This window comes from Hesperophylax consimilis, chromosome 19, assembly GCF_061612785.1.
Source record: "Hesperophylax consimilis isolate HC1 chromosome 19, BYU_Hcon_1.0, whole genome shotgun sequence".
Lineage (NCBI taxonomy): Eukaryota > Metazoa > Arthropoda > Insecta > Trichoptera > Limnephilidae > Hesperophylax > Hesperophylax consimilis.
In genome coordinates, this window is record NC_142854.1 from 25,093,875 (window position 1) to 25,238,053 (window position 144,179).

General features: G+C 34.9%; 3 protein-coding genes and 2 non-coding genes across 5 annotated transcripts; all 5 read right to left on the minus strand.

The window, feature by feature from the left end:
• Positions 1–10,862: 10,862 nt before the first annotated feature.
• On the minus strand, positions 10,863–18,211 carry LOC149415038 (zinc metalloproteinase nas-4-like). Its single transcript, XM_089642982.1, has 6 exons — positions 18,082–18,211; positions 15,557–15,751; positions 13,698–13,807; positions 12,861–13,065; positions 11,750–11,886; positions 10,863–10,952 (listed from the first exon to the last, which is right to left on the minus strand). Exons 1-6 carry the CDS (start codon positions 18,209–18,211, stop codon positions 10,863–10,865), a joined length of 867 nt encoding a protein of 288 aa, XP_089499108.1.
• Positions 18,212–23,919: 5,708 nt separating this feature from the next.
• Positions 23,920–40,122, minus strand: LOC149415039 (astacin-like). Its single transcript, XM_089643168.1, has 7 exons — positions 40,108–40,122; positions 38,828–38,968; positions 34,618–34,809; positions 33,210–33,316; positions 32,227–32,431; positions 27,904–28,040; positions 23,920–24,069 (listed from the first exon to the last, which is right to left on the minus strand). The coding sequence occupies exons 2-7, from the start codon at positions 38,958–38,960 to the stop codon at positions 23,989–23,991; spliced, it is 855 nt and encodes a 284-aa protein (XP_089499294.1). The 5' UTR covers positions 38,961–38,968; positions 40,108–40,122; the 3' UTR covers positions 23,920–23,988.
• An 11,633-nt stretch (positions 40,123–51,755) lies between these two features.
• On the minus strand, positions 51,756–84,606 carry LOC149415040 (hatching enzyme 1.2-like). Its single transcript, XM_089642983.1, has 6 exons — positions 84,474–84,606; positions 80,797–80,988; positions 79,628–79,734; positions 78,655–78,850; positions 55,058–55,194; positions 51,756–51,839 (listed from the first exon to the last, which is right to left on the minus strand). Exons 1-6 carry the CDS (start codon positions 84,604–84,606, stop codon positions 51,756–51,758), a joined length of 849 nt encoding a protein of 282 aa, XP_089499109.1.
• Positions 84,607–129,932: 45,326 nt separating this feature from the next.
• LOC149415041 (5S ribosomal RNA) lies at positions 129,933–130,051 on the minus strand. Its single transcript, XR_016303959.1, has one exon. It is a non-coding gene; the product is annotated as a 5S ribosomal RNA (ribosomal RNA).
• A 322-nt stretch (positions 130,052–130,373) lies between these two features.
• Positions 130,374–130,492, minus strand: LOC149415042 (5S ribosomal RNA). The gene has a single exon (XR_016303952.1). It is a non-coding gene; the product is annotated as a 5S ribosomal RNA (ribosomal RNA).
• Positions 130,493–144,179: the final 13,687 nt, after the last annotated feature.

Sequence of the window (144,179 nt, forward strand, 5' to 3'; positions counted from 1 at the left end):
TTTTACTACATTATTACAAATCGTTGATAAAAAAATTAAAAGTTATAAAAATATGGGATTCGAACCCGGGTCCTGCATAACGAGTGTCGAACGCTCTGCCTGTAGACCGCGGTTATTACGTATTCGACCAAAATATCATACAGTCAAAATATCTAAAAGTCACAGCACGAGAGCATTTTATCAAAAAATATTAATAAAAAAATCACAAAAAGAAAAAAAAAATAGTTAAAGCGGGGATCGAACCTCGGTTCTTCACGACGACAATCGGGCGCTTTGCCTCTAGACCGCGAAGCTGAGTTTGGAGAGCGACCGAAAGTAGGTATATAATATTGGCTAGGCTCCTATAGCGAAATGATCACGGTTTTTGATGACGGTCATGAGTTGGTTTTACTCCGGTCCTCGAAATTTGATAACGCGCGTAAAGAAGTTTCACTTCAAAAAAAAAAAAACTTAATAATATTTGCTTAACAATGGTGTCTCTCTTGATAGCAAGCTTTATTTTCGGGATCACATAACTGCAATCGTTAATAAATCCCTCAAACTACTTGGTTTCATCACTAGAATCTCTTCGGACTTCAAAAACGTAAATACCCTTAGAACTCTTTACTGCTCCTTGGTTCGCCCCCATCTTGAATATGCTTGTGTTATTTGGTCTCCTTTTTATGCTGTCCACATTCGACGCATTGAATCTGTTCAACATCGGTTCTTAAGAGGGATTGCTAGGAGGCTAGGATTAGAAAAAGGCAAATACTCATATGATGAAATTGAACTAACTCTAAACCTCTTTCCTTTGGAAGTCCGTCGGGAAAGAAATGACCTCATTTGCTTCTTCAAAATTATGAATGGTATTATTGATTCACCTACTCTACTGCAACTCATCCCCTTCAATATCCCCTCGAACAGACTCAGAAATAATGAACTGCTCTTCCTCAACCATCATTCGACAAATTTTGGATATTATTCATCATTGTCCAGAATGTGGAGACTGGTCAACTCAATTCAAAACCTTAACTTTTTTGGGATAAGTCTGAATTATTTTTGCCGGTCGCTAAACAAGTGACGGAATATTATAAGTGTCCTGTGATCCTGACCCACGGCGTAGTCTTGACTTGATTCGACTTCTCACTTTATTTTCTTATATTATATCTGCCTTATTGTCTTTGCTTTCATGTACCTTTGTCTACTCCTGTATTTTTCATTTTACTGTATTCGTATTTTTATTTTGTAATTTGTACGATGTCCGTAAAATAAATAAACAAATGAACCTGGGTCTCGAAATTATTCCATAGTCGAGCCGTTGAATGCAAGAACGAATCATAGAGCGACCCGTTATCATGTGAAAGATTGTACACTATGTACATGTGTTGGGCGCGCGTTTGGCTATTTTCCCGACTGTGCACCGGTGCCGCTAAGATCACGGGCATCTTCCATTGAAATACCGGTAGGACAAGGATAGCATTCCCCTCTACCGTCTGTGATCCAATGACTAATCCGTCTGTCGCTAATTTGAGTGCTGATACCAACCCGGATGTATGGCAGTGAGGCAAGAATGATGCAGGTAGACTTAATGCTCTAGAAATGAGATCCCTGAGGTGTACGTGTTGTAAATCCATGTATAACTGTGATAAACGTGCAGATACGGAAAGGACGTAAGGCTGATGTAAACGTAATAATAGTATCAAAGTAGTTTGTATGACTTGAGATATGAAAATGAATGAAGCAAGGAGTGTGTGCCAAGGTAGAAGTTTGTGGCGGTCTATCATACCTGCATTGAAAAAGCGTGATTGAATTTTTGTTGTGAGTCTATAACATCCTAATTTACTAACATTTATTTATTTATTTGTATTATTAACGGCTTTCGGCTTTTACATAATATTAAAACTTCAAGTATAAGACTTAAACTATAATGTGAAATAAGAATTGCGTAAGTAATAAAGAGATTTTATGAGCGTGCAAAACAGCAAAGGATAGCAAATATAAGTTAACACTATATGGTCGGGCATTTTACCGCCAAATTGGGGGCAAGCGCCAAAATTAGGCTTTCCGCAAAATATTCATATCTTATGATCTACTTGATATTTTTCGATGAAACTTTCAGTGTTTTACTTTAAAAAGATGTCCCTATTTATTTACTTAGCAATGTGTGTGTAGTTCCTTTTTTATGAAAAAAAACTTTCTACTTTCTTGGGAATCATTTAAAAAACAGTATTTCACAATCGAAATAACTTATCGAAATTTATTCATACAAAATTACAAGATTATTTAGAAATTTTCAATACATATAAAAAAAACTATAACCTAATAGTGCTTCAATGTGTGACAGCGTTCGAAACACTTTCCTTTGTGCAGGGGCACATTGCAAAACTTGCACATGTACCGCGTTTCACTACGTAGTTTGTGAGCGGAACATACGGGGTTTTATTATTTTTATTTTTTTGTGTTTCAAATTCATTGTATTGACAGGTAGATAGATCGGGTACCGCCGACAATAGAAAACACATGACCCCGCACCCATTTAGAACCCCTTGTTTACAAGTTTCCCGCTCCTTACCGCTTTGCGCAACAAAACGAGTTAACTCGTCTCCCGCGTCTTACTGTAAAAAGGCGTATGACGAGTTTTTTCGTTTCTCGCAAATAATGTGTTAAGAACATACTCGCCTATACTTATTTATATAATATTGCCAATAATTTTTTTAAAGTTATTTTTGGCACCAACGTTAAATTAATGACTCTATTTTAAACGAAACTAATAATAAATTTAATGTAAACCAATATGTTTGTAAAACTTCCACAGATTGAGATAAGATAAGATTATTATGAATAGACCAAATCTAGCTCCTAGTACCTACTAGCCAAGCTTGGGCCAAGAAACGAAGAATCGAGTTATTAAAATCGAGTTAGTAAAGCATGCAGTAATAACACCGTCAAATTATTGCACTATTACAGTTCATGAATTATCCCTAATAATATTATTATATACAACTCAACAGAAATATAACAAATGACTTCAAATTATGGTGACTAATATTACGAAAGAACTAGCAAGTATTAATTTTATTAGAAGAAAAAATATGTAATAATTTTTTTCACTACAACCTTGTGTTTAAAAATGTAACAAATTTCATTTAAATATTGGAAGCATTAACAAAAACATTACTGAATTATTGTGCACTCCTAGGACGGGTTATTTCGAAGAATTTGAACAATTCTTCAAATTTCAAGTTCTATGGAAGATTTTTTTCAAGTTCAGTTCTGTCAAGCAACTAGCCTATAATGATATAGTAACAGAACTTGAATAGGACTTTCACAGAACCCAAAATGAAGATTGAAATTTGATGAATTGTTCAAATTCTCAGAAACAACCCGTCATTAGTCTTTTAAAAACTGAACTCGACTGTACAGTTCTAACTCAGGCCAATCTCAATTCAACAAATGTAGACAATATTAAACAATTACCGAACTTTACAAGTATTACCACGAAAACATACAAAATGTTTAAATAACAAAGCGAAATGAGATAATGTTTAAATAATAAGTCCAAAATACCGTGATTTTTTGCGGGTCTGCGCTAGTGCACTAATAATATCCAATAACTCATTCAACGGGGATCTAATTGGTCTTGAGGACTCTGCATGGAAATAATTAAGCTAAGTCCTCTGATACAGTTCAAGCAATCCTGCAAGAGAAACTTTTGGTACAGAAATATACCACAACCTATATAACACAACAAACTGCCTCTACAGATCATAGCAATTACTAATACGTATTCCTTCAACAAAACATCAATGAATGACTAATGAGAAAAGATTACGATGAAATTGAAAACCTTACGAAATAGAACTTGTTATTCTCTATACTAAGAAGTACTGCCTGGCTTTTCCACTGTATATTATTTTATTTATTTTTGTATTACCTAATCGTCGTCCATATATGTATAAAAATGTTCTGATTTTTACACTACATTCTTTATTATTATCATGTTTTTTTTCAATTGTTTCTGATTTTCACTCTTCAAGGATGTTCTAGGCCACAACTTTAAATTATGGAGAAAGGGGAGGTGAATTAACACATCTGTTTTTTTTTAAATGGGCAAATTTCAAAATTGTATGGAATATTGGAGTCGAATTCAGACTTAGAAGAAATGAGATGTTGAATGGAGGAGATGCAATTTTAGATAATGCTTGATAGAAGAGAGGATGTTTGTTTAGAGAGGGACAGCCAAAAACTATGAGATGTAATGTTCCCACTTCTATACCACAGAATGTACAATTTGAGGAGTCAAGCATGTGAATTTAAAAAAAAGACGAGAAGTAACAGAACAATGTCCAATCCTCGTGAGGAAATTTATTTTTTGGAGAAATGGGGGAATTGTAGAAATCACGCTTTTGTATCGAGGCATAGCAGCTGGTATATAAGAAGTTATGAAGTTGTTTTTATGATAGTGTAAGAAATAATTGTCGAAGGACCTTGGATGATTGAGCAACGACCACTGCACATAAGACAGTATTTGTTGTACGGATAAAGGAAGGACTCACCATTAGGAAAGGCACTTGCTTCTTCCTGTCTTTTCTCCTCACAACAATGTCACTTAACACGAAGCGGCTTGCACGATATCTCATGAGATCGATGAGATCTCACGCGGATGCGGTTTTATTGTGAGCGGTTCGGGTTATTGCAACATACTGATTACCAAAGGGCACATAAAAATGAGCAGGAATAAAAAGGAAGGTAGGACAAAGTACAATAATACTATCTCAGTACAGTGGTCGCAGGTATGTGTGTATGTGTGCATGAGATGTATGTATAAGTTAATGTCTATTGCGCATTGGCGCAACCAGCAGCAAAGAATGGATTGAATAGCAATGTGCCAATACTCTGACCAAACATTGCGGGATATATCTTTGAGGATGGAATAAATTTGGTTTACGAAGTAATTGGATGCTCTTTCATCTCCTTCAATATGTATTTGCAGAGTTTCAGCTCCATCGGATTCAAGTACCTTATCCACTATGTTTGTAAAGAGTTTTTGATGTGTCACTTATTATTTTTTTATTTATTTTAACATCATTTACAACAGTAGAATACATATTTTATGTTTGTAATTTCATTTATAATGTTCTTTTTTATTACTATTCTTAGCGTTTTCAATTAGTTTACAATAGTATTTAATATTGAGTAAGTTTCTGTGCATTGAATATTTTGCTATCATAAAATATATTATTCTAATGTTATTATTTTGACAAGCTAAGTACTCGATAGTTCAACATTTCTCTGTATAGTTTGTCCCTTTGTTTAATTGAAACAATTAATTCAACAGTCATCTATGATTTAATTTATTTTATATTTACTCATAGTTACCAACAATTTACCTTTGCAGGTGTTTATGATAATTTTCTAATGCTAAATGTTCGTTTACCAATGTTAGTACATTATTCCAATTTTCTAAATGAAGTAAAGATTGTAAAGTGTGTTCGACGATGGAAACGTTTTCAAAAGATTCCGAATTTCGCTTAGAAGTTGAATTTTATAAATTATGTCCATAAAATGTTAGGTAATGAAATGTGATGTTATGATTTGAGAATTGAAGAGATAATATTAACAGCCTTTTGTGACTTTTGACAAATATTTGATGTAAACATGTAGAGTTAATTAAGGTTACTATTGTTGGCGAGTTAATACACGACAGATTGGCAGGGATGTTCGCAAACTTAATGTTATTTGTTTTAAGTGTCCTCAACGAGAAGTGTGAAATTAAAGCAGAAATACACTTACCAAATCCTTACATTGTGAACAATTGTTGATTGCTGTATAACAATGGAAAATATGCAAAACGATCAAAAAGATGGAAGATAACAGCAAGGGGTAAGTCGTTAGTCGCTCTGAGACTCGCTGTGTCCAGCACAATGTTGTCAAAAACAGAAACATATTGTAAACGATTATCACAAATGACGACGTGAAGATGATCAGAAGCTTAATTGAATAGGCATCATTAACACTCCCAACATAGTCACAGGTCTTGTCATAAGCCTTCCAGAACATGGTTAACCTTTGAAGGACTATTGAATCCCTTTCACGCGTTTCCATTCGTATTAAAGTCTCCGTTTGACGCTTCCCAGTTTTCTTGACATGTATGTTAAACGTCTTCGCTTTTCCTTCCGGTGTTAACTTCTTCTTATAGCTAGGCTAGTTGCTTGACAGAACTGAAATAATAACAGAACTAGAAAATATCGTTCACAGAACTCGCAAATTAACGTTGAAATTTGAAGAATTGTTCGAATTCTCCGAAACAACCCGTCCTTACTGTCCAATAGAACTCCGAGATCTCTAAAAATATTTATAATAACGTTAATAAAAAATTACATGGACCATGTAGGTCAATAGATATTTATGAAGCATTTTTTGATTGTATTTCATTAAACGAATGACGCAATAAAGTTATTGTAGTAATTTTCCAAGAGTTTTATAAATAATGATATAATATCAGAACTTGAATAGGACTTTCACAGAACTCGCAAATTAACGTTGAAATTTGATGAATTGTTCAAATTCTCCGAAACAACCGGTCCTAAGTTTCTCTTCGATCTCACGTCGAGCATATCATGTCGAAGGCCTTGAAAATGCTAGGATTTAAACTTCGAGTAATTTCAGTTTAAAAAAAATCACAAACATTTTAAATTCTCTACATATCCTATGTCAGAAGCCACATAGAGTACGCATCAATAGTGTGGAACCCTCAGTGTTATAAATCAAACACGGAAAGAGTTCAGAAAAAGTTTATGAAATATGTTTCTTATCGCGTTCGAACTGATGATAATTATATCTCCAAAAATCTTAAAGGGGGTGACAGATTGTGGTATAAGTTCAAAGCGTTTTATATAACTCCATATTGATGGCTATACAGTCCCACACAGACCTCTTACACCTAAAAATATGATGTGTTATAAGTGTGAGCATGGCGATGATATGCGCTCTGATCTGCTAGCCAGGCTATATTTGAAAATTATTCGACCCCCTCTAATACCTACGGCAGGAGAAAGGGTCAGAAAAAAGTTCAGAGCGCCGTAAATACGCGGCTGTCATCTGTCAAAGTGACAGATCGCATACAAAGAAATGATATTCCGCGACAGTCCCTCAATTGATCAAACCCCCTCTCCTGAGGAAGATTACGCTATATATATATAGCGTAATGTGTCTAAGGACTAATCAATGCAGAGATATTAGAGATCTAGTAGTGCTTCATAAGATAATGTTGAGTTGTCTGATATATACACGGTGTCCGGAAACTCGTAGTACAAGCGGGAAACTGGAGAATCTACACCACATGGGGAACCCAAAAAAACATAAAGTTTTTTGATTTGAGCATTTTCAAAAAAAAAAAAAAAACCAAAAAAAAAATATTTTTCGGCTATTTTAGGGTTAAAGTTTTTTCTGGTGTTTAGGGTTGAATAACGGATGTTTTAACCCTGCAGAGCAGAAATATTTTATGATTACACCGGGTTAAATGAAGGGTGATTTCAAAATAATGCTTCAAATCTGAGTTTCTTCATTTGTTTTACTTTCAAATAGTTTTAATTAGTTGGGTACTTTGATCTTCAGTAATAATTTATAAGAATTTGATAAAAAAAAAAAAAAATCAACTTCAAACTCGATTTACTCGATAACGAAAGCTTAAATAAAAAAAAATATACCACAAAATCGACTCCAAATGTGATGTAGATTCACCAGTTTCCCGCTTGTACTACGAGTTTCCGGACACCCTGTATATATATATATTTTTTTTTAAAAAGAAAGACAAACATTCCCGGGTTACGAATAACCCAACAATGTTTGAAAATCTCCTACTACCACCACAGAAAGCCGAAAATGTTGCTTGTGTTGTGATGGAGGACTTAGCCAGCTGAGGAATCGAACACGCGACGCTCGGGTGAGACCCAAGCGCTATGCCCACTCAACCACTGACCGGTCAAAATAATATTTCATTTAATGTTTTCTTATTTATCATGTCAAAATTAACTTCATTTTTTCTAATCTCGATGTGTAGAATCCTTTACATTAAAGTAATTATGCAAATCATTGTCATATTATTGTATCCTAACCTTTTAGAAAATTCACTTTTTTTCGACACCTCTGAGCTAATAACTCAAATCGTTGCAACTCATCTGAATTAGAACGCAATAAATAAATTTATTAAAACACAAGTGTTTTTAATGACAACATCTCTCATCATCCATCTCTCTGTGTGCGTATCCCTGCGCAAAGAAACGAAGGACTTCAAGAAAAGCAGCTCGCCTTAGAACCGATGGCAGAAGTGGAGAATATCGCAGGGAGCGTCATATTACAAAATATTAATCAGATGTCAGTCAAGAGTTAACCGATCTCGGGACACATTTTATATTCCTAAGTTAAGATAAGTTATATTCCTAATTAAGGGCAATACTTATTATCTCGAAAATGTATTTACGAGTTTAAGAAGCTGTTGCACGTTTAATAGATTATGCTCAGACATTGATTTGTTTAACACGAACCTCATTAAATTCATAACATTCGATCAAATATGTCAAAGAACTTATTATATTATTGATATATGTAATTTTTAATTATTTTTTCCTGTTCTGCTTTCAGAATGAATTGAAAAAATAAGTTTGGATAGCAGAATAACAACACAATTGAATAACATCACTTTTAATTGGATAACAAAACAATGTACACTCCTCTTCCAGCCACAAGCTAATGCTTCTATGGAAGAGGAGTCTTTAAATATTTGATCATATATTGTAACAAATAAACAAAAATGTACTTATATATAACTTAGGAATCAAATAAATCAAATAAATCATACGAAAAAAAAAAAACATCACTTTCTCTCATTGTCATTATTGATACCCAATCCATGTTTAAATATCAAACTAGAAAATATTAAAAATAAAAAAAAATACTTATTGGTTAATTAGTAGTATTTTGGCTTTATCAGAACTCATTATGTTTTTTTTTTATTTGGTATAATTTTTTTATCTCTTTATTTTATTGGTCAATCATATAAACAATTCCTAAAACCGTAAAATATGGATGTATAAAGACTGTTTATAACGCAAATAAAAAATAAATAAATCATCGATTCGTTCGATCTCTTTACATAAAGGAATAGTAACAATGTGTGTGGATCTTTCTACTTATTTTTATATCTATGGTTTCGGTGTGTGGTACCTCCAGTATTTACGAATTAACCGTTATGAATTCGTTAGATTGGATTAACCCTGCATTTTTGGGTTTGCACTCTTACGATTGAACCAGAAACGAAATAGTATTCAGGTAGCATAACGCCAGGAGCAGTGGGCATCCTTTTGGCTGGTGTGGTGTTTGTATGAATGTGTATAAGTGCAAGCGAGATGGCATGCTTGCGAGATGGTATAAAAGGCGATGCATACTAGGATTGTTTTTTTAATAGTAGCTCCCCAATAAATATCAGTACAAGATCACGTATCATTATTGTGTTATTATTAACCTTCATCCGCTACAATAATACTCCAGCCACTACACCACATTGGCATACATTACAGCTGGTGAACGACGGATCCGCACGATCTCGTCATGATTAATTTTATAAAACTGGAGTCTACATCCTTGGACGATGAGTAATCGAAATGCATCTTCCGATCCTGCACTTTCATGGGCTTTTGTCATGGGCATACGATGGAGAAGGCTAGACTTCTGAAACTGACAAGAAAATATAAATCTGAAATGCGTAACTCTTCATTTCTGTTTTACTAAAAACCCCATCCTTTACAGAATATTTACTTGTATTTTACAAATCAATTTTATTAATTCTTGCCTTTTATCTTGCATTTTAATTTAATATAAAATTTTTTATTAAGTCCACACTGAAAAAAGTTGGAATTTTACGTAAAATTCGGCGAGACGAAAGTATGCAATTATTTACGTAAATATCAAATTTAATATATATAATATAATATCAGACACTTACTACTTAGTTGCTATAGGGTTTTCCAATAAGAGGTGTTATTTTGAATAGCCCGCTATTTCGGTAGATGTTACTTTTGAAACTGTCATTTTTTGACATTTGACAAGTAGAAACTACGCCATTAATAAAAATGGAACGATACACGCTTCACCAACGCATTGAAGTTATTAAAATTCACTTGAGTGAATCAAATCAAATCATCTTGAGTGATGAGGCCCATTTCCACCTCGGTGGCTTCGTCAACAAGCAAAATTGTCGCATCTGGGGCTCGGAAAACCCAAGAGTTATTGTTGAAAAGCCTCTCTATCCTCAACGTGTGACTGTTTGGTGCGGTTTATGGTCCGGCGGAGTCATTGGACCTTAATTTTTCGAAAATGAGGCTGGAGTGACAGTTACGGTGAATGAATTGCGCTATCGATATGATTAATGATTTTATATGGCCGGAACTGGATGGTATTGATCTGGACAACGTTTATTTTCAACAAGACGGCGCTACGTGCCACACAAGCAACGAAAACATTGATCTTTTACGATTGAATATCAAAATAACACCCTTTTATTGGAAAACCCTGTACTAGCGCCATCCACAGCGTTTAAAAAGGAACAAGTTCCAAGCCTAGTAATGATTAAGCGCTAGAATTAGCTTAAATTTGAGCGAGGATTCACATACTTAGCTAGCATCAAGAGCAACTGATATACCGCCTATATACGAGCGACGTTGCCACTCTTCGACCAAGTTCGACCTTACTGCACAGATTTTTAGTAATTTTTAGAATTTTTGTATGGAACTTCTATAAAAGTTATATGTGTTTTTTTCGACGTCAAAAATTAGTAAATGTGTTTTATTGTGACAATTTGAGAAGGCCTTAATTCTGGTAATTAGTCAATATCCCGGACACTTGTACTGTCTATTCAGCTTCATAATATCTCCGTCGCTCATTCCCATGCGTTGACCGATTTTGGCTGATGTTTCCTGGAACAAATAAATTTTTGAAAATGTTGAACATTGAAAATTAATAAATAACAACACAATTGATCACGAGCGATGGACAAGCTGAAAAATACGTTGAAAGAAGGTAACTATAGTTGTGAACGATGAATAGGTACTTGAAATAAGTGGATGCTTGTGAGTTCAGAGAGTATTTTCACGAGAGATGGAAAGATTGATAGGGATATTGGAAGAAGGGTTAGTGCAGAAAACTCTGTTAATCGAGGACTGAATGCATTATGAACTAATAAAAAAGTTGACCAAAGAAACGAGACAATCAGTCTACTATGGAATGCTGAAATCAATACTGATGAATGTCAGTGAGGCTTGGAACTGGCGGATGAAGAATGAATGTAGGATGACTGAGGTATAAATGACTTCCCAGAGGTGTGTAAAACCATGAATTTATCTACGTAATGTGGAAATCTAGAAAGAATACAAGTCTCATGCGAACTAAATTAATCAGACAGCTACGCTTAGATGATTTAAAGACGAAGAGCAGATTAACAGAGAAAGGAGTATGAGAAGAATACGGGGACACCAGGGATACCCGAGGATATCATGACATGATCAAGTGAATTAACCAAGAATTAACCAATTTATGAGTCATTATATCAGGAAAAAAGATACGTGAATGCAGCAAGGAGTGTGTCTCAAGACTGAGGCCTTAGGCGGTCCATCACATGTATAGGTGTGTTTGGTTAGTTTGGTTTGTGGTTTGTTTGTTATTTTTCTCAAATTTTAATGGAACTGTTGTAATAATATATAAAAGGACTAGTTACCTTTATTGGAACAATAGTCCTATTTCCATCTGTGCTAAATCCATACTCAGAATAGTGAAGGACACTTTCGTAGTCGTATTCCACTCCGTGGTTGGTTACCACACTTGAAGTGTATTTGTTGAAGTTGTGCTCAGTACCTGGAAAAAATGCAAAACATTATTAGTTACTTTAAAAAGAAGCTAAATTTATTTTACATCAATAATTTCATATTTGTGATAACCGCCTTGTAGTGTTCAAATATCACAGGCTCTCGGAAAGTTTATACGTAGTTCAAAGATCTTCACGCAGGACCGTTAGAAGTGGAAGAGTGTTCACCGCAGAAATTGGTGTGGGGACCACAATCTTCAGCAATGATTCTTGAAGAAGATGTTGATAAGGCACACGAATAACTTCACAGTTGACCAGATCAAATGGTCTTAAATGAAACTGGACTGAGTGAGCATCTCATAAACTAGACGTTAAGTTTACAGCTTCAATATGATGCTATCAATATGAGAAGCACGTAATGTTTGACCTTTTAAATATAATATGAAGTGTAATCTACTGTTGAGTTTGGTTTCGACTTCTGATTTGCTTAATCTTGAATACTTGGTTTGTTGTACTGCTCTAAGAAACTGACGTTATTGATAATTTTCATTTTGCTGTGCCTACAACTTCCCAACTTGTGTGTTTCATCCTTCCTACAACATTGTGATAGTTCTAGTCTCTAGTGTAGATGGTATAGAGTTACCGGACAGATGTCGGTAGTGTATAGGATCACCACGGTAGGTACCAAGGTACGGGGTGACCAGATTTCGAGAAGCAGAGATATTATTTTTTGAGAGTACAATACAGAAGACGTTGGCCTCCAGGCCATCCTACACACTCGTTCCCGATTATACGTGCTTTTAGTCTATACACAACGAAGTGGAGAGGCGACCATATATAACCACCGACATCTGTCAGCTACTCTATAACTTCCTTGATCTATCTACACTACAGTTATATATGGCTAAGAGCTCAAACTATCGCAGTCATTATGCGGATCCCTGTTTGCACCGTTGATATTTACCTCACGAGAACGTGTCCTCTTTTATAGTTTCATCAAAGAATATTATAATTAACAATTTACCTGGTCGGATTTTGTCCCACACAATCCTGACAAAGTCATCTCTGTCGTGCGTACTTTGCATATGATAGAAACCCAGCGCGTGTAAGAACTCGTGAACGATAGTACCGTGCCGCCAGCACCCCGATCCCGGGTTGTTTAAGGCCAGGTTGAGAGTCTGAACCCCTCCGACCATACCGACGCTGGAATAACAGCCGGAATTGTAGCCCTAGAACACATTTTTTTTCCATTAAATCCTCACGGAAGTGGATGAGAAACATAATTGCCTCAGGTTAAGGGTATTTTTTAAGGAAATTCTGAGGAGGAAAAGGGGATGAGGTGTGGGTAGAATTGAGGGTGTCAGTGTATCCAGGAATGACGAACATTTGACAGCATACTTCTCACTATGGAGCATGGTGATAGTTCGAGAGATTCCGGCTTGAGAGGTCAAAGGATCTCCCTCAACCGTCTTTTCTTGATCCGGCCACCACGCAGTTGGTGGCCAGATGCATCCACTACCAACTGGACTAACCTTACACCACAAGTTACCAATGTTGCAAACACCTAGGGGTGACCTATGGCGACCGTATTGTTTATCTAATTAATGGTTTCTGGGGCGCACGGTACCCATAAGCACCTTTCAAATTGAAATTTGTGAATGCACTTATTCTTCCAAGGAAGACATATTTTTAAAACGTTTCCAATAATAAATATGTGAATATAATGTCTTATTATAAATGCGTTGAACAGACAGGTTGATACATATTGCACGAATGTTATGTAGTTTCAAGATAGAACAGTTAGAAATCAACAGACCAGTTCAAGTTACTGAATTATAATTTAACTACAAGTAAATCTCACCACAACATTAACATAATTTGGAGTGGACATCTTCGACTTCTTAAATTTCACGCAGGATGATTTTGAAATTTCCTCCATCGCCTCCGCGATTGCCTCTGCATGGGAGTCAACTGCAAAAATAATTAATAAAAATATTCAAATTGTAAATTATTAAACAATATTTATGCTTGTCATATCGAAAGTATTAGAATTCACTTCCTACAACGATGTCCTTTCCTAGCTGCTTAACCCTTTCAGTCCCAGTATTAATTCAAATTAACATGAACTTTGTGATTTTTTTTACCGTAACGGTAGCAATTTAGAAAAACCATGTTTTCGTTTTCTTATAGCTTGTAGTCTTTTCTGTGGTGTCTATTTTTTCCGCTCGGTTGAAATCCTTATTCCCGCCACAACAACGATAAATATTTTGACATCTGCTGATTGTGAGTTTCATCGAATTTCTGCCGTCATTGATTACTTAATTTAAGGTGAGATATCAATATTTTATACTCGAATTACAAATATTTTAACGCATTAAGATGTGTTCTATAATAATAACATCAGTTCAATTCACTGATCACAGTCTTTTTCCCAGAATATTGTAAATGAATTTCAATATTCATTCAAATTAACACTGGTAGTGACGGACATGTTTTCGACTAGTATGGCGAATTTTTAAAGATGATTATTTCCTTGATTATTTCTTTATTTCTGGATAAATTTTAGTTAAAATGTTATTTGTTTGTACCTTAGAGATAAACACTTCATTGTAAATGTGCATTTTTGACATGAAACAGTTATTTGTATTACTTTTGTGTTATGTTATGTTGACATATTCAATACCAACTTGGCAAGTTTTGTGGATCATTTATAACATTTATTTCAACAATACTCCTAAACACACCATGTAAACCAACAAATAGCTGTAATTTTCTGTTTTTGTTTCTTGTGTTTGTATGACTTGTTGCATAGCTTTTATCAAATGTAATTTTATTCTTATTTTCTATGTTATGTTTCAAAGTATTTGTCAAATTAAAATTATACTACCAACCATGTAAAAGCCCTCTGGGCGTTAGATAAATAAACAAATAATAAATAAATAAATAATAAATAAATAAATAATAAATAAATAAATAATAAATAAATAAATAATAAATGTTTATTTTACCTTTCTATTTAAAAAATACCCTCTGACGCATATAAAATTTTCTAAAAAAAAATACAAAATTAAATACCAAAAATTTTCAAATAATTTTCTAATCAAGCATTACATATTTGATAATTGTGAAAAAAATAATGCGGGTGTGAAAGGGTTAAGCTGATTATTGTTGAGAGCAGTACTTATCCAACGAATTAGATGATATCTGTAATGTAATATGAACATGGTTATTGAAAATTGTGCACGTGATTTTAAAATACAACTCCCCATCTTGATCTATACCAGCGAAGTTCGTTCATTTTGTGGCAAAAGTGTTGTCGTATTTTGTTGCGTGTCGTTTCGCTAGAAAGTAGTGTAAGATTTTGAACTATTGTTGCTTTAAGCGACACGCCGCCTAGAAGCTATATATTTTTTAATATTAATATAGCTGATTAAATTATTAATGATCAAGTCTGCAACAGTCTCCACCTAAAATATTTTTTACTGCCTAAAATTCGTGTTTGAAAAATGATCTTCAGAGATAGTCTAACTTGCTGGAAGACAAATTTGCTTCGTGCAGACCAACAAAAGGTAAAAAGCAATGCTTCTTCCGATCTTTCGACTGCGAGATAGTACACTTTATTATTGATTTATGTTTTCCAAAACCAATAATATGTTTGATGATTGATTTACTAAGCACGGAAGGGTTCAATAAATTTAAATTAAAGTCAAGAAAACTTACGCAATAATGCACTGAGATTATAGTACAATGTATTGTTGGTCCATAGCTTTTTAGGGTTCAGTATGGCGTTCCTTGTTCCAGCATAGTCCTCTACAAACGAATCCACTTGTTCTGAAGTCAGTACGATATCTCCCTCAAACTTGCCGCTATTCTCCCAGTCGTTCTGGAGGTCTGCCAGCTCTGGACTTAATGGTTCTAGAAGTTACAGAACGACGGGATTTATGTGGTGTTGCATTGAATTTTTACAACTGTTTAAAGAAGCGAAGCTTGCAGTCCACACTAGAGTGCTGATACAACCCTGATGTATGGCCATGTCTTCCTCGGTCATCCACGTTTTCTTATACCATTCTCATTCACGTCATACATTCTTCTTACACTTCTTTCTTCGTTCATTGGCTCGGCATACCCGAAGCGTCCTTTTCTTAATTTTAATCATTACGCTTACGTCAGCCATGCATTCTGCGAATCTCCACATTTCTTACACGATCATACGTTATGATTTTACAACACATACGCCTCAGGGATATAGCATCTACAACATTCAGTCTACTTTCATCCTTCCTCTGCCAGTTGCATGGCTCCCTGCCATACATATTACATAGGGTAGATATCAGTACTCCATTGTACACTGCTAGCTTTCGCTTTTTTAGACATTTTTGTTCAGTCCCCTATTTATGGAGTTTATTTTACCGATATTGCTTCCTTGTCGATATTGTCCTGCTACACCCTCAGGGTATCTTGCACGGTTGATCGATAAAACCCTAATATGGAATTGATATAAATATTATTACAATATTGCCTAAAACCATCATCTATGGTCAGTTAGCAATAATTGCGAACACGGTCAGAAAATGATTCCGACAGTCGGTAGACAAAAACTGTTTGCTTTTAGCGCGGCACCCAAGGCGTCAGATAAACTTCGGTTAACTGCCAATATACACCTTTTTTTAATAACGCGTTCGTTAAACAAAATAACTGGATTATTAATGAACGAAAGTGAACAAACGAAGCTCTTAGAATTGAAATAAACCTTACACGCGATAAATTGATTTCATTAACTAACTAACTAACTCTTTTAGTGTCAAAAAGTACATGCGGACGCCAATGTATATTAAAGTTAGTATTACAAAACAACATCATTCAATTTATTAGCATTTTTATTTTGTACGTTACCGTTTGACCTTTAGAAATGGACAGACCCGCCATTGTTGCCGTCGAACAACGTTTTCTTATTTATTTCATGTCAATATCGGTTTGGCTATTAACAGCACAACTTTAATAGGGATACTGATATCACATCGTTGTAAATTCCGTAAAGGATCTCGGTGTCGTCTTTGATCCCGAACTGAAATTCTCTGACCATATATCGCAGCTCACTCAGTTTTGCTACAAACTTCTTGGGTTCGTCATTAGGACATGCAAGCAGTTCAATTACCAAGATGCTATGTTAGCGTTGTTCGATGGCATACTGAGAAGCAAGCTGGAGTATGCGAGCGATGTTTGGGCACCGTAGCACCAGAAGTACATTGATATTACAGAGCAAATCCAGAAGAAATTCCTCAGGTATGTCTATATGCGGACGCATGGAACCTATCCTAGGTTCATGCACCATATCGACTTACTTGAGGAAACTAATTCTGTGAGTCTGGAAACTAGGCGGAAAGCAAGTCTAGCTATTATGTCTTTAAAAATTTTATCGATAGCCCATTCCTCTTGGGATGCTATGATTTATATGTACCAGACCACTACAGCCGAAGTCGATACCATGACTTATTCAGAGTACCAAAAGGCAATGTGGTATGATTTTTTTTCGACTGTTTTCCTAACTGTAACATATCTGTAAGTTTGTCACATGTAGTACTCGTTTATCTACCAAAACTGACACTAGGTATAAAGAGCAACTTGTTTGTATAACGCGATGTTCTATGTTTCCTCTGTTTGTTTATACGTTGAGACGTTGGTGCATGCTGTTCGCCACCACATGGTCCAGTGTTGAAATTCCGACCATCATTTGCAATAATTTCAAATAGCAGCGTTTAGTGCTTACAGTCCTGTGCTTCATGGTTGTCAAAGTTAATTTATTACCCGTTTGATTGTGCACTTTTTTTATAGTGAAAATAATTACAGGATTTCATACTGGAACCTTTAATGGTTAACATAAATGGTTTTATTTTTAATGTCGTAGCTTTAAATCTTAGACAGCTGGGAGCGAATTGGATGGATGCTTGTAATTGCTAGTTTTGTGGCTTGTTCCGTGCTTTTCGTTAACTTCCACAAAGTTGAAATCCAGAAACAAAATCCGGAATGACCATAACTGACATAAATCATAAAACCGACGTCCTGGTAAAGCATTGAATGACGAGGGGAGTGGTGCTGTTGAACGAACTAGCAAAGAATTTGGATGTAAGTGACTGTTCTTTAAATGACTTAAAACAATTATTAAAGAGTCACCTAGTTAAATGCTGATATGACTATGTACATACATCGGTCGACGTTCTGATAGATTGGTATATTTTCAAACTTACTTTCATATGTCCCATCGACAGTTTTCTCCAAGAAATCCCTGAAATTGGCAATATCATTACTGGACCTAGCGACACCGGCTTCAACAAAGGTGATCCCGACGAGAAGCATTATTATTGCGAGGCCAACCATTTTGAGTTCTGAAATAAATTTCTACATTTTATAAAGCTCAGTCAAAGAGACTGATACATACTTTATTGAATAAAAAAACGCACATTGTGATTCACCACTATTTTAATTGAATTAATAACTGAGAGACAACCAGGTATCGCTTATCTCAAGCCTCATCAGATTTTGTTCAATTTATAATGTGTAATACTTATTCAGCGGACGGCTTTCGTGGTAGGGTGGTCACGATCCTTGGCTACGATTCCTGAAGTCACGGGTTCAAATCTCGTCGTGCGTAAGTAAATTTTATTTAATTAATTTGTGTAATTTTCACACTATATCAATTTAAAATAATACATAGTATATTAGTAGCAAGTTCCTTGCTTGAAAGCCGTAATTTTTGAGCAGACCTGAATAGCCAGGTACTTCTCTTCATACCCCAATTGGGGATGTCGTAGTATCAAGGTCTCCAGTCGGTCGAGAGCAGTTGGGACTGTTACGCGGTACTCGCATTAAAAAGTCTATGAATGTAGATATTTATATTTACCTTTTAGAAGAAATGATAAGTGACTTGATGAAATTTTGTATTAACTAAAAAGACGACTCACTTTTGCAAAGCACAGCACTAAACTACAATACGATGGCGAAATTGCATTCATTTATAAACATTATAAATGCACGCATCTCTTTGGCAAAATAATGCCAAAAGAACGGTAAGATTCTCGTTATCTACTGTTCAATTGGCAAAACTGTGAAAACATTTTATTCATGGATACATGGAATTACAGATTACAAACACTTATTGAAGAAAGAAAAAGATATATAGGAACGTATTAATTAACAAATTAATGTACAATGTAAATACAATGCTAATATACCTATCTATAAATGATATGAATGAATTATTTTCAAAGATTTAACTGTCAGTATTAAAGTTTTTGGTCTTATCTTGTCTTTGGGTTTATGTCAGTGTTAAAAGGGTTGCTTGGTTCATACACAGAGGTGGACTGACCCAGAGGGCAATATTGACTTTTAGTTTTGGTGGTTCATTATAAAATAATGTGCAAACTCTCGTTCCAGTTCCTGTTCTTTTTCTCGTTCTTCAACTTGTTCTAGTCTTTGTTTTTGTCATTGTGCTTGTTCATATTCTAATCTTCGTTCTTGGTATTGTGATTGTTCTTGTTCTTGTGATTGTTGTTGTTATTGGTATTGTGATTGTTGTTGTTATTGGTATTGTGATTGTTCTTGTTCTTTCGATTGTTCTTATAATTGGTCTTATGATTATTCTTGTGATTGTTTTTATGATTGTTCTTGTAATTGTTAATGTTCTTGTCATTGTAGTTGTTCCTGTTCTTATCTTTGTTCTTGTGATTGTGATAGTTATTGTTCTTGTTCTCGTTATTGTTCTTGTGATTGTTCTTGTTATTGTTCTTGTAATTGTTATTGTTCTTGTCACTGTAGTTGTTCCTGTTTTTATCTTTGTTCTTGTGATTGTGATCGTTATTGTTCTTATTCTTGCTCTCGTTATTATTCTTATTATTATTCTTGCTATTGTTCTTATATTCGTTATTGTTTTTGCGATTATTATTATGATTGTTCTTTTGTTTTTGTGATTGTTCTTGTGATTGTACTAATGATTGTTATTTTTCTTGTGATTGTTCTTTATTGAATTACCTAGCTATTCCGATCTGTACACCAAACATGGCTAAAGCCATTTAAAGCATCGTTTCAAATCTAAATGGTGGTCCCACACTAGGTCAACACTGAGAGTATATTCTACTCTACAACTTGCTGCAAATATTACTATTCATTATCTTAAATTACTAAATTGTGAAATAACACAAATTAATCAAATAAAATTTACTTGCGCACACCGAAATTTTAACCCTCGACATCCAGCTTGCTTTTCGAGAGCCTTACCCCTCGACCACTGAAGTAAAAATATCTTTCAAATATCATTAATATTAAATGGCATTATAGTGTTTGGTTTAACCCTGTTCAAATGTAAGCATTTGACCCGTTACATGAATAGCAAACGTTCTCATTTGCGCCCTAATCGCTTCGCCTATCGCAAGTCGTAAAAGGCCCAAAGGCTGTATTTTTATATCTTCATTGCCTGTTTATCGTTAGCTTCAAATGTAAGTATCTCGTTAACAGCATGACATCCACAATACATAATTGTTATTCACATAAGGAACGATAGTATGAATGACTACACTGCTTTTTAAAGCCAAAAAGTGCTTAAAAATATATCCATTCTACGAAACTACACGAAGAAAAATGAATATTTCTAAATTATGATTATCGTCAAATTAATGATAATTCATATTTCGTCATTACACATTATCAGAGAAAATGCAGGTGCATGAACATGTGTTCCGATATGTTAGAAATTTGATAACAGGTTATCAGGAAATGGTCGGCAATCCCGGTTTTAACCGGATTACTAATAATTTGAAAAGATTCTAAATAAATTAGCAATCCTCATTTTTCTCTGTGTGCTCGGAGAAAAACGAGTATTGCTGATTTATGAAAATCCTGTTATACACGGGACAGTAGGCCGTTTCGTAATAAAAATGTTAGTACTTTCAGAATATATCGGAACACGTGTTCATGAACCAAAATAATGAATTCCTAGACTACCCAATCAGGTTGTCGCCTACAATGAAATTATATGTTATTTGAATGAGCGTAGTTTTTCATATCGTTTATCTGTAAATTGATTTGTACTTTCCGTTTCCGTTTCAAGATGGTGGTCGCAATCTGAATTTATACCTATTTATAACATTTTTCTCATTGACATTTTAAGTTTTATATATCTTAAAAATATATGTTATAAAATAATGATTATAATACGTACATGTGTGTTGTATATATACAAAGGTGGAGGTTCGTGTTCAAATCGCGGCGTGCGCAAGTAAATTTAATTTAATTAATTGTGTTATTTCACTTCTTTAAAATAATATTAAGTATATTTGCGGCACATTCCATTGTGGAATATACTCTCAGTATCGCCCTGGTGTAAGACCATTCAGAATTGAAGCGTTGCTTTAAAATGCTTTAGCCGTGTTTGGCGACAAGATCTGAATAGCCAGGTACTTCCCCACCTTCCTCTTCCCATCTCCTTCATCTCCGCATTACCTCCAGTCTCACAACATACTACAATTGGGGATTTCATAGCATAACTGACTCCAGACGGTTCGGAGTAGTTCTAAAAAAACAGCTGAAATGTTAATCATATGAAATTCCCCCGAAAATTATTAAAAACACACTTTGTCCTGTTATTTAACTGGTTATAGGTATGAAAAAAATTCACAGCGTATCTTTAAATGCAACTTTGCATTTATCGCGAGATTTCTGCTATATTTAAACAAGTCGTGTTTTATTACATATTGTTATATCTGCTTTACTATGCAGACTTCGGTGTTGGGAACTCTTTGAAATTAGCAAAAGGAAGTATTTACGTTACAATAAAAGGTCTGGATTAAACTAAACTGTTCATTACCCGAGGGTTGGTAATTCTCTGGCTCCCGAGGAGCTTGCTCTCTGACAATATCATCTCGCAAGTAACTATTACACTCTAGCGACATCTGACGGAATCTGGAGTAAGCTTTATGACTAGCGCCATCTATCGATTAAATACTCAACCTAAAAAACTTTCTCTAAATTATTATCGTTTTTTTAATATTAGCGTGCTCTCTTTACAATTCGTATTTATCATCTTCCTTTAAAACCATCTTTTTCTTCTTTTTTAACGCTTACTACGAAGCCTTATTGATTCAGTAAATATTATATTTATTTCAATATCACAGTAGTTACCTGACTGAAGAAATTAATAGTTCTGTGAACATTGAACGTTGCGTTCTAATTTTGCATTATTATAAATAAATCAAAACTAAAATTTCCTCTAAGATTTTGTGAGAAGGTAGTTAAATACCTATAATACCTATTTATAAGCCATAAATTTTGTGTACTTATGTTTTTTTTTAAATATTTCAAATAAGGAATTATACTTTTTTTTCACAGAAACGTCACTATCTCAATGACAATTCTTTTTTTAAACATTCTTCTGGCAGTTAGTTACCATAATATTGAAAAAATGCAAATGAAATCTACAAACAAACACCACCATTTCTCATTGAAAAATGAATCTTTACTGAATCATTCAAACGGTGAATAACAAACAAATTTACAGGTAGACGAAATGCAAAACGGTCGAGTTAAGTAATTATAAATTTATAACATGGTTTTAATTTGTTCAGTTGTTTGGTTTTGGTTTCATGTAGGTATTTGGTGCGGTATAGTATTTATATCTGATCTCCCTTCTGATTTTCTTGACTATTTTGTTGAATAATTGTAATGGTTTTCTTAAAAATCACCTTCGAGATCAAGGTTACGGTTAGGTTGGATTGTTGTTGACCTTGATCTATCGGTATTTCAATGGAAGAATGCTTCGAGGAACTAGTGTGATCGATTGGTCGCGAAGCACACCAAACGCGCGCTCAGCACGGTATCACTTGAAAACTGGGACCCAATTTTCATTTCAGTAGACAACTGTTCGCATGCGATAATGATCTACGTTGTCTATGGTTTTTCTATCATCGAGTAATTATCTTCTAATTTTCGATAGAAAGCGTATTTTGGAATTTCTAATAGATAATTATCTATTACAAAGCAGTAGATAATAATTGGACTATTGGTTTTAGTAGTAGTTCAACTGTCAAAAAGTGTTACTTGTACGGTTTGCGTGTATCGTATTTTTGTTAATTATTATAAAAATGGTGAGTTTTGAAAATTTGACGCACATACAAGCGACCGAAGACATGGAACAGGCCGAATATTTAACTGAAAGGCCACCAAGAATTTTTTTTTCAAGAAATGATGCATTTAGTCTGAGTAATGAACTGTTCATAAAAAATTTTCGACTATCTAAACAATTGGTGCTCAAACTAATTGATCTATTGTCGCCTTTGATGAAAGAACCGTATAAAATCAAGTCTGTAGATGTTAAAACGAAGGTAAGAACGATTAGTGATCCCCGTTATATGCAAACAAATCATTTTTTGTACTCAAATCAGTGATATGATAATAAAACTTTTTTTTTTCAGATTTTAATTGCGTTGAATTTTTTTGGCACAGGATCTTACCAACATTCTGTTGGGTCAAATTACTACTTCTTCAACGAACAACAAAGTGAATTGAAAATTGACAGTCGTAAACAGATGTATATAGAAAAATGTATCAAATCTATGGAGTTAAATACACGGGTTACCATATAAAAAAAATAAATTGGTACATTTTTATGTTGGTATTAATATCGGTTGTTTTACATTATCTACGACGGTCGAAAATACGCATTTATCGAAACAGTAGATAATTTATCGTGCGCGATGCTCGCATGCGAGCAATTGTCTACTGAAATGAAAATTGGGTCCATGATCGTTTCTACAACTCTTCCTTGAGCTTACTTAAACAGCGTGGCTGTGGATTGTCGAACCATTTTCTCGGCCTCTGTGTTTCCTCCCTCCTACAACAGATATCCTCCAGATGGCATTCCCAAAGATGTGACGAGTTGATGTTAAGAAAAACAAAATAGTTAAGGTTTTATTGTAGTTCATGGTTAGGTTAGGTAAGTTTTGAATAATACAACTTTTTGTGTTCGTTCGTTTTATTGTCAGAATGACGATGTTCAGATGTTTTGTTTAGAGAATAATGACTAAAGAGGAATATAATATTTACAATTTAGTATCAGGTGCGTTGAAAAATGATAGTCTTGGTTGAAAAGGATTAATTGAAATTAATTAGCACTTGTACTGAGACTTCAACTTGGAGATGTCGCCAGCGCTCATGCCGACACGCTGTCCAATGGTTGCTGTAGTAGACTGGAAAAAAATTAAAACAGATTAACGATCTTACTAATAAACGCGTTTTAAAATTCATACAATGATAAATAACCGTTGACAAACATTTTTCCAATAAGAGTTGTTATTTTGATATTCAATCGTAAAAGATCAATGGTTTCGTTGCTTGTGTGGCACGTAGCGCCGTTTTGTTGAAAGTAAACGTTGTCTAGATCAAAGCTGCCCAACCCCAGGCCCGCGGGCCACAATGTGGCCCGCGAACGAATTATAAGTGGCCCGCGTGAACCATTTTCAAAAAACCCGCCAATCCGCCAATTTGAAGAAGTGTCGCGGGCCCGCGGTAAAACAAACATGGCAGCTTGCGCGCGGTCACCAGTGTTGCCAACGAAGGCGATTTATCGCTATTTACGCTACCCAGAACGAGAATCAGCGACGAAAAAATCCAACCTGTTGAACTTACTTTTTAAACAAAAATACACCGGTTTTTGATATAATATCTTTCGCGTCCGAAATGGAATCTTGTGTTGTGGGGAATCACATATGATGTTTTTGGGTGCGCGGAATATTTTTTCTCAGCGAAGTTCCGTAACAACCCCCCCCCCCCATGGATTTCAAATATTTTGTGGGGAGCACTCATTTTTGAATTTTTTTTGTGGGGAATTATGTTTTATAGAAATTCTCTAACAACCCCCCCCCCATGGAAATAGGAACCGTCAGGTATTCAGTGGCCCGCCAGTGATTCAAAATCGTCAATTTGGCCCAACTGTTAAAAAGGTTGGGCAGCCTTGGTCTAGATCAATACCATCCAATTCCGGCCATAAAAAATCATTAATTTCATCTCTCGATAGCGCAATCCATTCACCGTAACTGTTGCTCCAGCCTCATTTTCGAAAAAGTAAGGTCCAATGACTCCGCCGGACCATAAACCGCACCAAAAAGTTACAAGTTGAGGATAGAGAGGCTTTTCAACAATAATTCTTGGGTTTTTCGAGCCCCAGATGCGATAATTTTGCTTGTTGACGAAGCCACCGAGGTGGAAATGGGCCTCATCACTCAATATGATTTGCATTTGATTCACTCAAGTGAATTTTAATAATTTCAATGCGTTGTTGAAGCGTGTATCGTTCCATTTTTATTAATAACGTAGTTTCTACTTGTCAAATGTCAAAAAATAACAGCTGCGAAAGTAACATCTACTGAAATAGCGGATTATTCAAAATAACATCTCTTATTGGAAAACCCTGTACATACATCCACAAATATAAAAATGTACCTTTCGTTGTTGGTACCCTATATACTCTAAAACTACTGGACGGATTTTGCTGAAAATTTCAAAGTTTTATCTTAATAGTGCCATGAGAGTTTAGAGTGTAGATTTAATGACAGAAGAAGTCGGGGACGCCCGAGAAAGACTTTAGCATTATCTCTACACTGGAATGAGACACAGAATCGAATTAATGTTGACATAATGTAGTTTTTTTAAAGAAACAACGCGGATTTCTTGATACTACGTGAAGAGAATGGACGCCCGACAAAGACATGAATCACATAATTATTTGTATTGAAATAAGGCGTATGTAATGAACGAAAAAAAATGTGTGAGTTGGATGTATGAATATATGACTTGGAAGAATTCCAGGACGCCAGAGAAAGATATGGCACGATCAAGTGAAACAATTACTTATTATACTACAATAATAGTATTTCCGCATTTAAAATGCACCTCGTCCAACCTCAAAACTTAACCCCAAGCCATTCGTAAGAGGAAGCTACAAGCCAAAAATGTGTATATTCTTGGTATACCTTATATCGTAGGTAATGGGCATTAAAATCGCTTGACAAACGGAGTCTAGAAACGTTAGATTTCAAGCAAAAAACTGTTTTTTATTTATTTTGTAAATAATTTTATAAGAAAGTAAAAAAGTTAATCAAGTGAAACTGTCACAGATAATCTTAGCTATAACACTGTATTTTTAAAAAGTTGTTTCCCTTACGCGTTCTTACATTTATATTGAAATAATATAATTATTTAGTAGTTTGCATTTATATTTTTTATTGAGTATTTTATTTTTTTATTTGTATTCTACTCAAGCGAAGCGATAGAAAAACCTTCAATTTATCTAAAACATATTTTTTGGTATTCATAATGTACACCAATTCGTTATAAAGATTAATCAAAATAGTGATTTGGCATTAAGCTTCGCAAGTCCCAACGCCGGATACACGTTTAAAAAAATGTATTTTTTGTTATTGGTGCCCTTTTTTACTCATTTAAAGTACGCTCTAGCGTGTTTAAATCGCACTTTATGGAACGCGCGTTTTTTAAAGTTACCATGGCAACATCAACAAATCAACAAAATGTGAAGTCTAAATGTCAATTGTGTTTTTCATTTCCATGACAACAAGATATTGTGATGTCACATCACGAATTCATTAATAGTTCTTATTTCCAAATTTTTAATAATAATATCAATATTTATGTTTTCAAAGTGTACCAATAAAAAAAAATAGCGTAAAGTATTCGTGGATAACTGGTCTTTAAAACACTTGCTTTATTTCGAGCACTCGGCTACGTCGTCGTGCTCGAAAAATCGCGCATGTTTTAAAGACCTGTTTATCCACTTATACTTTAATATACCATTTTTCACTAGAAAAATAAGAACGCATATCAGAAACAATTTTAAAAAAAAATTTAATCACTATACATATTAATGACAGTTTACTTTGATTGGTTTTTATTTTTTTCTTTTGAAATTATTCACAAAATAAATAAAACAAATATTACTTTCTCACTTAAACCGCCTAATTCTAAATTCTGTGTGCTGAGCGATTTTTATGCCTATCACCTACATTTTTGGTGATATAAGACACACTAAGAATAACCCTTCTTTGGCTTGTGTATTCCTCGTATAGAGTTAAATATAGAGTATCGTTTTAAAGATACACATTGCTTACACAGCGGAAGAGACATGTTCATCTGTGTTTTAGCGTTGATAACTCTCAAAGTCATTAGTTATACTCGAAATGTTTTTGGGATCAATTTTAAGAAATTTTTGTTTTGAACTTGAAATAAGTGGGGAGGGGAAGGATATGGGAAAGAGGAAGGTGGGGAAGTAATCGGCTATTCAGATCTGGTCACCAAACACGGCCATAGCCATTTCAAGCTACGTTTCAATTCTGAATAGTGGTTTCCAAATGCAATAAAATGGATTTTTATAAACACGTGTTCCGACATCGTGACAATTCATTGGAATTTTACTAGTAGTTTATCAGGAAACCTATTAATTCATTTGTTAAGTGCTTAATTTGTTTTTAACCGGATAACGAATAATTGGAAGAGATTCTTAATAAATTTGTACGTTTTTTCCGTGCATATAAAACACACGGTGACCGGATAAATCATCACAATGATAATTCATCACATCTTTAAAAAAGTTATATAAAGTCATGGAAAGTGATGAAACAAACACTTTATTAACTGGGTTAAGTAGGTTATGTTAGGTTAGGTTAGGTTAAAATTTTTTCATCGTTTCTATGACTTTATATCACTTTTTAAAAATGTGTTGAATTATCACTGTGTTGAGTTATCATGGAACCAAAAGGTTACCGGATAACTCATCACAATGATAATTCATCACATCTTTAAAAAGTTATATAAAGTCATGGAAAGTGATGAAACAAACACTTTATTAACTGGGTTAAGTAGGTTATGTTAGGTTAGTTGAGTTATCATGGAACCAAAACAAACCCACGTTTGCGTTGTGCGGTTTGATCGTAGCTCCACATGTTTTCATGTTTATCTTTGTTTCTATTATCTATGCTTGTATAACATCTGTTAGTTACAAGTTAAGTTACCTGGAGAGGGACGATGGTCTTGCTGCCATCGATGCTGAATCCATATTCAGAGTAATGCATCACACTTCCATAATCGTACAGAACGTTGAAGTTGGTCACCTGGGTTGTGGTGTACTTGTTGAAGTTGTTCTCGGTTCCTGAATAACATAAAAAAAACATTATTATCTATTTCTTTATGTTCCCCATTAACCTCATTGAATTTCATATACCTACGAGAGCTACTCGTTCCAAAATCATGTTTAAATGTAATGATAACAGAACTAAGCATTTCAAACATTCGCTTGTACCTAGATTACATGAAGTAAAATATACGCATATGTTGCGGATCTATTTAACTGCTCGGAATGTAGGTACAAGAAGGTTATAATACAATATTATCATCTTAGTCCACTTATAAGTTTTTCATGTACTTGTATTTCTTACTTTTTATATTCGAGTCTTTGTTTTTAATATACTTTCAATAAATAAATTATTTTACACCAATTAGGGTGTATCGGCACGTACCCGACAAACTTTAACCAGCTTTTCCTTGGCACATTTGGAGTAAAAAATGTTATGGGCACTTCGCTGTCCGGTAACATTTTTTTTCAATTAAAAACAAAAAATTATAAAAAAATCCACACTCCATCACTGTCATTGGCATTGTTTCTCGTGTTCAACAGCTGTTATTAGCAAGTGTGTCAAAAAGCGTCTTCGCTCTTTCATACACACTAAATAATAATAGTTAAAAATGAGACGAATGGTGCCATGTCATTTCGTTGTGATTGTAAAAGCGCGCCAATGTAGGTACGTACGTATATTATTCAACGAAACTTGAATAAAATATTGCCAGATGGGTTTTCAAACTGTGACAAAGGATAAAACAGTTGTGACATGTGATGAAAATATGAATGATAATTTTTTTATTAAAAAAAAAATGTTTCCGGACAGCAAAGTGCCCATAACATTTTTTACTCCAAATGTGCTAAGGAATAGCTGATTAAAGTTTGTCGGGTACGTGCCGATACACCCTGTAGAATATGGATAAGATAACAAATTTGAGGTAAATGTAAGTATAAAAATGTAATTGAAATATTCGTATTAGTCCGTAAATATGTCGATGGTTAATGCTGAATCGAGTCGCTCTTTTGATTGGCGAGTTCTGATAGGTAAGAGTTCTTTCCTTTGGAGAAAAAAAAATTCATGGGATCTGCCACGAGTATACTTGTTATGGTACCTCTTTCAAAATAGGTGGATTAAGGTTCCAGAGATTAAGTTTAAAAAACTGTTTATTGGTGGGCTCCCAGCTTCTTTATCAAAATTGCAAATTCGTAACTCGACTAGTCAACTAACGGCCGCTGTTCCCAATCCTACTGATCAACAGCCAAGCCGAAATTTTGGCTCAACACTGCTCAAGGGCACAACTACGCTATTTCCAACGGAAAGGTGACAACTGAGCAATCTACAAATTTAAGAAAGGCAAACTACTGGATTAAGCCTACCTCAGTAAATGACTAGTTATAAAAAGTGTCGACAGAATGAAAAATATTCGCGACGCCAAGACACGATGGCATTAAAGTCAAGCAAACACTTTATTTTTAACCTATTAATATGTTTATTTAAAAAAATATATATGCATTAATAATAAACACAATAATTAATTCGTAAATATTAATTTAACATTGAAAGTTTTGACTTTGATGTCATTTTATTGTCTATGAAAGTGGGCGGGGCCACTTAGGATAATCAATGGTAAAGCTGTTTGGAAACAGACGAATCGAATGTTATTGAACAAATTACTTGGCTGATCGGAGCCTGAGATTGATCCTTCGAAAAGTTGGGAACAACGGCCGTAAGAGTACCAACTCGATCCACTAGGAATAAGAACGTATTTCAATGTAACCGTTCACAAACAAACTATAAAGCAAACTCGACAATTACTCTCGTACATAGTTTAGCAAACGAATCTGAATGTATTATTATCTTAATGACTGTACAGTTGAGGATTGTTTTAAACGGAAGTGGCGCCATCTGTTATTTTCAAAAAGTTGAAGTTTTCAAACAGCGTTGGGTTTTTATCTGCTACTTTACAAATGATTTCGACAGTGTTAACATGAAAAATTCGATTTTTAAAACATGACTAAATAACTGGTCAGTGGCTGAGTTGGCATAACTTTTGGGTCGATTTTAAGGCGATGCCATACGTAGTAATGCAAAATCACGTGTTTTTGGTTTGAAAATTTGGTCGCCTAGAAATGTTTCAGATGATTTAACTAAATACTGCGAGTAGAATACATCTTGGCCTTTGAAATAATCGAGTATTTTTCAGATAAGTCTATTTATAAGCCCAGAAAAAAATAATGTATAAGGCCTATGAAAACTGCTATAAAGTTCAAAATCTCCTACTAATGAACCCATTTTCGGTTATGATTTTATTGTATAATGTGGAAAATTAGGTTATTTATAAAATGATCGAAAAAAAAATAAATATTTATGCCTGAACATCCACAAAATAAAATAAAAGGCACTTTTTGGCCATGTTTTTTTCTTGCATAAATCAAAACAGGCGGATGGTGTTAAGCGGGAATTTAAACCTTATCGCCATCTGCGTAAGGGCTGTTATTGATAGCGGCTCAATTTAAAATATTACACGACGTAGTGCATCGCCTTAAACCGATATTCACGTGGAAGATGTTTCTGACGTCATAATAATCAAATTTTATGTTACATTCTCTATTATTGAATTGAGTTATTAAAAACCTGACAATATTTCAAAAACTCCTATCACAGTCATAATAGCGTCAGATATTGGCTGTGCAATGATGCAATAATTAGCTAGAAGATGAATTGAACCAATAACGCCCGACTTGGAACCAGACGCATTTGTTAATTCAGCTACTAGCTTATCTTACTCATTGAGAACGTTACTGATCAAAACATACCTACCCCAGATTAAAAAAAAATAAAAACAAATATTTGTTTTATATTTACACTGTGCCATCTTGTCAAACGTAATAAATTGCAATTACTACTGTGGAATATGATTTGGTAAATATTGAACGAAATAATCATTTTCTCATTCCAAACTTTTAACACTTGCACACCATGCCACCCCTTCTTCGCTCCGAACTTTTAATGTCGCGTGTACACTTGCGAGCTGAACCACGAGCCACGAACCAAAGAAACGCACGAACCAACCGCAAACCGCCATTAGTGCACAAAGAAATCTTGCTGTTATAAATTAAAATATTGCTAATTTATTAAAAATCTGGTAACATTATTTGTATTCCTGTTAAAAACAGGACTGTAGGTTTTTGATGAATGAATCGACAGATTTCATAACAAACTATCAGTAAAACACAAACGTGTTATGAGGATGAGAACACGTATTCATAAAAATTCTAACATTATCGCATTTCGTCATTATATTTATCAAGATAAACGCAGCTGCGTGAACAATTTATTCCGAATGACTAATATTTTATCAGAAAATGGCCTACCATTACGTTTCTAACCGGATTTTAATAAATCAGTCATACTATTGTTCTCAGTGTGGTTGATTCGTTCCTTTCCCGTGTTTCGTGGTTCAACTCGTGGTTCGGTTCGCGGTTTGACTCGCAAGTTTATACGTAGCATAACATCTGATCCGATCAAATGGTACCTATGTATTAATATATATTTAAGTGCTCGCTTTCGATTCAGAGAGAATTCGGAACCAATTTAGCAACTGCGTCTTCCTGCTGTAAAATTATTGAACTGAAATAATTTCCTCTTGTGACAAAATATATCAAAGAAGGATATTATTGAATATACGAGTAAATGACATACTTCGCAACATGGAATAACAACTAATATTTCAAACTGACACGTGTAGTGTTTTATTGCTTTACTTATATTTCATGTTTTTCATATTTCTTTTATTATCATAGCTGCAAGGCAATTATTCAAACAGGTAACTGGATAAATCACAACACTTTTGAAAGGTGTTTTATGATACAATCTGAGAGGTGGGAATGGATACTGCCACCCCGGAACCATTTATTGTGTGACCAACACCGCTGCCATAACTCACCCCAAGTTTAAAATTACGTTTTGTAAAGCAGGGGTGCCCGGGTACATGGGAGAAGGTTTTTCTCTCGACCCCGCCTTACGCCGCCATGGGAGGGATCTATCAAACGTCTGTCACTCCTGGACATACTGACCTCAGATTGCTACCGTACATCCTCTCCTTACCTCCATAAAGAATCTTCAGAGGTGACATAGACCCTGAGAGTATTTTTTTAAAGTCTATCTGTGTAGAGTTAATGTAAAAGAATAATAATGTGACAAAGAATTTGAACTGACCAGCCTGGATCTTGTCCCATACAATCCTGACGAAATCGTCTCTGTTGTGGGTGCTCTGCATGTGGTAGAATCCTAGGGCGTGCAGGAATTCGTGGATGATGGTTCCGTGGCGGAAGCACCCATTTCCAGGGGTGTTGGTCTGAAGGTTGAGGATCTGAGCTCCTCCGGTCATGCCGACGTTGGAGTAGCAGCCAGAGTTGCTGACCTGGAACGTGGACACAAACAAACGATTAGTTATGACAAAGTGGAAAGCAGAAGAAGCAGAGATCAGAAGAGAAGCTCGAGATCCATGGATAGGCAGGTACAGATACATTCATAACATGGTCAAACATTGTTTTATAATTTATGCTTCGTGGAACTCATTTACATAGCAACCAATTCTGCTTTTATCATTTCTCTGCCAGTTCCATGCTTCATTGCCAGACATCAGGGTTGGTATCTGTTGGGAAGTGAGTTAGCTAAGAGCTTCACAGATGCACTCATAGAGGGCAGTGCAAAGAACTTGTTTGGAAGTCCACAAGATGGCAGCTAGTAGTCAGTAGTCGATAGGGCCAGTTAGACTACTTCCAGACAAACTTGGTTTTGGCAGATCTCATTTAACCAGCTCCTAGTTAGGTCGACTATCGAGTCACTATTGGAATAAGCGAAGTATTGAATAAATCCATGATTTAAAACAAAGAATTTATTCTTTAAAATCTCCTTCCACAACGAGTTGGAGAATTGTTTGTGGGAACACAACAGTATCATAATTCCATTGCGCATTGCTAAACTCGCTACACTGGACATTAATTTGACAGAGACTACACAATAAGATCAGGTAAATCTCATTATCAAACTGCAGAACCTGTACCTGGGATGTCCTGTAGAGATATATGCATTATTTCACCATATGGAGCAGACTAAGACTATCCAAGAACACGAAAAACGTGAATAATATGAATACTGTTGCTGCGTTAATGGAAAAGTACAAAAAAACAACTCACGACAACATTGACGTAATTGGCTTGGGTGGTCCTCTTTTGGAATGTGACGCAAGACGCGCTGGAGATTGCGGTGAGGGCGGCTTCTACTGCGGTCACTTGGGCAGCGGCTAAGAAAAACACAATTTTCAAATTATGTACACAAATGGAAATACGCGGAGTGCAACAACTCTACAAATTCATACATTAGACCAGAGGTTCCCAAAGTGGTTTATATAGACCCCCAGGGGTCGATATCGGCTTGCTGGGGGTCTATGTCAGCGAGAAAAATAATTGGGGGTCCACGAGATTCAAATGGGGGTACATTTACCTCAAGTCAACATTTAGGAGTTCCGTAAATGACACAATAGACCTAACACAAAGATTGAGAAATTACTCATTTGATATTTGAATTTTTATATTTCGTAAAGTTGTTAATTGAGGTATATAAATAGAGTCTACGTTCCTTTTCTCGTCAGAATTAATATATTCAAGCAAAACATTGCACATTGGAAGCCGCGAATTTTCCTAGTTCCCCAACTTGTTTTTGAAAAACGTCCAGGGTAATAATGACGTTCAACATTTAAATGTACTTTACACAGACTTCAAAAATAAGTTTAAGGACATTTTGACTATCGAAATGGAACATTGAAGAATCGGAAAACATGTGACAAGAAGAAATGACCGGAATAAGCACTGACAAAGAACTTAAGGGGCAGTTCTGTAGGGCCAGCTACAGAAAAAAAATTCACATTGCTTATCCTGCTTCATTTTCATTTGGTGTAATACCTCACAAGGGCGCCCCTGTCTGCACAATGTAAAGACACAGCAACTATACCGCCACCCGGTTGTTGGGCAGGCAAGAGAAGGGAATATTTTTACTAAAAAAATAAATGATTATCTCATGGGACGTTAATAGTTTTAGGAAAATTCAATATTCGGCAGGCAGGGGGTCTACGGGGAAAAAAAGTTTGGGAACCTCTGCATAAGACAAACGCTAAATAAATTATTTACTAAACACTAAATTAGACTGCTCGGAACTCATGCAACTTATAAACTTACAAATACCCACAAGATCAACACTACACAATACACTTTTCCACCGAGGTGTACATAAGCGCAATTACATTGCTAATTCTCCGATACAGAGGTTTCTCATTGGGAAATCAATACTTAGGTGATATTGATATGTTTAAAGGTTTACTTGGTGAATTTCGCATTGAATTATTCCAACTTTTGGTTGTCTTATGGTACACCTATTAGACCACGGTTTTTAAAATTTTTATTTCATGTATGTATTTTTGGTTTACTGTAATTTTATTGTTCTCGTGTCAAAATTATACTACATATACTTATGTGAAAGACTAATCAATTATTGGATCAATGGAGAACCAGAAGAACAAGATGAGAAGACAGCGTTTAGGTAACTTACTTAATCCGGTGGTGGTGTAGTAGAGAATCTTGTTGGTCCACAGCCTATTGGCGTTCAGGATGGCGTTCCTCTTGCCGGCATAGTCATCTATGAAGCTGTCAATCTGCTCGGGAGTCAGGACGATATCTCCCTCAAACTTCCCGCTCCTCTCCCACTCGTTCTGGAGCTCGGCCAGCTCGGGGGTCAGAGGTTCTGGAACACATTCATTATTATAATCAGTCAGTTAAACCAAATACTAATATATTCATCAAACCTTAACGATAAAGTTCTGTGAAAGATTTATTCATTTTCTGATATTATTTCTATTCTCTGAAGGAAGTGGCCCATATACGACATAATTTATTTATTTATTAATTTTCGGGAAATCGACAGTTTACATTTATTTCAATTTGTACATTAGTATTATATATGGCCAAAATAAAACAATTATCGATTTCCTCCTTTTGACTACCTTTACTGAGACAGCATAATAAGGAATAAGTAAATTAAATTTGTAAGAAAGGAATATGAAATCAAAAATTTATACAAAACAAAAATTTATATAAAACGAAAAATTTAGAAAACAATACATTTATAGCCATGGAGAGAGGTTGTAGATATAAATCAAATCTTAATAGAAATATAAACAATAGAGACATAAACATTATTCACAAACCATCAGAGAAATATTCTTTTATTGACCTCTTGTATTTTGTAAGTTCGCAACTGAAAATATCCACCTTGGATAATATGCTATTGTAATTTTAAATATATAACAGAACATGAGTAGTACTTTTACAGAACTTCAAAATTAACGTCGAAATTCGATGAATTTTTAAATTATGAGAAACAACTCGTCCTTATTTATAAAACAACTTGTGACATTTCCCATATGCTACACTAGCGCCTCCTAGCGGGACGAGTTTTGCGGGTTGATTTTCTTTCATATATTTTAATGGATTTAATTTGAAATAAAATGATGTTTAAAAATAAATCTATATTCGATTTTATTGCCTTTTTTCTCATACTACGTAAAACAATATTAATGTGGCTTTTTGGCCATTGTCGGAAGGAATGCAACACGCTACACTAGCGCCTCTAGCGGCCAGAGTTGCCATCCAACAAAGTAAACACTGCCAATATATTTCTGGAGTTGGACGTATTATTATTATTCTAGGGTATTTGTTTCAACCAAAATTTTATCTTTCTGAGGAAAATATTCGATTGAATGTAATACATTTCTACATTATGCACCACGTTATTATTATTTTTTTGTAATGTTATATAGGAATAAAAAAATTACAGTGTATCTTTAAATGCAACTAAAGCATTTGTCGCGAGATGTTTGCTCTATTTCAAACGAGTCGTGTTTTATTTAATATTTTAACCATTTTCGCTCTAACGTTCGTGTTTACATAACTCCCTTTTAAACCATCTTTGAACGCTTACTACGGGGCCTTAATCTTCCTCATTACGCTTCCTCTTTACGGATCTAAACTCTTCTCTAACAATCATACATGGTTTTACCACACATACACCTCTGGGGTCTCAATTCTACAGCATTCAGTATTTTTTTTAATTAAATTTTTTTATTAGTTGCAATTGCAAAGTTTGTACATGATGTAGGTATCAAGTTTTTTTTTCACATTCCTCCTCACCATGGTTTGTAGTTTTTTAAACCTTTGTATTTAGTTTCAAATCTATTTTAATCCTTTCTCTGCTGCTATGAATGGTGAATTTAATTATTAATTTTATTTAAATAGGCAAATATCAAAATTATAAAGAAAATTGGAGTCGAGTTCAGACTTAGAAGAAATGAGATGTTGAATGGAGGGGAGGCAATTTTAGATAAGGCTTGATAGAAGAGAGGATATTTGTTTAGAGAGGGACAGCCAAAAAATATGTGATCTAAAGTTCCCACTTCTAGACCACAGAATCTACAATCTGGGGAGTCAACGACGTGAATTTTATAAAGGTGGGAAGGAACGGAACAATGTCCGATCCTCATTCGAAGAAGTGAGAAATTTCTTTTTTGGAAACATGGGGGAAATATAGATCTTTGTATAGTTATATTATATATTTGTACAGCGCCCTTGAGGTGATTTTGTACAAAAACGGCGGTATACAGACAATCTAAAAAAATGCAACGAATTAACTAATTACAAATAATATACTAGATATTAGGAAACTATTCATTAAAAAGATCATCCAAATAAACTGCATAAAATCCTCACAATGCCACGTAACTCACCCACATAACACAAGGGCAAAATCACAGAATCAACTTTAAGTGCCAAAAATTAATTCAACCTTTGCCAAAAAGCGCGAATCCTTCCAAGCACCTTACATCTTCAACACCTTCCTAAAAGAAACCACTTACTGCAACACTCATAAACACCCAAACAGTTTACTTAAACATTTCAACACATGGTTACTACATAAAAAAAGGGCATGCATCAGCACATTTCTAGCAATCCCTTCTTAGTCTAATTCTCATTTCTTATTTACAAACGTGTGTTATTTACATTTATAGTGATTTACTCTTTCTTATTAAAACTGCTTATGTTTTACGTATGCCTAGTTTATCAATACCTAATACTGTTGTTTAAACTATTTTTGATATGTTATTATTATGAGATTTAGACGCTACCATTTTGTAAATTTAAAGTTCCTACGAAATTCCTGTTTTTATGTAACTATATATGTATATAAATAAATATGGAATCCTCCATGTATATATATTGATATATATTTGTATAAATGTTTGTGTAAATATGTGTAAGCAAATATATGTAGGTACCCGCCTCAGAACAGAAATCTTCTGAGGCGGGTTACTTTCATGTTTGTAATATTGATCATGTTATTGCAATAAACGCCCGGGTTGCCGGCAATTAAATTTAAAAAAATGTAATTGAGAGTATATATCATACTGGAATCTGTCGCAAATATAAGTAAAATTATATAGGCGAAGCTTAATGCCAAATCACTATTTTGATTAATTTTTATAACGAATTGGTGTACATTATGAATACTAAAAAATATGCTTTAGATAAATTGAAGGTTTTACTATCGCTTCGCTTGAGTAGAATACAAATAAAAAATAAATTACTCAATAAAAAATATAAATGCTAACTACAAAAAAAAAAATATTTTTTCAATAGAAATGTATGAACGCATAAAGGAAACAACTTTTTAAAATACAGTATTATAGCCAAGATTATCTGTGACAGTTTCACTTGATTAACTTTTTTGTTTTCTTATAAAATTATTTACAAAATAAATAAAAACCAGTTTTTTTGCTTGAAATCGAACGTTTCTAGACTCCGTTTGTCAAGCGATTTTAATGCATATTACCTACGATATAAGGTATACCAAAAATACACATTTTTGGCTTGTAGCTTTCTCTTAAAAACCCGGAAATCGAACAGGCGATCCGTCGATCTCGAGCCTTGGATATCAATCCCGAAGATTGTAACAGTTTTATTGACGAAGGTCGACAAAACATGGTTATCAATAATGTTTGTTATAAAAGATTAAAAAAACATTGGAAAAACCAATGATTGTTTTCAATGTGTAATCAATATTATCGATACGTCAAAATTAAAATGATCAATTTTATCTAAAGATTAATATGAAGGAATAGATCATTTATCTTTTTTTACTTTAACTCTACACAGCAGACCCCGAGAAATATAAGTAATAAATAATAAATAGAGGTCGGCATATCGTTCCACAGCCGAGCTGTTGAACTCTGTGAATTTTTTTATTGATTATTTTAATATGAAACAATAAAAAAGTGAAGTTGCCATAATTTTTATAATACATCTGTCTAGTAAATTTGAATTTTTATTTATTATCATTGATTTTAGTTTTGTGTTTAGACAAAAAAAAAACGGAAGATGAGCCATTTTAAAACTTTTTTTGTTTGATTTCAAAAATCGAATGCTTAACAATTTATATGTTTAATCATAATAATAAAATTTTAAAGCGTATTTTAATACCTTTACAAAATAACTTTTATTTTTTTGATAAGTTCAGAAATATTCCATTTATTCGGATTTTATTGAGAACCGGAAACACACAAAAATTCCTGAAGCTTGTATGGTTAGCAAATTTATGGAACAGCGTTTTCATAATCTCTATTTCAAATAAGGACAAGTCAATTAACCATTCTTTCAATGGCGTTCTAATATTTACAGGAGTAATAATTATTAAAAAAAAGCAGACATACCCTGGTACTTTCCATCCACAGACCTTTGCAGGAAAGCACTGAAGGACTCCACCTCCGTGTTGCTGCGGGTGACTCCTGCGCAGACGAATGCCACTCCGAAGAGCAAAAATACGAGGGTTTGAAGACCAACCATTATGAAATCTGTAAAATTAAAAATATTATATTATCCAACAGTTGTCAATGATGAATACTTGGAGCAAATTTGTGTATTTGGGAAGCATGTTTAAGAGGAGTGTGGCCTTTTTCATACAACAATTAATTTTTGATTTGAGGCCAACCAAACCAAACTGAATATTTTGATAAATCGAAACGTATTGTAAACTTCTAGTACTGATGGAAGCATTTGATGATAAGCTATAAAAATAAATTTATAAAGAACTTGTTTTCAACTTAATAACTTCAAGAAATAACTATTTATGTCTTGGGAGATGGTATAAGATGGTTTATTGATCCATTTTTTCTCAATCAAGTTTGAAGGTTAGGAAATACGAATAAATTATTAAAATAATCCTAATTAACTAAAGGACTCCATGGTTGAGGGGTAAAGCACTCGACTAGCAAGCTGAAGGTAGCGCGTTAAAATCGCTTCGCGTTAAAATTTTATTTAATTATTAAAAGTCGAAGATACTCTCAAATGATGTAAGAACACCATTCAGAATTGAAAAGTTGCTTGAAATGACTGTAGCCGTGTTTGGTGACCATATCTGAATAGCCAGGTATTCCTCTATTCCTATTACCCATCTCCTTCTCTTCCCCACAACCTTCAGCCTGACAACATACCCCAATTGGGGAAGCCATAGTCTCACTGGCTCCAGAAGGTTGGGAACAGTTGAAACTCTTGAAATATGGGATAAACGGAGAAATCTAGGTGGATTCATTGTCTTTATACCGCAGTAAGCAATTTTCTATGTTTCTATATTAATATTTTGAGGAATAGTATTAATTCAATTACCTATATTCAATGAATATATATAACATAGATCGCTCGAGTGATTAGAATGAACTGAGAAGAGAATGTATCGATATAAAAAGTTGGAGACGACCGAAGAACAGATGATATGAACAAATCGAATGATGCCGCTATTGCAGGATAGTGTAGTTCTTGGAGATGAAGTAAAGATAGTAAAAAAAACAACAAAAAAAGTTTTGAAGTTATTCTAATAAAATCAGTAAATTTTAAAGTGATCTATTTTTATTTATAGTCACCAAAATGTTCAAATCAAGAATTTTCAAAGTATTTTTAAGGGATTTAAATATTATTACCAAGTGTGTCAACTTACCTTTTGAGAGCACGATTACACAATATGCAAAATCAAGGAGTCAACTTCAATTTATAGTCAATTCGAACATGATAATTATCTGAAATTTCGCAAATGACTGAAGAAAAACATTATTGCCACAACTTATGCTTATAATGTTTTTACGTGAAAACGTTTTTAAAAAGTCTCTCGCCAGTGCTATGAAACGCTTTTTGTCGCCAAATATCCAAATACACGCTATGGCCCAAGGGTTGTGGCGCCAAGTGGAGATTATATTCTAAAAATAGACGATCGTTCATTGCTTTATATTGCGCTTACGTCATCGAGCGGGAAAGGGTCAGATAAGAACGTCAAAATTCTCTCTGCACGAACAAAGAACCATTCATAATTTGGCAACGGAAAGGTTAACATGAGTTATTCGTGCGTCGTCGTGTAGATTTCGAGGTGCTATAAAAATGAAGCTGAGCAGAAAACATACATTATGCCCAGTGACGAACGAAAGACGTTTTCTCGCAAAAAATTAAAACTAGTCCATAGATATTTCCCACCCATTTTTTTGTATTAACTCCACATTTTCGCTGAGATAAAAACTTGTATCTTTCCATCTTTGGGGGTGCTGTGAGGAGGGTCTTTTTGAGGGAAGTAAGGATTGAACCTGAGTCTTGAAGAGATCCAGGTTGTAGGAAGGAGGAAGCACAGAGGCTAGCGAATCGTACCACAGTCGAGGTGTTGAACTCACGTTTTCATGTGAAGATAATGTCACCCATGTGTAAATATTGGTTGTTACGTTAATTCCTGGGAGCATCTTCTATTGAAATATCGGTAATACAAGGAAAGAATTACCGCCTTAATACTGCGATACTTAGTTAAGATAAGGGCCTCCGGGGTCGACGGGTAAGGCTCTCGATTAATAATTCAGAAGTTGCGGGTTCAAATCCGGGCGAGAGCAAGTTAATTTATTTTAATTAATTTTTGCTGTTTCAAATGATATGCATAATATATAGTATATTTGCGATACGTTCCAGAGTGGGAGATACTCTCATTATCACCCAAAACTTTGCTTGAAACGGATTAGACAGATTTTTCCGCGTCTCATTTCCCTCCCCCTTTCGTTCAGCCTCACAATACCCCAATTGGCGATGACATAGTCTCATTGGCTCCAAACGGTTGGAAGCAACTTTCTCTGTATTATATTGATATTCATATAAAAAAGAAATCTATCAAACATTCCTCCGGCTTTTTCTGAAATTTGGGAACTCCAAATTAGAGGTGGCCGCCGAATTCAATACTCGGACAAACTCGCAATTTGTACATAAAAATGATGTCTTGAATTTGATTGCAAATATCTATTTTTTTTCCAATACCCGAGGTGTGACAACGTAATTAATAATTAAATAGTAGAACTATTGTGACATTATATTGATAAGAAAAAATCAGGATTAATTGATAAGAACGAGTGAACGATTGATTTATCGTACCTGACCGATTTTACACCACTTGGTCGATTACATTAATTTACCTATTTTTTTCTTGGTAAGCCTAGTTCGAGAGAGGTATGTCCCAGTAAATTGAGCGTTATGTTCATACTAATCGAACAAAAATATAACATATTCAAGTATCTAGATTGGAATCGAGTAACGAAACGCACAAGAAAAGATTAGGCACAACGAATATGTGTTAATTAATGAAATTACTACAAATAACATCATTCACAGCGTAATGGAACGGAACGCATTACAATGAGATAGCTGTACAAATATATGTGTACGGGTGAAACAGCTATATTATTGTGGACGCCCCTCGTTCCTCGTGACACCAGTTGCGAGCTTAAGCGGTCCACTGACGGGCGAGCACAATGTCACAGGCGAGCGACGAGTATTTTTATAATTCTCGACGAACAAACTAGTGAGCAGAGTAGTAGAATACGATGTACGTACTGTCACTAGGTTGTCCTAAATACGTTTATGTGTTTCTAGGTTCACCGACTCACTTTATTTTATTCGACGTTAAACGTTTTCGGGTTGTAAAAAGCAATGTGAATAATGATTTTTGAGTACATGCGAATGGAAAGAAATTTGGTCAAATTTGGTTTTTACTCGATAATGATTTATGCACATCTCAAAAGCACATAGGGGTATTTTATCACAAAAAATGACCAAGAGCGACGTGTTTGTGACAGTTTGTCTGACCAACGGACTTGTGTGCGATACTAAACGCAGTAAATCACAAGTTTGTCCACTGGACCCAGTTCTGTGGAACAACGCGCGTTTTTCAGTAACCTTAATCTTCCATTTTAATTCATCTAAAAGGGAATAATTAAAACACGATTGAAATCAACGGTGAATAATTGTGTTCGAGCGCCCTTTGAGGGCAGCACCCGTCTTTCTACGATGATATAATTATAATTACACATACAGCTAATAAGCCCTGTATATAATAAATTTAATAAATTTGTTTTAAATCTAGGCTTGGTTGTAATCGAGCTTAGCGCGGCTTGACGGAAGCGTAGATATCATTAATATTACACGTGTTGTTTGGTTTTAATAGATGAATGTGCCTCATTTTTCTTAATAAAGCCAAATTACTGTCTACGTGAGCAATATATCTGTGTTCTCTACTGTCATGCTTTAGACGGGATTAATTTGCGAGTTAATTTTTTGATCAAATTCTCCATTTTAAATAGTTTTTATTCTATGACGAACTATGACAAACAAACCGCTGAAAACACTGTTATAAAACCTTACTAGACTATTTGTCTATTTTAGATTGATTATCAATGAATAACATCAACTTTCCTCATCGCTCAAAGAATATAATAGTCCATACTGATAAAAAGTCATTTTTGGAATTGGAACTGATAACTGAGACTATCGCATCCCCAATTGGGGATGATGTTGTGCGGCTGAAGGTAGTGGGAAGGGAAAGGAGATGAGGGAGAGGAAGGTCGAGGGAGTACCTGCCTATTCAGATCTGGCCAACAAACATGGCTAAAGCCATTTCAAGCAACGTTTCAATTCTGAATGGTGGTCTTACACCAGAGCGATATTGAGAGTATCTTAAAAATTTGAAATAACACAAATTAATCAAATAAAATTCTGTGCGCCCTTCGTTACTCCAGTTCAATGAACTCAGATTTGATCAGAAGGTAATTGTCATTTTGTTTATTGGAACTGAATTCAGACTGAATCACATGATTTTCGCTGATCTGGGCTAGTATTTTGATAAAAATAATCGATAATTTCAATTAAAAATAAAACAATTAGAAAAAACATGATATATACTAATATTTTTGTATTTGAGCATCAGTACATGATTGCGTAAAATTCGTTTCTTATAAGATTTGGGTAAGGCAGATAAATTAATTAAGTCCGCTTTAGAATTGCACGAGTCATTGTTTTGTTTGATATCGTTGATTTATTTTTAAACATATAAATAGATAAGACATTTACGCAATGTTTTTAATTATTCAACATCGTAATCCATTGTCATTAGATATTTGATTTTTATCTCGGTAAGTACGTCCTTTGTATTTCTGGTTTTCTGTTTTTATTTTAAAATAATCAGGTGTCGAGTTGATGGATCACTTTAAATAATTAGTTTGTTCAATTAGTAATAAATAATAATAACTGTAAAGTGAAGATTATAATATTATGCTTCAATTGTGATTTGACGTTGAACCAGGGTTAAAAAAAATATCACAGATATGTCTTCTTCTTCTTCCTAGCACTATCCCAACTCATTGCCTAGGTAGGCTGTTGGGGTCGGCTCTTCTCGTTCTCAGGTTATAGCTTCTTCGGTTCTGAGTGTCGCTTTCATCTAGGCCGTTTCTTTGTAGGATTTTGGAGCATTGGGTCATCCAGGAGTTCTTTGGTCTACCTCTGGATGACTGTCTTTGAAGCTCTATAGACATTGCCTGCTTCACTGTGTGGTCTGGTGGTCTCCGTCTTATGTGCCCATACCATCTTAACTGTCGTTCCTCTAGCGCTCTGTTTATGTCAGTGACACCCAGGCTACCACGAATGCGTGAGCTTTTAATTTTATCTTTTAATGATACTCCTGCCGTCCATCTAAGCATTCGCATTTCTGCTGATTCGAGTTGCCTAGAGTAGGAGTTGTACATAGTCCAGCATTCGGAGCCATACATTATCGCGGGTCTAACAATAGTCTGGTATGTCTTTCCTTTAAGTTTTATTGGCATTTTCGTGTCGCACAAAATTCCTGTTACGGATCTAAATTTCATCCATCCCACTCCTATCCTATGGTTGACATCCGCTGCACATCCTCCGTCTCTGTGGATGAGTGAGCCCAGATACTTAAATGAGTCACAGTTGGCTAATGTTACTCCATCCAATTGCATCGAAGGAGTTACAGCATTTGGGTCTTCAAATGGTAAATACAAATATTCCGTCTTTTTCCTGCTAATTTTTAGTCCATTATCCTCCAGGATCTTTCTCCACCTTTCCAGGCTATTTTGTAGATCACAATGATTTTCTTCTATCAGTACTACATCATCTGCAAAAAGCATAGTCTTGAGAATACTGTTCATTTCTTGACTCATTAGGTAACTCGTTAGGTAATAATAATCACAGATATGTAATATGAAGAATATATTATATCACGGATATATTATATAACGGGTATATTATATCACGGGTATGTTAAATAACGTATATATATAATATCACGGATATTTTTATCCAAACTTCTGAGTGTCTTGTAAACACTCCTTCCTCTCCTTAAAATTCGTCTTTTTGTCTATTGCAAATTAAACAAACTTGTTATTAATATCGCAAAATGCAATATATTAACATTTACACGTAATAAAAATAAAATATCCTTTGTATACACACTAAACGGCACACACATCAATGAAGTAAAATATATGAGGGACCTTGGGGTAACACTGGATGTTAAATTAAACTTTATCCAACACACTGATGCTCCGCGCGTACATATCTCGGCTCTTGGTGCTCGAATCTCGTATTTCGGCTTTAAAATGTAGCGTAAATGGAATACTACAATACATCTTGTTATAAATTAACAAAGACAATAAAATGCTGGGATTTATAATTCGCATAGCAAAACCCTTCCACAACATAAATACTCTATATTCCCTTTACACCTCATATATTCGCCCGCACCTGGAACACTGTACACCGATCTGGACTCCTTTATACCAAACCCATATCGAAAGAATAGAAAGAAACACATCAATTATAAACTAAACTTACACTTCTCAAATTATACCGAATACATTAAATTTCACAATTTTAACTCCCTCTAAACACGACGTCTAATTTTTGATCAAATCTTATTGTTTAAAATCCTAAATAATGGTCTAGACTCACCAGAACTTACCTATTTAATAAATCTTCATATTCCGTCTAGATCAACCCGACAATCTGATTTATTTTATCTACCCTCGTGCAGAACAAACATTCGAAAAAATTCCCCAATTCCTCGTATATGCGCACAATATAATACAAAATTTTACAGCATTGACATTTTTGGTAATAACCTAAAGAAATATCGATATGAAGTAATGCGTACGATCGATTATTAATATGAGAGTGTGGAATGTATCGGGAGCATCTCCTATCCTATTCCTATTTTCCTCTTCCTCTCCCTCTCCTTTAACACCAAATTAATTTTAAGATATTAAAACTTCATTTCCAATGAACTTTAACATAAGAAACTTCTGTGGCTTGACTTCAGTTAACTTGTATATTTATATCTATCATTGTATATTATATAAAATCTGGTTGTTCCTTACAAAATAAATAAATAAAAAGACCCTCCCCACACCATGCTCACAGATGACATAGGCCTCGAGGGAAATTATTTTCCTCTCAGGGCCTCATGTGTGGAGTAAATGTAAAAAAAATAATATATATTTTCCCATAATATCTAGAACAAAATGATGTTTCAATATCAACAATTCAATATCTGAATTAATACTGAGCGGATTTTGACTGATGGATTACACACACACGACAGAGCCAGCGAGCCATTGAAGCGAAGATTTTGCACAAAACGTCGAGCCGAGTCACAGCTTTTTGGGTCGGCTCGGTGGATTTCGAACTCGCCTAATATCAAGATGACAAGCCAATCCAAGCCATCTGAGTTTCCTCCCACGTGGTTTTTGGCTCGACGCGGGGCTGTTTGGCGCATTGGCTCTATCGTGTGTGTCCAGCTTTACATATAAATATTATTTTCCTGTATCCATATATATCCATATCTTACACATTTCCGACTTTATGTCCGGGTTAACTCTTCCCCATAGGAAAAAACTAAAACCCTTCCACACACTTTTCCACAAATGATCATCTAGTCAATCAACATTATGCAAGTGCATTATATAAGCAAAATAAATACAAGAACAACACGTCAACTCACCAGAGATCAAATGGGAAAATAATTCACCGACTCCAGATATTTTCATATCAGAGGGTTCGGCTCGCTAGAACTTCTAACAGGGCCTATAAATCCTACTGATCCCTCAACATAAATATTTAAAAAATCTTTCGTAATCCTAAGAGACTGAATTTTGCATTTTTAGTTATAAATTTTATATTATTATTTTATTCTTCTTTCTTTATGATTATTTGTATTTTCTTTATTGATAATAAAATTGTTATACCACATTCATAGGTCGCACAAATTGACACTAGCAATTATAGTTATTGAAATAATCTCGTTTTATTATTATTAAGGCAATTTACCGTTGCAGTAATTAAAATCGATCCATTTCGTTGCTTTATAAAAAGGAAACGAATTTTTCGTTCACAGTTTCCCTTTGTTGCTAAAATCTGTATATTGCCTAATTGCATGAGACATGGCTTGGATTGTAGGAGAAGCTATTATTTTAATTTTTTTTATTGTACAACAGAACATTCATTCCCGTTACAGTACAATTTTACATCAGATCAGCATTTAGCTAAGTGACTCTTCAATAATTGTTTCAGGTCATTTAGAGAACAGTCACTTACATCTAAATTCTTAGCTAGTTCGTTCAACAGCACCACTCCCCTCGTCATGCTATGCTTTGCCTGGACGTCGGTTTTGCCTTTTGGTACTCTGAATAGGTCATGGTATCGACTTCGGCTGTAGTGGTCTGGTACATACGAGGCGTATCCAGAAAGTAAGTGTACTGAATTTTTGTAGGTTACAAATCTTTTTATTGAAACAAAAAAATTACATGGTTACCGTAGTACATATGTAAGCTATTTTTCGACATAGTCGCCATTCCTCTCAATGCAGGTGGTGAAGCGTGGGATCAGCTTTTTGATGCCTTCCTCGAAGTAGTTTCCCGCCAACACCTTCGTCCACTTTTCCACCTCCTCCTTTACCTCCTCGTCGGTTAAAAACCTTTTTCCACCCATGTACAGCTTCAGGGAGGTAAAGAGATAATTATCTGAAGGTGCTAGGTTAAGGGAATGCGCGGGGTAGTTCAGGATATCCCATTTAAACGAAGCAAGCAGTTCCTTCGTGGCGTTGGCCGTGTGTGGTCTGGCATTGTCGTGCAGCAGGCTGACTCCCTTTGTCAGCATGCCTCTCCTCTTGTTATGAATCGCCTTCCGCAATTTTTTTAGGGTCTCACAGTATCTTGCAGAGTTGATGGTCTCCACTTGAGGCAGATATTCAATCAAAATTATGCCTTGACAGTCCCAAAACACGGATGCCACGATTTTCTTGGCTGAAATTGTGGTTTTGAACTTTTTGGTGGAGGGTGAAGAGGTGAGAACCGTTTTAAACTCGCGATACCACTTGTACACACTCGTACAATTCATAGTTTTATCACCATATGCAGTTTTAACCTCATTATAAACCTCAAACGGAGGTTTTTCCTTCCAAACGAGATAACGGATGACACCGCGTATTTCGCATTTGGCGGGAGATTGGATTGACATTTTTCACGAAACGTGTTGTTGCGTTGACACTTCTCAACGTACTGACCTTGAACAGGTCTCGTTGCGGAGGGGAAGAGTCAGGCTACACGTAAATGTAGCCAACATATCGAAAATAAAATTCATTCGGTCGTGAGAGCCTCAGCATACTTACTTTCTGGATATGCCTCGTATAAATCATCCCAAGAGGAATGGGCTATCGTAGAATTGTTCCAAATTTTGAAAGACAATCATCAACAGACTCACAGAATTAGTTTCCTCGAGTAAGTCGATATGGTGCATGAACCTAGGATAGTTTCCATGCGTCCGCATATAGACATACCTGAGGAATTTCTTCTGGATGTGCTCTATCATATCAATGTATTTCTGGTGGTACGGTGCCCAAACATCGCTCGCATACTCCAGCTTGCTTCTCAGTATGCCATCGAACAATGCTACATAGCATCTTGGTTATTGAACCGCTTGCATGTCCTAATGACGAACCCAAGAAGTTTGTAGCAAGACTGAGTGAGCTGCGATATATGGTCAGAGAATTTCAGTTCGGGATCAAAGACGACACCAAGATCCTTTACGGAATTTAAACGTGATAGTGTTTCGCCCTTTATCTTATAATCGTAAAGTATAGTATATAGAGAACGAGTGTAAGAAATAGTGACACATTTTTTTGTATTGAAATCTAATTTGTTTATCAACGACCATTCAGATCAGCTTGCATTTTTAGACAATCTTGTTGGGAGCTTATTTACATATATTTTATCTGTAAATTGATTTGTACGTTCCGTTTCCGTGTAAAGATGGTGGTCGCAATCCCAATTTCTACCGATTTATAAAATATTTCTCGTTCACATTTTAATTTTTATATATCTTAAAAATATATATGTTATAAAATAAAGATTATAATAAGAAGTACATTTGTGTTGGTATGAAAAAAATCACAGTGTATCTTTAAATGCAACTTGGGCATTTATTTAATTTCTGCTATATTTAAACGATTCGTGTTTTATTGTATATTGTTATATCTGCTTTACTATGCAGATTTCGGTGTTAGGAACACTTTGAAATTGGTAAAAGGTTCTTATTATAATTGTATTTATTTTCGTTACAATAAAAGGTCTGGATTAAACTACACTGTTCATTAACCGAGGGTAGGTAATTCTCTGGCTCCCGAGGAGCTTGCTCTCTGACAATATCATCTCGCAAGTAACTATTACACCCTAGCGACATCTAACGGACTCTGGAGTAAGTTTATGACTAGCGCCATCTATCGATTAAATACTAAACCTAAAAAACTTTTTCTTAATCATTATCGTTTTTTTAATATTAGCTTGCTATTATTAATTCGTATCTTCCTTTAAAACCACCTTCTTCTTCTTTTTAACGCTTACTACGAAACCTTATTGATTCAGTAAATATTCTATTTATTTCAATATCATAGTAGTAATCTGACTGAAGAATTTAATAGTTCTGTGAACAGTGGACTTTGCGTTCAAGAAGCATTTTTCTAATTTAGCATTATTTTATAAATCAAAACCAAAATTTCCCCTGAAATCAAGATTTTTGAGAAGGTACTTAATTACTTACGTGTCTTACGTACTTATTTATAAACCATATACTTTATGTACTTATGTTTTTTATATTTCAAATAAGAAACTATACAATTTTTCACAAAAACGTCAATCTCAATGACAATACTTTTTATAAATTTTCTTGTGGCAGTTAGGTACAATAATATTGAAAAATTGCGAATGAAATGTGCAAATAAACACAACCATTTCACATTTCAATGAAATGTATACATAAACACGACCATTTCACATTTGAATGAAATGTATACATAAACACGACCATTTCACATTTGAATGAAATGTATACATAAACACGACCATTTCACATTTGAATGAAATGCATACACAAACACGACGATTTCACATTGTAATGAAATGTATACATAAACACGACCATTTCACATTTGAATGAAATGCATACACAAACACGACCATTTCACATTGGAATGAAATGTATGCATAAACACGACCATTTCACATTTGAATGAAATGTATACACAAACACGACCATTTCACATTGGAATGAAATGTACAAATAAATACGTCCATTTCACATTTGAAAAATGAATCTTTACTGAATCATTCAAACGGTGAACAACAAACAAATTTACAGGTAGACGAAATGCAAAACGGTCGAGTTAAAGCAGGACTTAAAGCATAATACATTTTCATCACTAACTAACCATTACGCCGTTTCCAACAGGGGTAGGCAGAGAGGACAGACCGACAAACAACTCGGTCTTGACACACACTCCTTGCCTCATTCACATTCAAACATCGTCTCATAAATTCTTTTATTCTGAATCTTGACATGGACTGACTCCAGTGTCTGATTCACTAGATTGTGCTGTGCCTTCCTCGGGCGTCTACGACTTATTTTTCCATTCAAACTTCTTCTAACATTCAAATTTGCGTCATACATTTTCATCATTCCCAAACCATCAGATCGTGTCTTTCTTAATCTTAATCATTACTCTTACATCAGCCTTGCATTCTTTGGGGTTCTCCACTCTTCTCACACAATCCTACATGGTTTTACCACACATACGCCTCTGGGATCTTATTTCTACAGCATTCAGTCTATTTTAATCCTTTCTCAGCCAGTACCAAACCTCACTGTCATACATCAGTGTAGGGACCAGCACTCCATTATGAACTGCTAGCTTTGCTTCTATGGACAGTTTTTCCTAGCGCCAACTGCGTTCAGTCCTCCATAAATGGAGTTACCTGCATTTACCCTTCTTTCAATATCTCTGTCAGCCTTCCCATCTCTCGTAAACATACTTCCCTAAATACACAAACTCATCCACCTGCTCCAAGTATTCCTCATTCACAACTATATTGTACACTGCTTTAGTAGTCTCTCAAAAAATATAAGGCAATTACACTTAGAATAAATAATTTCTTTTTTAAATCCCGTCGTCAGGGAATTTTTAATTGAGTTAGTTTGGGTGGATAATTATGTCCTTTGACTCCAACAATATCCTCATTGGGATCTCCCGTGATAAGGATTACATTTTCGTAGTATTAAAATTTTGTAATATGGATACTATTAAGTTATTATAAATATATAACATGGTTTTTATTTGTTCAGTGTTTGGTTTTGGTTTCAGTGCGTAAATTATTTATATCCGATCTCACTACTGATTTTCTTGACTATTTTGTTGAATAATTGTAATGGTTTTCTTAAAAATCACCTTCAAGGTTACGATTATGTTGGATTGTTGTTGACCTTGATCTATTGGTATTTCAATAGAAGATACTTCCCTTGGGCACTGGTGCATAGTCGGCAAGCACACCAACCGCGCTCCCAGCACGGTGTCACTTGAAAACTGATCGTTTCTACGACTCTTCCTTGAGTTTACTTCAACAGCGTGGCTGTGGATTGTGGAACCATTTTCTCGGCCTCTGTGTTTCCTCCCTCCTACAACAACAGAGTCCCTCCACATGGCATCCCCAAAATTATGTCGAGTTGATGTTAAGAAAAACAAAATAGTTAAGGTTTTATTGTAGTTCATGGTTAGGTTAGGTAAGTTTTGAATAATACAACTTTTTGTGTTCGTTCGTTTTATTGTCAGAATGAAGATGTTCAGATGTTTTGTTTAGAGAATAATGACTAAAGAGGAATATAATATTTACAATTTAGTATCAGGTGCGTTGAAAAATGATAGTCTTGGTTGAAAACGATTCATTGAAATTAATAGCACCTGTATAGAGACCTCAACTTGGAGATGTCGCCAGCGCTCATGCCGAAATTCTGTCCAATGGTTTCTTTAGTATGCTGGAAAAAATTAAAACAGATTAACAATCTTACTAATAAACGCGTTTTAAATTTCATACAATGATAAACAACCGTTGATGTACAAACATACATACAGGGTTTTCCAATAAGAGGTGTTATTTTGATATTCAATCGTAAAAGATCAATGGTTTATTTTATTTTATTTATTTTTTTTATTAAGGAGAAAAAACAGATACAGATATCAATTGACAAAAATATATACGAAACATCAACTAAAGAATTCACCTGCATCCAAACTATTTCTCACGAATTAACTTAAACAGCAGTTAAAAACATTTACAAATATTTTCACTTATAAATAGGGGAAAAATATATACATAAGAATATTATTTTACAAATAGAGATATGAAAGAAATGCGCAATATCCTTTTAAGAATTTACAAAGGGTAAAAAAAAAAAAAAAAAAAAAAAAAAAAAAAAAAAAAAAAAAAAAAAAAAAAAAAAAATAAATAAATAAATAAATATATATATATATATATAGATATATATATATAGATATATATAGATATATATATATAGATAAATAAACAATGTATAGATAAACAATGTTAAACAGAAATTAAAAAATATATAAATATATTTCAACGAAGTATGTCTAAGTTGTACTTTGATCTTTGTAGGAAAACAGTCTTCATTTTTCTACTAAAAGTAGTGCGTGTATCAAAAAATAAGTCAGAGTCCTTGAGGTTTTGATTCTGATTAAGTGATTCGCACATTCTTCTGATTGGATCTCTGACACCAGCATTTGTACGCGTCCTGCTAATGTGGAATAAGTCGTTAAGCCTTGTTACTCTGGGTGGTACTTTGAAGTTTATCAATTTCAGTAAGTCGGGACAGTCAATAACGTTGTTACAGATTTTATACAGAGTCATGAGATCAAGGTATGTTCGCCGGTTAGATAGAGTGGAGACGTTATAACTCGAGAGCATATTTATGTACCCGCGTTTAGGTGCGCTCATTCTGTAATTGAGGAATCGGAGAAATTTCTTTTGAATACTTTCAATATTTTCTTTATAGATATCGTTTAGTTGATTGTGTAACACGTAGCGCCGTCTTGTTGAAAGTAAACGCTGTTCAGATTGATACCATTCAATTTCGGCTATAAAAATCATTAATCATCTCTCGATAGCGCAATCCATTCACCGTAACTGTTGCTCCAGCCTCATTTTCGAAAAAGTAAGGTCCAATGACTACGCCGGACCATAAACCGCACCAAACAGTCTCACGTTGAGGATAGAGAGGCTTTTCAACAATAATTCTTGGGTTTTCAGAGCCCCAGATGCGATAATTTGGGTTGTTGACGAAGCCACCGAGGTGGAAATGGGCCTCATCACTTAAGATGATTTGCATTTGATTCACTCAAGTGAATTTTAATAGTTTTTAGGCGTAGTTTTTACTTGTCAAATGTTAAAAAATGACAGCTTCAAAAGTGACATCTACCGAAAAAAACGGGCTATTCAAAATAACACCTCTTATTGGAAAACCCTGTACATACATCCACAAATATAAAAATGTAGGTTTCGTTGTTTGTACCATATATACCTACTCTAAAACTACTGGACGGATTTTACTGAAAATTTCAAAGTTTTATCTTATTAGTGCCATGTGAGTTTAGAGTGTAGATTTAATGACAGAAGATGTCGGAGACGCCCGAGGAAGACTTTAGCATTATCTCTATACTGGAATGAGACAAAGAGTCGATTTAAAGTCGAATAATTGGTGGAATAATTCGAGGACGCCCGAGTAAGGTATGGCACGATCAAGTGAAACAATGAGTTTATTAACTCCTGGGAGTACAATGCTTTATATAATATACTATATTCTGTATTGTATACTTTTAATAAACAAAAAAAAAAAAAAAAAATGCTTAGTATAAAAAAGTATAGTATTTCGGCATTTGACATATAAATGCATTCACAAGTCCCGGAGCAACGCTGGGCACACGTCAGCCAGTACACAATAAACGTTACAGAGAGAAGTTCTCAGTAAAATCATCATTATTAATGCCAAAAAATATGCTTTGGATAAATTGAAGTTTTTCCTATCGGTTTGCTTTGATAGAATAAAAATAAAATTGTCAATTACTTTATTAAAAATATAAGCGTAAACTACTAAAAAATACATTTTTTCACTAGAAAAATAAGAACGCATATCAGAAACAATTTTAAAAAAATAAAATTTAATCCCTATACATATTAATGACAGTTTTCTTTGATTCATTTTTATGAAATTATTCACAAAATAAATAAAAACAAAAACTAACTTTACATTTTGTTTCTATAGTCTGTGTGACAAGCGATTTTTATGCTTATCACCTACATTTTTGGTGATATAAGACACACTAAGAATAACCCTTCTTTGGCTTGTGTATTCCTCGTATAGAGTTAAATATAGAGTATCGTTTTCAAGATACACATTGCTGACACAGTGGAAGAGATATGTTCATCTGTGTTTTAGCGTTGACAACTCTCAAAGTCATTAGTTATACTCGAAATGTTTTTGGGATCAATTTTTAGAAATGGGTTTTTTGAACATGAAATGAGTGGGGAGGGGAAGGAGATGGAAGAGAGGAAGGTGGAGAAGTAATCGGCTATTCAGATCTGGTTACCAAACACGGCCAAAGCCATTTCAAGCCACGTTTCAATTCTGAATGGTGGTATCTTCCAAATGCAAACAAAATTGGATTTTTATAAACACGTGTTCCGACATCGTGACAATTTATTAGTATTTTACTAATAGTTTATCAGGAAACCTATTAATTCATTTGCTAAGTGCTTAATTTGTTTTTAACCGGATAAGGAATAATTTGAAGAGATTCTTAATAAATTTGTAGGTTTTTTCCGTGCATATAAAACAAACGGTGACCGGATAAATCATCACAATGATAATTCATCACAATGATAATTCTTCACATCTTTAAAAAGTTACATATAGTCATGGAAAGTGATGAAACAAACACTTTATTAACTGGGTTAAGTAGGTTAGGTTAGGTTATTAATTTTGTTTTTCATCGTTTATAATGACTTTATATCACGTTTTAAAAGTGTGTTGAATTATCACTGTGTTGAGTTATCATGGAAACAAAACAAACCCACGTTTGCGTTGTGCGGTTTGTGCGTTCTGGTCATGCTTTAATGTTTATCTTTGTTTCATTTATCTTTGCATGTAAAACATCTGTTAGTTACAAGTTAAGTTACCCTGAGAGGAACGATGGTCTTGCTGCCGTCGATGCTGGCTGCATATTCAGAGTAATGCATCAGACTTCCGTAGTCGTACGGAACGTTGAGGTTGGTCACCTGGGTTATGGTGTACTTGTGGAAGTTGTGTTTTTTTCCTGAATAACATAAAAAAACACATCATTATCTATTTCTTTATGTTCCCCATTAACCTCAAGAGCTACTCGTTCCAAAATCATGTTTAAATGTAACGATAACAGGACTGGGCATTTCAAACATTCCCTTGTACCTAGATGTAGTATCCTGTAGATTCACCTTAAAAGGGACTTGGGTTCAGGATTGATTATAATACGTAAGGCTGGTTGAATATTTACAGAGATCGTTTATTGCTTGTTAACTGTGAGACTACAGAATACCGAATGGCAATACAGACTACCGCCGAAGTGCTCCCCGCACCTCGCGGCCCGTAGGTAGGTACAGAGTACCACATTCTCCCCCACTTAAGAGGAGAACTCCTACCAGGTTTACATCTTACCTGAGCCTGTTTACAACATATTTATAGAGTTATCATATATAGCAAAATTATAATAAAGGTTGTTACACATTAGTTTTTTCTATGCCGCAGCCTTCCAGTCCAAGGAGACTGCCACGGTGGTTCCTGAAACAGAGGAGAAGACCCATTAGCCCCTTTCCGAAAATAATGGGAAAGGTCTAGGTCTGATACTCTCATATCAGAGCCTAGATCGTCACTATACACTTTTTCACGCTCTTTAGGATTCCACCTTACACTCATTGGTGTCAGTTGATCCTCATGTCTTTTCCAGATTTGCCCTGTGTCTTTTATGAAAATTAAGTAGGTATTAAATCCAATTCTTTTTTTAATGATACCTACCACCCAACCTTTTTTTCCTCTAAAATCCTTAGTCATCACCTTTTTCCCCACCACAAATATATTCATATTTCTTTTCTTAGATTTATAACTCTTTTTCTGATTTTCTCTACTAACTAATATTTTACTCTTTACTTTATCCGACATACACCTCTCCCCCCTCCTTTCCGCAATCACTGGAGAAATGAAATCAAACACGGACCTTAATCGTCGTCCTAACATAGCCACCGCTGGTTCTACACCAGTCGTGATATTTGGGGTATTCCTATAATCAATTAGGAATTTTGTTAACCTATCATCGACGTCTCTCGGTAACCCCCCATTATGTAAAATCTTTTTTAAAAAATTTTTACACGTTTTAACTCCGTTTTCAGCTAACCCATTACTCTGCGGATGATTCACAGGAGAAGTGATGTGCTGGATTTTTCTATCTTTACAAAAACGCTTAAATTCTTCTGAACAGAAAACAGACCCGTTATCCGATACAATAGTTTCTACAGTACCAAATTGAGCAAACATCCTCTTTAATTCCCTTAAAGTATTATCCGTATTAGCTTGTTTTAAATTAATGCATTCTATCCACTTGGTACTTGCATCTACTATAATTAAAAAATTTGTATTAGCCATCGGACCAAAAAAATCAATATGTATCCTTGCCCACGGCTTTTCCTCAATCGGCCAATGTTGTAAAGGAGTTTTTGGTGGATTCGCCTGATTTTCCAAACACTCTTTACATGATCTAACTAAATTTTCTATATCTATGCCCATTTTTGGCCACCAAAAATATCCTCTTGCTAACCCTTTAGTTTTAGCTATACCTAAATGTGAACGATGTAACATATTTAACAAATCCCCTCTCATAGAATTTGGAATGATGGCTTTATGTCCCCAAAAAATACAATCTTCTACTAAAGACAACTCATCTCTAATTTTCCAAAAAACCCATAACTCACTATCTTTTGTAATTTTCCTTGGCCAACCCTGCCGTAAATATTGTTTTACCAATGATAATACGTCATCTTTAATAGTGGTTTCCTTTAAATTATCAACATTTAATGGAACCTGAGAGTTATCACCAACATAAAATAACAACTCTTTTTCAATATCCTGAAAATTAATGGAACTCAGCTTCTCAATATATAAATCCTCCGATTTATTTGTCTCTTCTATTGGTAATCTTGATAAAAAATCTGAACAATTTTTTTCTGATGCTACGTATTCAATTTCATAGTTAAACCCCGCCAAAATTAAACTGTAACGTTGCAATCTATTAGCACTCAACACAGGAATGCCCTTCTTTTCTGACAAAATTCGTACTAACGCTTGATTGTCGCATTCTAATTTGAATTTCCTACCGTATAAATATACAAAGAATTTTTTTAATGCAAACACTATCGCTGTTGCTTCTAAATCTAAAATACTATATTTACTCTCTGTGTCTGTCAATTTCCTTGATGCAAACGCTATAGGTCTACTACTACCATTTGAATAAGTATGTAAAATTGTCGCACCCAATCCCTCTAAGGATGCATCCGTTACTAATTTTACTGGTAAACGTGGATCAAAATGTACTAATACGCAATCAGAAGAAATTTCTTTTTTAAGTTCTAAAACTGCATTTTCACAGTCCTTTGACCAAATCCACTCCGAATCTTTTTTTAATAATTTATATAGAGGTCCTAACAAACTAGATATATTCGGAATAAAATTTCTATAATAGTTAACTAAACCTAATAAACTTCTTAACTGATTAATATTACATGGGCTACTAGACTCCCTTATTGCTTTAACTTTACTTTCTAATGGTCTAAAACCTTCCTTCGAAATAAAGTACCCCAAGTATTCAATACTTGTTTTGAAAAATTCACACTTTTCTTCATTTACCGTGAGACCACAAAGTTTCAATCTATTCAAAACTGCTAATAAATTTTTATTATGTTCCGCAACTGATTTGCCCGTAATCAAAATATCATCGTAAAATATAATTGTTCCGTTTAAACCTTGCAATGAATTAAACATAACCCGCATAAATATACCTGGTGCTGCATTCAAACCATACACCAGTCGAGTATATCTATATAAACCTATATGTGTAGCTATTGTAGTTATATCTCTACTACCTTCACTGAACTGTAATTGTGAATATGCCATTTTCAAATCTAATTTAGAAAACATTACCGCTCCACTGATTTGTGTCAATAAATCCGTAATTACGGGTACTGGAAATTTATTTACAACCAAACCTGATTGGATTAACTGTTAATTTATAATCTCCACAGATCCTAACTGATCCATCTTTTTTAATTATTGGAACAATGGGAGATGCATATCTACTCGTTTCTACTGATTGTAATATTCCCTCTGAAACTAGTCTATTAATTTCATGTTCGACTTTATCTTTAATAGCTAAAGGTATTTGCCTTGCATTGCACATTTTTGACTGAAATCCCTCTATTAATTCCAGCTCAACGCTATATTTATTAAATTTCCCTAATTTATTCGTTAATACGTCTCCAAATTGTGTTTTCAACTTATCGACATCCAAATTGCTTTCTTCATTAGCACCAAAATTATTTACTACCGTGCAATTATTCAAAAAACTAATGCTAATCCCAAATAATTCCATAAAATCCCTACCTAAAATTAAATCCGATCCATTTTCAATAACCACAAATTCAAAATTTTGTTGATTATGTATTTGCTTTATTATATACATGTAACCAATAAATTTATTTTACCGCTCGCTTTTAGCGGCTTGTTATCGTAACTCGCTAAGTGTAAATTAAATTGTATTAAATTAACATGATTAAAATATAATTTATAGATACGTTCGGGTATGGCACTAATTACCGCTCCTGAATCTATCATTGCCTCGAATGAAATATCATTTATTTTCAATTTAATTACATACGGTTCAATCCTCTTATTAATACTTGATACAAAAATCTTTTTTTTAATGCACGAAATATTTCTACAAAATTTAGCAATGTGACCTTTTTGACCGCATTTAAAACACTTCGAAAATGTATTATTCACAACCTTGCACTCTGATTTAAAGTGCCCGAATTTATTACAATTAAAACACTTTTTCTGTTCCGAATCTAGATGCTTCAATTTCGGTTTAAAATTATTACTATCGCGCGATGAACTTCTACTATGCCTCGAATTTAAATAAACACTTCGATGTTTCGATACTGATGGATTATTTTTCGGACTTTTTGATCGTGAACGTGAACTAGCTACTTGATAACACACTTTTTCATCTTTAAAATTTGCTTCTGAAGCCTCTAAACACGCTGCGATTGAAATTAATTTCTCAAACGAATTTTTTTCGCCCTCACTGAATAACCGTTCTCTAATTCTAGGGTTTCTTACTTTACAAATGAATAAATCTTTTAAATTATCTTCAAATCTAGTACCGAATTTACAATTTATGGATAAACTTTTTAACCGTGCCGCAAATTCTTTTACACTTTCTCCTGATTCATTAACTACATTATAAAATTTTGATCTTTCTTCAAACAACGAAGTAACATTTTCACAATAATTACCCAAAAATTCACACAAAATTTCTACTGTGACATCATTTATTTTTTTAGGAGTAACCAACTCAATCAATAATTTAAAAGTTTCCTCCTCCAAAGCGTTCAAGAATATAGCTCGTTTCTTTTCGGCAGAAATTTTCTCATCATATAATATGAAGTAATTCTCCAATCTTGCTTTGAAAACCCCGAAACAATCTGATTTATGACTGAAGGTCTCTAATGGTTTGATTTGAGCCATGTTTTTACAACAAAATTACAACAATATTATTAAAAAAAAATTATCAACACAAAACTTAAACTATGGACTTAACATAAGGTTAATGATGTTGAAGCTCTGGTTCTGGTCATCTACTCCCTCCTGTTGCAGATCTTCCTTCTTAACCTCGGCTGTACTCCAAGAATAGCTCTCGACCGATAGTTCCCAAGGATCCGCTCTCAGCTGCTCCTTGCTCCAATACAGCTCCCAGCTGTGCTGCTGTTGTTCAGCCCCCGGCTTCTTATGGTTTGAAATATATATATATACAGCTCCCCGCTGAATATTTATCCTCTTCACGATAACTCCGCTCCCGCGTGATTATCTGGAACTATTTTTTTTTTTTGATTCTGGTTTCGTAATTCAGCTCCCCGCTGAATTATTTTCAATCTTATCTTACAAAGATTCAACGATCCTGTTCTATTAATGTAGCGAGACTCCCCGTCCGTCACATTTAAAAAAGCACCGCCATTACGTGAATACTCTCCGAATTTCTTGAATTTTAACAACACGTTTGCCGCGTAAATTCTTTTAAACTTCGCCACTGTTTTGATAATGACTTAGTTTCCTCGTCGCCACTGTAGTATCCTGTAGATTCACCTTAAAAGGGACTTGGGTTCAGGATTGATTATAATACGTAAGGCTGGTTGAATATTTACAGAGATCGTTTATTGCTTGTTAACTGTGAGACTACAGAATACCGAATGGCAATACAGACTACCGCCGAAGTGCTCCCCGCACCTCGCGGCCCGTAGGTAGGTACCGAGTACCACATTACATGAAGTTAGTACGAGAGCTATTCGTTCCAAAATCATGTTTAAATGTAACGATAACAGGACTGAGCATTTCAAACATTCCCTTGTACCTAGATTACATGGAGTTAGTACGAGAGCTACTCGTTCCAAAATCATGTTTAAATGTAACGATACAAGGACTGAGCATTATAAACATTCCATTGTACCTAGATTACATGAAGTTAGTACGAGAGCTATTCGTTCCAAAATCATGTTTAAATGTAACGATAACAGGACTGAGCATTTCAAATATTCCCTTGTACCTAGATTACATGGAGTTAGTACGAGAGCTACTCGTTCCAAAATCATGTTTAAATGTAACATACAAGGACTGAGCATTATAAACATTCCATTGTACCTAGATTACATGAAGTTAGTACGGGAGCTATTCGTTCCAAAATCATGTTTAAATGTAACGATAACAGGACTGAGCATTTCAAACATTCCCTTGTACCTAGATTATATGGAGTTAGTACGAGAGCTACTCGTTCCAAAATCATGTTTAAATGTAACATACAAGGACTGAGCATTATAAACATTTCATTGTACCTAGATTACATGAAGTTAGTACGAGAGCTATTCGTTCCAAAATCATGTTTAAATGTAACGATAACAGGACTGAGCATTTCAAACATTCCCTTGTACCTAGATTATATGGAGTTAGTACGAGAGCTACTCGTTCCAAAATCATGTTTAAATGTAACATACAAGGACTGAGCATTATAAACATTCCATTGTACCTAGATTACATGAAGTTAGTACGAGAGCTATTCGTTCCAAAATCATGTTTAAATGTAACATACAAGGACTGAGCATTATAAACATTCCATTGTACCTAGATTACATGAAGTTAGTACGAGAGCTATTCGTTCCAAAATCATGTTTAAATGTAACGATAACAGGACTGAGCATTTCAAACATTCCCTTGTACCTAGATTATATGGAGTTAGTACGAGAGCTACTCGTTCCAAAATCATGTTAAAATGTAACATACAAGGACTGAGCATTATAAACATTCCATTGTACCTAGATTACATGAAGTTAGTACGAGAGCTATTCGTTCCAAAATCATGTTTAAATGTAACGATAACAGGACTGAGATTAAATTAAAATACTCAGATTAAGCGGATCTATTTAACTGCTCGGAATGTAGGCACAAGAATGCTATATTACAATATTTTCATCTTAGTCCACTTATAAGTTTTTCATGTACTTGTATATCTTACTTTTTATAATCGTTTCACTGTTCTTAATATTATACTTTCAATAATTAAATTATAAAGTTTTTCACCAATATAATATGGATAAGATTACAAATTTGAGGTAAATGTAAGTATAAAAATGTAATTTTAGTTTTCCTATTAGTCTGTAAGTGACTTTGAAAATGTCGATGGTTAATGCTGAATAGAGTCACTCTGTTGATTGGCGAGTTCTGACAGGCAAAAGTTCTTTCCTTTGGAGAATTAAAAAAATCATGGGATCTGCCACGAGTACCTATACTTGTTATGGGACCTCTTTCAAAATAGGTGGATCAAGGTTCCAGAGATTAAGTTAAAAAACTGTTTATTGGCTCCCAGCTTCTTTTTCAAAATTGTAAATTCGTAACTCGACTTTTGCGAACTTTTAAGTCTAGTCAACTAAGAGTACCAACTCGATCCACTAGGAATAAGGACGTATTTCAATGTCACCGTTCATAAACAAACTATAAAGCAAACTCGACAATTACTCTCTTACATATAGGCCAGTGCAATTAGCGCCAAAAAGGGGGTCGCGATCGAAGTAATTCCGGTAGTCCCAATTTTTTTTATATGTTATATAAACTGATCCCCTGATGTAAAATCTGAGTTTCCGACCTTGGCACACCTGTGCTCGCGCCGCCATTTTGAAAAAACTGGCCGAAATCGGGCCAAAATCAAGTTTTTCCAAAATATCTCATTTCCAATGCAAATTTTGGCAAAAGTTTTTAACAAGTATAATAGAACATAAAATAACCTACAACTTTTGTGAAAACAAATTTCTAATATCTCTAATAGATACCGAGGTAGAAAGTCGTAAAGGTGCGTATATTTTTGAAAAAACAAGTTTTTTGCGCGACTAGGTTTGGTTTTTTATAAATACCTCGTTTCCAGTGGAATTTCATGAAAATTTTATTGATACCAATTATGTAGAACATAAAATTTCAAAACAAGCTGTTGATTTAAAATTTAAAATTTTGGTCAGGGATTTGGTCTGACATGACCATCGAACAAGCTCTGATGAGATCGATGAAAACATCTGGAGGTTTGACCCAAGGACGGGGAATCACAGACAGTTCCATCCTTCGTTGGACTGCTGGATTTGTTTATCTGCATAACATTTGTGAGGGTATCGAGTCATTATCGAGCAGTGGCACAATCGGGGATAGCAAAGTCACTTGTCACATGGCTTAAAAGATGGGGAAATTAGCTATGTCTAAAGTTATCAACCAGAACATTGGAAACCTACACTTAAAACGTAATGATGCGATAGTTTCTCTTGCGGCGGTGACCAGCAGTTTCAAAAATCAGGGTGTGACTATGGCAATAGATCCATTAATGCTATTCCATCGTATGTGTATTGCCAAAAAGTCTGAAAGTGAACATAAAGAATATTTTCAATATGAACTCTCTCCTGTACCATTGTCTTTTTTCTCAGAGGAAGGAATGCGCAAAGGAACAAAGTCTATATTTTATTCATCATTCAACCCTCTACCAAATAATACAGAACTGGGAAGCAGTAAAATACACGTAATTGATGGAGGATATTTACTGCACAAAGTTGTATGGGGTCGTGCTTAACCCTTTTCAGTAATTTTCCAGCAATATGTCAGGTATGTACAAAATCATTATGGATCCAATGCAGTAGTGGTATTCGATGGATACCCAGATTCTATGGAAAATAAAAGCACTAAAGGGGTGGAAAGAGCACGGCGTGCCAGAGTTACAACTTCTGCTGAAGTTTTGTTTTTTGAAAGCATGCATCCACAAGTGACACAGGAAAAGTTTCTGGGAAATGAGAAGAACAAGTCTCGTTTTATTTCCCTACTCAGAACCTCATTTGCACGATAACGACAGTACAAGCTGAAGAGGATGCTGACGTTCTCATAGTGAACACAGCAAATTTGTTGTCATCTCAACATGATGTAGTCATAATCGTTGGTCAGGATATTGATCTGCTGGTACTCCTCACAGCTCTCTCACCTCCCAACGTATATTACCAAAAAGTTGGAAAAGGTAAATCACCTAATGCGTTGTACTCGAAAAAATGTTTTAAACACATTGAAATAGTTGAAAACATTTTATTCCTTCATGCCATAAGTGGTTGCGATACAACGGGAGCTCCGTTCGGTCAAGGCAAACACAAATTTTGTAATATTCTTCTCAATAACCACTCAGTGAATGAACTTGTTCGTGTATTTCAAGACCCAAAAGCAAAGACAGAAACAATCACTTTGGCTGCCGAACAACTATATGCACTTTTGTATGGCGGCAACGAGAAATCAAATTTGGAAAATTTAAGGTACATCATTTTTGTCAAAGGAGTAAAAAAGAACAAATTCAATTTATCCAGGCTACCACCCACCAAAGATGCAGTCCAGCAACACGCTTCAAGAACATACTTGCAAGTGCAGACTTGGCTTGGTCACGATAAAGATCCGACTGAATGGGGGTGGAAAAAGGATGCTGTTGGGTTACTTACTCCAGTAACAATGTTGAAAGAAGCTGCACCTCAGGCCTTGCTGAACTTCATATCATGTCAATGCAAAAAAGGTTGCACTGGAAAGTGCACCTGCAGAATGTCGGGTTTGAAATGTTCCCTACTCTGCATTCATTGCAATGGCAACTCCTGCGAGAATGCTGTAGAAACCTTTGTTGATGACGATGACGAGGAATATGACGACCCAGTCGCCACAAATTTGGGTGATAAGACAGATGAAAAAGCTATTCAGGGCCAGAAGTAAGAAACTATAGTCAAGGGCTCGTACTTCTGTCTAAACTGATCTACCATTAATTTTATTTTTTGTTATGCTGATAACTTAACTAATAAAGAAAAGAATGTCAATAAATGTTAATTTTAGGAAAATACCATTTTTTTATCTTTTTTGTGTACCTTATCATCTTAATTGTATTAATAATCTTAAATGTATGTTGTGATTACGTTGATAGGCATGTCAGACCAAGCTGCGAGCACAAATGTAGTGGCTTGGCCTATTTTAGTGGTCTTCCCATTGGGAATGTATGGCGACCGATATGCTGAAATAGTCTACCTACTATATTTTTAGCTAGGTCTGACACAGGCATGACGATTGTTGTCAACGTATATGTTCTTAGAACAATAATTGTTAAAGAAAAATAAAATCAAGGAATGCCAAGTTTAAAACACCTAACCTCTGTTTCAATTTTTGGCCTGGTTTTGGTGGATTAGAGTTTGGATACGTAATAGAGATAAAAAAAATACAAATTATATACCTATTTCTTTAACAAAATTTTATTTTCTACAAAATTATTATCAATAAATTTTTCACAAAATTGTACTGGAAACGAGGTATTTATAAAAAACCAAACCTAGTCGCGCAAAAAACTTGTTTTTTCAAAAATATGCGCACATTTACGACTTTCTACCTCGGTACCTATTAGAGATAGTAGAAATTTGTTTTCACAAAAGTTGTAGGTTATTTTATGTTCTATTATACTTGTTAAAAAACTTTTGCCAAAATTTGCATTGGAAATGAGATATTTTGGAAAAACTAGATTTTGGCCCGATTTCGGCCAGTTTTTTCAAAATGGCGGCGCGAGCACAGGTGTGCCAAGGTCGGAAACTCAGATTTTACATCAGGGGATCAGTTTATATAACATATAAAAAAATTGGGACTACCGGAATTACTTCGATCGCGAATCGCTAATTGCACTGGCCTAATAGTTTAGCAAACGAATCTGAATGTATTATTATCTTAATGACTGTACAGTTGAGGATTGTTTTAAACGGAAGTGGCGCCATCTGTTATTTTCAAAAAGTTGAAGTTTTCAAACAGCGCGGCGTTGGGTTTTTATCTGCTACTTTACAAATGATTTCGATAGTGTTAACATGACAAATTCCATTTTTAAAACATGACTAAATAACTGGTCAGTGGCTGAGTTGGCATAGCGTTTGGGTCCCACCCAGGCGTAGTGTGTTCAATTCCTCGGCTGGCTAAGTCGTCCATCACAACGCAAGCAACATTTTCCGCTTACGGTGGTGATAGTAGGAGATTTTCAAATATTGTCAGGTCATTCGTAACCCGGAAACGTTTATATTTCTTTTTAAAATTTATATCGTAATTTTTTTTTTCTTGTCAAAATATTATTTCTGATAATTTCAGATAAATGTTTTTAATAACACGTAATTTTTTTTATCAAGCATTGTAAATGCCATTATGATTTTCCTATAACCGTTTAAAACAATTTATATTATTCTTGATTTTTCGCTAAATAGATATTCACGTGGAAGACGTTTCTTTTTCGAAATTTTATGTAACATTCTCTATTATTGAATTGAGTTATTAAAAACTTGACAATTTTTGAAAAAAATCCTACCACAGTCATAATAAGCGTCAGATATTGGATAGTAAATGAATTGAACCAACAACGCCCGACTTGGAATCAGACGCATTTGTTAATTCAGCTACTAGCTTATCTTACTCATTGAGAACGTTACTGATCAAAACATACCTACTCCAGATTAAAAAAAAATAAAAACAAATATTTGTTTTATATTTACACTGTGTCATCTTGTCAAACGTAATAAATTGCAATTACTACTGTGGAATATGATTTGCTAAATATTGAACGAAATAATAATTTTCTACACCCTTCTTCAGTCCGAATATTTAATGTCGCATGTGCAGTATGTACACTTGCGAGCTGAACCACGAACCATGGGAAACGAACGAACCAACCGCAAACCGCCATTAGTTCACGAAGAAAACTTGCTGTTATAATATATTGCTAATTTATTAAAAATCTGGTAACATTGTTCGTATTCCTGTTAATAACGGGACTGTAGGTTTTTAACGAATGAATCGACAGATTTCATAACAAACTATCAGTAAAACACAAATGTGTTATGAGGATGAGAACACGTATTCATAAAAAATCTAACATTATCGCATTTCGTCATTATATTTATCAGGATAAACGCAACTGCACGAACACGTGTTCCAATATATTCTGAATGACTAAGAGTTTATTACAAAATTGCCTACCATCACGTTTTTAACCGGTTTTTAATAAATCAGTACTACTATTTTTCACCGTGTTGGTGTTGGTTCGTTCATTTCCCATGATTCCTGGTTCGGCTCGCGGTTCGACACGTAAGGGTATACGTAGCATAACATCTGATCCGATCAAACGGTACCTAGGTATGTATTAATATATATTTAAGTGCTCGCTTTCGATTCAAGCTATTCGGATTCAAGCTATTCTCAGTTCAAGATCGCCGACTGCCGGGCCTTCTAAGGTCAAGAAAAAGCTAAAAACAAAGTCCCAGAGAGAACAACAAATAATAGACTCAGACAGTGAGGCAGTCTCTGATTAACCTCCTACTCGTCGTACCCCATTCTCGGCGGACACGTGTGAAATGCCCTCCATTGCGCCATCTACGACTCCAAATGCGGAGAACAAGAAACGGGTCCGTTACAGTGATTCTCCGGGCAACCAAGAATGGAAGGCAATTCCAGCCTTGGCCAAGTGCCAAAAAATAAGAAACATCTTAATGGATGGCACGAACAAACTGAACAAGACTGTTTAAAGTTCACTTAACTCCACCCTTGATGACCTGATGTCGGACATCACAAGGCTTATGCTGGAATTAAATACACTTTCTACTAGGAGCACTACTATAGACGAAATGCTGAGTGCACAGTCAGCGCTTACGTCCAAGCTGGATCAGGCGATAAAAACTCGCCCTGTCATGCCTAGTACCCCTCTTGCCAAGGAAACTATGTCATACGCAAATGCTGCGGCAAATTTGCCAGCTTCAAAAAAGATTTTAATAAATGGCTTTGAGCGACCGATCCCCCAGAAGCCACTTACAGTTCTATTCTACCCAGATGCTCCAGAGGGTAAAACCTCGGAGGAAACTCTTAAAACGCTGGAAAAAATCCTTAATCCCAAGAAGGATGACTTTCAAATTGTCCGATCTAGGAAGATCAAAGGCGCCGGTATGGCTTTTCAAGCCAAAGATAAAAAGGGCCTGGAGAACATTAAGAAAGCCGAAGCAAAACTCGCGGTAAGTGGTCTGAAGATGATCAACCCTCTGGGCCGACTTCCGAAAATTGTAATTTATAATGTGCCTAAAGGAGAACAATCCGCAGATCAGGAGCTCTTTTCCGAGATTTTTGCGAACAATTTATCCGGCCAGACTTCACTGTCTTTGGAGGATCACCTTCGGACCATGCGACGAGTTTCGCTTTTCGGTAAACGAGATACTCCCACCATGAATATGGTGGTGACTTGTCATCCAGCCGCTCGCAAGGTCTTATTAGATAGCGAAATGTGCTTCCTTGGGTGGAATGCCTGTCGCACTCGCGATTATACAGGAGCCACAAAATGCTTCAAGTGTCAACAGTACGGCCATATCAGTAAGTCCTGCTCTCAGGATAAAGAAACCTTTCGCCACTGCGCCGCTGTGGGACACAGTCATGAGGATTGCCCCAAGAAGGCACTTCCCGCTGTCTGTGCTACCTGTACTCGTTTCAGGAAGGTAGCTGACCACCCTACTGGGGATAGGAACTGTCCGGCACAGCTGGCTGCAATCAACACACAAGTCAGAATGACTGACTATGGCTCCTGCTAATCTCCTCTCCCTAGGTCAGATTAACTTACAGCGTTCCCGGATGGCCACACTGGAGGTGCTGCGGGTCATCGACATCATGCTTATACAGGAACAGTACACTTGGGAAGGTAAGACTCCTATTGACTTTCCGGGAGCGGTACTCGAGGTCGGCTCTTTACCGGGGGCGGGTGTTCTGGTCAACACTTCGTTGATTAGCCCCCTCCTTCTGGCCGGGCTATCCAATGAGTACCAAACCTGTGTATGTATTAAATTTGCTGATACTGAGATCTATTTGATCTCAGTTTATTTTAAATGGAGGAACCCGGTAGGACCACATATCCTGAGTCTGACACGCGCCCTAAACGCGCTTAAAGGTCGTAACATAGTTATCGGAGGTGACTTTAATGCTCGCTCTCCACTATGGTTTGACAATAATAAAATTCATTCAGTACGATCACGGACTGATGCCGTCGAAGACCTGATTGCTGCGCAAGGCCTTTGTATCGTCAACGAACGGAGTTCGTTTTTCACTTTTTCAAACCATATGGGAGAGAGCAACATTGATTTAACTCTTTGCTCTGAATCAGTTGCGGCCAGGATATCAAAATGGATGGTCCACGAATGCGCAATAAATTCGGATCACAGACTTATCACATTTACGATTGGTGTCAAGAAAACCGAAGCTCCAAGATCCTCCTGGAATTTCTACACCACTAGGGCGAACTGGGATAACTTTGGGGAAGCTCTAGGAGATACATTAAGGGATTTTCACCACGTAGCAGCTACCGATCCGGACAATTTGGGGAATTTTTTCAACTCGGCTGTAGTATGTAATGGACCTGTTTGGGGTAAAGGAACGTAAAGAATTTTTTTTTTCATAAATTAAAATACGTTCAGAGAATAGGGAGAAACGAACAGACTATGGACATCTTTGGGACATCCTAGAAGCTTTATTATAGAAACCTACGTCGGTAATAGGTGTTAACCACGTAATAATTGAAAAGGGGCGCGTTGGGTTTCAACGAATCAGACCATTCCCAAAATCAATTAAATAATTTTTCGCCGATCACGGAGACTAGGGGCGGTCTAAAGACGCGAAACATTCTAGGTTGATTTACTGTTGAGCTAACCTTGGGATCCGGTCTCACGATGCGTGTAAAGGCACTTGGAATTCGACGATAAATTTGCATTCTAAGGCAGAAACAAAGCGATACCCAACCATCGATAACGAAAAAAGGGGGTGACGGTTTGGTGAAAGGAGAGGGTGTTTTAGAATGTTTGGTCCAGAAGACATATTACGAGTTGATCCTCGTAGAGAGAATTGTTTACGATCGCTGAACTTCTGAGTGCTCTTTCAAGTGGCCACAGTGAACACAAATTTTAACTTAAGATAGGACGTTTGGCCGAAATTGCCTAATTATATTAACACGGAGGAGATGCAAGTTGGGTAATTAAGAAAAGACATAAAAGTTAATGGGTCACGAAGTCTTTGATTAACGATCAAAATTTTACGACCTTTTTTGCGCGTAAACGAAGTTACGAGGATAATATATTGAAATTCCTGGATGAAGCGAGAAAAGAGTATATGGGTTGGGCTAAAACTAGACGCAAAAAAACTGTAAAAACAGGGATGTACTGGGCGTAGATCGCTGAAAAGAAAGGACCGGAAATCGAAAAGAAACCCGAAAAGTAGTTTAGCTCATGATGGAAGGGGCTTCAACGACTCGGGTAGTGGACAGCGTTGGGTTACGAAAGATTACCAGAAGATATGCGGCGGATATCACGAAAAGAGTCAAAACAGGTAGGCGAAATTACAAAAACGTGTCGGATCAAATTTTGGAACGAATGCCTACGTATGTCATCACCGAGGGGAAGGTATATGTGTCCTGGGATCACCCACGGATCGTGTAGACACCAATCAAATGCTAGAAGGCAGCACACAAGGAAGGATACTGTATTGCGCAAGCGCTGGACATAATAGGTGAAAAGCTTCTGTTAGTTGGGATAATTTATCGATTATATTATCGATATCAATAGCGAATTTCTCGGAAAGATTTCGAAAACAACGATATAGAAATGAGCTACACCTAGTCTATAGGCCGGAAATCAACCAATATTACGGACACAACACGTGTACGAAAAAAAAGAATCAAATAATTTTACGCAATAATCTACATCGCCGTATATCATTAACGGGAGGGCGCCCAAAAGTCAGGTCACCGAGTGCACGCCTGTACCCGTCTCGGCAGAGGGTAGGTGTTTACCTCAACTCGGAAGGCGAGAACAAAAAAAATCTGAAACGGGATTATGCAATTCTAAACTTAACGGGGAGTGAAACCTCGAATTCATAAAGACGAAAGTCGCACAAATTTTAAGTCGATTTATTCGAAAGAAAACATTATTAAATAGCGTTGTTTGGAGGAAATCGGGGCTTTTTTCGTTTTAACTTGGTAGGAGTCGGTCTTCGAGAACTTAACGTCGCGACAGTTTGGTGTGCTATCTTTAAACTAAACTGATAGAGTTTTAAATATAGTGAAGTTGTGGTTTTAATATTAATTGAAATAATTGAAGTGTTTTAAAATTTAATTAGATTCAACCAAAAAAAAGGGTAAACTCATAATTAGACGATACTAAATTCACGGGTTGGAGTCTCTTGGTTCAGACTAATATAGAACGATGAAACTCAACTGCAGTAATGTTTAATAATAACGCGTGTGCCATTAGAGGAGAAAAAAATAGAGAACCATAATAATTATCAAATGACCTGACGAAAACGGCTAAGACAAAGTTCTAACTTTATTGTGAAATTGAAGAGACAGTGTTTTCCTTGCGAGCACGGGAAGGATTTTAACGGTTTACACGATATAAGAATTTAGTGAAAAAATCGAAGTGAACGTGGCAAATAATATATGAAAGGTTCTAGGGAGGGGGAGGGGGTTTTGGGTAGATCTCGGCAAATACTTACTTAGATGCTCTAAAATAGTCGTTAGGGGGAGATATCTAGATTAGGTACAGTGGAGGCCAACAGATACCGATGCATGTCAACTATCAATTTACGGTTAGGGAGGAAGAGATCATTCTATTGAAAGAAATGATCCGCTTAAACATTCCGAATTCTAGTATCAGGTAATTTATGTGCTATCTACGGAGCGGCGTATGAAAGTAGAAATTTTAGCTAGAAAAATTAGATACAATATGGTTATAGTTTCTACTGGCGAGTAGACGGGTGACATAGAGAACCGATTTCGAATTTAATACGAACCTTTAACGGCTTAGGGGCTTCTACTCATACCTACAGTTCCTGGACGCGGATTAATGTACATGTCGTCGATATCCCGACTGGACTGGTAATATAACGATTTTAGGTGAGTGATCTTGCATGAATATATATTTCCAGAACGTTAAAATTGCGACGAAGATGGGGCTGCAACTGATAAAATAGTATCACATTTAGAACTGTTTGCTTGCTTCTAACAGCTGTGTTTAGCACGAGGCCAATGACCTACTTATTTGTAAGCAGTTAGTGGCGACACACGACCCAAAAGGAAGAAAAGGGACCCCATAAATCACTCGACGTCCGTGCCTGACGACAAAAGTCGTACACTCTACCGAGTTGGCGGCCGCGCAGAGGCACCTCAAATCAACATGGAAGCGACTAGCTGCAACCAACTCATGCTCAAAACAAATAAAAAAATAAAATTAATAATATTTGTATAACCTTATATGTTCACTAACAAACTCCTAAATACCTTTGGCCTCGGCTTAGAACTCACCGTTGGAGTATGTTGTCCGTAAGCTGTCTTGGGAAAGCACACAACTTCCTCGGCTCAGAAGATTTTCTACTTTCCTCATCACGCGATTTCGGGGCGTCAACGTTGTATGGAGAATCACGAAGAGTTCGGAAGGTCATCCCTTTTCGCGGAACCGGGTCGGATGAGAGGACACGAGAGGCAGTATGAAAATTAATGTCAAGTTGGAATGTTTGGGCCTTGGTTCGCTGCGAAGGCGTTTAATTGAACGGGCTCCAAGTCTTTCAAAATCGCGTGGAGGGGACGTCGGCGTGATGAACGAGGGTTCAAAATCGGAGGACGAACACATACTAAAGCGGGGTTTACCCGGAGGTTGATGCAACTCGACTGGAAAACCCTCGAGATCCTTTGCAGCAACCTTCGTGAGGTGGATAGTAGGCCTGGCGGCTAGTGGACGTTGAAAGCCTCACCAGAACAAACCTATTTGAAACATGCACGCGTTTAGCATCATGACAAGGGACGCAATGAAAAATTCCCCTTTTACAGTCAGTAAAGTAGTCCGTTGGAGGAAGCGGGGCGGGGTGATTTGGGATATTCCAACAGGTGCATTATCTCTCCCTCTGACGTGAGCGGTCCGGAGGTGTCAAGGCGACTATAAGAAGAAGTTAGACCAGACCTCGGGGAAAGCCAGACACGTATTGGTTCTTGGGGTTTTGCATTTGGAAGAATAGCGACCATTTCATTTGGGGCAGTGAGGTGCCGACCCAGTTTGCAAAAAAACCTTTTTCTCGTCATTCAATCCGTTCCCATCTCCTTTTCTCTCGTTCCCACTTCCATCCGCAACACCCAAAGTTTACTAACCACGGCTAAATCCATTTATCTAGTTTCAGTACATCGTTACAGAGGTCGACGAGAGAGTCCCAGTACTTATGCGGAAACAACACACTATTCAACGAAGGGTTTAATAGCCCGTACACAAGAGGGGGGGGGGGGGGGGTACGGTTCTATGTCACAATCTAGAATTTATAAACACGGGGACATTAGGTAAGGGCGGGGATACAAGGAAATTGTAGAGATATGATAGAAACTACTAGGTCAATTAGCAATAGGGTCCAGTATTCGAAAGTTAGGTGAGACACGTACTCGTTTCTTGTAGTACTCGCTGAGGGTCGATGGACGTTTTCCCCACACTTTGGCTAAAAAGAACCGGGAGTTACCATGGAAAGGAGACATTAAATACCTACCACCCCATAACGGTGGGCTTCGAATTAACAAATCACACAACGTGAAGTTAAGGGATTTATTGTAGATCAACCCCAAAGCGAAGGCCTTATTTTACTGTGTCCAATATCGCAGGGGCGGGGGATGTTCAGAGTTAGCTAGGCTCAGCACGATATCATTTTGCAAAAGCGAACTGAACGCTGGGGATAAAGAGGTATAAAAACCTCATTCAAGCGAGTTAGGACAATTAGGAGGTCGAGTCAACACAAGTATCAGCGGCCAACTCATCTCTGGGCAGAACAAACCCAAAGACAATTATCCGGACGACGTGGTGGTCACCTGAGCTGACTTCGCTTAAAGGGGTTTATAAGAGAGCTTATAGGGCACTGGGTTTGTCCAGGAGGGGTGGCTGCACGAAAGAGGAGACAGCCCCTCTCTGGGCCGAACTCAGAAAGTCCAGGGCGACCTTTAAACACGCTGTACTTTCTGCGAAACGAGCTGCCTGGCATAATTGGGTTAATAATGTGGGCAACGCCAACCCGTGGGAAATCCAAAGCGCAATTGAAAAATCCGGAAAAGGATCGGATCGGTATTTGTCTAGTCTCATTGGGATCACAGAAGATAGGAACGCTGAGACGATAGACGTGGCCTCTACTCTCAACACACTTTTGGGCAAGTTAGTTCCTGTAGAATCAGTAATTGGGGAAAGTGACCACCATAAACAGGTAAGACACCTGGCACGGCTTCCACCTAGAGACCTCGCCCAAGAGGATAGAGTCATTCCAGTCACTAGAGCAGAAATTGATTCAATAATTAAGGGTTTGGGTCCTAGGAAGGCACCAGGGCATGACAGACTCAATGGTGTGATAGCGAAGCAAGTCTGGATCCACGCTAGGGAGGAACTCTTCTAAGTGATGGAAACGTGTTTGAGAAGAGGAGTTTTCCCTTCTGAATGGAAGAGAGGCGTGCTCAGGGTCATACCTAAGGGGAACGGCAAGCCACTAACTGATGTCAAGGCCTATCGGCCCATTACCTTACTTCCAGTGCTTGGCAAGATCCTGGAAAAACTTATCCGGCATAGACTACGACAATCACTCTCCCCGTCTAGCGATCTTCAATTTGGCTTCGTCCCCGGTAGATCCACCGTGCACGCCATGTCGTTTGCGCTTAATTGGGTGAAGTTTTGTACTAAGAGGTATGTAGTTACAATCTTCCTCGATATCACTGGTGCCTTCAACTACGCGTGGTGGGACATGATACGCATCAAGGTTAAAAATAGGAACTGCCCAAAACTTTTATTTAAATCAGTGGACAATTAATTATCGGGCCGCACCATCATTATATCTCATGGCGACACCGTTATTGAACGCGAAGCCGATATGGGGTGCCCTCAAGGCTCCAACCTAGGTCCTGAATTTTGGAATATAACCTTCGATGACTCCTCTAGGTTACCCTTGCCTGAAGGATGTATCATGATCGACTATGCGGACGATAAAATGTTTCTTGTCTCTGGGGACAGTAGAAGAGAAGTTGAACGTAAGGCTGGTGAAGGTTTGGACACCCTCCTTAAATGAGGGGAGAGGAATAAAATGACCTTCGCTCCCCAAAAGACAATGGGTCTCCTGATGAAGGGTTCTTTCAGTAAGGAAAGAAACCCTACCATCCATATGGGAGACACTAATATCAAATTTGTGGATAACGTCAAATACTTAGGTGTCACTCTAGATCGATCGTCCTCCTTTCTGGCTCATGTCAAAGATGTATCCAGCAGGGCTCAGGCGCTTTTCCTGAAGCTAAGAAGAATCTCCACGGCTGAGTGGGGACTTCGCAGACCGGCTCTGCACGCTCTCTACAGGGGGGTATATGTTGCGCAAGTCTCATATGCTGCCTCTGTTTGGGAGCACCGCCTGGATAACTGCTTAATACTTCTAGCTCTCAATAGGGGTCAACGCACTCCCCTGCTGGCACTATCTGGGGCATATCGAACCGTCGCCTCGGACGCTTTGCCAATTTTGGCTGGTGTACTACCAATTGATCTAGAGATTAGGGAAGTGTTAGTGAAGCAGCGATTAATCCGAGGATCCCGGCAAACCACCTTGGTGTCGTTCTGACACCGGGTGGACCAGGAACTCTCCCAGGACTGCTCCAAACGATGAGGGACCTGTCGCTCAAAGAGTGGCAGGTCCGTTGGGATAGGTCGAGCAAGGGAAGATGGACCTTCTCCTTCTTCCCTTCAGTTAAACTCAGAATGGAAGGGGCCTTCCTCAAACTGGACCATCACGTTACGCAGCTCCTTTCAGGACATGGGGAATTCAGGGGAAGGCTTCACAGCCTTGCCCTGTCCACTCACCCCAATTGCGCTTGTGGCAATAATTACCAGTCGGCCGAGCACATTCTGTGGCACTGTGAGATTTTGAAGGATGCCAGAGACGAAATGATAGAAGGTCTGAATATCCCCATTAGACCGGTGTGGAACACCGATCTTGTTTCTAACAGTGTGAATTTCGAATGTTTGAGGAAGTTTACTAGGATCTGGGTTGAGAGATGGCCTGTGCTTAGAGTCGTTGACTAGTGTAATAATTGGGAACCCCCGGTGTACTGCTCCTGCTCCATTGACTTATTCTTTTACAACTCTTTCATTATTGTATATGCTATTCTGTTTTTCTTATTTTATTATTCTTATCTTATTTCTTTTTCTTACTGTACCAGCTGTTGCAGATGATTTCCATTCGTTTATATTTTGTTTTTTTTTTAATTAACTTGTCTTGTACTTTTTAATTCTTATTTTTCTATTTTCTTTTCATATATTTCTTTTTCCCTGTCTAAGGTCAACACACTGTTTTTCTTTTTACAGACACTGTAAGCACTCTTATATATTTGTGTTTACTAATTATCTCTCTTACTTTACTTTGTTATCTTATTCAATACTTACTGTCCTCTCTACAGACCATGCAGATCTTATTTTTACACCTTTACTTTTGTTTTTACTTATTTACCGTTGCCCTTATGTGGCACTTTTTGGATTGATTATTGTTTTTCATTTTTCCTCTTATTTTCTCTTCTTTTTACATGTATTTTTTCCGGTTTTTTTTTTTTTTTAGTAACAGCAACGAGTTTACAGGCGAGAACTGAACTTCGTTGTCTGTTTTGTTTTGTTTATTTTCCCCATTAGGGGTTGGATAACGGGCCTCGTCCCCGCATGCACGACTGGAGCTTCTTATTATTCTTTCTTACCGGGGTACTCCGCCAATCACCTGCGCCACCCCTGATGAGCGTTGGTGGTCAGAGGGGTGACTGTGTGGGCTGGGGTAACCTCCACCCTGCCTCCGACCTCCTGACGCTTCTTTCCCCTAGGTTCTTTAGGGTTTTATCCCTCTTTTTCCAATACTTATCTTCAGGGCACCACCGGGTGGTCGGCTAAGGGGTGTGGAAGTCCTGACCTGCACCAGTCGCCCCAACCACCACCAATTTCTCAACAGGACTGCCAGTCGTGGTTCGGCGAAACTCCCCCGTCACTCTATTGTTTACTTTACTTTTATGTGTTTACAGGTACTGGAGTGTGGGTCCCCTCCACCAACTATCTGCCTGACACTTGAACTTGATTGTTTTGTTGTTTATTTTTCTGTGTTGTCCTTAGTTTAGTACTTGTAAGCGCTTGCATACCGCTTCATAACACCGTATGCGGGGACATTGAAGGCCTAGCTTCATTTATATAAATTGTAGAGCCGTTTATTCAAAAAAATTAGATTCATGCGAGAGCTCCGAAGGGGTGACCATAAGTCACCTATACCGGGGTGGGATAGGGTGGGTGTACCTTCAATGCTCGCTTTCGATTCAGAGCGAATTCGGAACCAATTTAGCTACTGCGTCTTCCTGCCATAAAATTATTGAACTGAAATAATTTCCTCTGGTGACAAAATATATCAAAAAAGGATATTATTGAATATACGAGTATATGACATACTTTGCAACATGTAATAACAACTAATATTTCAAACTGACACGTGTAGTGTTTTTACTGTGTTACTTATTTTTCATGTTTTTCATATTTCTTTTACTATCACAGCTGCAAGGCAATTATTCAAACCGGTAACTGGATAAATCACAACACTTTTGAAAGGTGTTTTATGATACAATTTGAGAGGTGGGAATGGATTTATAATGGAATGAATATCTTGGAGTCCTAATGGACAGTAAGCTTCTTTTTCAATCTCATATCGAGCATATTACCTCGAAGGCTTTGAAAATGCTGGGATTTATACTTAGAGTATGTTCAGTTTTCAAAAATCCACAAACATTTAAGATTCTCTACATATCTTACGTCAGAAGCCACCTAGCGTATGCATCAACAGTGTGGAACCCTCATAGTTCTACATATAAATCAAACATAGAAAGAGTTCAGAAAAAGTTTTTGAAATTTGTCTCTTATCGCATGCGAAATGATGAAAACAATGTGTCCATGAACCTTAAAACTCTTGATCAACGCTGAGATATCAGAGACCTAGTAATTCTATATAAGATAATCCACTATTTTATTCATAGCCCATACCTTTTACAAAATATTCATTTCAGATGTCCATTAAGCGTAATTCGATCTCCGGACACATTTTATATTCCTAAGAGCAATACTAATTATCTTGAAAATGTATTTATAAGAAGAAGCTGTAGCACCTTTAATAGATTATGCACAAATATCGATGTGTTCAATACGAGCCTCGCAGGATTCATAGCATTCCTAAGAGAGTAGCGTTCGATCGTTGCGGGATGCTTACATAGTATTGTTTGTGTGTATATTGTTTTTGTATGGGTTGAATCTGTAGTCTTTTTATTTTTACTTTTTTTGGAGATTTTCCTTTTCTACTAGTTAGTATTTATATTGTATTGTATTATTTATATACATATGTTTTTCTACCTATATATAAATGAATCTTCTGTGTAAATGAACTTTACTGGTTTATGCAACTTGGTAAAAATGATTTGTATTAAAATATATTTGTATAACTGTTTGTTTCCCAAATAAAATAAAATAAAATAATTGGGTGACCAACACCTCTGCCATAACTCACCCCAAGTTTAAAATTACGTTTTGTAAAGCAGGGGTGCCCGGGTACATGGGAGAAGGTTTGTCCTCGTCGGAGTCTCTCGATCCATCGCCTTAAGACGCCATGGGAGGGATATGTCAAACGTCCGTCACTCCTGGACATACTGTCCCCAGATTGCTACCGTACATCCTCTCCTTACCTCCACAAAGAATCTTCACATGTGAAATAGACCCTAAGTCTACCTGTGTAGAGTTAATGTAAAATAATAATAATATGACAAAGAATTAGAACTGACCGGGCTGGATCTTGTTCCATACAATCCAGACGTAATCGTCTCTGTTGTGTGTGCTCTGCATGTGGTAGAAACCTAGGGCGTGCAGGAATTCGTGGATGATGATTCCGTGGTGGAAGCACCCAGTGTTGGTCTCAAGGTTGAGGATCTGAGCTCCTCCGGTCATGCCGACGTTGGAGTAGCAGCCAGAGTTGCTGTTCTGGAATGTGGACACAAACAAACGATTAATTATGACAAAGTGGAAGGCAGAAGAAGCAGAGATCATAAGAGAAGCTCGGGATCCATGGGTAACTAGGTACAGATACATTCATAACACGGTCAAACACTGTTTTATAATTTACGCCTCGTGGAAATCACTTATATAGCAACCAATTCTGCTTTTATCATTTATCTGCCAGTTTCATGCTTCATTGCCAGACATCAGGGTTGGTATCTGTTGGGAAGTGAGTTAGCTAAGAGATTCACAGATGCACTCATAGAGGGCAGTGCAAAGAACTTGTTTGTAAGTCCGCAAGATGGCAGCTAGTAGTCAGTAGTCTCTAGGGCCAGTTAGGTTGCTTCCAGACAAACTTGGTTTTGGCAGATCTCATTAAGCCAGCTCCTAGTTAGGTCGACTATCGAGTCACTATTGTAATACGCGAAGTATTTAATAAATCCCAGATTTAACAAAAATAATTTATTCTTTAAAATCTCCTTCCACGAAGAGTTGGAGAACTGTTTGTGGGAACACAACAGTATCATAATTCCACTGCGCATTGCTAACCTCGCTACACTGGACATTAATTTGACAGAGACTACACAATAAGATCAGGTAAATCCCATTATCAAACTGCAGAACTGTACCTGGGACGTCTTGTAGGAATAGATGCATTATTTCACCATATGGAGCAGACTAAGACTATCCAAGAACACGAAGAACGTGAATATTATGAATGCTGTTGCTGCGTTAATGGACAAGTACAAAAAAACAACTCACGACAACATTAACGTAATTGGTTTGTGTTGTCCTCTTCCGGATTCTGATGCAAGACTCTCTGGAGATTGCAGCGAGTGCGACTTCCACTGCGGTCACTTGGGCAGCGGCTAAGAAACAAATAAACAAAATTTTAAAATTATTTCCACAAATGGAAATACGCGGAGTGCAACAACTCTACAAATTCATACATTAGACAGACGCCAAATACTAAACACTAAATTAGACCTTTCGGAACTCGTGCAACTTATAAACTTACACAAACCCACAAGATCAACACGACACAATACATTGTTCCATCGCATTGTACATAAGGGGACAGTTTTCAATAATATGGGGACCAGGGGATGCAACGTACACTTCAATGGTAGAGAAAGTACAAAAGAAGTTTTACGTTATCTTTATCTTAGAGACTTCGGGTACTATCCCTATTTATACCCATCAGCCTTCCTTTCCGGAATGCTAGGTATCGATAGTCTTGTCAACAGGCGGAAAGCTGCGTTGCTGATGATGGCCTATAATTTGTTGAACGGTCACATCAACAATCCAGAAATTTTGAATAAAATTTTATTTTACGTCCCTGATAACTTCGCAAGAGCGCGTAGACACAAACCATTCATTCTTCCGAGATGTAGGACTAACTTACCATTAGCAATCCCTCTCGGAATAATGATAGTCCTTCTAAACTCACTAGCCTCTGACATCGACATTTTCCACCTGAGCATTAATAAATTTAAATCGCTAATTGGGCAATTATGATTGTGTATTTGTATAATGTATCTTTGTTATTGGAATTTTTTATTCTGTAAATATGCATTTAAAAAAAAAAATAAATAAATAAATAAGCCCAAATACATTTCTGATTCTCCGAAACAGAGGTTTCTCACTGTGAGAAATCAATACTTAGGTGATATTGATATGTTTAAAGGTTTACTTGGTGAATTTCGCATTGAATTATTCCAACTTTTGGTTGTCCATGGTACACCTATCAGATCACGGTCTTTTTAAAAAATGTTATTCTAGAATTTTTATTTCATGTATGTTTTGTTTGTTTACTGTAATTTTATTGTTCTCATGTCAAAATTACACATCAATTATTATTGAATCAATGAAGAAGAAGAATAACCAGAACCAAAAGAACAAGATGAGAAGACAGCGTTTAGGTAACATACTTAATCCGGTGGTGGTGTAGTAGAGAATCTTGTTGGTCCACAGCCTACTGATGTTCCGGATGGCGTTCTTCTTGCCGGCATAGTCATCAAGGAAGCTGTCAATCTGCTCGGGAGTCAGGACAATGTCTCCCTCAAACTTCCCGCTCCTCTCCCACTCGTTCTGGAGCTTGGCCAGCTCGGGGGTCAGAGGTTCTGGAACACATGCATTATTATAATCAGTCAGTTAAACCAACTACTAATATATTCATCAAACTTTAACGATAAAGTTCTGTGAAAGATTTATTCATTTTCTGATATTATTTCTATTCTCTGAAGGAAGTGGCCCATATAGGACATAATTTATTTATTTATTAATTTTCGGGAAATCGACAGCTTACATTTATTACAGTTTGTACATAAGTATTACACAGCCAAAATAAACCAATTATGGATTTCCTTCTTGTGACTTTACCTCTACTGAGACAGCATAATAAGGAATAAGTAATTTGAATTCGTAAGAAAGGAATATGAAATCAAAAATTTACACAAAGCAAAAGATTATATAAAACGAAAAATTTAGAAAACAAAAAGGTTGTGGATATAAATCAAATCTATAAACAATAGGGACATAATATTATTCACAAACCATCAGAGAAATATTCATTTCTGGACCTCTTGTATTTGGTAAGTTCGCAACTGAAAATATCCACCTTGGATAATACGCTATTGTAATTTTTAATAAATAACAAAACTGGAGTAGTACTTTTACAGAACTTCAAAATTATCGTCGAAATTTGATGATTTGTTTAAATTATGAGAAACAACTGGTCTATGCTACACTAGCGCCTCCTAGCGGGACGAGTTTTGCGGGTTGATTTTCTTTCATATATTGTAATGGATTTAGTGTGAAAAAATAAACTTTTAAAAAAGAAATCTACATACAATTTATTTGCCTTTTTTCTCATATGTGAAACAATATTAATGCGGACTATTTGGCCATTGTCGGAAGGAATGCAACACGCTACACTAGCGCCTCTAGCGGCCAGAGTTATCATCCAACAAAGTAAACACTGCCAATATATTTATGGAGTTGAACGTATTATTAATATTCTGGGGTATTTGTTTGAACCGACATTTTATCTTTTATACAAAACGTTATTATTATTATTTTAAAATGAATACTGCACGAGAAGCACTGTAATTTAATATGTTATAGGAATGGAAAAAATCACAGTGTATCTTTAAATGCAACTGCATGCATTTTTCGAGACATTTTTGCTCTATTTCAAACAAGTCGTGTTTTATTTAATATTTTAACCATTTTCTCTTAACTTTTATCGTTTTTTTCATGTTACCGCGCTCCCTCTAACATTCGTATTTACATATCTCCCTTTTAAACCAATTTGAACGCTTACTACGGGGCCTTAATCTTCCTCATTACGCTTGTTCTTTACGGATCTAAACTCTTCTCTAACAATCATACATGGTTTTACCACACATACACCTCTGGGGTCTTAATTCTACAGCATTCAGTATTTTTTTAAATTAAATTTTTTTATTAGTTGCAATTGCAAAGTTTGTACATGATGTAGGTATTAAGTTTTTTTTCACATTCCTCCTCACCATGGTTTGTAGTTTTTTAAACCTTTGTATTTAGTTTCAAATCTATTCTAATCCTTTCTCTGCTACTATGAAAGGTGAATTTAAATATTAATTTTATTTAAATAGGCAAATTTCAAAATTATAATGAAAATTTGAGTCGAGTTCAGACTTAGAAGAGATGAGATGTTGAATGGAGGGGAGGCAATTTTAGATAAGGCTTGATAGAAGAGATGATATTTGTTTAGAGAGGGACAACCAAAAAATATGTGATCTAAAGTTCCCACTTCTAGACCACAGAATGTACATGAAATGTACACTAAAAAAAATATTTTTTCAATAGAAATGTATGAACGCATAAAGGAAACAACTTAAAAATTATAGCTAAGATTATCTGTGATAGTTTCACTTGATTAACTTTTATGCTTTCTTATAAAATTATTTACAAAATAAATAAAAACCAGTTTTGTGCTTGAAATGTCTGGGGAGTCAAGGACGTGCATTTTAAAAAGGGTGAGAAGGAACGGAACAATGTCCGATCCTCATTCGAATAAGTGAAGAAATTGTTTTTTTGGAAAAATGGGGGAAATATAGTTCTTTGTAGAATTGTAATATATATTTGTACAGCGCCCTTAAGGTGATTTTGCACAAAAACGGCGCTATACAAATCATCCAAATATTATTATTCTTATTATTCCATGCCTCACTTATTCTTACAGCATTACATTATAGACTGATAGCTTCGCTTCTATGGACAGTTTTAAAATGTAAAATTTTATAGTTAAATAAAAAATTAAATTAAAATTAAATATAAGTTAAGTTATATGGGCGAAGCTTAATGCCAAATCACTATTTTGATTAATCTTTATAACGAATTGGTGTACATTATGAATACCAAAAAATATGCTTTAGATAAATTGAAGGTTTTACTATCGTTTCGCGTAGAATACAAATACAATAATAAATTAGTCAATAAAAATATAAATGCAAACTATTAAATATTTTTTCAATAGAAATGTATGAACGCATAAAGGAAACAACTTAAAAATTATAGCTAAGATTATCTGTGACAGTTTCACTTGATTAACTTTTTTGCTTTCTTATAAAATTATTTACAAAATAAATAAAAACCAGTTTTGTGCTTGAAATCGAACGTTTCTAGACTCCGTTTGTCAAGCGATTTTAATGCCTACGATATTAGGTATACCAATAATACACACATTTTGGGCTTGTAGCTTATCTTAAAACAAATTTAATGCACACCCGGAAATGATCTGTGGATCTCAAGCCTTGGATCTCGACCCCGAAGATTGTAACAGTTTGATTACGAAGGTCGACAAAACATGGTCACCAATAATGTTTGTCATAAAAGATTAAAAAAATATTGGAAAAATCAAGAAAAAATTGATTGTTTTACATGTTTAATCAATATTATCGAAACGTCAAAATTAAAATGGTTAATTTAATCTAAAGATTAATATGAAGGAATAGATTATTTATCTTTTTTTTTTACTTTAACTCTACACAGGAGATTCCGAGAAATATATTTTCCCTCTGGGGCTGTGTCATCTTTGGAGATGCTTTGGGTCGGCAAATCGTTCCACAACCGAGCTGTTGAACTCTGTGAATTATTTATTGATTATTTTTGTATGAAAAAATGAAAAAGTGAGGTTGCCATAATTTTTATAATACATCTGTCTAGTAAATTTTATTTTTTTACCAGTAATTTTAGTTTTGTGTTTAGACAAAAAAAAAACGTAAAATGAGCCATTTAAAAAATTTTAAGTTTGATTTTAAAATTTTAATGCTTAAAAAATTATATGTTTATTCCTAATAATAACATTTTTAAGCGTATTTTATCACCTTTACAAAATAGCTTTTATTTTTTTGATGCGTTCAGAAATATTCCATTTATTTGTATTTTATTGAGAACCGGAAACACACACAAATTCCTGAGGCTTGTATGGTTAGCAAATTTATGGAACAGCGTTTTCATAATCTCTATTTCAAATAAAGACAAGTCAATTAACCATTCTTTCAATGGCGTTCTAATATTTACCGGAGTAATAATTACTTATATTAAAAAAAAGCAGACATACCCTGGTACTTTCCATCCACAGACCTTTGCAGGAAAGCACTGAAGGACTCCACCTCCGTGTTGTTGCGTGTGACTCCTGCGCAGACGAAAGCGACTCCGAAGAGCAAAAATACAAGGGTTTGAAGACCAACCATTATGAAATCTGTAAAATTAAAAATATGATATTATCCAACAGTTGTCAATGATGAATACTTGGAGCAAACCGATGAGTTTGTGTATTTGGGAAGCATGTTTAAGGCGATACACTACGTAGTAATGCAAAATCATGTGTTTTTGGTTTGAAAATTTGGTCGCCTAGAAATGTTTCAGATGCTTTAATTAAATACTGCGAGTAGAATACATCATTGCCTTTGAAATAATCGAGTGTTTTTTAGATAAGTCTTTTTATAAGCCCAGAAAAAAATAATGTATAAGGCCTATGAAAACTGCTTTAAAGTTCAAAATCTCCTACTTACGAACCCATTTTCGGTTATGATTTTAATGTATAATGTGACAAATTAAGTTATTTATAAAATGATTGGAAAAAAAATAATTATTTATGCCTGAAAATCTGCAAAATTAAATAAAAGGCACTTTTTGGCCATGTTTTTTTCTTGCATAAATCAAAACAGGCGGATGGTGTTAAGCGGGAATTTAAACATTATCACCATCTACGTAAGGGGTGTTATTGATAACGGCTCGATTTAAAATATTAAACGACGTAGTGCATCGCCTTACGAGGAACGACAGTGTGGCCTTTTTCATACAACAATTGAATGAACCAAACTGAATATTTTGATAAATCAAAACGTATTGAAAATTCTAGTACGGATGCATTTGATGATAAGCTATTATGAAAATAAATATATAATGAACTTGTTTTCAACTTAATTACTTCAAGAAATAACTATTTATGTCTTGGGAGATGGTTTAAGATGGATTATTGATCCATTTTTTCTCAATCAACTTTTGAAGGTTAGGAAATAAGCATAAATTATCAAAATAGCCCTAATTAACTAAAGGCCTCCATGTTCCAGGGGTAAAGCACTCGACTAGCAAGCTGTAGGTAGCGTGTTCATATCGCGGCGTGCACAAGTAAATTTTATTCAATTAATTCGTGTTTTTTCACAATTTATTCATCAAAATAATTGCGACACGTTCCAGAGTCGAAGATACTCTCAACATGGTGTAAGAACACCATTCAAAAGTTGCTTGAAAGACTGTAGCCGTGTTAGGTGACGATATCTTAATAGCCAGGTACTCCCCTATTCCTACTACCCATCTCCTTCTCTTCCCCACAACAACAGTCTGACAACATACCCAAATTGGGGATGCCATAGTCTCACTGGCTCCAGAAGATTGGGAGCTGTTGAAACTCTTGAAATATTGGATAAACGGAGAAATCTAGGTGGATTCATTGTATTTATACAGCAGTAAGCAATTTTATATGTGTTCATATTAATATTTTGAGGAATGGTATTAATTAAATAATATGGTAAATTTATATATAAGACAGATATCGCTCGAGTCGTTAGAATGAACGGAGAAGAGAATGTATCGATAGAAAAAGTTGGAGACGACCGGAGTTGAGATGACACGACCAAATCAAATGATACTGTCGGAGTTGCAGGATGGTGTAGTTCTTGGAGATGAATTTAAGATAGTAAAAAAAACAAAAAAAAATTTGAAGTTATTCTAAAAAAATCAGTAAATTTTAAAGTGATCTATTTTTATTTATAGTCAGCAAAAAATGTTCAAATCAAGAATTTTCAAAGTATTTTTAAGGGTTTTAAATAATATTACCAAGTATGTCCAAGTAAGTCCTCCATCACAACACAAGCAACATTTTCGGCTTTCTGTGGTGGTAGTAGGAGATTTTCAAACATTATTGAGTTATTCGTAACCTGGGAATGTTTGTCTTTCTTTAAAAAAAAAATAAATAAAAATAAAATAAAAAAATTAAAATAAATAAATAAAAAAATAAAATAAAAAAAGTCAACTTACCTTTTGAGAGCACAATTACACAATATGCGAAATCAAGGAGTCAACTTCAAGAGACATCTATGAACCATTTGTCGTAATTTAAAAAAGTTTTAGCAATGTAGCTACAATGCTAATGAAGTCTCGACACAGGAATTTACCTGTGAGATATGCATTGACAAATCATTTTACTATGTTAAGATATTCCGTGACGTCATCGTTCTGCAAACTGATGAATCTACGTTATCTACATTTGGTGTCGATTTTGTGATGCAATTTTTCTGATTTGAGCGCTTGTTTACGAGACACGAGACACGAGACACGAGACACGAGACACGAGACACGAGACACGAGACACGAGACACGAGACACGAGACACGAGACACGAGACACAAGACACAAGACACAAGACACAAGACACAAGACACAAGACACAAGACACAAGACACAAGACACAAGACACATATGACCTAGTCCCACTGCCCCCTAACGGTTGGGAGCAGTTGGGACTTGTCATTAAAAAAAACCCTGATTCAATATTTTCTTAATCCTAAAGTTTTCAAAAAAAAGTTAAAATAAATGATATATCAAAGTGTTTTTATTTTCTGGATTTTCTATGTAATACATGGTTCCATGATAACTCAACACAGTGATTATTCAACACACATTTAAAAAGTGATATAAAGTCATTAAAAACGATGAAATTTTTTTTTTTTTCAACCTAACCTAACCTAACCTAACCTAACCTAACCTAACCTAACCTAACCTACTTAACCCAGTCAATAAAGTTTTTGTTTTTTGTTTTATCCATGACTTTATATAACTTTTTAAAAATGTGATGTATTATCATTTTGATGATTTATCCGGTCACCGTAATACACATTCCCCAGTTTAATTCATTGTACCACTAATTTCCGGACACCGTATAATTCCACGATAACTCAACAAAATTACAATCAACAAACCTTTAAAAAGTGACAATAGGTATATAAACCTAGAATGTTAGTTTTTTCATGGCTTTTAATGACTAACCCACAAGCCTAACCAACCTAATCTTTTAAACTTTTTATTTCATCACTTTTCATGACTTTATATCGCTTTTTAAAAGTGTGTTGAATTGTCATTTTTATGAGCTTGTCCGGTCACCAGTTATAAAATTTGAAATTTGATATTAAATAAACTAAAAATTCACACATATATGTATAAATGTTTATTTGTACCTATATAATATTGTTGATTCTGAATTTGAACTATGATATCCACAAATATTAACTAACTAACTAACTAACCATCACGCCGTTTCCCCGCAGGGGTAGGCAGAGAGGACGGACCGCCAAACAACTCGGTCTTGGCACACACTCCTTGCCTCATTCACATTCATACATCGTCTCATACATACTCTTCTATTGTTCTGACTCAAGTATCTGATTCACTTGGTCGTGCCATGTCTTCCTCGGGCGTCCCCGACTTCTGCTACCATTCACATTTGCATCATATATTCTCCTTACACTCCTTTCTTCGCTCATTCGCTCTACATGCCCAAACCATCTAAGCGTCCCTTTCTTAATCTTACTCATTACGCTTACATCAGCCTTGCACTCTTTGCGGATATCCACATTCCTCACACGATCATACATGGTTTTACCACACATACGCCTCAGGGATCTCATTTCAACAGCATTCAATCTACTTTCATCCTTTCTTTGCCAGTTCCATGCCTCACTTCCATACATCAGGGTAGGTACCAGCACTCCATTGTGGACTGCTAACTTCGCTTCTTTGGACATTTTTTTTGTTAGCGCCAACTGCGTTCAGTCCTCCATTAATGGAGTTACCTGCATTTACTCTTCTTTCAATATCTCTGTCAGCCTTCCCATCTCTCGTAAACATGCTTCCTAAATACACAAATTCATCCACCTGCTCCAAGTATGACGTATAATAATAAGGTCTCAGTGGTCGAGTGGATAAAGACGTTGTCCCGGTAAAACAAACATCCTGGGTTCGATTCCCAGTTGAGACCGTTATATTTTTATTTTATGTGTCTTATTCTGTTTCATGATTCGTTCAGATTTGTTAGTATTATCTTCTTCTTCAATGATATGTTACATTGATGGGTACAACTTGAACTAGTGGATCCCGCAATTGTCGCAAAATGTCTTTATCGGGCATCTCCGACTTTTTCCACCATTCACTACTGTATATCACAATGTTACTGTTAAAAAACTACATTATAACAAATTTTGAAATTTTCAGCGATATCGGTCGACTACTTTTCGAGTTTTGCGACCACAAACATAGGCTGGCAGAACTGTATAAACATACAGGGTGTATCGGCACGTACCCGACAAACTTTAACCAGCTATTCCTTAGCACATTTGGAGTAAAAAATCTTATGTGCACTTTGCTGTCCGGTAACGTTTTTTTTAAATAAAAAAATTATTATTCATATTTTCACCACATGTCACCACTGTTTTATCCTTTGTCAAAGTTTGAAAACCCATCTGGCAAATATTTTATTCGAATCCCGTTGAATAATGCACGTATGTACCTATATTGGCGCACTTTTACAAGCACAGCGAAATGGCACGGCATCATTCGTCTCATTTTTAACTATTATTATTTAGTGTGTGCGAAAGAGCGAAGACGCTTTTTGACATACTTGCTTATAACAGGTGTTGAACACGAAACGCAATGCCAATGACAGTGATGTAGTGTGGAAATTTTAAATTTTTTTGTTTTTAATTGAAAAAAAATGCTACCGGACAGCAAAGTGCCCATAACATTTTTTACTCCAAATGTGCTAAGGAATAGCTGGTTAAAGTTTGTCGGGTTAGTGCCGATACACCCTGTATAATACTAGTGAATAATTTAGAGTAAAGTTTTGTGGTTTTAAATTCTATGATAAACATCGGCTTTTCTCTGCCTTCTATAAGTATAATATGCATTATATATATATAAACCTTTCGGAAGAAATTCTCTAAATGATAGTTAAAACCCTAGTCAAAATCCGTTACGTGGTCCAGTTTTTTTTCCATTTCATACTATTTAGAGAAGTATTATAGATAGTGCTGCATATATCACTAGTTTCCCGCTTTGACTCCAAGTTTCCGGGCATCGTAAATACGGTTATTTAGGAATTTCTAAGAATAGTGGCTTAAACATACATTTTTTTCATAAGGTCTTGAAGATAACACATTTTTAAATATATCGAATTTTTCCCACAACCGTGGATCAACACGTGCTTATCTCAATGGGTGCGGCCGTTTGTGTTTGTTGACAGTCAACACCGACATTTCTCAGTAATGAATGCTTCACACCGTACGTTTTTTCATACCGATCCCCATATCGGGACCCGCACGAAAAAGATTCGCTTTACACGATCATTATTTTCATACTTACGATTTCATATAAACAGTTGCCACTAGAGAAGAAATAATGTTCTGAGACGGTACTAAAACATAACCATAGATCACAGCCATAAAATCATCTGTCATTGTCATTTGCGCGCTTTGTCACGTGCTTTGTTATTACTCAATCGATGTGTTTGTCTACTCGTTCGTCTTTGAACCTTTGTCATAATGTTTTTATAGGTTTTGCGACATTGCTGACCTGATCATCGTATCTTGATCGGTGCGATATTCTTATAAAATATATGGGTTGAAACTAACAAAACACAGCAGCTCAGATGCCAAAATAACGGCTGTCACAACTCCATAAATAAATCATTCACCCTGTTTAATTTATTAAACAGTATGTTACAATATCAAGTTAACGTTGAAGTTGTAGTATTTCCTAAAAACAAAATGTCATATCATCGATCATACAATGCGAAATTTACAATATCTAACAGTAATACACACTCACAATCAATAATACATACATATTGTAGTTGATACTTGAACTTTTTATTAATATTTTAAATGTGCAATAATAATGCAACAATAGTTATGTAAAACAATGAGAGATGGCAGAAACAAAATGTGAATTATCAAACATACACGCGAAATTCGCAATATCTAACAGTAATACACATTCACAAACAGTAATAAATATGTATTGTAGTCTTTTTACCTATATTTTAAATATAAAACTGAATTAACATTCAACGATTTTACGTAATATAGTTACGTAAAACAGTGATAGTTGGCAGACGTCAAATAACGTCCGCCATCTTAAAATGTATGAAAATCGGTAATACCAACTACCAAAATAGAACACGTCCATTTTTTCAGCCCGATTAGATAAAATGATGAAAAAATGTGCCATGTAAGACGGCCATTAGTCCTAAACTAACACAGGATACGTCAGTACACACTGATAACACGATACGCGTAACCTAAACATTGAAAGGTGTCTGGAAATAACGATCAAAGTCACTTTTTCCATATTTTATACAATTGTTAAGTTAGTGAAATTATTATTTATTTTTGGAATAACTCAACGAGTAAAACCTCAAATTGTAATATTTAAGGTTAAACACGACGCTTGTTAATAATAATAATAATAATAATTCGATAATTTTTTGTGCAAAATCACCTCAATGGTTACATGGGTCTCCTTTAATTTACGTGTTCTTTCAATTAATTTATTTTATTAAATACGCTTTATGCAAGGTATTGCTTTAATATATTAAGACAAATTATTTGTTCGCGCCCGTACACATGCAAAATGAACACGAATAATTAGTTTTGTTCGTTTAAAAACTCAATTATTTCGAGAAAGACATGCAAATACAATATTGCACCGATAAGAATTGACTGCTTTTACGGACATAACTATTTATTCATATTAGTATTACGTATGTACGGGCGTAAACAAATAGCATTTATAATTTTAATTTACTTTTATAATATAAAGAACGAGCGTTGCGTTTAACCTTAAATATGAAAAATTGACTTCTTACGTGTTGGTTATTCCAACAATAAATGTATTCACCCTGGACTTGTAGAGTAGTCAATGGCTGTCGCACATTGAAGTATTTTAACTGTAAGGTTAAGGACAATTCCTTATCCTTCATTATAACCAGAATCGTCCTTAAAGCCGTTAGTTTAAGGTTAAAGACAATTCCTTATGTTACCGCGGGATTAGGTGGCAACAATGAATAAAATTGATTAAAAAAACTACAAACTCTGTAACTGATGGGGTTTTTTTAGAACAGAAAAAAGGACTTCAAATTTATAGTCAATGACAATTCCTTGTTATTAAGTGAAACCGGAATCGTAGTCTTTAAGTTTAAGGAAAAGGACAATTCCTTATCCTTATGCCCCTGAATACCCAATTTCTACCGATCAACAACAAGATTCTCGTTAACTCTTTAAGTTTTTAAGTTCCAAAAAATATATACGTTATTTTTGAAGATAATATCTATACATTTGTAATGCCGAAACGTTAATTATATGAAATTCACTCGACAGACAAAAATCGCAAAATAAGCTCCGAAAATTATTTAAAACACGTTTTGTTCTGTTATTTAATATGTTTTATTTATTATCATTTGAAACGAGTCGTGTTTCACTAAATATTTTTACCATTTTCGCTTAATTACTATCGTTTTTTTTAATATTAGCGCACTCCCTCTAACATATTTACGTATCTCCCAAAACCATGCTCTCTCGATCTGGCAACTACGCAGCCGTTGGGCAGGCGCTTCCTTAACATACATCACCCGATAAACCCGAGTGCCCCTGCTAAATCACCAAACGTAACGAGACCTATGGCCTAGATGTTTGTTATCCAATATATGGTTCTGGGTTCGGCGGTAACCAAACACACCTCCCAAATTAATTTTGGCGTCATCACAAATTTTTCCATTTAATTTAGTACAGTAATCTTTCTTTAATCAAATATGAACACCCTTCCATTCATTATGAATAAATTAACAAAATTACATTACAGACAAAATTATGTTACCGTGGGATTATGTGGCAACAAATAAAAGTATGAATGGGTTTATTATCTTATTAATCTTATAGAACCTCAGCCAAGAGGAAATGCCCGCTGCTCTGGGCTGGTGATCAAAGAATGGCGATTGCTTCCAATGCAAAATCACAGATCCTTGCTCCCTCAGGTTTGGCAACTCTCAAAGTCGGAATTCCACGGCAGTCAATTTGACCAATAGCAAAATGACAATGTGTAGGTACTTAAAGGTCCCTCACACCAAGACCGTAGATAAAAAAAACTAATATTAGTGATTCTTAAACGCAAATCTGAAACAGAAAAATCAGAAAAGGAAACGGAAAAATCAAACTGATTTTTCTGTTTCAGATTTGCGTTTAAGAATCACTAATATTGTCTTCTTTTTTACTTTTAAACTTCCGATTTAGTTGTCCGGGTTAAGTCTTCCCCAAAGGAAAAACTTAACCCTTCCACTCACTTTTCCACAAATGATCAGCTAGTCAATCAACACTATGTAAGTGCATTATATAAGTAAAATAAATACAAAACAATACAAGAACAACAACACGTCAAATCACCAGATATCAAATGGGAAAAAAAAATTTAAATATTATAATTTGAGGTTTTACTCAATAAGTTATTCCGAAAAATAATAATAAAAAAAACTAAGTTACTTTTTCAAAACTATCAGGAATGTACTCATTAAAAAAGACTTAATCAAAATCTACATGGCTCTCTGCTAATCACTGTTGGAATACGGTATTATCGGATGGGGCAGTGCAAATAAAAATATACTAAATCCACTAATTAAAACTCAAAAAGCCATAATGAAAATTCTAATGAAAGTTCCTGTAAGAACTAGCACTGATGAAATCTTCACCAATCTTAACATCATGTCAATTAATCAACTATATTCTAAAACTATAATCATTAACATTCATAAGTACAAAACCCAACAAATAACAACAAACACGTATAATAGAAACACTAGATCTCATGGTCAAAAACTTATCCAACAAATAACTACTAATACAACTTTTGGGCAAAAAGGCTTCTTATATCATAGTATTAAACTCTACAATAAAATACCACTCTCACTCAAAAACCTCAACATTATAACATTTAAATATCAAATAAAAAACTGAATACTTAATATAGGGAGATCTGAAATAGAAAATTTATTGAGATCAAACACAGACTAAAACCGAATGTACCAAACTGAACTATACAAAAAAAACACTATCTCACTCATTTTAAAATTATTTAAAAAAAAGAAAAATTATACTACCATATATATGTTTATAATTAAATTCATATGTTACATTGTTGTAATATTAATTTCTTATAATTAAATTATAAAATTTAAATTTACATCCTCAGCACGGGAGATCTCTGTGAGGATATCATTATCTCTATATTGTTACTAAAAAAAGAAGACAATAAATCATCATTATTATTATTGATGTAAGTAAAGTGATGCACACACCTTGTTACTGTGGTGATCTGCCGTGCCGATCACTCAGATAATTTGTAAATAATATACGTTAGGATACTCCATACTATTTGGTTTATTTAGGTTGATTTAGTATTTATACAAATGGACAGTATTCGAGATGTTATTGCAAAGAGAGCACGAGTTACAACAGACACGCCTTTTTATACGTCTCGGTCATGCTGTCTTGCTCAGATATGCCTGTATCTTTCATACCGACAGACATACTTTCACCACAGTTACAAATCTTATATGTAACAATTACATTTGTTTGTAATGTAATTTTCGACCAAAAATGAACTCAGAACGTTACGCTACGTCACCCTTCATATCAGCATCGACAGATAACGAATGTACCCTAGTATTTGAAAATAACCGTTAGGTTAGTCTTACTACAGAGTTAACTTCAGACCTCAGACGTATTCTGCGCCTTATCGTATCTCTCTCAAGAATTGTTGATCTATTCTAAACAAATTAATTTTTTTAAATTTAGAAGTCCTCAGTGAATTAAATCACATATTTCGACTCACTGTATGCTAAAAGTTACATAATACGTATCTATCAATGCAAAGTACCTGTTAACATCCTCGATTGATTATTGAAATATAATTATTAATATATACCATAATTTTTATTGGTTTGGTGACAATCCTGCGACAGTTCAGTAACCTTTTGTGACAACTACTTGAGGTGAGTGTATTCTATGTTTATTTATGAAACCTTAAAATCTAATTATTCTTTTCAGAGACTTAAATATATTAATATTTTTTTTATTGTTTTAACGGCATAAAAATGAAGTGATATTTTCCTTACTTATTCTCTACACAAAGTGAATGTATTTTTTAAATATTGTATTAAAAATTATGGACGTTTTGACTCAAAATGTCCAGGTAAGTTTTTTTGTTAACACGTTCTTGCTTGATATTAAAATTATTTTTTTTTAGAAATATTAATGTTTATTTCAAATATAAAAGTTTGGAAGATAATATTATGTAGTTTATAAAAGGGTATTTTTTTACGACAACTTCAGAAATAAGAAATGTGTAGCACATTTAAGATACCTCGAAAGCATTGCGAAATTTCACCGTGTTATTAGGACTTATTCCCTACATTCCCGTGATATCCTGTGGTCGCGCCTGGCACCGCGTTACATTTTTTTGCATCATGTGGCATCGTGTGGCATCATGTGGCGCTATGATGACATGTGAATGTGGTATTTAGTACCACAATGTGGCATAAAGTTGAATCACGTGGCATCATAACGTTGTTCTACGTGACTCCGTGTTAGATTGTAGCCCATTAGCACCGTGCTGTATCATGCGACATAATTTGTTATTATTGTTTCAGGTAAATCACACCTCATATCTCCACAACCATGGCCGTTGACAGAAGTTTACTGATGAAGAGCTCAGAGTTACAACTTTTGCTAGATTCCCTCCTGAAGGCGTCGGCAGAGCTTCCACTGGACATCCTACACACAGAAAATCACCTCAGAGAACTTTCCATGGTGATATTGGCCGCAGAGGTTTATACGGAGAAGGAGTCCGGGGAGATTGACGAATTACGGGGACTACCTGGATCTACCAAAAGGTTGGCGTCTCCTGGCGACTGGATCCAACTCGGATTGGACATTAAGATGCAGCAAGTTTTGGTGGCTCGTCGGGGAGCCATTCCAACTGACACAGGAGCGATACTGACAAATGTTTTAGGAATCTACGGAACAAAATACACGGGCTGCATTAACTCCACAATTAGGCAAGTCTTACATTTTTTTAACACTAAACACGGGCGAGGTTATACCCTCACTAAAAAGGGGGCACTCCGTCGGGGGTTGGCTCGCACAGATAACAGCATTCACGCTCAGATGGCTGAATGCATTGAACGGCGTACTAAAGACACACTAAGAGTGGCGATATTCCCACTGGTCTGTGGAAACACTGCGCCCTTATGTGTCCATAAAATTCTACGAAACCTCATGCGAAACAGAACGCAAATTGGTCATCATAACAGACAAACCCGGAATGGGAAAAACATACATCTCTGGCAAACATATCATGGCTCATTGAAACAGGGTGGCTCATACACATCGAGTTAAAACAATTCAAAGCGCATATAGATAGATTATCAGATGAGCTCACTTCTCAAAACGTGACAATTTTTTGTTGTTGAGTGAGTGCTGCTCAAGTGCTGACCGCAGTCTGGGTTCAACGAATAGCGTATTTTCTTCAAAGTAAGACCTATTCCAAGAGGTTGGACGATTATGTCAAAAATAAAGATAGTTCAAAAGATTAACTTTACCCTTTACCCGAAAACATTTGAAAGATTCATTAGAAACAAAATTAAGTAATTTGTAACGATCAACACACAAGAGCAACGCAATTTTTTATTAATGTTTTGGCATGGCAGAGCTTTCTTTACCTTGAGTTGTGAAGAAGCGGAGGAAGGACTCAAGACATAAAGGGAAGAGGTGCTCAGCCAGACAAAGCAAGTACTAGGGCCAGGTATAGATTGTTTTATGGAGATTCCTCCCCAGTTTAGAATTCTGGCCGAAGTTTTCAGGCCACAAAGTGATGTGTTGATTAATCCCTGAAAGATTTATATGAAAAACAATTGATATCGTCAGTGCACCTAATCTGTACAAGTCTGAAATGCGACATTTATTTACACGATAAAACATTGAAAGGAAAGGCATTGGACGAATACGATATACTGGAAGACACCAAATCATTAACTAAAGACCACGGCGAACTTGGTTTCAGGAAATTTATGAAAAGAGACAACTTGAGTTGAATAGGTTGGGGTTGATACAATCCAATATATGCAGAATATGGCTGCGCATAAATATTAAATTAACCAAATAAATTAAAATACTACTGCACCCAGACAGCAAGGTAATTAGATTGTTTCTAAATGTTGAATTGGAAGAATTGGCGATGTCAGACACAACAATTAAATTAAACGATGGACAATGGACATATTAGTCGGGTGTGTTTTGAAGAAAATGCCATCTTTAGGAATGAACATCACAAAACTGCTCTGCAGAGGAACGAATACATCATCACATTTCTGCTCTATGAATTGAATATTTGTAGTACCCAGGAAGCCTTCGTCTCTTTGTTCACACAGTGTGATATAGATTGTAAGACTGCACTACATTTAGTGGATATGCAATAGTGTAAATTAGAAGATGACTTACATAGACATATTTTAAAACATATGTATTACGCAGTTTTCTGAAGTTGAAGAAAATAGAAGTGGTGACACCTCAAATGTATCAAAGACAGTTGTGAGAAGAGCAAAACTGTATTATTGTATTAGAGGCTTTACTTGAAAAAAAAATGTTAAAAGTTAAAATAATATTGAATGTTACTGCTTATTCTTGGTGAAACATGAATATCACAGACTTCGAATAGTGTTTTTGTTTTTTTTTAGTAATATTATTTAGTACATTCAGTTTTCAATGTAAAGTTTGTTGGTTATTTTTTAGCTTAAGGTGTAATTTGTTTCTCTTTATAATTAGTTTTAAGATGTCTTTGGTTGTCCCACCCGGATGTGTTTATTTTAGTTTTTTGTGTGTACTGTTAGAGTTTATTTTGTGATTTACAAAGTTGTTAGAATGACATCGAATCGTCATTTACGTTGATATCAAAGGGATCCTAAAGGATATCATTATTTAGTTTATCTAAATTAATATGTTTCTATTTGTATGAAGAAGTTATTGATGAAGTATTAATATATGTTTGAAGGACATCAGAGAGTAGTATATTGTGATCGGTTATTGCATTATCGCAGTTCGTTAGTGAGTACGATAGTGTGATATCGGAGAGTACGTGATCTCTGATTGTTTTTGTATTTTCTTTGATGCGTGTCGGGTGTTTGTTTTTCATTTTGTTCAAAATGCTATAATTATTATTTAATCTTATTGTTTATGTGTATTTGTTGTGTCAGGTAAACTTATGCAGAAATCTCCAAAGATTATAGACCTTTTGTGTACTTTTAGTTTATGTAAGAAGTCTTGAGAGTTAGCGCTAGGTTTTTTATACACTACACTGATGTTTATGGTTTGTTTATATGTATCCGCAGGAAGTTGTTGTCGGATTCGTGCATATTGTTGATTACGTTATAATCCATGGTGTCTCTGATAAAATTTGAGACTCCACCATCAGCTCCTTGCGGGCGGTGGTGTTGTTAAAATGTTTATAAAATATGTAAAAAATCTGAAAATATTTTTGTCTTGTTTGAAAATATATGTAATATTTTTATAAATCTGAAAATATTTATTTATTGTGATTAAATGGAAATTGTTTCGCATTTTAATAAAATGTATTTTAACATTATAAAAATATACATAACATGGAAAATGCTACCAAATATATTTTGTTTTATTGATATTTTTTTTATCATTTACATTATCTCCACACAACACGCCCTGGAGTTTCTTTCTGGGTTTTTCAGGCCCCGAAGTAAGCGTTCAAAGATGTTTTGAAAGGGAGATATGTTATTACAAATGTTAGAAGGAGCGCGCTCATATTAAAAAACCTTAATAATTAAGTGAAAATGGTGAAAATATTTAATAAAACACGACTCGTTTCGTGTTCTCTCGACAAATGCTTTAATTGCATTTAAAGATACCCTCTGATTTTTTACTATATAATATATATATACTTATATAATGAATATAGATACATAAATATTTAACAATATAACATTTTAGATCACCATTGGTTATGTATACCTTATCAGAAAAGAGGTGTTCTTGTACATGATTCTGGAGCCACGATTCTTACATAAGTTTTATATTATAATAATATTTTTGTTTAGAATATTGATTTTTCAATGCTTAATTTATTTTAAGTTTTTTTTTAATTTTTTTATTTTTTTTATTTCATATATTTGTTCTGATTGGTTGACAATACAGCGCAGTACAGAAGGGAGATTATTGTAGTTTTTTATGGCTTGGTAAATATAATGGTTTTGCATTTGTGTTGTTTTAAAATTAGGTGTAATAGATGGAATTCCATTTCTCATTACTTCATAAAATTCTAGTTATTATTTTTATTTATTTTCTTTGCACATTTTTACAATGGAAGCTTGCTTAAATATGTCAATATGACATTTGGTACTGGAAACAATTTATTGATTCTGTTCAGAAGGTAGATTTTTTTTAATAATTTTCGAAGATTACTTTGTGATTATTATTTCATATAATTAACGTTTTGACATAACAAATGTACAGATATTATCTTTAAAAATATAATGTATTTTTTCTGGGACTTAAAAACTTGAAGAGTTAACGAGAAACTTGTCGGAAAGAGAAAAATCGGTAGATATTGTAGTGATAAGTTATCAAAAAGATTTATTTTAAAATATATTCACTCTTGTCATATGCCCATGGGGCTTTTAATCAATTAAATAATTTTTTTAAAAGAAAGACAAATATGCCCGGGTTCAGATAACCTGACAATATTTGAAAATCTCTTACAACCACCACAGTAAGCGGAAAATTTTGCTTGTGTTGTGATGGAGGACTTAGCCAGCCGAGGAATTGAACACACTACGCCCGGGTGGGACCCAAACGCGATGTCAACTCAGCCATTTACATTGGGTACATTATAATTTTTTTATTAAAACACAAATAACATTGTTTACATCACTTTATTTCGATACAAAATCTCAACATGTTTCATGAACCAAGTTCACTTCATCAAGAGCACAAGTATACTAAATTTATAATTAAAATTAGGTCTAGAAAGAAGAGGTAGAAGGAGTGGGGAGGGGTAAGAGTGGGGGAGGGTTATTCAAAGTAGGAATTTAAATTTGAATAACCCTCCCCCACTCTTACCCCTCCCCACTCCTTCTACCTCTTCTTTCTAGACCTAATTTTAATTATAACTTTAGTATACTTGTGCTCCTGATGAAGTGAACTTGGTTCATGAAACATGTTGAGATTTTGTATCGAAATAAAGTGATGTAAACAATGTTATTTGTGTTTTAATAAAAAATAAATAATGCCATCACAAAGTGAAAAGCAGTTAGAAGAAGTTTTCTTCGAAAAATTATTATTTGCGAGTACGGCAACGAAGGCTAAAGTGTATAAAAAGTTATTGATTAAATATAGACTAATGTGTTTAAATATATATTTTTTGCAAACGTGTTTAAAAAGACAAGTGATTCCAAATTACGTTAACTTTAAATTTAAATCATCTTCAAATTCGGCTAAGAAAGCCAAAATATGTTGGTTAAAAGAGGACTTAAAAAGTGGTTATAAAAAACGGAATGTTATTAAACTTCAACTTAAATTCTTACATATGGAATTGGCTAGTGCTTTACACCCATTGGAATGGGACCTGTTTGATGATCAAGTTAGATCTATAGCTAGTATCAAAGCATACAAAAAGAAAACTGTTCTTGACAAAAAAATTAAAAAATTGTGTGATAATAATAAAAAAGTTAATGCGGTAGTGTCACCAACTGAAAATAAACAGTATAAATTCCATGATCGAGTGATTAACATGTCTAATCATGAGTTTGCGGAGGAAGAGTTAAAATTATTAAATAAAGGACTAAATCATAACTTGCATTATAATTCTAATATTAAAAATAGAGAAGAATTAGAGTTGTTGGCAGTGGATATGGACAATGCATTAATAAATCAACCCAAATCGTTCCATTATAAATGTGCTGAAGGGATAAAAAACATTAACAACAAAAACAGTTCCTAATCGGGAAAAGAATATAATTTCTAATTCTGACATAAAAATTGCTAAGAATATTTCTAAAATGGTGAGGGAAAAAAATCTGGTTGTTACGAAGGCAGATAAAGGTAACAGTGTTATAATCATGGATAAAGTTGACTATATTAACAAGACAATGGATTTTCTACAAGGGGACAATTTTGAAATAATTCTAAATAACCCTATTAATAAGTGTCAAGAAATGGTGAAAGAAGCGGTTAAACGTTGTAAAAGTGATATCTTTGTAAACATGAAAAATAACAAAAATTTGATTTTAATTAACCCAAAAATTCCTAAACTTTACAGCCTATTAAAATACATAAACTGAACAAACCTATTAGGCCAGTAGTCTCTAATTGTAATGCCCCAACTTTTAAATTAGCGTCAGCTATCAATACTGTAATTAATAATGCTAATATATTTCAACCAACATACACAGTTAAAAATTCGTTAGAATTAGTTAATTATCTAAAGGATTTGGAAATTCCTAATCATGCTATGTTGGTTTCTTTTGACGTAGTAAATTTATTCCCTAGTATTCCAATAGAAGAAAATAAAACCATCATCAATAATTTGTTAAATTCATCTAACTTACAGAAAGACCTTATCCATGACCTCATTTTATTTTTCGAAGTTATTTTTAAACAAAATTATTTTCAATTTAAGAATACAATTTTTAAACAAAAGGATGGCTTGGCCATGGGGAACAGTACGAGTCCTTTGATTGCAGACATTTTTATTAATAATTTAGAAAATAAGATTTTTAATAGCGGTGCCTTGTTACTTAAAAATTTATATTGTTGGAAGAGATATGTGGACGACATTTTTTGCATTTGGTTAGGAACAGAAAGACAATTGAACATGTTCTTAAACTTTTTAAATAAAATACACAAAAATATTCAATTTACATTAGAAATAGGTATAGATAAGAGTTTAAATTTCTTAGATTTAAATTTAACAATAAAAGGTAATAAAATAGATTTTAATATTTTCCGTAAAGATACGTACACTGATATTGTCATTCATAATTCATCAAATCATCCCTTTTCTCAAAAAGTCGCAGCTTTCCATTATATGCTTAATAGATTAATTTCGATTCCTTTGTCGGATCCTAATTATATCTCAGAATTAAATATCATAAAACAAATAGCATCTAATAACGGCTATCCTAATAAATTGATAGATGAAATACTAAATAAAAAAATTAAACATAAATTCTTTAAACTTTATATTTATCCTATTTATAAAGATACAAACAAACAATGGCGTAGAATTCTATTTGTAGATAATGATACTTCCAAAATTATAAATAAAAACATCCCCTTCAATATTCAACCGGCGTTTTATACGAATAACAAATTAAAAAAAATATATTCTTAATAATAAAGATATTGATAGTCAAACTAAAAAATCAGGTGTTTATAAACTCAACTGTAATGATTGTAATTCCTTTTATATAGGAAAAACTAATAGAAACTTTGAGATCAGAATTAAAGAACATCTTAGGGCTTTAAAAGGAAACTGTGAATCAGAATTTGCGGATCATTTATTAAATAACGACCATACTTTCGATATTAATTCAGGTTTTAAAATACTACATTCTGGTTACAAGGTATCTCAAATCAATAATTTTGAAATCCTAGAAATAAGAAAACACGTGAATATGAAAGCAGATATTATTAATAAACAAAAAATTTTTATAAACCCCATTTTAAATATTTTCCCAATTACCCGGTCGTTCCCGTCTAATGACATTTTAATTCCTACTTTGAATAACCCTCCCCCACTCTTACCCCTCCCCACTCCTTCTACCTCTTCTTTCTAGACCTAATTTTAATTATAACTTTAGTATACTTGTGCTCCTGATGAAGTGAACTTGGTTCATGAAACATGTTGAGATTTTGTATCGAAATAAAGTGATGTAAACAATGTTATTTGTGTTTTAATAAAAAATATATAATGCCATCACAAAGTGAAAAGCAGTTAGAAGAAGTTTTCTTCGAAAAAAGGTACATTATAAGGTTTACAGTTTTTTTTTAAATAAGGGTTATGAACAAAGGTTGCAAAAATTAATTCCTTCATTACGGTGGTTTAAAATTATCAGAAATAATATCTTGAAATATTTTTTGATTGAGGTTAAACGCGACGCTCGTTGGCTCGATGGCGTTAATTAATTTATTTGATTAAAATACCCTTTTTGGAAGGTATTGCTTTACAATATTGAGAAAAATATTTATTTGCGCCTGTACGTACGCAATATGAATATGCATAAATAGATTTTTCGTTTAAAAACTCAACTCTTTCGAGAAAGGCATACAAATACAATATTGTACCGATGATTCAATCCAATGTTGTATTTGTATACTTTTCTTGAAAGAATTCGTCGCGTTTAACCGTAAATATGTCTTAAACATCGAATTTGTTGCATTAAAAATGTCGATATAATAATAATATTTGGATGATTTGTATAGAGCCGTTTTTGTGAAAAATCACCTCAAGGGCGCTGTACAAATATATAATACATTAATACAATGATTTACGTTATTACTAACTATATATGGAGATAATATACAGTACCATACTTACCTGGTGGATCACTTGATAGTAACACTCAATTGACACTAACTAATTATTTAGGGAAATTTAGATTCAGGATTTAGGACACAATTGGAAAATTGGATAAAATTGGTCTTTCTCTTAGAAGTGGTATATTTAATTTAAGGGTATGACAGCTTAAAAAGGTAAGTTTTTAGTTTAGACCTGAATTCTGTTGGACTTGTTATGGATCTTAGTTCCGGAGGAAGTTTATTCCCAGCCTTCGGCCCAGATACTCCGAAAGCGCGATCACCAAACTTAGTATTTGGCTTGCGCTTAGGTTTCATCAGTCTGCCTACAGCTGATGATGTTGCTGATCTAAGAGTTGACTGCCTCAGACCAGTGTTTTCCGGGAAGCATAGTTCACAGATGTAGGGTGGGGCCATTTCATTGATGGATTTAAACACCATCCAGCACAATTTGTACGAGATTCTTTCAGGGCACTTGAGCCAGTGAAGGTTACGAAGGTGTTCTGAATTCTGAACTGACAGAGAAAGGATGAAAGTATTCTGAATGCTGTAGAAATAAGATCTCTGAGGCGTACGTACGGTAAAACGTGTGAGAAATGTGTACAATACAAGGCTAATGCAATCATAATGAGTAAGATCAATGACGCTTAGATGGTTTTGGATACGTGATGGGAAGTAAGAGGTTCACAGATGCACTCATAGAGGGCAGTGCATTGACCTTGCGCGGAAGTCCGTAAGATGGCAGCTAGTGGCCAGTAGTCGCCAGGACCAGTTAGGCTGCTTCCAGACAAACTCAGTGTCTCAGATTCCATTCAGCCAGCTTCTAGTTAGGTCGACTATCGAGTCACTATTGTAATACGCGGAGTATTAATAAATCCCTGATTTATCAATCCCGTATTTATCGACGAGTTGGAGAACTGTTTGTGGGAACACAGCAGACACGTAGTGCGAATGAACGAAGAAAGGAGTGTAAGTAAACGTGAATTGTGGAAGAAGTCGAGGAAGTCCGTGGAAGATATACACTATCAAAACATGATTCAAGCCATATCAAGAGTCAAAAGAATAACAGGAGGGTATGTATGAGACGATGTATGGAAGTGAATGAAGCAAGAAGTGTGTGTGTCAAGACCGAGTTGTTTGGCGATCCATTCTCTTTGCCCACCCCTGCGGGGAAACGGCGTGATGGTTAGTTAGGTTTGTTAAGAGTTAGGTTAGATTAGGCTGATTTAAATTAGGTTAAGTCAGGTTATGTTAGGATTGTTTAGGTAAGGTTAGGTTTCTTTAGGCTAGGTTTAGTTAGATTAGGTTAGGTTAGGTCAGATTAGGCTTATTTAAATTAGGTTAAGTCAGGTTATGTTAGTATTGTTTAGGTAAGGTTAGGATTATTCATGCTAGGTTTAGTTAGATTAGGTTTGGTTAGGGTTAAGAGATAGGTTAGGTTAGGCTAGATGAGGTTTGTTTAAATTAAGTTAAGTTAGGTTAGGTTATGTTTCTTTATGCTAGGTTTAGGTTTAGTTAGATTAGGTGTGTTATTTTTTTTCACTTTTCTCCAATGTTCTTGAAGAATTTTGTCCCGAAACCATAACCTTGTATGTCGGCAATTGTAAAAACCGTAACAAACCTTTTTTGTAAAATTTAACCCTTTCTCACACGAAACACAGATAACACCCTAATTTTGTTTTAGCGTGTTTCGTGAGACTCCAAAGTTCACAGACCACATACAAATTATCCCCGGAGCGGGTATCAACTATCAGCCCACTTCGAGGCAGAAAGGATACGTGAGAATTTAGCAAATGGCCCTAAATTCAGTGGGTCAAATACCACTCTCATGCTCCAACCATTGCCAAGGCCCTGACCTTTGATAAAAATACGCAAGATTGGTCAACCACAAAATTAATAGGAAAGTATAAAAGGAAGTAATAATAATACAGCTAGGTCAATACGGTATTGATTAAATGCGTTATCTATGTTTAGCGATATTTGCGAGCACGGAAATGATTCATAAGAAATATTCCGGCCGACGATAGACAAATTTTAGCGCGGTCTCCATGATATCATATAAGTTTCAGTTAACTGTCAATATACGCATCATTTTGAACAATGTCGTCCGTTGAACTAACGAAGCTCTTAGAATTGAACGAAGTCGTATACGCGGCGAGTTGAATCCGTTCTGGCCAATGCCGCTAGATTACTAATTACAAAGACCTCACTAATTTCAACTAATTTACTCCCTTTTTAGTGTCAAAAAGTAAATGTGGACTTCCAATGCATATTTAGCTATGTTAGTATTTTAATTTAAAATTGCCAATTTATTGATATTTTGTATGACGTTTGACGCTTCGGAATATCAATTCAGATTATACCTCCAGTGTTGCTAGGGTATGTCGATTAATGATATATTACATTATCAATATCGGTCTTGTTATCAATAGCGCGACCGTGTTCGGGAAATCGGTATAAAATCATCGGTAGTTACACCTATCGATCAGATATTGTTTTATCAATGATTTTAATAGAATAACGTATTTCTTTGCAAATCGTCATCACAATGTTTCAAAATTTCAACAAGCACAATTTACTTAACGAATTAATTTTTTAGTCCCCTACGCCAATCAGCATGGTAGCAAAGTCCTGCTTTAACTCGACAGTTTTGCATTTGGCCTATCTGTAAATTTACTTGTGCGTTCCGTGTCCGTTTTAGAAAAATCTTCTGAAATAATTTAATTATTTGGACAAGTTTTACTTTGACTAGATCACTAACTTTGACTAGTTTTCAGACAAGTGCCAACAAGTCGGCGTCCATTGAAATATATATATTTTTTAAAAACAATTTTTAAGAATTTTAATGCATTGCTTGCACATTTTAAAACGTGTATGTACGGGATACATGTTTATTTATTTATTTTACGCCTATTAAGGCTTTTACATACATATACAGGGTGTCCGGAAACTCGTAGTACAAGCGGGAAACTGGTGAATCTACATCACATTTGGAGTCGATTTTGTAGTATACTTTTTTTTTATTTGAGCTTTCGTTATCGAGTAAATCGAGTTTGAAGTTGATTTTATTTTATTTTTTTTTTTTTTTAATCAAATTCTTATAAAGTATTACTGAAGATCAAAGTACCCAACTAATTAAAACTATTTGAAAGTAAAATAAGTGAAGAAACTCGGATTTGAAGCATTATTTTGAAATCACCCTTCATTTAACCCGGTGTAATCATAAAATATTTCTGCTCTGCAGGGTTAAAACATCTGTTATTCAACCCTAAACACCAGAAAAAACTTTAACCCTAGAATAGCTGAAAAATATTTTTTTTTGGTTTTTTTTTTTTTTTTTGAAAATGCTCAAATCAAAAAACTTTATGTTTTTTTGGGTTCCCCATGTGGTGTAGATTCTCCAGTTTCCCGCTTGTACTACGAGTTTCCGGACACCGTGTATAACACTATTTATGAAATTAAACTTGTAAATAGTGTACGAAATGACTGTTTAAAACTCTTGCACAAAAAATATATACAAATAAAAATATTGTTGAATTTGATCCACACAGTTTGTAGGTACAAAATATAAAAATTAAAAAAACCAAAATAATTGTTTTCTTTCAGACCGCAAAATACTGTTATGTGTTGGTCGATTGAAATAGCTTTATCAAAATATTCCCCTATTAGATTAAAAAACTTCTAATTTGAACTCAAAACTTGTAAATTGTGCAGGAAATGACTGTTTAAAACACTTGCACAAAATATATATATATAAATAAAAATATTGTTGAATTTGATGCACACAGTATGTAGGTACAAAATATATATAAATAAAAAATCCAAAATATATTTTTTCTTTCAGCCGACAAAATGTTAATGTGTTAGTCAATTTAAATAGCTTTATCAAAATATTCCCCTACTTGATGAAAATAATTTCAATAAGGGATGTTTATATAATGAAATTGATGTACTAAATATATCAACAACATCGTAGTATTTATTTCCTAGCTTTTGAATCCGTCGCATAGGAGTGTGATATTGGGACGTTGATATAGAATTGCTACAATAATATGGTAGGTACTGTCTTGTAACCGACCTGCTTGGAGTACGAAAAATAATAAATCAGGGGTATCAAACATTGAATTAATGATTGTATACAAAAAGGTTAAATCGGAAATGATTCTACGATCAGATAATTTTATTAAATTTAATGAACAAAGTTCGTTATCGTAATTTAGGCATTCTCTAGGAATGCCCATTTTAAAATTTATTTTGGATTCTTTCAATCCCATGCGAATGAACCTCATAATTTGGGGACCTAACCGTGGAATTGTATTCTATATGACTCCTTACTAGTGACATATATAATGTTTTTACAGTATTGACATTATTGAAATCACTAGATACCCTTAAAATAAATCTCAACATTTTCAAAGCTTTATTGGTTATTATTTCTATATACTTGATAAAGTTGAGTTTCGTGTCAAACCAAATACCTAAGACATTAATTTCCGAGACAGATACTAACGACATATTTTTAATGGAATAATAAAATAATACAGGATTCTTTATTCGATAAAACCTCATAATTTGACATTTGCTTATGTTAAGTTGCAACCTAATGTTTACCATGCATATATTAGTCATTTATTATAGAAATACAACACCTTCATGAAAATCTTATAAAATTAAATTTGAATATTGGTATGACCGTTTAACCTCACTTTTTGAAGTAAAATTTATCATATAAAATTATTGTATAATTACTTGACTAAAAGAAAAAAGAAAAAGAAAAACATTTTATTCAAGAATAAAATTTTATTACTAAAATTATATTCTTGAATATTGCTTAAAACAAAAGGCGAAATTAATCATAAATGTGCCAATAATACAGTGTGAACTCTGCGGCAGGTACCTATATTAAACCTTACCTGTGCAGTACCTATTCCAATATAAATCAGGGGTGTTGCACTGTGCGGTTCAAAAATATTAACGAAAAGTTTCAGATATCTAAATTAATATGGAATCCATTAATTTCGTCACAATTGCAAAGGAAGCAGTTGACAAATTAACAACTGTCATGATGAACCCTAATAATAAATTTAACAAAGAGCAGATTGCAAAAATAATACCGGAGTCCAACAACATCATGGCTTCAATTTCTCATATGGCGGCTATAATGGCGAAGTTGGAAGGTGAACTCGCCGTTTACAAAAACTTGTCTCAAAATCAACCGACTCAAAAAATTCCAGACCTTTGTGAAACCATAATGGAATTGGAAGAAAGGAAGGAAAAATCGAAAAATGTAATCTTTCTAAACGTACCGGAAAGTGAGTTGTCTCAAGAAGAAAATTTGACAAATGACTCAAAAATAATAATATCCACTATCAAAAAAATTGATGACATACCAACACAAAATCTAAAAATATACAGACTTGGTGCTAAAAAACCTGGAGTCATCAGACCAATTAAAGTGGAATTTGAAGATTCTTTCCAAGTAAAATACATTCTTCGGAATAAATTTAAAATTACCGATGGAATAAAGATAAAACCGGACTTGACAATAACTCAACGAAATCACATGAAGAATCTGATAATAGAATTAGTACAACGGAAAAATAGCGGTGAAACAAATCTCACGATAAAATATGTTCATTCTATTCCGAAAATTGTTCAACAGCATACACCAAAAAACTACACAGTAAACTAAATCACTGTTACCTATATTATCAAAACGTCAGAGTCAAATAACTACTTCAATATTTGATGTGTTGATTTTCACAGAAACTTGGTTACATCCGGATATTCACACTGCAGAACTAGGAATGTCAAGATACAACGTTTTCCGCCGGGATAGAAATCAATCTACAAACGATGACATTAAAAACAATAAAAGAAGAGGTGGTGGAGTTCTGATTGCAGTAGCGAAAAATATTGTCTCCAGACAGTTAAATACAAAAAACGTTGAAATAGAGCAATTATTTGTTATGATTAATACAGGTAAAAACAGAATTTTATTGGGTAATGTGTACATTCCGCCTAAATCGGATATTAGTATTTATACTAAGCATTTTGAAGATATTGAAATTTTACAATTAAAATATCCAAAAGTAAAAATAATTATAACTGGCGATTTTAATCTTCCGAACATCATTTGGAATCAAAACTTTATGGAATTGACAGGTATAGAAAACGCTGGCTTATCAACATTAAACAAAGAAGTTATAAGCATGTCAAATTTTATAAATATAACACAATTAAATAAAATTGAAAATTGTAATAACAAAATACTGGACTTGGTATTTTCAAGTGATACTTCAGTAACTGTAGTAAAATCAAGTGAAATAATATTACCTGTAGATAACTATCATCCTCCATTAAATATTAGCGTATCACTAAAAAAAATACCAAATCTACAGTGCAAAAAATCACTTCAAAATTTTAATAAAGCTGATTTTAATCATATTAATGAATGCTTAAATGCTACTGATTGGACTTTTTTAAAACAAGAAAATATTAACGTATTCTATAAAATAATTCACAATGTCATAGAAAAAAATGTGCCTTACGTTAAATGTAAAAATAATGTTTTCCCTCAGTGGTTCAATAAAGATTTAATTGACTTGACTCTATTGAAGAAGAAAATACATAAAAAGTAAAAAAATTCCAAATCAATTAAAGATTATATTCAATTCAATTCAATTCGACGTCAATGTCACGATCTTTCTAAAAATTGTTACAAAGAATACTTAAATAATGTGGAAAATTCAATTGCAAATAACGACATGAACACTTTATGGAAGTACTCAAAGTCATTAAAAAGAAATGAAATAGACATACCTGCTAGCATGTATTATAATGGCATAAATGGAAATAATGCAGAAACTATTGTTAATTTATTTGCTTCATTTTTTAAAGATGTATATGACAACACAATTGATAATAGTGAAATTCCTTTTTTTTCATCTAACATCAATTTACAAATTTTTAACATTCACATAGATATAAATGAAATTAAAACCCATATTAACAAATTAGATATAAAAAAAAGTTCGGGTCCTGACAAAATACCACCAATTCTATTGAAACACTGTATACATGCCTTGTCGTATCCCCTCTATTTAATTTTTAATATGTCATTGTCATCGGGATATTTTCCCATTGCATGGAAAAATAGTTACATCACACCCATATTTAAAAAAGGTGACAAATGCGATATACGCAACTATAGACCTGTGTGTATACAGTCAACTATTCCAAAATTATTTGAAAAAATTATTTTGGATAAAATTAGTTTTAAATTAAATGGGATTATAACAAGGTTTCAACACGGTTTCATGAAGAATAGATCAACTCTGACAAATCTACTAATATATGAAAACTTTATAGCAAATGCCTTTGCAGATAAATGTCAAGTAGATTCGATATATACTGACTTCAGCAAGGCGTTCGATAAAGTTTGTCATAAAATATTGATAAATAAATTAAGGAGTATGGGTATAACCGGGAACTTTCTTAAATGGGTAAAGAGTTATTTAACAAATATGCAACTTTTTGTAAAGTTAAATAACGTAATATCGGATGCGTTTTCTGCCACAAGTGGTGTGCCACAGGGCTCCCATTTAGGACCAATACTGTTTATTTTATTTATTAATGACATTGTAGACGTTTTTTCCGATGTTGATATCCTGTTATTTGCTGATGATCTAAAATTATATAAAAAAATTAAAAATATTTCTGATTGCATAATTTTACAAAAAAATTTAAACAACTTGTTTAATTGGTGTATATGCAATAAACTGGCACTTAACATTAGTAAATGTCAAATAATAAGATTTTATAAAATAAAGAAACCGACAATTTATGAATACAATCTTGACAAAATTATATTAAACTCAGTAGAAACAATAAATGATCTAGGTATTATTTTAAACTCAAAACTTACATTTATTAGCCATATAACTAATATTATTAATAGATCAATGAAGATTTTAGGATTTATTATTAGAATAACCAAACAATTTTGTAACATTGATACTATTCGCATTTTATACATGACGCTAGTGAGAAGCATTTTGGAATATAACTCTACGATTTGGGCTCCACATTACAATATCCATATTCAAGCTATTGAAAAAGTCCAGCATAGATTCCTTAGGTATATTAATTTTAAATTAGGTATTCCAAGAGAATCCGTGGACTATAATTTGTTATTGAACTGGACTAATCTCGTAAATTTATCAGATCGCAGAAAAATCTGTGATCTATTAATATTATATAAAATAATTCACTCGGTCCTGGATACCCCTGATTTAATAGAACTAATACGATTTCATTGCCCTGGTCGCGCTAACAATAGACTGACTCTACCGTTCTACTATAATAACACACATACATTATCACATTATTACTCACCAATCAGTCGATTACACATTTTGGGAAATGAACATGCTAACATCGGCGACATTTATTTCTTAAAATTAGCGTAATATAAACATGCACTTAAATTTAATTTTTCCATAATGTAACGTTATATACGCAATATGGACATGTTGAAATGAAATGATGATATTTCGCATTGTTCTTTTTTTGTTATTTTTGGTTGTGATACATAAAATAATTGTACATATGTTATTTTGAAGTATAAAACTACTATAATGTAATAATATTATTTTTCTTACTTTGTACTGTATTATATGTTTATTTATAAAAGGCAGTATAGCCGTTTATGTATTTAAAATAAAATAAATAAAATAAAACTGACGATAAATTACTCACAAATAAGTTGAAAATATATTGAATTATACGAACATATTAAGCCCTCGCATTCCCGATTTCTATCGATTTATAACAAGTTTTTAAGTCTAAAAAAAATAAATGTTATTTTTTAAGATAATATCTTTACATTTGTTATGTTGAAAAGTTAATTATATGAATTCCCTCAATAGAAAAAAAAATCGCAAAGAAAGCTCAGAAAATTATTAAAAACACATTTTTTTTGGTTATTGAATATGTTATAGGCATGAAAAAAAATCACAGTGTATCGTTAAACGCAATTAAAGTATTTGTCGAGAGATTTTTTCTCTATTTCAAACGAGTAGTGTTTTATTAAATATTTTTATCATATTCGCTATATTTTTACATATCTCCCGTTCAAACCATCTTTGAACTCTTACTACGGGCCTTAAACATTATAATAAAAGTGTGTTTATTTGAAGTGATCCACCAGGTAAATATACAAAATTTTGTGTATATGTTTGCAAATAATACAATTCTGTAGAGAACCTACGACCTCATAAATTGTACTGCGCCCTCTAGGTAAGTTTTGGTTCTAGCCACAGACATAGGAATTAATAGACGAGAAGATAATGGCGAGGGGTAAAATCAACTGTTGAAGAACGAAGGGAGTGAAGCTGACTGTGATTCGTCAATAAATCAATCTGACAGTAAATAGGCATCTCGCATTATAATATCACCATTTACTTCTTAAAAGTAAAATCTGCTTTTGAATGAATAGACATTTTTACATGGGAGCGCAAATTACTCGCCACGTTATGAACAAATTTGCGAAGTCCAAATTCGGCAAAAAAATTCGGTTCTATTTTCAGAGTCGAATATTTCGTTTAAGTATTTAGTTAAGAAACTTTTATAAATGTTCATAATTTACTTCCCAGCAACCAACCAGCTTTGTGTTTCGCGTCCAGACGTTTCTCGATGTGATAGTAACAACTGATTCATATTATACGATGTGAATATGCTTAAAATAAAGTAAAATAATGCTTATATATGGAATGTAATACGACAGTTGGGTTTATTCTCTTTTTCACATCTATTTTTACAAGTTTTCATAGTACAAGTCAACATTTTGCCGTGTTATTTCGTAAAATGAACCGATGATGCCTCGACCATAGTTCGCGCAAGAATGATGACGTCACGTTTTCAAATTTCACTTGAGGCCATACGCGAGCCCAGCCGGCTCCAATGGAACCGGTATGGGGAGTGGGGATAATACGCTTTTAATCACTTAGGGCAGGTCTACTAATATTCATATGTCTATGGTTCTAGCCCATTTAGTCTGACATTGTATATCGCCATATCACTGTAAAAAAATGAAAATTTCATAACAATTATGAAACACACTTAGTCATTTTAAATAGATGTAGGATAACGAAAGATTTTTTGAATATTTGTGTTGAGGGATCAGTAGGATTTATAGGCTTTGTTAGGATTTCTACCGAGCCAAACCCTCTGATATGAAAATATCTGGAGTCGGTGAATTATTTTCCCATTTGATCTCTGGTGAGTTGACGTGTTGTTCTTGTATTGTTTCGTATGTATTTTGCTTATATAATGCACTTGCATAATGTTGATTGACTAGATGATCATTTGTCGAAGGATTTAGTTTTTCCTATGGGGAAGATTTAACCCGGACATAAAGTCGGAAATTATATTATGAAATTAATCAAACAATGCTGATTTTTTAAACACGAACACGCCAAATCACGTTTCTTGGAAGAGTTAATCTTGTTAAATTCATACCACTGGTAAAGTACAAAAAACTTAATAATATATCACGTCCCTCAATGTATTATCGTTATTTATATCCGTAACTAAGAAGACAAAGGCCACATGTCACTGTTTTATTATTCAGGACAGGGGACATTTTTTTAAATAATTAATTTTCATGAAAAATTACACAAAACTCAGCTGTTAAAATAATGTAATCTGGACAACAATCTTCCCAACGTGCATTCCATTTGTATAGGTACTTGGTGTAACTCTAATGCCGGAATCACACGAGGACAATAAAGAAGACAGTACAATAGTGTCATGTTCCTGTTCCGTGAAAAGCTTCGACTGCGCAAGGCAAGACAATGGGAAAATACAAAATTCTACCGTAGTTCCAACCGTATCCAAAATGGATACGCGTTAAGAGTTACGAGTGAGTTCGCAAAAAAATATTATGTTTTCATCTGTTTTTTAGATTGTTGAGTTCAATTTACGCAATATTTTTAAGCCAAAATACGGGATCCGACCGCCAAGAACCGAGTTTTGTCAGACACTATCCTGCTGAGATACAAGGTTTTCCAATAAGAGGTGTTATTTTGATATTCAATCGTAAAAGATCAATGGTTTCGTTGCTTGTGTGAAAGTAAACGTTGTCCAGATCAATACCATCCAATTCCGGCCATCTTATCCAATCATTAATTATCTCTCGATAGCGCAATCCATTCGCCGTAACTGTTGCTCCAGCCTCATTTGCGAAAAAGTATGGTTCAATGACTCCGCCGGACCATAAACCGCACTAAATAGTCACACGTTGAGAATAGAGAGGCTTTTCAACAATAACCCTTCGGTTTTCCGAGCCCCAGATGCGACAATTTTGCTTGTTGACGAAGCCACCGAGGTGGAAATGGGCCACATCACTGAAGATGATTTGCATTTGAATCACTCAAGTGAATTTTAATAATTTCAATGCGTTGTTAAAGCGTGTATCGTTCCATTTTTATTAATGGCGTAGTTTCTACTTGTCAAATATTAAAAAAATTACAGCTTCAAAAGTAATATCTACCGATATAGCGGGCTGTTCAAAATAACACCTCTTATTGGAAAACCTTGTATGTATATCTAGATAACTAATATTATTGTTATTGTTATCCCAACGGTCGGGTGAGATCCTGGGTTCAATTCCTAGTTGCGATCGTTATGTTTTTGTTTTTGTGTGTCTTGTTCTATGTTTCGTTTCGATTTATAAGTATTATCTTCTTCTTCAATGAAACATAATTATTGCTTGAATTTTGCGCCCGTTGCAGAGTTGAAGATACTCTTATCACCGCCTTGATGAACGTCCATAATCAAAACATTGCTTCAATTCACTAACTAATTACCAATTAGCAGCATTTGGTGACCAGATTTGAATGGTCAGGTACCTCCCAATTTTCCTCCCCCATCTCCTTTAATTCTCCACTCCATTTAGTCTCACAATATAATCCAGTTTGTTAAGGCTACAGTCCCATTGACAGTTGGAAGCAGTTGGGACTGTTTTGCGTTATATAAAAGAGAAGCTGATATAATGGGTGTTTCACACGATGCTTTTTTTCGTCCAGTTTCCATACGGGTCGTCTTTTCGTGTAGATTCAGAATGAAAAAAAAGAGTGTTCGATTTTGGTACCGATTTACGTACAGTTTAAAATGGCGGACATTATTTGACATCTGTCGTCCGTCATCGTTTAACGTTACCGTACAATGTAAATTACATGCAGATTGCAGATTTGTTTCGTTTTATTGTTTAAATATTGATCAAAAGTCTATAACGTGTGTTTTCTACTGATTTTAAACGTGTGTTACTGTACGGTGTTATGAATTTCGCGTATTTTTTGATAATTTGTTGACGACAGTGGCAAAGGTTGCCATTTCCCAAAATTTTATATCTTCTCAAATGCATGGAGAAAATGAGTACAGCTTTTTAAAAAAATGTATAAAAATTTTTAATCCTGATTAACTTTTAACAAACTCCTAATAAATCGAAATTTACATTGATAATATAAAATGATGAAATCCAGAAACATACGGATTTTAATAAACCCGTGTTCCGATATCGTGATAATACATTTGTATTTTACGAAAAAAATATTAGGAAACCTATGAATTCATTCGTTAAGGGCCTGCAATCCCGTTTTTAAGCAGATTACGAATAATTTGAAGATACCATTTGAATATTATAATTGAAACACCTGGAGCCCCACAATACTTGATAAACCAAATAAAGCACCCTTGAGGTGATTTTGCACAAAAACGGCGCTATAAAAATCATCCAAATATTATTATTATAAAGGAGGACTCCATCTGATTGAAAATCTATTGTTAACAGACCGATTGGCATCTCTAATGCACAGGGGCATTGTGGACATGCTCAGTCTGTTGTAAAGGTATTTTAACGGAGCCTGCTCTAAGAATTTAGCTGTATTGATCCCCGGTGCACCGGTGCACGTACGTGAAAACGAGCGGAACAACCGTTCACAGTTGATGTTGGCTACATGAGAACCGCTTCTTCGACTCGTTTTTGTGTAAGACGGCTCGCATGTGGAACGAATTACTGGCATCTGTTTTTCCTCCTTCATATAATCTGGGCCTTTTCAAGATCCGCATTAATAAATCCCTTCCTACAGCCCCTATCTTAACCCGCCTCACAACGCTGCCCCACCGGCCTTTACACTGTACTGACAGGGGCGCTCTTGTCAGGTGTCACACAAAAAAAAGATTCTTAATAAATTGGCAATATTCAATATTAGTATTTTTCTCCATTGGCAACTAACTAACTCTGTCAAATTGCAAGTATGAAAATAATGACCGTAAAAAGTAAAGATTTTTCATATGGGTCTTAATATAATTTCCATATGGAGATCGGTAAGAAAAAAGGGTCGTGTAAAATGTCCCCTGGGCAAATGTTTTACATAACTCAAATGCGACAGAAAGTTTTAGACAAAGTTTGTTTGACGTTATAAACACGACATCATTTTGAAATGTTTTGTTGTTTGTTGTCTTTTGAAAACTAAAACAATTAAGTATTAATGTACAGCACCTACCTATTCTAAGAATTATGTACATAATTTTACTTCTGACAGACGCTGGACGTATTTCAATACATATTTTGTCAAAAATTTTAAATATTTCATTTGCTTATTGTGTACTTTTTATATTAATATATTCAAATTCACCGTGCGTTATGTTGCGCTTGTAAGTAGTCGACCGATATTGCTGAAAATTTAAAAGTGTGTTCTCATTAGTGCCAAGAGTGTTGGCAGAGTGTGGGTCTATTAGTATTTATTAAGATTCCAATTGATGTAAAAAGCGAAACATGAAACAGAAGACACAGAAAAAACAAGATAACGGTTACAACTAGGAATCAAACCCAGCATCTTTTGTCTTACCGGGACAGGTGTCTAAAACCACTTGACTATTGGGACCTAGTTATTAAACCTCATATTTGTCCACCTCATATTTCAAATTCAGAATTAACAATACCATCTTGGAAATAATTTTTGGCATTAATATGACGTTTAAAAAATAGGTCCCAATGGTCAATTTGGTTAAGACGCCTGTCCCTGTAAGAAAAGAGATCCTGGGTTCAATTCCTAACTGTGACTGATATCTTTTTTTAAATTTCTGTTCTGTTTCATGTTTCGTTAAAATTTCGGAAAAAAATTTCCCTGAAAACTAATAAACGTGACAATTCATTGCAATTTTACAAATAGTTTATCAGTAAACCTAAGTCATTCATTAGGGGCCTTAGATCCCGTTTTTAACCTGAAAACAAATAACTTAAAAAGGGTTTCACGATAAATCAACACGGTGACAATTCAACACACCTTTAAAAAGTGATATAAAGTCATTAGAAACGATGAAAAAAAAATTAAACCTAACCTAACCTACTTAAGGCGATGCACTACGTCGTGTAATATTTTAAATTGAGCCGCTATCAATAACAACCCTTACGTAGATGGCGATAAGGTTTAAATTTCCGCTTACCGCCATCCGGCTGTTTTGATTTACGCAAGAAAAAAACATGGCCAAAAAGTGCCTTTTATTTTATTTTGTGGATGTTTAGGCATAAATATATTTTTTTTCAATCGTTTTGTAAATAACTTAATTTGCCACATTATACGTAATGTTACGGTTCGTAAGTAGGAGATTTTGAACTTTAAAGCAGTTTTCATAGGCCTTATACGTTATTTTTTTTCTGGGCTTATAAAAAGACTTATCTAAAAATACTCGAATATTTTAAAGGCCAAGATGTATTCTACTCGCGGTATTTAATTAAAGCATCTGAAAAATTTCTAGGGGACCAAATTTTCAAACCAAAAACATATGATTTCGCATTACTACGTATGGCATCGCCTTAACCCAGTTAATAAAGTTTTTGTTTCATCACTTTCCATGAGTTTATATATTTTTTTTTTAATGTTTTGATGATTTATCCGGTCACCCTTAATAAGATACATAATAAATTATTAATATTTGATATCAGTTAGTTTTCTCCGTGTAATTTCAGAAAGCTTTAAAATTGTATTTATGTCACCAAGATCGTGAAAATTCGAGTACTAAAGAAAAATTCATCCTATCGTTTTAAAAAGGGTGTCAAAGGCCTTGAGTATCCGGTCAACCTAACACACAAAGTCCAGCGGGTCTGAAATCATACAGCTCAACAAGTTTTACCACCCAAATAGTGTCAATTCTTTCTAAATATACCGTATTTTACGCCCGTTAAAAAAATAAAAAAATAACCCTTATAAATGCTTACTATCTTTAAACCACTGAGGCCATGTTGCGCAATATACTAATATTATACGCAATATACATAAGACAAATAATAATAATATAAGATCAATACAATCTATCTGCTCAAAATTTTGTAAAAGCAATAAATACTTGGGCAATACCCCTATTAACGTACTCATTTGGCATAATTAAATGGTCCAATACAGATTTAGATAACTTAGAACAATTAATTAGAACTACGCTAACAAAGTTTAATTGTCATCATCCAAATTCAGCTATAGAACGAATTAATTTACCTAGAAATTTAGGAGGTAGAAGTATAGTCAAAATAACTTCTTAGAAACATAATCAGGTAGAAATGCTAAGAATTTTTTTCCATAGGAAAGCTCATAGCTCAGAAATGCACAACATAATTTTTAAGACAGATATAAACATTACACCTTTAAATTTATACGTCGAGAATGCCAACATTTTTATAAATCTCAACCAGGAATTATTAGATCCCTGGTCAAATAAAATTTTACACGAAAAACACTTCAATTATCTCAACCAAACGTATGTTGACAAATTTTCTTCAAACAAATGGTTGAGTATTGGAGAGTTGAGCGCAGAAATAGAAGGATTTATGCTTGCCATTCAGGATAGAGTCATTAATACTAAAAAATATAGGAAGCATATAATCGAAGATACAAATCAAATTGATGATTTATGTAGAAAATGTTTGGCTTTTCCGGAAACTATAGACCATATTATATCGGGATGTTCCGTATTAGCACCGTCCGAGTATACATTTAGGCACAATCAAGTTTTAAAAATAATTCACCAAAGTTTGGTAATTAAACATAACTTGATTGACTGCCGTAATATAATACCATATTATGAATACGAATCAAATTCAATTTTAGAAAACGATTTTTATAAAATATATTATGATAAAAACTACACTAACAGACCGAACGATTAGTCATAATAGACCCGATATAGTTTTACATGACAAAATTAAAAAAATAACTTATATCATTGTTGTCGCTATCCCAAATTCCTGCAATATTAAAAAAATTGTTAGTAAAAAATAAGAAAATAGGTACACAGATCTAGGAAATGACATAAAAAGAATTTGGCATTCTCAAACTATAAAAATATTACCATTTGTTATTTCGGCTACTGGCATTATACCTAACTCTCTCATTCAAAATTTAGGCGTATTAGACTGACAAAAAAATTATATATAAAAATGCGAAAATCCGTCATATTAAATGCAAGTAGGATTACGAAAGAATTTTTAAATATTTATGTTGAGGGATCAGTAGGATTTACAGGCTCTGTTAGAAGTTCTACCGAGCCGAACCCTCTGATATGAAAATATCTGGAGTCGGTGAATTATTTTCCCATTTGATCTCTGGTGAGTTGACGTGTTGTTCTTGTATTGTTTTGTATTTATTTTGCTTATATAATGCACTTACATAGTGTTGATTGACTAGATGATCATTTGTGGAAAATTGTGTAGAAGGGTTTAGTTTTTCTCCAACTTCTTCCACCATTCACTGCTGTATACCACAATGTTACTGTTAATAAACTACATTACATCGACTTTAATTCTACTACGTATCTCATTGCGGTGCAGATATATTGCGTTTAGTATTCCACGGGTGTCCCCGACTTTATATACCATTTAAACTACTCGCTAAACACTCCTGGCACTAATAAGAACAAACTTTGAAATTCACAGCGATATCGGTCGACTACTTTTCGAGTTTTGTGAGCACAAAAATACGTAGGCTTAATTTTTATGTATTGAGATAACTGCCTAATCTCTAAATAGTATAAAAAAATGTCGCTATCCGCGTTTGTCTGTTTGTGCGCTTAGTTCTTCTACACTACGCAATGGATTTTAATAGGATTTTCAATATCATTTGGAAAATTTCTTCCATAATGTTTACAAATATGATAAATGCATATTATACATAGACATATGAATATTAGTAGACCTGCCCTAAGTGATTAAAAGCGTATTATCCCCACTCCCCATACCGGTTCCATTGGAACCGGCTGGGCTGGCGTATGGCCTCAAGTGAAATTTGAAAACGTGACGTCATCATTCTTGTGCAAACTATGGTCGAGGCATCATCGGTTCATTTTACGAAATAACACGGCAAAATGTTGACTTGTACTATGAAAACTTGTAAAAATAGATGTGAAAAAGAGAATAAACCCGATTGTCGTATTACATTCCATATATAAGCATTATTTTACTTTATTTTAAGCATATTCACATCGTATAATATAGATCAGTTTTAGAAACATTATTATACTATCATATCGAGAAACGTCTGGACGCGAAACACAAAGCTGGTTAGTTGCTGGGAAGTAAATTATGAACATTTATAAAAGTGTCTTAACTAAATACTTAAACGAAATATTCGACTCTGAAAATACAACCGAATTTTTTTGCCGAATTTGGACTTCGCAAATTTGTTCATAACGTGGCGAGTAATTTGCGCTCCCATGTAAAAATGTCTATTCATTCCAAAGCAGATTTTACTTTTAAGAAGTAAATGGTGATATTATAATGCGAGATGCCTTTTTACTGTCAGATTGATTTATTGACGAATCACAGTCAGCCTTACGCCCTTCGTTCTTCAACAGTTGATTTTACCCCTCGCCATTATCTTCTCGTCTATTAATTCCTATGTCTGTGATATTATATTTGTAGAAAGTAGAAAAAAGTCGATGTTTTATAATCAAGACGTAAAAATATATTTTGGGCACTACATTGTTAACGCTGGCTAAACCTTATGATATATATCAAAATAATGTACTATGGAATTTTATATCTTAAAAAGGCCTACAGAAAAGTCTGTTATGCCATATGTCTATCCCCTAAGGAAAATCCCCAGCGACGCTGGGTACACTTCAGCTAGTGAATATAAAGCTGTCCGACAGAATTTAATTTTTATTTTTGAAATTATTAATTTGCTTATTGACAGTCCTACATTATAGCAACAATAATTTCAATACCAAACACCATTAAGGCGATGCACTACGTCGTATAATATTTTAAATTGAGCCGCTATAGCCTCAATAATAACCCTTATGTAGATGGCGATAAGGTTTAAATTTCCGTTTAACACCATCCGGCTGTTTTGATTTATGCAAGAAAAAAACATAGCCAAAAAGTGCCTTTTATTTTATTTTGTCGATGTTCAGGCATAACTATTTAATTTTTTTTCGATCACTTTATAAATCACTTAATTTGACACATTATACAATAAAATCATAACCGAAAATGGATTCGTAAGTAGGAGATTTTGAACTTTAAAGCACTTTTCATAGGCCTTATACATAATTTTTTCTGGGCTTATAAAAAGACTTATATAAAAAATACTCGATTATTTCAAAGCCCAAGATGTATTCTACTCGCAGTATTTAATTAAAGCATCTAAAAAATTTCTAGGGACCAAATTTTCAAACCAAAAACACATGATTTTGTATTACTACGTTTGGCATCGCCTTAAACCACTTATACCAATATTCAGAAGTAGCAAATAATATTTTTAATAGAACTGAAATAACTTATCTGTTTTCAAAAAATCGTTTCACTTTTTTTTTAAACAGTTACGAGTGTCAATTTTCATGTAGTTTCATACAGCCTTATTTTAATTTTTTAGTTAATTTTTATTTTACGGTGAATAATTATTTTGTGGTCCTTTTTTGTAAAAATGATTCATTTTGTGTAAACTAACTGTTAATAATTAAATACAAAATGAAAAATTAACGCTATAAAAATTACCTACTATTTAGTTTTCAAATTTTTACAGTTTACCGTGGATAATAACAAAGCAGTGGTATAAATTAGACATACGCACATCAGTTTTGTAAGAATAATCAGCAATATACAACATTGCTTATAAGCACGCCTTGCGTCAGCTAAAAATAATATCGCATTTTTTTGATTTCCTTGCGTTTATATTTTGAATGTATTAACACGTCTTGTATACGTAATATCAACACGTTGTAAATGTAAAATTACGTGCCTTATCAATGACAATTCAAATTATAAAACGGGATGTTTCAAGGAATTAGACATCAGTTCATTCTGTTTGCTCACAGCTTTAAGAAGTTAACACCATTCCAAGACATTAAACATCTGACAGCAATATGGTATCCGTGTTCGGAATTGTGCGTTTTCTGACAGTGCTGTTCCTAGTACAGGTAAAAATAAATATTAATAATAATAATTTTAATTCCATCGTTTGTACAGCACCGTTTTTGTGAAAAATCCCCAAATACGACACCCTAGGCTATCTGAACGAACATATACAGAAAACATTTTTACCTAGCAGGTTCAGTTTTATTAGAAAGTTCAAGCTATGCGAAGATACGACGTTACACGCAGAGGACTCTATGATAAAATTATTAATATTAAATTAATCTTTCTACTGATGCCCTCATATCTGATTTCACAATAAATTTAACAGTTTTTTTAAATTTATTTTATTTTATTGATACATGATTTAGAGAGTAAATGTGTTTTTTTTTGTGAAATTTCACCCTCCATGCTAGTGATGACCCTGTGTTATGGCGGGTGAATTTTACAGTTTGCGGACATAGAATCTATACATTACTATAATATAAAAAAGAAAAATAAGAAAAATGATGTATAGCTAGTTTGTAAAGGATGTGGAAGTTAGAGAATTATAAGAAGATGAAAAATTTGAGAAAATATTAGTAAATGGATCACTCTAATTAATTATGTGTATACTATACCACTAAGTTAGATAATAAGAATAAATTATGTTTTGTCTGATAGGTGATTAAATTGATAGAGTGTAGAATGAATGGATATTGTAGTTGTAATATATTCCGTGTGTAAGGATCCATTACGTAATTTGTTTTTTAAAGAATGGGGTTGACTCACGGTTTTTAGGTTTTCAGGGATAGGTTAAAGATTTTTGGAGCTAGGAAGAAAAATTGTCTTTGAGCTGACGTGGTATGTAGTGAAGGTACTTTGTAGTGACCGTTGGTTATTTTTCTGGTGGTGTAGTTGTGTTGTAAGAGAGTTTTGTTTTTATATTTGAACAGGAAATGTATTAGCGAAAATTTTAGGTGGAGTTGTCGTATGTTTAAGACCTTATACTCTATGAGGAGTCGAGTGGAAGTGTATCTTGTCGGTTGCTTGTTAATGACACGTATTACCATTTTTTGGGCTTTTAAAAGAGGTTCGATGGTAGATTGTGCACAGCCACCCCAGATTATAATGCCGTAAGCTAGTAGGGATTGGTAGAGAGCGTAGTATACAGTTTTAAGAATAGAGGTTATAATTGAGTTGTTTTATAATTTTAAAATAAGTTGGTTCTTTCTTCTCTCCAAATAAGAATTCAATCGAGCTTAATATTGGTTTATATTTGTATAATCAATGACATGTTGTGGAAGTTTGTATTGTGCTCCAACTTTTATTTGAAAGGTTCCAACTTTTGTTTCCTAGAATTGGAAGCAAAAATCATTTTGTTAATTTTATTTCTGAGTGTTCAAAGACATTTATATTTTTGTTGGTCGTGAAGATTTCTCGGATATGTCCAGATAACATTTTGAAATTCTCAATCAAGTCATCCCTTTTATTCATCTTAGTTACTTGAGTCTATCTTTATATTGCCGATCGTTCAAAGCTCTTGCTGTTTTCCGCTTATCTGAATTATTCAGATAATCAGTTCCAATATTGAAATCACTTAAATTCAAAGCAAATTTGAAATCGTTGAACCATATTACAGGCAGTAATAATTAACGAAAATCACATACAACCGATATTAGTAAATATGTTTTTTCAAATTTTAGTACGGGAGAGTTATTAAAAGTATTAAATAAACTTCAAAAAAATTATTTAGGTTTAATTAGCGAAATATCAATATCACACGTAGTTATTTACCATAATTATTTCCGTATGACTGAAAAAATTCTAATTTTTTGTATATCATTATTCTGTTTTCTTTGGGCATCTCCGAATTCTTTTACAATTCACAGTCACGTCATATTTTATTCTGGTTAAAATGAAATCAATGGTCAAACAATCTAAGCATCCCTTTTTAATCTTACTCATTACGATTACATCAGCCTTGCATTCTTTGGGATTCACATTGTCATCTTTTTACCACAAATGCACCTCGAGGATCTCCTTTCTACGGCATTTAATAGTTGGGTCCACAAAGAGTATCGTGGGTTATTGTCTTCGATCAAGAAGGGTTTCCAGGACATGAATAGGATTCAGTGTGAATCTGGTATCAGTGTGTCCAGGAGTAACGGAAGTATGAATCCATCCCTCCCACTGTCGTGCAAAGGGTCAAGGGAGTCCGCCTGGAAGTCTAGCACGGATGATCTATAAAGCCATATGTCAATACGATATTGACAAAATGTGACCGAAGGCCCTTAACGAATCAATTGATGGATTTTATGTTAAACTTGTTGGTTATTATCAAACCATGACTTAAAAGTATTAATATCTTCATTTGCAAGTGTGTTAATTAGTTCTCATGTTTGAATTTTAGCTTTGTGAATGTCATTTACATATATTCAAATAATAATGGCCCGAGGACCGTGCCTTGAGGGATGCCAAAAATACTTGTAATTAAATTTGATTCACTTCATCGTGCCATGTCTTCTTTGGGCATCCACAACTTGTTCGTCGCACAGAGAAAACTTACTGATATTTGCTAATTTATTAAGAATTTCTTCAAATTATTCGTAATCCGGTTAGAAACGTTACTGTGATATTGGAACGCGGGTTCATAAATATCATTACATTTTCGCATTTCGTCATTAAACGCAGGTACACGAATACGTGTTCTGATATATTCGGAATGAACTACAATTATATTAGGATTTTAATAAATCAGCAATACTCATTTTTGTCCGTCCAGACCCACCCACAGCCAAGATCTGGACAAACCTCACTCCACGCAACACTACTATATACCAAACCGCTTGGGGTGACCTACGTCAGAGGTGGTGTTTGTTTCTCCGATTTAATATTGTGGTAATGTTTTAGGTCGCCTGTGCAGAGCCATGCACCCGCCGCAGAGTTCGCGAGGAACGTCTCATCGAACTACTGTCGCAGCCCTCCCAACCGCAGTTACAACCCGTGGTTCTACCCTTATCCCAGGATGAGGCAGCTGTTCACGTGCGCCCTGCACGCGAACTGGTCTACCAGCCGCGCTACTCTTCTCAGCAGATTCAGTACCAACAGCAACAACAGCCATATCAATACCAACAGCAGTCTGTCTACAAGCAATCCCGGTGCCCTCACTCGTGCTATTAGTATTGGATGAGTTCAATCGAGATACTTGATTCATGATGGACCCATAATCTGACAACAGCAATAAAAACCGTACAATAGCCTTCAATGATAACCGGACATCTCAATGCAATGACAATTCAACACGGCTTTAAAAAGTGATAAAAAGTCATGAAATTGATCAAACAAAAACTGGCTTAAGTAGGTAATGTTTATAGGTCTTTTTCATCGCTTTTAATGGACTTTATATCAATTTTAAAAGATATGTTAAATTGGGTTCTAGGTAAAATTATCGTAAACAAAATCATTGTAAGGAAAATGTACGTAATCAGAGAGTGGTAACTGTTAAATGAATGTTAGCAAAATGATGGCAATCAAAATGACCGTAATCAAAAAAGCTCGTAAGCAAAATGATCTCTATCAAAATTGTGGCAATCAAAATGATCGTAAGCAAAATAATACGATCATATAGTAATTTCTATCATTTACGATCAATTGATAATTACGACATTTTCACATAAGATCATTCGCATACTATTTTTTTGCTTACGATCATTTTTTTACGATCAAAATGTTGGTTACATTTGAATGTCATAGTGTTATTGTTGAACAACCTCCAATCTATTACAATATGTTTCAAAAACACCATCTTAATTCGTGAATTGGAAATAGTGGTGCCATCTGCTCACGAGCTACAACAATCCAAGCAGAAAACCCAATATGGCACCAGATTTTGTAAAATATTAGTTGTGTTTTTGTCAAATCTTCTGCAAATCTGGCCAGTGATTGTATCTGGAATTGAGTTTGGCCATGTCAGTTATTTGTGTGATAAAAAATATATTTTCCTTAATAAAATAATTATAATTTTATAATTTGTTCTATTTTTTATTTAGTTATTTCGCATGTCAGAAATGTATGGTTTTATTATACCATTGGAAAGAGTTATTATTCATTTTAGTCACCATGTAAATAAATCAATTTTCTTTGTCCTGCGATCTCAGAATTTCTCTTGATAATTAAATGATTAATTGCTCTGCATTACTCCCATCTACTAAATCCTGTAGATACATACATATTTTACCAATGAGGACTTATAGAAGAACTAATACTTTAGGGGATCAACCGTTCGAGGGGTCAACTGGTAGAGGGATCAAATTTCCGGGAGATTAACTGTTTAATTATCTGGTCAACTTTTTAATTTGGTAGGTGGGTATGGGTACCGCCGCACTGGCAACCATTTATTGGGTCAACAACACCCCTATAGGGGTGTTACCTACCACTATAGGTCACCCCAAGTGGTTCGCAACGTTTGGTGACTTAGCAGAGGTGCCCTGGTTCATGGGGTGAGGTTTGTTTAGGTCTTTTCGGTGGATTCATTTGCCCTGATATTTTTACCTCTACGGCCGGACTCTGTCGACCCATCGCCTTGTACCGCAGTGGAAGACATGGATATATACGTCCGTCACTCCTGGACACATTTGGCCCCCCAAACGGCTACCCACCACTCTTACATTTTTACTTCCCAGAACTTCTTATACTTACTTCCCGTAAAAAGACCCTCTACACAGCATCTCCAAAGATGACACAGGCCCAAAGGATTTTTTTCCTCAGCGCATCCTGTGTGGGACTAGTTTAAAAAAAACTGTCGGGGGACCAACTGTCATATTTGTAACTGTCATATATTTCACATCACCTATCTTTTTGAATGATCACAAAGTTCTAAATAATAGGTTTGTAACCTAGATACTGTCTCGGATAACCATATACGATTTTTATTTATATGAGATACCTATTGACTTTTTCCAAAAGCTGTCAAAAATATGGAAAAAATAGTTGCAAGATAATATTGTTAATTCGAAATAGAGTTTGCAATATGAGATTGACAAATATGACATTTAATAATTTGGTCCCAATGATCTAGTGGATAAAGTCGTTGTCCCGGTAATACAGACATCCTGGGTTCGATTCCCAGTTGAGAACGTTATCTTTTTATTTTAAGTGTCTAGTTCTGTTTCATGTTTCGTTTAAATTTGTCAGTATATTCTTCTTTTTTGATAAACGTTTTTATTTTTCCTTCCTTTTTTCTACGGTTCTGTTTTGACATAAATACAAAGACGCGTTATGTTCACGCGTTGTGAATGAATGAAACGTCTACAAATAACATCATTCATGACTAAATGGAACGGAACTCATTAAAATGAGATAGCCATTCAAAGAATATGCGTACGAGTGAAACAGCTATATTATTGTGAACCCCCTCGTTTCACCATCGTAGAATTTTACGGACTTACGGTCACTAGGTTGTCTTCCATACGCTTATGTGTTTCTGCGTTCGCTGTCTCACTTTAATTTATTTGACGTTTAACGTTTTCGGGTAGCAAAAAGCATTGTGATTTTTGAGTACATGTGAATCTAAAGAAACTCCATCACATTTGGTTTTTGCTCGAGAATCATTTGTACACATCTCAAAGATACAGAAAGGCATTTTTTTCTCAAAAAACAGCCTAGAGCGACGTGTTTATGGCAGTCTTGTATGACAAACGGACCTATGTGTGATACTAAACGCAGCAAATCACAATTGTGTCCACTGGACCTAGTTGTCTCAGTAACCTACGAGTATCTTTCCTTTTAATTCATCTAAGCTTTTATCATTGCTCTGTTTTTTCATGTTCCCTTTGATCTGGCTCCTGTTTGTCAATTAAATTAAGCCCAGAACGTAAGTGGGCTTGACATAATTGTGGTTCTGAAATAGAGTTGTTCGCAAAATAATATTGTGGGTAATGTGTTATTTTATGCTTTGAAGGAACGTGAACCCTAAATGAAATACTCTAATTCAAATTTGTAATTTTCTAGTTTACATAATAAGTGAAAATTGTGGCTTGGCGATGGTTTCCATTATAACATTGTTTACCATTGAATTAATTAAATTCAGTTTAAATTAATTTTGTGGCTTACTTCTAACAGAACAAAGTCGATATTTTCTAGTATAGAGTTGGCACAAATGGTAAAAAGTAAATTCTTTTAAAAGACGTATCAAAGAAATACGTATTTTAATAGTCATAATAATGAGTAGATGAGTGGATAAACGCGTCAAGTTCCACCCAGGCGTCTTGGGTTCAATCATCTGCTAGTACCGCATGTTTGCGCAAACAACATTTCAATACAATAATAAATTAGGTGAGGTTAATCCAGCCCGCCAGCTGCATGGTGGGCCGCACCGAGAGAGGCCGATTGAGAGAGACTCTTTAACCTCTCCAGCCGGACTGTCACGACCCTACGCGCACCGCAGTGCAGGGAATAGATTCATTAGAAGTCCTTATTTAGAACAGGTAACTAAAATTAAATACTTATAGGTATTATTTTTGACAGCAATTTAAAGTGGAAACAACATATAACCACTACAGCAAACAAACATAGAAAATTCATTTACTTTTTTAGACAAACTCGCAACTTTCTCAACCTAAGCCAGCTCAAAACAATCTACTATGCACTTTGTCAATCTTTAATAGAGTATGGTATCATAGCATGGGGAGGAGCAAACGCTGCCGCCATTGATCCAATATCTAAAGCTCAGAAACTTATAATAAAGATTATCCTCAAACTACCAATCACAAGCAGTTCGGATGAAATCTTTAGGAAAATCTGTGTTATGGACATTAGGCAACTTTATGCCAAAAACATACTAACATACCTCTTCAAACACAAAACTACTTTTGACAATATCCAAACTGCTCGTGATACTAGAACCAAAGGACATAATTTCTTACAAATCCCTTTCGCTAAAACAACTTTTGGCCAGAGAAATTTTAGATATTTTACAACAAGGCTATATAATGCTCTCCCACTAGCCATTAGACTGAACGAATTTTTTTGAAGTGAAACTTCTTTACGCGCGTCATGCAATTTCGAGGAGTAAAACCAACTCATGACCGAAACGAAAATGCGGGACCGATTAAAGTTCATTTGATGTAGTAAAAGTTTTGAAGTAAAATATAAATGCTTCTTAGCTCATCTCGACAACTGGCGTTGGTGGTGTAATGGTCAGCATAGTTGCTTTCGAAGCAGTTGATCCGAGTTCGATTCTCGGCCATGGAATATTATTTTTTTGTTTTTAAGGAATTTTTTTTTTTTAATGGTTGACCATAATATCAATCCACTAAGTAATATTTTAGGCCTGTAGCATAATTGAAAAGTTAAAGAATGATATAAAATTTTTTATGATGTTAACGATAAAAAAATGAAAAAAAACATAAAATTAAAATAAAAAATGGGCCAACGGCACGCGGTGTTCCCAAGCGGTCACCCATCCAAGTACTGACCGCGCCCAATGTTGCTTAACTTCGGTGATCGGACGAGAACCGGTGTGTTCAAAATGGTATGGTCGTTGGCAAAAGTTAAACAATATTAATTTCTATTCTACCTGCCAATAAATATATGAAAATTAGTATAAAAAAGCCCTAATAATATTGAAAAAATTAGCAAGGTGTGTGCGAGGTTGATAAAAATAATCATTACATACGCGCTTGAAAAAGATCGTAATTACATTAATAAGTTTGTAGGAATTTTTTTTTTCAATGGTTGACCATAATATCAATCCACTAAGTAATATTTTAGGCCTGTAGCATACTTGAAAAGTTAAAGAATTTTATGATATTATTAATTATAGTAATGATAAAAAAATAAAAAAAACATGAAATTAAAATAAAAAATAGGCCAACGGCACGCGGTGTTCCCAAGCGGTCACCCATCCAAGTACTGACCGCGCCCAATGTTGCTTAACTTCGGTGATCGGACGAGAACCGGTGTGTTCAACATGGTATGGTCGTTGGCAAACGCTAAACAATATTAATTTCTACTCTACCTGCCAATAAATATATGAAAATTAGTATAAAAAAGCCCTAATAATACTGAAAACATTAGCAAGGTGTAAATATTATATACCTAGTTTAACTCACTCTCCTAACTCATCTTCGCTGTCTACAGGCAGAGCGCACGACTGTGGTCGTGAAGAACCGAGGTTCGATCCCCGCTTTAACTAATTTTTTTTTTCTTTTTTTATAACTTTTAATTTTTTTTATCACATGCTACTTATAAATATGTCAATAGACAGAAAAAAAGAGAGAATGAAATGAAAAGAGAGAGAGAGAAGAATACTAGAAGTTTCACTTCTGTCTTGCGTAGGCTTGACACACCCATTTTTTTGAAATATAAAACAGACATCAAGTCTTGGATCATCAGCCAAGACAGATCTATGATCAAAAATTTTATAAAAATCCCTACATAAGTATGCACTCCAACTAGATGCTGATTAACAAATTTATCATTTATTATCATTTATCATTTATTATTATAATTTATTATTTTTTATCTTTTTCACAATGTCATTTAATGTAATGAAATATTTTATGTATCAAAAAAATGTAAAAATTAATTCATGTATCAAATACGTCTGTCTCGACACAGGTTTATCCTAGTGAGACAGACATCGAAAAAAAAACCTGTAAAAAAACTTTATATTGATAATAAAAAAAAAGAAAAAAATAAAAAAAATTCACTGACCCCCAATTTTCTACCAACCCCTCACTCCCTTTTCCTTCACAGAACTTCCTCTACTTCCTTTACTTACAAATACCGTAAACAAAGCATCCCCAAGGATAAAAAATAATTGCACAAATTAATATTACGTTAGAGCCACCACCACTTCAATATAATTGGGTATGTTCACTGAATACAAAATTCATAGAGGTGTGAATTATTTATTCATTTAATTTTTATTTAAGGCGATGCCATATGTAGTAATGCAAAATCATGTGTTTTTGGTTTGAAAATTTGGTCGCCTAGAAATGTTTCAGATTCTTTAATTAAATACTGCGAGTAGAATACATCTTGGCCTTTGAAATAATCGAGTATTTTTTAGATTAGTCTTTTTATAATCCCAGAAAAAAATAATGTAAAGGCCTATGAAAACTGCTTTAAAGTTCAAAATCTCCTACTTACGAACCCATTTTCGGTTATGATTTTATTGTATAATGTGGAAAATTAAGTTATTTATAAAAAAATAAAAAAAATAAAATTATATTTATTCCTGAACATCCAGAAAATAAAATAAAAGGCACTTTATGGCCATGTTTTTTTCTTGCATAAATCAAAACAGGCGGATGGTGTTAAGCGGGAATTTAAACCTTATCGCCATCTACGTAAGGGTTGTTATTGATAGCGGCTCAATTTAAAAAAAATTGCACTACGTAGTGCATCGCCTTAAGATAAAATGCACACAACAAAAAATGATTAACATAAACGAAATAACAAAGAATAAATACCAACCGTTCAATCACGATATACAGTAAGAATATATAATAATTAGACAACAACAATAACAACATCAAAAATAAGAGACAAAGTGAAAACAAGAGATTGGTGAAATTTTCTCAAGTTAAGATGGCTATCGCTAATGGGATATTTTTACAAACCATTAATACCGTTGAAATTGTATGGAAGATTTAATTGTACTAAAAATATGTAATTTTAATATTTTCATTAATTGATTTGAAAAAAAACGGACATTCTGAAATGGTTCCAATTGGCGACAACATCATTGCCACATAGAAACCGCCAATGGTAAGACGGCTGTCACCAACATTGTCCGGCGTCACGTCACCGCCGCCTAGTTCAAGAATAAAAACGAACAAGTCGTTTTGGCGACAAATCGAAAATGGTTTTTGAAAACGTTTAACTTTAAATTTTAACATAAAAACAAAATATAATTTTCATATTTTACCGTGAATAAACATAAACAGTGGAAATACCCTATGTCTGTATTCTTGCCACTATAGTGGATGTTCATAGTCGGCACATACGCACAAGAGAAGAGGTATGGAGAAGGTGAAGTCAGTTATTCGTAAAGGAATATGTCGATCGCGGAACATTCCAGCAATGGACAAGGCTACACCTACGCAGCATTATCATTTCATACAGCCGGGCGACGTCTTCTCGAAAGTGCGAGTAATAATTTTTGCTATTGTTTTTTTTGTTCTTATTTTTAACTTCCGATTTAGTTGTCCGGGTTAAATCTTCCCCATAGGAAAAACTAAACCCTTCCACACACTTTTCCACAAATGATTATCTAGTCAATCAACATTATGCAAGTGCATTATATAAGGAAAATAAATACAAAACAATACAAGAACAACAACACGTCAACTCACCAGAGATCAAATGGGAAAAAAAATTCTCCGACTCCAGATATTTTCATATCAGAGGGTTCGGCTCGGTAGAACTCCTAACAGGGCCTATAAATCCTACTGATCCCTCAACATAAATATTTAAAAAATCTTTCGTTATCCTACATGTATTCAAAATGACCAACTTTTGCATCTTTATATACAAATTTTTTGATAGATCTAATACGCCTAAATTTTGAATGAGAGAGCTAGATATAATGCCAGTGGCCGAAATAACGAACGGTAATATTTTTATAGTCTGAGAATGCCAAATTCTTTTAATCTCATTTCCTAAATCTGTGTATTTTCTTATTTTTTTCATTAACAGATTTTTGAATATTACAGGAATTTGGAATAGCGACATCAATGACATAAGTTATTTTTTTAATTTTGTCATGTAAAACTATATCGGGTCTATTATGTCTAATCGTTCGGTCTGTTAGTAAAGTTTTATCATAATATATTTTATAAAATTCGTTTTCTAAAAATGAAATTATTATTTTTGTTGTTTTTATTGTTGTTTTTTGTTATTGTTGTTGTTATTGTTATGTTAATTATTTTTGTTATTGTTATTTTTTGTTGTTATAGTTATGTTTATAATTGTTTTTATTGTTGTATTGTTGTAATTGTTGTATTTTTATAATTGTTGTTGTTATTTTTCTTGTCTAATTCTTACATATTCTTGTTGTATATCGTGATTGGTTACCATATGTGGTATTTATTCTTTGTTATTATTATCAGCACTTCTCATGTTACGCCTCAGGAACATTCCCGACTTTATGAGATGAATTCGGTTCTATATAAGCAGAGCGCACTGCGCAGGGTTTTGTTTTATTGGTCACTCAGTGAGTTAGTTAGTCATTAGCACTAATGTACACCGCGGGAACTAGGAATTGTGCCTAGGCTTGGTGACACCTCGCCGGCCTGCGCCCCCTGCGCCTAGGCCCTGCAACATCTTCACCGGCCTGCGCTTATCGCTGACATCTTACATCTTATATCTTCGTATGTGGAGAACGAATTCACATCTCACCGTAATGTAACCTGCATGCATCCCATCGTGATGCATACCGACTGCTACAACGACAATATCATTCGTTGTCAGCAACATACCACTACCACGTTGGCTACTCTAATTTGGACTCTGTATACTCTGAATCCTTCAATAAAACCGCAGTGATCCCACAATCATCTTTCATTCGTCTATCACTACAATCCCCAAAGGAATATCGATATCAAGTCGGTGATTGATTGTTATTAAGAGGAAAGATTGTGACCTTTTTTGTTACGACCTTCGTTTAATGCTTTCAGTTTGAAATATTCTACGCGATTCTTATGGTCTAATTCAGTGATTCCCAAAGTGGTCTATATCGACCCCCAGGGGTCTATGACAACCTGCAAGGGGTCTACGTCAGCGAAAAAAAAAATGGGGGTCCATGAAATGAAAATGGGGGTCCTCGATAGTGGATCTCAACATACACTGATAGTACCAATTTACTTACATTATATTGTCTTATAATATTAAGACATATACATTATTTATAAAAGTACCTATAAAGTAAAAAAAATATTATATATGTTTATAAAATTGTGTAAGTTGTAGGGTGTAGGCATTTGCTTTGTGGTTGTAATACATTTTGAACTTGTAAAAACCTACACATAATGATATACCAGTATCATCTTGTTACAAGCATACGCGCAGTAATAATTCTTGTCAATTTTTGTCTCAGAGCTTCGCGAACTTGCACTGACTTGTTCAATTCGTCACTCTATAAATACGAATGTGAGACAAATACGTTTATTCGTTTCCTGAATCTTGAAAAGGAAAGTGCTAAGAAAATATTAAAAAATATATAAACTGGTAGTTAATCCCACAAATTATAACCTACGTTCAACATTTAAATGCCCTCCATTCAGATTTTGAAACTAGGTTTGAGGATGTTTTGAATATGGTAATACCACCGTGGATAATTAACCCATATGGTGACATAGAAGAAACGAATGTCATAAAACAAGAGGAACTGACTGAAATAAGTACAAACGAAGAACTTAAGGTTCAGTTTAAGCACGGATATCAGCAATTCTGGCTGCAAAAAAACATACCCGTTACTTATCCCGTATTATGGAATATAGCGAGGAAATTTTTAATTTCCTTTCCATCGTCATACCTAGTGGAAAGGGGGTTCAGCGCTGTTACCAATCTCCTAACGAAAAAAAAGAAACAGACTGGACATCATTAGCCGAGGAGACTTAAGATTAAACCTTACAAAATTGACGCCAAATGTTGATAATTTATTATTAAAGCATCAGGTTTATCCTTCCCACTAAAAACATTTACTTATTGCTTAGTAAATTTTATGCTACGTTTATTTTATATAACAGATACAAAATTTTATTTTGAGTAGTTTTAATTTAAATTCAATTAATAAATGTATAAAACTGAACATGTGTTTTTATTTTAAGTTTTTAACACTAAACTTCACTACAGTTAGAAATTTACAAAAAATCAATATCAAGTAAGTAGGGGGTCTACCAAAAACAGAAAAACATGGCAAGGGGTCTACGACACAAAAAAGTTTGGGAACCTCTGGTCTAATTGATATCGCTAATTTATTTGAAATTCATTGACTCCTTTGGCTACAGACAGACTATTTGCTAATTTGTTAAAAAAAGAATTACGATAATTGAAAATGTTTAGTAAAATTCACCCGATTTATGAAATTGACCTCACTTCAGACAACAAGCCGACAGCACCCTTCTAACGGTTTATCGTTTTCAGTGGAGGAGTTCTATTCCAATTATTGAAGCTAATAGATATCGCGATGGTCCATTGTACTTATCCCTGAATAAGATCTTGAAATCTCGAACAATTTACTGGTATTTAAATAAGGAAGATTGGCCATAATAATTTAAGGTATCGAAACCAGGCGAACCATTCACTGGATTACCAACAAGCCATAGGTCATCTCAAGTTGTTTGCTGCACTTGGTGACTTGGTGTTAGCAGGATGCGTCTGCCCACTAATTGCATGGTGCGCCAGATCGGGAGGCGTCGGTTGAGGGAGATCCTTCGAGCTCTCCAGCCGGGTCAAAACCCAAATTCAGGTTAGGACATGCATGGACCAAGTATTACATCGATCGATGGATATTTTAGAGATACACATTGTTGACGCAACGATATACATCTCCCTTTAACACGTGTTTCGGCAATCCTCCACCCAATTACCTATCCTTGTCCGACAGCGTGGTTTACATAACTAAAGGAGGAAACACATTATTAAAACGCGACGCGACGCCACGTCTCGACACCCGATATGCACCGTGCACATTACCAACACGCGACGCCACGACATACTAGCAATTTCTGAATACAGTTAGCTAACAGCAGTGCAAGTGAATGGTTTTGTACTATGGATTTAATAAATAACGAGAGAGATGAAGACTTTGAAGAAGATTTGATGCAAATTATGGGTACATATATGATACTTAAACGACTCAAGAAAAAGAGAATAACTAGGCGTTACTGGGTTCATGAAATAAATCAAAAGAGAAGTATGTGTGGCGAATATCATAGGGGAGACCGAGGAGGGTTGTGACAATTTTCAATTTAAGGGATATATCTCGCTCAATAAACGTTCCGCAGTAATGACCTTTATGAATTAATGTAGCACCATTCCTTCCCTTTCCAAAACAATTATGAAAATTAATAAAAGTATTACAGTTTCCGAGAAAATCAACAAAAAGAAAAACTACTCCCTCTGTCACAACTCCCCTATCATCGAGGTAAGTTGTGACAGGTACCGAGGTAAGTTGTGACAGCTTTGTATTTAGACTATTTAAGTTATAAAAAATACCATTACACATATTATAAATAAATAAAAAAATGTTTTTTTTTTTGCAAAAAGTAATGTAATCATATTTTAGTACATTCAGTACCAACAAAAACAACACATGGCATTCCCATAACAAGTAATTATATCTTATAAGTAATTATGGTATGGTTTTGAGATCAATCATATTATAAACAGTCAAAAATCTTAATTTAAACTGATAGGCAATTATGGCAAATGTATTGCAGCTCGCCTCCAGTACAATCTACGTGTGACCAGCCTTTGCATTCTAGGCATTGCACCCACTCCTCATTCGATCTGCTGTTTGCATAGGCTTCAAGGCAAACCAAGCAAACACAATTATTTTCTTCGGCATTTCTTTCGTCATCACCTGTTCTCTTGTTCTTATTAGTCTTCATGGCTTTTTTAGGATTCTCCTTATCGTCGCTTAAGACACGCTTTTTCACATTCTTCGACTTCCTTCTGGCTTCTATAGCAGCTATTTCATCCTTATTAGGTGTGTCAGTAAGCACAGCAGATTCGACTTTGCGTCTGTTTGGTTGGCAGTTTTTTCGTGGCGGAGCTTTTGGCAACGGCCTAACTAATTCTGGCGAGAACACATTAGAAACAGTGGCAAGAGGACTATGGACTGTAAACGCGGAGGCAACAGGTTCATTATCATCATTGTTCAGGACTGGGCTATGTGCTGAAGAAGTGGAGGCAACAGATTCATGAGCATTATTGTTCACAATTGTGCTATAGACTGTAGACGTGGATGTAATAGGTTCAATGGCGTAATAGGTGTAATAGGTGGTATGTAATTACCTATTGCATTTCCAGCTAAAGCCAGTGTGACCAAGGTCCCTCTTTCTGCCGATGTCATGGCACTGACCTGTTTTTCTCCGCGTCACGCAATTATCCTATCAGGCTTTTGGACGGTAGTTATTCCAGTCTCATCGACATTCCAAATATCTTTTGCATCAAGTTTATATTTTCTTAAGACGCCTGTGTAGTTTTCAAAAAAAGTGGCCACATTTGTTTTATTGAAGCTGGTAGCACGAGCTATGCTAGTAGATTGAGGCAATCTTAAAGATAAATTGGGATGTCGTTGCATAAATAGCTTAAGCCACACTTCTCCTGCCTTTTTATATTCTTCCCATGACTTTGGAATTTTTTTATTATATTTTTTGGCTAACTTATATGCAATGACTCTAGTTTCTTTTGTTGTCAGTCCATAATTAGCTGCTGCACATGTTAGCAAATAGTTGCTTAATATATTCTCCTCCTCTTGTGTAAATATCGTTGGACTGGTATAACCCATAGATGGAGCCTCGCCTACTAGGTTTGGTTGATAATCAACTTTCTTCTTAATATATCTTGATAAAGACATGTAGTTCAGATTGTAAGAGGACGCGGCATCTCTTAGACTTTTACCTCTTAACGTAACCTCTTCAAAGGCAAGTTCGTATATTTCGACACTAGCAGTGCCTTTATCAGTCTTTCGTGTGTAGTTATTAGGCATTCTGTAACAAAAAAGTAGTCATTTAGCATGCAATATCACACCACAAGACGAAATATTTTTTTATCGAGAATGAATTTTTAGGGACATGATTTTATTGCGGACTGTACTTGCAAGATTTGACCTTAATACACTAATGCACAAACACATATACAGACATCGCAAATTAATTAAAAAGTGTCGAAATAACCCAGCAGAAAAATTAAGTCAAATAGGAGAGTTGTGACACGCTGTCACAACCCTCCTAGGTGCTCAAAATTCCGACTTGGTCCGAATAATGATTCATATTTTCTAAACACGATGCAAACACAAAATATCAATGTAACGCTTTGAGACTTAAATAACCATACAACTTAAGAATAGATAACACAACAACGCACATGTAATAAGACATGCTATAAATACAATCAAAATTTTGAATAAAAACTTACTTTTCGCTTTTTTTTACACGCAGACGTCGTAACTACGCGACCGCTTCTCGTGCGCCACCGGCGTGTAATGAGTGAAGTAGCGCTTCTCTAGAGCGACAAACGAGCGTTGTTGCCATCTCGCTAACTATTATAGGTGGGGAGAAATCGTCATTGTCACAACTCTCCTCTGTCACAACTCTCCTAGGTCTCCCCTACTCTGTATCCAGACTTACTTCAAGATAATGAAAGATTTCATATGTATTTTCATTTGCTCGGCAATTTCTTCCCATGCATTATTTCTCACAGTATGATCCCTGTATATAGCTAAACTCATGTCATTTAGAACAGGATATCGTTTTACCAACTCAATTCATTGTTCGTCGGTCATTTCGCTTATTAAATGCAAAAATAATATTAAATTGACATAAATTCCGTATATGCTCTATGACAGTTCTCGAACGACTGACGCGTGGCGTCGGGTGTTGTCTAGAAACATACTGCGCAGGCCGCGTCGGGTGGCGTGTTTACCCCCACCATGGGCAACACACCGACCTGGCACGTCTGGATCGGGTGGCGTGTGCGCGCATGGCGTCGCGTCGGATGTTCATAGTGTGATTCTGGTATATAGAAAACAATACATTTGATTCGACTCAACACGCATCGCGTTTCATCGGGTCGCGTCGGGTTTTAATAATGTGTTTCCACCTTAAATCAGTAACATTACAACAATTACAAATACGTCTGTTAAGAAAACCTATGCCGTTAACATGTAAAGTGATCTGTCACGATGTAAAATATCGAATCTATTACGTAAACTTGTGCAGTGATTACCACCGGCAGTGTTCTCCGGGACCATTATATCGCTTCGCAACAAGAAGATCAGCGGACTAAGTTCAAAATCCCTTCCCAATTCTAACTGTTAACAAGCTATCCAGATAGTTGTGACAATTTGAAGAATTATAATTATTGATTACTACGAATAATAATAATAAGTGTTTTATTATCTTCCTTTTTTATAACCAATAGTGATAATGACATCCTCACTGGGATCTCCCGTGCTGAGGATTTCATTTACATATTATTAAAATTTATTATTATGGATAATATGAAAAAATATAAATAATTGAATAGTGTTTTTTTCTGAAATAATTATAAATACATTAATTACATGGTGTTTTTTTTGTTCAGTAGAGTGGTTTCGGCTTCAGTTTCTATTTGGTGTCAGTATATTATCTATTTCTGATCTCCCTATATTGTGTATCCAGCTTTTTATTTGAGATTTAAATATTATAATATTGTTTTGAGTTATGAATGAAAGTGGTATTTTGTTGAAGTGTTTAGTGCAATAGTACAGGAATCTTTTTTGCCCGGATGTTTTATTTGTAAAATTTGAAATCATGACTACCTTCAAGCGCGCTGCCATCTGCAGTAGAGCTGGGTTTTCGATGTTTTGAACGAATTTCAATATTGTCCATGAAAATTCCCAAGTAAAACTTTGGCATTGTAGATGTAATTTTCAATTATTTCAAATGTAATTGTCAATATTATATTTAGGAAATACAGGGTTTTCCAATAAGAGGTGTTATTTTGATATTTAATCGTAAAAGAACAATGGTTTCGTTGCTTTTGTGGCACGTAGCGCCGTTTTGTTGAAAGCGAACGTTGTCCAGATCAATACCATTCACTTCCGGCCATAAAAAATCATTAATTTCATCTCTCGATAGCGCAATCCATTCACCGTAACTGTTGCTCCAGCCTCATTTTCGAAAAAGTAAGGTCAAATGACTCCGCTGGACCATAAGCCGCACCAAACAGTCAAACGTTGAGAATAGAGAGGCTTTTCAACAATAACTCTTGGGTTTTCCAAGCCCCAGATGCGACAATTTTGCTTATTGACGAAGCCACCGAGATGGAAATGAAAAATCACTCAAGATGATTTGCATTTGATTCACTCAAGTGAATTTTAATAATTTCAATGCGTTGTTGAAGTGTGTATCGTTCCATTTTTATTAATGCCGTAGTTTTTACTTGTCAAATGTTAAAAAATGACAGCTTAAAAAGTAAAATCTACCGAAATAGCGGAATAATAATATAAATCTACTCGCCAACGCCCTTTCTAATTCAATATCAGAAAAGATTCGTAAGAAGTTAGACTCTATTTTGCTTAAAAACCCGAGTCTTGAAGATATGAAGAACATTAATGCCTACATCAACGGCACAGGTCATACCCTGCCTAAACAGATATCTCCAGAAATGGCGCCAAATTTTAAATTCTGTTCAATGACGTCAGTTGACGTAGAGAGGTCGTTTTCGGCGTACAAATTAATACTGGGTGACAAACGTCACAAATTTGAGCTCCAAAATTTGTAAAAATACTTAGTTGTATATTGCCACAAAAACTATGCATAATTTTAAGAATATTTCGCTGTTTTTGTACGGTCTTTAATTAAAATATATAAAAATATAAATGGTTTTTTGATTTTGCATTGTGCATATTTTGGGCGAATCAAGAGTTTTTAGTGCATATTTCGGCCTTTTTTAGTGCATATTTGCATGCATATTTTGGCACTTTGTTAGTGCATATAATCCGATGTCTAATAATAACCCATACCTCAAATGGAATATACATACATCAGATCATTGCAAATAAAATTAGGAAAACAATGCATTTCTTCAGATCCATAAGGAACTTTCTTAACTTACAAATTCTAAAAACGATTTATTTTGTAATCACACAATCCATCATTGAGTATGGTATCATTGCATGAGGAGGGGGTAGTTTGAAAAGGCGCAGAAAACAATTATGAAAATTATTCTCAAACTTCCACAAACTAATGTAACCTAACCAAACGCCTTGTCATTGATAGTTATTATAATATGTATTGTACTAAAACTTGCTGTATTTGTATTGTGTACATGCAAACAATAATGTAACCTAACCAAACGCCTTGTCATTGATAGTAATTATAGTATGTATTGTGCTAAAACTTGCTGTATTTGTATTGTGTATATGCAAAAAATACTGTAACCTAACAAAACGCCTTATCATTGATAGTTATTATAGTATGTATTGTGCTAAAACTTGTTGTATTTGTATTGTGTATATGCAAACAATAATGTAACCTAACCAAACGCCTTGTCATTGATAGTTATTATAATATGTATTGTACTAAAACTTGCTGTATTTGTATTGTGTATATGCAAACAATAATGTAACCTGACCAAACGCCTTATCATTGATAATTATTATAGTATGTATTGTGCTAAAACTTGCTGTATTTGTATTGTGTATATGCAAACATTACTGTAACCTAACCAAACGCCTTGTCATTGATTGTTATTATATTATGTATTGTACTAAAACTTGCTGTATTTGTATTTTGTATATGCAAACAATAATGTAACCTAACCAAACGCCTTGTCATTGATAGTTATTATAGTATGTATGGTGCTAAAACTTGCTGTATTTGTATTTTGTATATGCAAACAATAATGTAACCTGACCAAATGCCTTGTCATTGATAGTTATTACGGTATGTATTGTGCTAAAACTTGCTGTATTTATACTGTGTATATGCAAACAATAATGTAACCTGACCAAACGCCTTGTCATTGATAGTTATTATAGTATGTATGGTGCTAAAACTTGCTGTATTTGTATTTTGTATATGCAAACAATAATGTAACCTGACCAAATGCCTTGTCATTGATAGTTATTACGGTATGTATTGTGCTAAAACTTGCTGTATTTATACTGTGTATATGCAAACAATAATGTAACCTGACCAAACGCCTTGTCATTGATTGTTATTATATTATGTATTGTACTAAAACTTGCTGTATTTGTATTGTGTATATGCAAACAATAATGTTACCTGACCAAACGCCTTGTCATTGATAGTTATTATAATATGTATTGTGCTAAAACTTGCTGTATTTGTATTGTGTATATGCAAACAATAATGTAACCTGACCAAACGCCTTGTCATTGATTGTTATTATATTATGTATTGTACTAAAACTTGCTGTATTTGTATTGTGTGTATCAGACGTAATCGTGACACACAAGACTGTAAATGGGGCCGGTGATCCCAATCTGTGGAGGCGTGAGATGTCGTCCTTCAGTGGCGTGGAGGGGTAGAACGGGGCCGTCTCTGAAGCCGCTGTAGAGCTGGTCCGATAGCTTGTCGCTTGTTCTTGAGCTGATTCCGAGTCTGGTCCGAAGGGGTAGGCAAGTCCGTGGTCCAGGGTGAGGCGGGGGTCAGAGTGAAAGAAGGCGAGTAGAAGCAGAAGTCGGAGCAAGGTAGAGGGCAGAGCAGAGAGAGAGGTGTAGAGCTGGTGGTGGTTGCTGGCTAACTCACGTTTTGAGGGCCTGCTGCCCGTTTTATAGCCGCCAGCGGGCGCGCGACGCGCACACGGGCCCACTTTCTCTTTGATTCCTGGAATCCGTGAGCCGTATTTGCGACGCTATCGCGGCGCCTCGCCGGGACGTCTACCGCCGCTCGGCCGGTAGTTTCGCACGATCCTCAGAACCGTGCCCGTGGGACGTAATGACGGCGTACCACCGGTCATTTGTGACGCTATGACGGCGCATGGCGCACGGCACGGCTTCCCACTACGTTTTGGCACGGTTCTAACAATCGTGCCCGAATTAAAATATGAATATAATTTTACCAGCTCTCACAATACTTCTCTGCCCGTATACCTCTAGCCAAGCTCCGACGTTTCGTTTATTGATATTACATTTTGACATTACATACTTAATTTTTGGTTTTACATATTACAACAACAATTTTACAGGCAGTTTATTCAATTTTAACCTAGACTTAAATATGGGGCGACCGCGGCGCAGTACGTCCGTTACACTCCCCCCGTGGAGCTCGGCTACACCCTTTTTCGGGAGGCGTGCTGCGACTTGCGGGCGCGGCGTGGTCCCTGGCGTCCGGTCCCTCTGGCGAGTGTGTGTCGGTGGCGAGTTCGGTGGGGCGGCGTCGGGACAGGTCCCCGGCGGCATGTTCCCCGGCGGCATGGTCCCCAGCGGCATGGTCCCCGGCGGCATTGTCCCCAGCAGCATGGTGCCCGGCGGCACGGTCCCCGGTGGCATGGTCGGTCCCCGGTGGCATGGTCCCGGGCGTCGGCAGCGAGGCCGGTGGGGCGGCGTTCGGACAAGCCATCCTCAGCGTTGTCCCGGCGTCGGCGTCGCGCCGGGTGCTCCCATGCGTGATCCAACCGAGGGCTGTCCGGGACGTCATTTGGCCGCTCTCTTCCTTCCGCACCTCCCGCGACACGATAAGCGGCCCGTTATCTTGGCCGATCAGCAGCCGTGGTTTCACCTGCCGGCGGCCGGCCACTGTTTGCCGCGGGAGGTCTAGGTCCGTTACGGTGTGGGCCGTCACCGTGAACGCGTCTCCGTCGCCGCGCACCGACAGTCTCACCCGCCGGGACGTAGCATCGGATGAGCACATCCCATTAGCGCCCCGAATTCGCAGGCCGCGTACCGGACCCGCGGCTCCGACGATGTCTGCAACATCTGCCTCGACTA

Bases quoted from the DNA above. Each gene is read 5' to 3' on its own strand.
- LOC149415040 (XM_089642983.1), bottom strand. From the start codon at position 84,606: ATGGTTGGTCTTCAAACCCTTGTATTTTTGCTCTTCGGAGTCGCTTTC. The intron at 79,735-80,796 runs GTATGTTACCTA...TTTGTTTCTTAG, and splicing joins CTACACCACCACCGGATTAA to CCGCTGCCCAAGTGACCGCA. The intron at 51,840-55,057 runs GTAACTTAACTT...AATTTTTTCCAG, and splicing joins AGACCATCGTTCCTCTCAGG to CATACTAAAGAAACCATTGG.
- LOC149415039 (XM_089643168.1), bottom strand. From the start codon at position 38,960: ATGGTTGGTCTTCAAACCCTCGTATTTTTGCTCTTCGGAGTGGCATTC. The intron at 32,432-33,209 runs GTGAGTTGTTTT...TCCACGTTCCAG, and splicing joins CCAATTACGTCAATGTTGTC to GTCAGCAACTCTGGCTGCTA. The intron at 28,041-32,226 runs GTCAGTTCAAAT...TATGTTATTCAG, and splicing joins ATGGGACAAGATCCAGGCTG to GAACCGAGAACAACTTCAAC.
- LOC149415038 (XM_089642982.1), bottom strand. From the start codon at position 18,211: ATGGTTGGCCTCGCAATAATAATGCTTCTCGTCGGGATCACCTTTGTT. The intron at 15,752-18,081 runs GTAAGTTTGAAA...TGTAACTTCTAG, and splicing joins TGTCGATGGGACATATGAAA to AACCATTAAGTCCAGAGCTG. The intron at 11,887-12,860 runs GTAAATTGTTAA...CATTTTTTCCAG, and splicing joins GTGGGACAAAATCCGACCAG to GTACTGAGCACAACTTCAAC.